We start from the raw sequence: 136,892 nt of genomic DNA, 5'->3' as shown, positions 1-136,892 counted from the left end.
TACCTGTCGAATTTTTGTTCCTTAATAGCATAAAGAGTTTAGTAATAACTAGATATTTTAGTTAGCTGCAAATTAACATTATATATAGTTACGCACTACTATCTAGAACCGCGACGCTCTAATTGTCCTTAAGTATTATCTAAAGTAGCTCTAGTTAATTAAGTAGTAGATTAGTATTATAAACTATAACCTAGTTTATAGACTATTAATAAAGCACTAAAAGAAGACACACGGTATTATCTTATAGTGTAATTCCTAACGAGCGTATAGCCGCTTTTAGCTTTAAGATCTCGCATCTCTAATAAGTTGTCATTTATATTATAAACATCATCAAACCCCCCAGGCGGTGCACCTAACAACAAACCTACATCTACCACAGACACAGACTATATATCAGATGTTTGGTTATAATATATTTAGCGTTTATACTAAGATAAAGTTAGGCTAAAAGTCCTTAATTGTGGCCTTTAATCTTATAGATACAATTTATTAACTAAGGCGTAAAACATACTCCGTTCTCAATTTAATCATTAAGGTAAGTTTAAGAGAGCGTACCTCTTTATTATGTTTACTACTAAACCACTATTCTAGAAAATAGCACTAACTCCAAACTTGCCTATATATAAGGTAATCTTCTAGTAATAAACGGCTGTCGTTTTAATCTTAAGTAGGGAATAAATTACTTATAATAAGCGGCTCGTGTCTTTTAGAGTTTAATAATATATTAAGGAAAGCAACGATTTCTAGCTAGGGGGCGATGTTGCATAGCGATTCGCTAATATATGCAGCGGTGGAAAGGAATGCAAACAAAATATAAATATAAGGAAGAACATTTTTGTCCCTAATACGCCGAAGAATAAGAGCTAGAGTAGAAAATATTAATTAACAAGCACAGGAGAATGCGAAATTGGAGAATAGTTTAAGGAGTTAAGCCAATAGCTCCTTATTAAAGAAGCGTCTTAGTTTTAAGGAAACTAAATCATCATCTAAGGGAGTTAACGGTCGTTTAGTGTGAGAGCTGCAGAGTGATTTTTTAGCGTATAACTAGAAGATATATCTAAGGAGCGAGTCCTATAATCCGTAATTAAAAAGTTTAGTAATGTTGGTAATGATAATATAAATACCTTACTCTTTCTATTTAGCGGTTATACGCCTAACATAATTACCTAACCAATTTAAAAATAATGTAAGAGCTGCTTTAAAGCCTTTTAATAGCTTTCTAAAGAGAATACCATAAGCTTTAATAAAACTTATATCTATAGGTAGAGAATATATATATAACGTTCTAGAATGGCCCAAAATTAGATCTAGTAGTGTTAAAATAGATTCTTAGGCGCTTATAAATGGCTTAATACAGGTTAAGGACCATAAATAGTAATAGAGTTATTAGAGCGCATTAGGCCGCGCTAGTATAGCTAGATAGTAGTATAAACGGCTTATAAAGGGGCTTTTATTAGCAGCTCTACTATACTAAAAACGCGCAACGCTTATCTAGTTTTTATAATTACGTAGGTCTTTATCTTTAATAGCTATATAATATTAACTAAGATTACTAAAATATTTAATCTAAGTATCCTTAAATATAGGCACTATTTTAAAGAGAAGAGCCATTATTTAATAAGTAAGGTATATAAAAGCAAGCATATAATCCAGGCTTTTAGGCAGCCGACGACATAATAACTTAAGGAAAGAGTAGATATTATATCTCTATATCCTAATAGGCATAGAGTACTTAAATATCAAATAACGTAATATAGGGGGAATAGAAGGATACTAAAAGGCTATAAAGAAGTCGTAATGCTTATACAGTAAGGTTTAGTATAGAGTAATTAATGCTTGCTAGTAATTATTTACTAATTTAGAATAAGGATCTCCTTTAGCAGAAGCCTAAGCTCTATCTATATAAATATATTTAGTCTCTACTATTATAAAACTAGCATATATAGACTTTATTTCTAAGATAAGCTGCTCTTAAGAAATAGGGCGTAAGTCGGGTTAAAGTACAAAATTCAGCTATTTAGGACGTTGCTTCTAGTTTCGATTTCGAATTTCTAAAACACCAACGGTTAATAGCTTCCCGCTATTGCCATTAACCCAACTAAAAATGTGTTCGCTTACGGCCGGCCATAACCGCTTTCCTTAATAGTTATCTAAAGAAACTCTAGTTTTGACAGGCTCCACTTATATATTGTTCTATCTATTAGGGTAAATAGTTATTACCCCAAACGTACCAATTATAAAAACGTATTCATTATCTCCTAAGTCCTTAGCTAGCGTGTCCTTATCTAGCATATCCTTATTATCCTATTCGCTTTTACCTAAAGTATAGATTTCTCTAGAAATTGATTTAGAAAGTAAGCTGCTTTTAGCAGTTGTCTAGCATAATATATTGTCTTCTAGTTATTAGCACGCATTAACTATAGCCGCACTAGGTTAGGTTCTTAGACAGTCTATATATAATTGCGGCATATTAGCCATTAACGCAATTGTTTTTATTTAGAGATTGGTGCAGTAGGAAGTTAAAAGAATATTTAGCTATATAAGCAAAAAGTCTTAATAAAGTGGGTAACGCTAAAATTGGTAGCTTTATAGTAATAGGCATAGTTTGCAAAACTATAAACAAGTATTTAACAACACCTTAGCTGCCTTTAGCTACCCTATTGCCTTAAATATATAACTAATATTTAGCGCTACAGATCGACAGAACGTATTGTAATAAGATAAGAAATATAGAACGCCGCAATTAAGATATATTTAAAACCTATACTGCTATTTAAGAATATATAATTCTTAGAGGGCTATTTATAGATAAAAGCATTTTATATAAAGGAGCTCTAATATTACTTAGCGCTATAATTGCAAAAAAGCTAGATAAAATTTCCCCTTAACACCATAAATTGTACTCTTTCTCTTAAATAGGCATTTAGGGGTTAAACAATTGATTTAAAGTATAGGAAATTTTATATAAGCCGGAATCCTATTATAGGGGATCGCGATCATTAAAGGCTTATAGTGGCGTCCTACTATAGAAATTTAGTAATTGCTTAGATTAGCAGTCTATTATACCTATAGTGTGCTTATAGGGGCATCCCTATAAGCACACTATATTAGGTATAGTAGCTAAAGTAGTCCCAAATCCAACTAATTGCTTTCTGCGTAATGGCGGTAGTAGTATTTAGCAAAGTTAATATTACACTAAACCACAGGTATTTTAACTATATTAATTTTAGATAGGTATATAATAGTCTTAGGGTAACCTAGGAATGCCTACGTCTCTAAGGGTATATACTTTAACGCTACTTTGCCAATAGCTTAACTATCTTAAGCCTAGGCTTTATAGAAGTTGACTTAGTTTCTAGAAAGATATGGCAAGATCTTAATAAATCTTTAAGGGCGAGATAGGAAGATTGGATAATATATTAACCTCACTACGCCCTATATATAGCTAAGAATGCAAGGTTGCCTTTAATCTGCTTATTACCTTATAGCCTTCCTTTCTATCACCTCCAGTTATCTTATACTAGTCCCCTTTTAAAAATGTATATACTCTTTTCTTCTATTCCGTTGGCGCTCTTAATACCCTTAATTTTATGCTGCTTTTAGGTTACATATTAGGCTACCTATTACGCTCGATCTACGACCGACCCTATCTATTAGGTATCTCTTATTGCCCTCCTTCTATATATAATTTTTGTCTACCTAGGACTAGCAGCCTCCATATTTACTGTACTTAAACTATCTATTAAGATTGCCGGCCTTTGGAATCCAACGGCTCTCTAGGCCTTAGTGGGCTCTGCTTTCCAATACCTGCTTAACTATAACATTAATTCCCTGCTATAGAGTTATATATATATACTAATTTTCATCGCAGTTTATAAAGGGGGTTACGCTTTTTAGTTACTCTTTAGGGCAGTATAAAGTTCTAATGCTTGTTATCCTAAGCTTAATAGCATCTATTAGTATATATTTAACAATAGATTCTAAATAGTACGTAATAAAGAATATATTACAGTAGAGGCTAATGTTTTATATAGGCTAAACCCTTTAGCACTACGTATTTTGCAATTAATATTATTAACTACAGAAATTATATTTATTTCATTCTTTATGCATAAAATAAGATAGGTTCGCTATTTAACTAAAGAGCGTATAAAAGAGTGCAAGGAGAATAAGCCTATATATCCCTTTTTATCCGCAAATAAAGTTATACTTTTACTTTTAATTGCTGTAGAGCTCCTCCCATTTATAAGTTCAATCTTATATCCTTTTAATAATAGATAGGGCAATTTTATTTTACTCGATCTTATTATACGTGAGGTAAGTTTATATACGCAGATTATAAATTATAAAGTTACTAATTGGCTTAGATCTATCTCTTCTTATCCTCCCTTAGAGCTGCTTATTAGAGTCACCTAGTTGCACTTATATTAAGCTAAAGCGATAGGCATATTAATTTAAGACCGAATCTTATCTTAGATAAGGAGCTTACGCTAAAACTAAGCCTTAGGTATATTAATTGCGTCTACCTAAAAAATTTAAACCTATACAATAGAGTGCTTTTTAGGAAATATAGAAATATAAATTAGATAAGTTATTCCGTTTAAGTGCTAGGCCTATTTAGATAGAGTTAAGGAGGCGCTTCTTAGGAAATATTATACTAGCGATCGAAAAGTTCTATACTAAATACTAGATAAGCGTAGCTGGGAATTGTTTTCCAATTTAATATAGACCTCAGGTTCATAAGCCAAGCTTTTAGTATTAGTAGTCCCCTAGCATCCGCTAAGATTAACTACAAACTATAAAGTCTCTTCTAATTACCTATATAGTAAACTTGTACTATTAAAACCCCTAACTATATACAAATGTCTTAACTAACTTCTTTTAGCTAGCAATAACTCTACATTAAGATCGACCCTATTACTAAATTTAGGATAATAGGAGTAAGTCGAATTAGATATTTTTAACAATACTAATATACTAAAACTCTTATAGGTAAAACAACAGCTAATTAAGAAATTCAGCTTAAGAACTAAACTGAAGAAAAAGCCGATTATACAGGTGGAGGATAAATTTAAGTGCCTTAAGACATTGTGGGAGTTATTAGAGATGTATATAAATATTTCCTTACTTCCAGACCCTAAAGGCGGGGAGTAGCTACGTGTTTTTATTAAGTAGAAATTTAACAAGACAAAAACGTATTTAGGTAAGAAAGACGTGTAAGTTTCCTAGAATTTCCTTTATAAAGCAGTAAAGGGATTAATAGCCTTAATTAGTAATAAGATTTCTATTTTAAACATCCTAAATAAACCATATTTACTTCTCTACCCCTATATAATATTCCTTTTATTAGCCTTCCTATATAATGCATTTTTAGCACTAGATTTAACCCCTAAACAACTTTATAAGCTAAAGGTCCCTCCTAGTTAAGAATAGCTTCCTTTACTATAAAAGGATAAAATAAAGGATATCTATTTGTTTTAGAAATTAATACAGACGGCCTTTAGTCTAGAACTTTCAAGCAACCAATTATATTATAATACTTTTCGCAAACGCCTCTATAAAGTTAGTAACGTTACGGGTATTAAATTCCCTATAGGTATATACTACTTCCAATAAAGCAACAGAGAATCTCTTAATAGCAGTAGTATGTCTTTACCCATTTACAGTTTTTTTACTCTTTAATGTATTTTAATTAACGCGGGTCTAATATAGGCCATATTAGCGACACTTAGCGTAATCTTATCCTCTAGTATGCTCCCAACTCTACAGTATTCTAGTATAACTATCTCTCCTAATATATTATAGCGGATATATAAGCTATATACTAAGGACTTCTACTATAAACTAAGATAATGTAGGTAGCTATTAAGATAAAACGTATAATTAACAAAAATCGTTTAAGATATCTTATACCCACCTAAGTAGTAAAGGCTTATTAACATCCTACTGTATAAAAATTGCTATAGAAGAAGCTGGCTCTTAAGGCTTAGATTAAGGCTAGAGGTAGAACTACTAGCAGCTATATAAGTATAGATATTTATAAGGAATATCTAAAACGAAAGCAGGCCTATAAAACTGCATTTAAATTCCAAAAATAACTCTTCTTAAAGAAATAAAGAGAAAGTTTAAAAAAGAGTAGCCTGTTATTAAGATCTAGAATTAAATCTATAAGCTTTTAATTAAGCAAGAGAACGATATAACTATTAATAATTAGAAGTTCTTAATCCTAGAATAAGTCCGCGCAATAGACTTACTCTTTACCTTTACTACTTTATTGCCTAAAGAGGAACAAAAACGCCGCGCCAAAGCTATAAATGCACTAGTAGCTCTTGGGTATATATAAGATAGCTACTATTACCTAATATAACGGCAAAAACGAATGCCTTTAAGCCCTATGCCTAAGCTAGTAGATCTATTATCTTTTAAATATAAGCCTACCTAATGCTTCCTTTGCCTTAGTAATAGAAAGGCTCTCCTAGACAAATGTATAAGGGAGTTTTATAGTCGCGGAGATTTAAAGAAGTATATTCTCTACTATTATATAGGGAAGCATTAAGGTCCTAGGCTAATTATTTATAGTATTACTAAGGAGGAGCTCTACGGCGATTAGAAAGTGCTATATTATATATATATAGTGCATAAAACTCTAACCTTACTTTGTAGATAGTTATAGGTATCTTTATAGTATAAGTAAATATATACTAGCACTAGAGTTAAATAGGGTCTTTATTATTTAGGGAAATTGCAACTTAAAAGAACCTCTATGCCATTATTCACGTAAGTTAGAGGCAATCTCCTTATGTATTAGCTGACTAATTACTATATAATATAGCGTTACTATCCATAAATAAGTTTTGGCCTCACTGCGAGAAAAGTCCTATTATACTTACGCTAACCTAAAATAGGTATTAGATAGTGCACAAACAAGTTATAAAAGAGTTTTTTAAATTTAGAAGCACTAATCTTAGAGGAACGCTCTTAGTTTAGGAAAGCCAATCTTAGGGAGAGATGCAATTTTAGGGAGAAGCGGCTTAGCTGTATATGCTTAAGGCTGTGCAGAAATAACGCACTTAGTCTATACTCTTATCCGAATAACCCTACTCTCTGCCTTCCTTAACTATCCCAGTTTAGAGTTACGGAGCTACTCCGCTCTACGCTCTATATTATCTATTATCTTATCTATTACCCATAATCTAAGTCATCCACGTTATTAAATAATGCGCTGCGCTGGTATTGTCTAATGCTATAGTAATAAAGAATCGCAATAAAAGCCATAATAAATCACAATTATAAGTAGAGTACTCCAACAAATATATGCGAATTACTCCATCACAGCCTAACTTTCTACTAATTCGTTTCTTATAGTGCGTAAAATCGTTAGGTATTAGTATACCGTAGAGAGAATAAGGCTGCCAAAATCAATAGGGAGTTAAGGAAGAGGAAGGAAGGGATAGAAAGTAGGGCTTTTTAAGCCTTAAGGTAGATATTAAAGTTTAAAGAAAGGGTCCTAGGCAATAGAAAGGGTTTAAAAGGGAGTAGTACTAATGTGGTATTAATAGGGAGAATTATATATAAGGGCATAGTGGGTTAGTAACCAGTAAATACTTATTAAGTATTAAGGTGTGCTTATAGTTGTATAGTTAATAAGGAGAGTAAATTTATACTTAGAGAATAAGTAGTCTTAGGTAGAGGGCGTTAAGCTAAAGTTTAAAGCCTAAGCTTCTCTAAAAAGTCGCACCTAGTGTTATAATAATAGTGGAGGTTATATAAGGCTGTTAATAAGCTAGTTAGTATTTTAGGTTGCTCTTCTATAAGAAATATAGCGTATAATTAAAACTATTAATCACAACTAGATACAGGAGAAGCTATTAGTATTAACCTATATACTCATGTCTATAGAATAAGTATCCCTTAGCCTTAGTGGTCCTAAGAAGAACATATTAAATTTATCTGGTTTCTTTAGAGTTTCTTTAGCCGTTATTATTACGGACGCTTTAAGTACGATATTACAACTGCTAGGAGAAGAGTTAAAAGCAGCCAGTTAGTTAATAGAAGTACGGTTTAGGATAGAACCGATAGAACCATGCGACGAGGAATAGTAAGCGAGGTTATATAATATAATCTGTGTAATCTATATAATCTATATAATCCGCAATAGAGTAGATAGAGTACGCGTATATCACGTATAAGGAGGATTTCTTAGGAGTACGGTTGTGTATTTAAAGGACCACAGTCCCTACCCAGATAGTTCTTCTTTTTATAGTAAATTTTAAAATATAATTAGAGTTAATCTATTAGGCAACCACTCTACTAGTTGTTTATATTATTAACTATTCTATACCTATATACCTAAGCCCATTGTTAAGGTCTACCGTAGTATTTCCTATAAGGCCCCGTTATATATTTACTACTATAGTTACGGTAAAAGAAGTTTAACAATATACTACTAAAAGCACTAACCATAACGCTACCTATAGTAATAACTTCCTTAGAAACGGAAGGAGACACTAGTATAGGCGAGGGCGATTTAAGAGTAGTAACTATGGAATAGCTTTAAGCGGTAGTCAACTAACTTATAGGGAATGTGTCACAGTACGTGCGGACTGTTAAGGTACGATGTACGAGGTGACTGTATATGATTGACAAACGATGTCGTGTGAGGATCTATGTAGGAGGTGAGGTGGTATATATACACGTCGCTCAGGGGTCAGGTCCGTGCTCGTGTCATGACAACACTGAATCATAACAACGTGTCAGGTCAGTGCCGTGACAGAATGGTTAGGCTATAAAGGCAAGAATTAATAAGATAGAGGTGTTAAGGATTAAGATACCATCCATTAAAAGGTTTAATAGTAAGAAAATTAAACTTAAAGGGTTCCTAATATAAATAAGACTTAAAATTAGGAACAAAGGTATAAAGTTACCTATTATGGCAGATTAAGTAGCGTACGTAGGATTGTTCTTAACGGGACGAGCACTTAAGTAGTTTAAACCGTATTTAACGGAGTATGAAACTAATAGACTAACCACCGCTAATAGCGAGGTTAAGTATATGTTCTTAAGCTAAAAAGGATTTATAAGTAGACTTACCTAAATATACGGCGATCTAAAGGCAGAAGTAACAGCTAAAAGGAAGCTACGAGAGCTTACCTAATAAGGATTAGTAATAGACTATATAATATAGTTTTAGACCTATATAACGCAAACCAAATAGAATAAAAAGGCGTTAATGGCGTGGTACTAATAAGGGTTAAAGGTAAAAGTATAAATAGTAATAATAGCTATAGAAGACCTAAACGATATAAGGACACTAATTAAATAAGTAATTAAAGTAGATAATAGGATTTATTAAAGTGAACGAGCCAAAAGAGAGCTAGATAGGTTACTATAATTATATAAACTATAATAATAAATATAGAAACTATAGTATAGCGGAGAGCTAATAGACCTAAGCGGTATTAAAGAAACTATAAAAACCTAAGGAATAAGGTTTAAGTAATTAAAGGTTTAAAAAGTAGAGGCTAAACTAGGGATCTTAGTAGCAGAAGATGTTTAAGCGGACTCTATAATAGGAAAAATGGTTTAAAAAGGGAGCTTATATAAATTGCGGAAAATAGGGTTACTACGCTAAAGACTATAGAGAATAGTAGCATTACTATACAGTAAGGGGGACTAAATTAGTAGAAAACATATATATATAAAGGGATAATAGTATACTATAAGGAACAAAAGAATATTTAATTAATTATTTTGCGTTTTATTATAATAATATATGCTAAATTTATAAGAATACTAAGTATAGCGTAAGCTATTAGTTATAAAAGCTAAAGATACTAGAGTTTAGAGGAACTAATAAACTACTACGTAAATTAGATATTAAGGACGATAAATTTAATATAGGCGATATATTTACTAATAATAAGGTAATAAAGGCAGCTTACTAGGAGTATATAAATCTTAGAATAGTTATATTAGAGGTAAAGATTAAGACCGCTATAAAGTAAGGTTTAGTAATGGAAATTATAACTCTATTAGATACGGCATCTATCCTACTAGAAACCTAATAGGATGATTATGTTACGGTATTGTAACGCGTAACCTGGACAGGAAGCCTAGTTAGGGGTTTAGCTAAGGACTTGGCGTTATAACGCGTATATATTACGTCTCTACCTCCTATATATACCTCTCCTCTTCTTCTTAGCTTAGTATCTTCGTAATATAGCATTCTATAAGCTTTGGTTTAGAGGCATTTATTCGAGCCATAATATTATACTAAGCTTACCCTATACTGCCTGGGAAGGCCCTAATAATATCCCACCCTAAAAGAAACTTCGTCTATAATAACGCGTTAACGCGCTATACTTAGACACTAAAACAACTCTATACTCCCTGGGAAGGCCTTTATAATATCCCACTTTATTAGCTAGATAGGACTAGACCTATACCCCTAGAATTAAAACTAAAGCGTATAATACTAATAAACCTTAGGAAGCTAATGATGGCACCTAAAGCGAGCTTATTTAAAAGAGCTGCCCTAACCTAAGAAGAACATAAGATTTAATTAGGATCCGAAATTAAAGATAATAATAATATTATAGACGTATATAAATAGATTTATGCCCTAACGGCTAATTAGGAAGCCGATTATCTTTAAGCTTAAAGCATATAGAAGACCCTATAAGAGATCCTAGATAGCCTTATAGCCCTATAAAGTAGCTTAGCTCCCTCTTCTAAAAGTCCTAGTTGTTCTATCTATTTAACTAAATATAATATACTAGAGAGTACGGATATAATAATAAAGTAATTAAAGTCCGTTAAGCTCCCTAACCCCTAACTACTATTTAACGGGATAGACCCTACCTTTAAAAATTAGAGGATTTAAGTATAAGGAAAGCTCCGTATTAACTATAACTATTTCCTTTCTAAAGAAGCTAAAATGCTCTACCTCTTTAGTTAAACTATAGGGGACGCCTAACGGCACCTTTAAGCTAAGTTTAAGGACAATTCCCCTATCCAATTTATATTTATTAATAAGATACTATAGCACCTAGCTGCTATTTATGTTAACCTAAATAAAGTACGGGATGCCTAGTATAACTATAATCGCCTAATAATAAAACTGAACTAACTCTTTGCTAAATTCTAGACTTAATTCCTATACTTTATAGGAGAAGGCCAAGTCCCCCTTAAAAATTACTAATTGGACCTATACGATGAACTAATAATTAGGCTGTAAGAGAAGATTATAGTAACCTTAGACGACCTACTAAACTATAAAAGACTTATAGCTTATTGCCTATTGTTAAATTTGGAACTAGAGCAAATTAACGCCTGTCCTAATTAGTAGAAGCGACCCTAAAACCCGTTAACTATACCTATAGGAGCTAGAGTAGGAAGATAAGCTACTATAGTCTTTGCTCTGAAAGCGGTTACCACTGTATATCCGCGAGCCTTGCCTAATCCGCCGTATACTACGCCCTTAACTAGTAATTATCGCAATACCCTAATTAACCCTGTTACGGTTATATGCTATAACTGCAATAAAGATAGTTACTTTACCTTATTTTGCCTAGAGCTAAAGGATATAGGCAATATTAAGGAGATAGAGGAAGGAGAGACGTCTAACGAGTTAGGAAAAGAAGAACCCTAGGGAAAGACTCCCCCCTAGGGTACCCTATTAATCTTAAAGAGATTAATTTAAGTTAGTTAATAGGTGGAAAACACTTTACGGTTCTATATATAGTATCTTAAAATAGATATAATGTTAATATAACCGCCCCCACTAATACTAAAGCAAATAGCTTTGTCTTTATAAATACTGCCTATATAAATAACGTTGCTAAGTTTCTAAATGTAAAAGCTACTAGACTAGAGAAGCCTATCTAAATAAGAGGATATAATAGTTAGGCCGGTAAGCCGGTTACCTATATCCTAAAGTTGTATATTACTCTTAACGGACGATACTAGTATAGTATCCCCTTTTGTATCCTAGACCTAAGGTCCTATAATATAATCCTTAGCCGAAAATAGATATCCTATTTTAATATTTGGCTAAATATACGATAAAGACAATTTGTCTAGCTAGAGGATAGACCAAAATTACCTTCTTTTATTAGGGAAATCTAAACTAACTGCAAGACACTAGCCGTAAGGGCTAACGCTACCTATTAGTAGGATATTAGGGACCGTGACCTAGCCTTTACCTAAGAAGATGCCCGTTATAAGGCCGGAAGGAACTCTTTTATACTAATAAAGATACTTCCCTAGAGCGCTATGGTTAATAAAGACTCTATATACCGTAGCGGGATAGATAGCGACGTAGATAACGTCTAAATTACGCAGATTTAACTAATATGGAAGAGAATATACTAATAGGATATAAGAGATAACCTCTAAAAGATGCGACAGGAGCTAAAAGGAGTAATAATAACACCTTTACCCTAGAAGCCCCTAAGGTCCTATATACCCCTATTATTACGCGACCCCCCTATAGTAGATATTACGGCAATTAGCGCTATAGCTTTCTATTTTAATATATATAGGAGGGATAATAAGGTCTTTACAACTAGCTTATATAAAATTAACTAGATTATTAATAAGAGGGAGGAAGGGCTAGCTAAGGAAACTAATAAGGAACTAGTTAAACGCCTCCTCCCTACTATTTATGCGGGATATAAGAATGTATTCTTAAAGGCGGCTTTAAATAAGTTACCTCCTTACTAGATATATAATTATAAGATTTAATTAAAAGCTAATAACTCGCTAAAATATAGCCCTCTATACTAATAATTAACGGATAAGCTAAAAGTAATAAAGTAGTACTTAATTAAGAACCTTAATAAAGGGTTTATTAAGCCAAGCCAGGCCTCTTTTACTTCCCATATTCTATTTATAAAAAAGCCTAATAGAGGCCTTCGTTTCTATATTAACTATTAAAAGCTAAACGCTATTACTTAAAAGGATTAGTATCCCATTCCTTTAATTAACGAGACCTTTATATATCTAAGTTAGGTAAAGATCTTTACTAAACTTAATATCCGCCAAGCTTTCTACTAAATTAGGATAGACCCTGCATCTAAAGATTTAATAACGTTCTATACCTATTATAGGTCCTATAAATATAAAGTCCTTCCTTTTAGATTAATAAATGGGCTAGCTATATACCAAAGGTATATAAATGATGTCCTTTTTAACTACCTTAATAAGTTCTGTATAGCTTACCTAGACAATATCCTTATATACTTAGACGATAAACTTAAGTATAAAGTTTATATAAAGAAGGTCCTAGAGAGACTATAGAACGTAGGCTTATAAGTTAATATTAAGAAATGCAAATTTAAAGTAAAATATATAATGTACCTTAGGTTTATTATTACTATAGAAGGAATTAAAGTTAATTTTAAGAAGGTTAAAGTAATCTATAACTAGAAACCCCTTTATACTATAAAAGGGATCTAGTCCTTCCTTAGTTTTTATAACTTCTATTACTAGTTTATTTATAACTATAAAGTTATAGCTAAGCCTCTTATATAACTTACCCAGAAAGACACACCCTTTATCTTTAATAGTAACTATATAAAAGCCTTTAAAGAGTTAAAAGAGCGGCTTATCTCTTCTTTAATCCTTTATTACTATAACCTAAACCTTAAATTAATATTAAAAATAAATGCTTCTAACGAAGTTATAGCGGGAATCCTATTACAGCTATATTAGGACGGCGAATAATACCCTATTACCTTTTTCTTAAAAGTAATAGACCTAGCTAAGTATAACTATAAAATATATAATAAAGAAATGCTAGCTATTATTTAATTACTATCCTAATAGTGTGTAAAGCTTAAAGGTATAAACTTCTAGATTAAGATATATATAGATTATAAGGCCTTAAAGTACTTTATAACTATAAAGCAGCTTACTAAATAGTAAGCCTAGTAGGCTAAAGTACTCTTCTAATTTTTCTTTATAATTATATATTATTCTAGTAAGTAAAACTCTAAGGCTAATACCCTAACTTAAAGAGAATAAGATATAGGACCTTAGGATAAGCTAAAGACCTAATACCAGACGCGCGCGCTTCTCTATCCTAAATAGCTTAACCTACGAATCCTTAAGGAGCTAGACTTCTAGTAAAACGAGCTAGTACTAATAAAGGAGTCCTTAGACGAACTAATAGGGCTAATTAACTGCCTCCTAACTATAAACCGCACGGTTAACGCCTTAAAGGCCCTCTATAATTAAGCTATAAAAGAAAACCCTAATTTTAAAACGGAGGAAGGATTGCTCCTATATTAAGAGCGGCTTATAATCCCTAATATTAACAATCTATAAACTAAACTAATTCGCGAAGCCTATTACTAAGTCTCTATGGTATACCCTAGTAAGAATAAAACCTATAAAATTATTAGTGGCCGCTACTACTAGCCTAGGATGGCTATAAATATTAACTAATATATACGGAACTATGACGACTACTAAAGAGCTATAATTCTATAAGATAAGACCCCAGGACTACTAAAACCGCTCTTAATACTAGAGCGCCTGTAAGAGTATATATATTAGGTCCCGCCGCGCTTGCGACAAGTTCGCAAGCACTCTCAGTCTTTTTGGCCGTATGGCGACGTGGAGGCGGGCCACGTTACAGCGCCCCTAGTAATATATCTCTATAGACTTTTATAAACTACTTATAAACCGTAACAGATATAATATAGTTATGATCCTAGTTAACTACTTCGGCAAGCCCCCATTTTTAATCCCCTACTATATATCTACTACGTTTACTAAATTTATAGACTACTAGATACTATTATATCTAATTATAGGCCGTAGTTTATATTAACCTTTTAGAACGAGTTTACCTAGATCCTAAGCATTAAGCTAAAGCTCTCTATAGCGTATTACCCTTAGACAGATAGTTAGATAAAGATTATAAATTAGTATTTAGACTAGAGACTCTAGCCCTTTATTAACTACTTTTAGGACAACTAGTCTAAACTGCTCCCCCTAACAGACTATACCCAAGCAACCCTACCCTATAACTCTATAGGGTTTGCCCCTATTTAGCTAGAAATAGGCTACTTACCCCATATAAGCTTTAACTAGAAAAGACTAAAAGAACCCCAGATTATACACGAGAAACTATTTTATAGTAAGGCCTAGTAGTACGCCAAGCGCTTAAAAGAGGCCTAGATGGTAGCCTATAAGAACTTAAAAAAAGCCTAAAGGTTAATAGAATAGTAGGCAAACAAACACCGCTGGGAATCTAATTTTGCGCCCAGTAATAGGGTCTAGGTTATAATAAATAATTAGAGGATTAAGCGGCCTAGCCGTAAGCTAGACTACTAGATAGTAGGACTATATAAGGTCTTTAAGAAGGTAGGCAACTTATATAAGGTAAAGCTCCCAGATTTAATTAGAGTTTACCCTATTTTTTCGCCGGATAAGTTATAGAAAGCTATAAGTAACCTATTACCTAGGTAGAAGAACAAGCCTCCCCTACCAATTTAAGTTAGTAGCGACAATAAATAGGAAGTTAAGGAAATACTAGTATATAAGCTAGTATAAGAAGCGCTAAAATACTATATTTAATAAAAGGGCTATAACCTAGACCCAACCTAGTACCCCGCTTAGAACTTTATAGGCTGCCCCTAGAAGCTTAAAGAGTTCTATAATTAATACCCTAACTTACTTAAACCCCTAAAGTACCTAGACAAGTAGATAGAATATTAGTATAATAAAGACAATAAGTTACCGGAAGAGTATAGAGATAAGAACGCCTTAAGGCCTAAGGAACGAAGCCTACTATAACATACGGCCACCTAGATTTGCGCGTTACGTGAGGCCTTTAAATATCTAGGAACTTTAACCGCCGGTTAAAGTTCTTTAATTAGCTAGATCCTTGCTAAGAGTTTTAACGGCTACCCTTTCCACTTTAGCGCTTCTATATAACCTACGGTCGCCTTATATACCTAGTCTAAATACACTTACATCTCCTTTTCTTTAGTTTTACTTCGTTTCTAATAAAGCCTAAGGGCAGGCTTTTTTTTAAAGGGGGGGGGGTAATATTATGGTATTATAATATATAACCTAGACAGGGAGCCTAGTTAGGGGTTTGGCTAAGGACTTAGCGTTATAATGTGTATATATTACGTCTCTACCTCCTATATATACCTCTCCTCTTCTCCTTAGCTTAGTATCTTTATAATATAGCTGAGTATCTTTATAATATAGCATTTTATAAGCTTTAGTTTAGAGGTATTTATATAAGCTATAACGGATTAGGAAATAATAATTTCCTATTAGGACCTAATAGGACCCTAATAAGACGATTAGGAAAATTAAAGATCCTAGTAGGAGCCTATTAGAATAACTAGGAAAATTAGGAAAATTAAAATCCTGCTAAAAGCCTATTAGGAGCCTACTAGGACCTTTAGGACCTCTAGGATAATTAAAATCCTATTAGGAGGCCTCTAGGATTTTAGCACCCTAACAAAATGCTAATAGATCCGTAATATCTATACCGCCTATATATAGATTATAGTAGAAAATAAAGGTAGGAATGCGTAGTGTCTTAACTACTTTATTACTAAAGACTTTACAAGTTATTTGGGCACTAGTTTAGGTAAAAAGAGGACGTTTTTAGTTAGCTTTCTTTATTAATTGACCTAGCGATATATAATATTATTAGTATATAAAGTGCAAAATAGGATATAATACTTACCGTCGTCAACTATGCTTATAAAAAGCACTATATTAGCGTCCTTTTAGGCGAACTCTATAACCTAACCGTCTTTAGAAGTTACTATATATAGTATACCCCATTCTATTTAAGCTGCGTAAGTTAATTTAAGGTCGGTGTTACGGGACGGGGGTAGTAGCTATAAAGCGTATGTATTTAAGGAGTCTATAAGACATTACGCGATTAATCGTAAGGGTTAAGGGCGTAAGGAGGTAATATACCTACGCGTAGCTGATATAAGCTATACGTAAGGTGTATATAAGAGCACGGGGCTCTCCTATAAAGGCCCCTACGGTAGGGTTCCGTAATATTACCCCCCCTTTTATAGAGGCGGAGCTCCGGTAACGCTGTGATTACTATATATATATAGAAGGGACACTTAAGGTATAGAAAAGAAGAAAAGGGGGGTATTGCTAAAGGCTTAAAATAATATTATATAATAGGGCTTGGCATCTAAAAATTCAACCAATTAAATAACTTTAACTGCTGGTTAAAGTTTCTGGATATCTTAACGATATTCCGGTTATATAATCGTACTTTACCGCAATCTAACGGCAATCTAATAGTAATTTGCCCTTACGTGGCAATATATAATGGTTTAACTCTATAAGGGCTTCTATAGAGGATTAGGTATAAAGTCTCTGCTTAGGCCTAGTTTCTATAGGTTTACGTAGTAAAAGTCACTAATTAGATCCTTTGCATTTTTAAAGTCTTCCTATAGTTACTATTCTGGCTAATTTATGTTAAATCCTATATATATAGCTCTATAGTAGAGCCGTCGTCCTCTACCTTTGCTAAAGTATTTAGAGTTAATAATTTGTTTAACGGTCTACTCCTTATAGTTCTCGTCTTTATTCTTATCCTAAATTAGTACTAGTAGGGGTTTAGGCTATATCTACCCTAGTAATAGGTTAGGCTAATAGAGGTGTAGTAGCTATAGGTAAAATATAGGCTATATCCCATAAGTAGCTAGGGTAGATAGGAGTTCTAGCTTATATATGGCTCCCCTATTAATAACTCATTTAATTAAATAGGGGCCAAGGTTTTTGTAATTAAGTAACTTTATAGGCCTCTATATAGAGATATTGCGTGTGTTTAGTTATACCTAGTCGCCAACACGCATCTCCGGTAGTAGCGTTTTATAATAGTTAATAAAGTAGGCCTACTTTGCTTAAGCCTAGGCCATTTCTCCCTTATAATAGTTAAGTAGACTCTCTATACAGTCTATATGCTAGTTAGCAAGTAGTATCTTAAGGCGTTTTCTATATAGCAGTTTCTTATTAATAGGTTCTGGTAGCTCTATACCAGATTGGGGGTAATAACCCTTATTCGCGAAGAATGTGGTAAGTCCTATAGTGGTTAAGATATAGTTATTCACTATAAATTTACCTAGTAGGAAATAATTTACCTAGTTATTTTAACTATAGGCGACTACCTATTATAGGTACGCTTTTATACTAGCATTAGCGTTTTCCGATTACCTAGTAGTTTTATAATAGAAGGATATAGATATCTTAATAGAGATGCTAAGGCGTTAGTAGATTTGTCTCTATATATTAGAGTTAAATTATATATCTTAGTCGGACGTAATCAAATTAGGTAACCTATATAGTCAGTAAACTTTATAAAGGAAGGCGTTAGTAATATCGCTAACGGCTACACCTTTAGTTAGGACATAGTGGCGCTCTTTTATAAGTCGGTATATTGTTATAAGGATGTTCTTATAAGTACGGCCATATCATTTATAGGGTAGTAGGTTAATAACGAAATTTATAGCAATATCTGCCTATCGTTATATAGGTACTAGTAGAGGGTATAGTAGTTCTTAGTACTTTATATTAAAGGCCTTAACGCGCTTATAACTATAGTAAACGCCTATAAAGCGTTTAACTAAGTCTATTATTTTTAGCCAGAAGTAGTATTAGCTAAGAAGCTTATAAGTTCCTCCTCTACCTAGGTAGCCGCTTAATTAGAGGTCATAGGCCATTTAGATTAGTTACTGTTATAGATTTTCTAAGTTAGGGATAAATAGGCGGCCTCTATAATAAAGCCTGTTTTTTTTTACTTTTAAGGCTGCTATATTAATCTAGCCTAAGCTTTAGAGGTTATTAGGCAGTATATAGGCGCTAGAGGTCTTTACGGCAATAAGTTAATATAGTAATAAGTTAACAGAGGCGTTATATGCCGTAGTAATAAGCTTATTAATTTTAGCAGGTAACTTTAGTTCTGTAGTATAAAGCTAGGGTATAGTTAGCTTTATTATAGGTAGTATACCTAGGGCCAAATTTTGTGCTTTTAGGATTGTCTATTATTAGAACTAATTATAGGGGTTATCTTTAGACTAAGGAAGGTCTTATAAGCGGCGTATTAGGCTATTAGGTTTAGTACCTTATACTTTTAATCTATATATAATTTTAAAGTTAAAACTAAAGAGGAACTCGTTCTAATGTACTCAGTATTAATTTCGCTACTTTATGGTTATAAAGTACTTAAGATTGCAATAGTCTATAGTTAAGGACTTTAGTTGGCTAGTTAGGCTCTACTAAAGAGAGTTCTAGTTAGAATTCTTTAAACGCTTATATAATTATAAGGAGTTCTTTATTATAGATCTTATAGTTATACTTTTATAGTATAAGCTTAGATAAGTAAAATGTGACTAGGTAAAGAAGACTATTATTACCTATTTAAGAGAGGATACCTACGTTAACGTAGTCTAAGGAGTTAGTTTTAAGGTAGAGTTATTATCCTAATGTAAAGTAAGCTAGGATAGGTGCTTTAGTAAAGGCATTTTTAAGGTCTTAGAACGCCTTCTCATATTTAGGCGTCTAGGTAAAGTATAGGTACGTTTTTCTTCCTTTTATAAAAAGGCCCTTTATTTGTATTATTGCTATAAATAGTGCTACTACGCCTAAGAAGTTGTATATAAATTTCTAATAGAAGTTAGCGAAACCGAGAAAGGCTTATACGTCCTTAATACAGTTAGGGGCTTACTGTTTAGTAATTATATATACCTTTTTGGGGTCCATATAAATACCCTTAGTAGTAATAATTAGTTTAAGGTATTTTACTTCTATAACTAAGAATTCGCATTTCTTTAAATTAATATAAAGTCCTATATCCCTAAGGCGCTATAGGACCTTTTAAACGTATTTAGTATGCTTAGAGGGGTTATTACTATAAATAAGTATGTCGTCTAGGTACGTAGAGTAGAAGTCATTAAGGTAGTCCTATAAGGCGTTATTAATATAGCTTTAGAAGGTGCCTAGGCCGTTATATACGCTAAAGGGTATAATAGTATATTTAAATTGGCTAAAGCGCAATGCGAATACGGTTTTCTATTTATTACCTTCCCGTATTTAGAGATAATTAAAGGCGGCGATAATATTAAGCTTAGTATAGATTTTAGCTTAACTAAGCCGCTTAAGGGTCTTATATATAAGCGGTACTAGGTATTAGTTTTTAATTATAATAGCGTTAAGTCCTCTATAGTTAATATAGAATTAAATACCTCCTTTTAGTTTCTTAGTAAGAAGAATAGGGGCGGCTGCTAGTAATATACTAGGACGAATAAATTCTTTATTAAGGTGCTTATTAATATACTTTTTTATAACTAGAAGTTTGTCTTTTAATATTAGGTAGGGTCTCTTATAAGATAGCATTTTTCCTCATTTAATATTAATAGTATAGTTATTAGGTTAATATAGGGGGAGTATATCTACGCTCTTTTGTAAGCATATATTAGTAAAGTTATAGTGCCTTTTAGGGAGGAGCTTACGAAGTTCTTTATTAGTAAGTCCTTTTTTAAGCTTTATAAACTTCTTAAAGTCTAAAGGTAAAAGTCTGTAAAGTTCCGTAAGGGCGTCGTCTTCTAAAAGATCGACTATGTCTATCCTATTACTGTAAAGGATATAGTCCGATTCTTTATTAAGCTTATATAGTCGTAATTAGGAAGCTATAATAACGGTTTAGCCTTTCTTATATATTATACAGTAGAAGGCTAAGGCACTTACGTAGTAGTAGTTAGTTGTAGGTAGGGTAATAAGGGGTTTCTTAGGTTAATATCCTAGGGAGTAAATAGAGGTGGCTAGGCTATGCCTTAGGCAAGTCTCTCTATAGTATTTAGAGTTAAAGGTTACTTCTTTTTTCTTCTAGTTAATAGCGGGGTTATATTATTTAAGCTAGTTTATTCTAAGGATAATAGGGTAGTTAGTAAGTAGTATAATATAGGCCTAAAGTTCTTCTTGGTGCCTATTTATATTTAGGTAGAGTTATACTATATAGGTAATCTTCTATATAGTATAATTACTATTAGCGAGTTATAGGGCGCGGGCTTTAGTAAGGGGTAAGGTAAGTAGGTTATAAATACGCATAAATTTGGTATCTATAAATTTATTAGTAGCTCCATAATTAATTATAGAATGGCTTTTATATTATTTTTTAGCAATAGTTCCTATTATAGGTAAAACTATCTATTTCCGTCTATTTATCTTTATAAAGTTATTTATTAAGTAAGCCAATATATAGATCCCTCTATTATTAGGGCGTCCTAACCTATAACTTAGGGCTAGGACTTAGCGTTTTCCGTTTCCGTATCTAACTCTACTACTATTACTACGTCTTCGTCTTATATGGTAGTAGCGTATAGTAATATATTTAGTGTTTAGGGTATTAGGTTAAGTATTAGGCGGTAGCTACTAAACCTAGCTATTAGGTAGTTTGGGTTATTATAATAATAGCCTTCTTAATAGTATCTATAGCAGCGTCCTAGTTTCTAAAGTAGCTCGCGCTTTCTATCTAGGAGTTTTTATAAAAAGGTTAGTATAGAGAAATTAATATTAGTTCTGGTAGTACTTAAGGTAGTAGGTATTAGTAGCTTAGTATATATGGGTTTAGTAGGCCTAAAGGGCTTCTACAAAGAGGTCTTTAGGTAAAAGTTAGTAATAATAATCTAATTTAGTTGTTATATAATCTTTTATAGAGCTGCTACTATATTATAAACCTCGTTATAGTTATAGCTGGCGGCTGCGTAACTAAGGCAATAAGTAACTTTTTTAAGGAGGTTTTTCTAGTTTTTTATATTATTTCGGGCGAGGGCTCTAGTATATTCCTAGAATTTAATATAGAATTTATTAAATAATTTAATAGGGCTTATCTTTAGGGTATATAGTTTAGCTTAGTTAGTAGCTAGCAGGTTATAGTCGCGGTATATTAAGTTAAAATTATTAAGGACTTTTTAGTAGGATTGCTACTTCTAGGGGCTACTAGTCTCCTATTAGGCGAAGAGTCTACTAAACGGTATTATTACGGCTCGTATAAATGCCTCTAAACCAAAGCTTATAGAATGCTGTATTACAAAGATACTAAGCTAAAGAGAAGGAAAAGGGGTTACTAGGATTAATATAAACAAATATATAGGGTGAGCCGCTAAGGCGCTAGCTTTAGGCGGGCCAATTATAGGTTAGCAGAATATGGCAGAATTTGGCAGGTAATATGCGATAGCGCTATTATATCACCCCCCTCTTTAAAAGAAAGCCTGCCCTTAGGCTTAGTTAGAAATAGGGTAGTACTAGGCTTATAAATATAGGATTATAAAATATAAGATAAGGAGATAAAGGAGATATAAGTATGTTTAGACTAAGTATAAGGGGCAATTATAGGCTAAGTAGAAGTACTAGGCTAGAAAGAGTAGCCGTTAAAAGTCTTAATATGGATCTAACTAATTAGACAACTTTAACTGGTAGTTAAAGTTCCTAAATATCTGAAATTTTATAGTACTATTAGAAAACGGCAGAATATAGTAAAATTTGGTAGATAGCTGTATTAGGGCTTTAGAGTGTTTTTGTCCCTATATTCTTCCGGTAACTTATTATCTTTATTATACTAGTATTTTATCTATTTATCTAGGTACTTTAAGGGTCTAGGTATATTAGGGTATTAGTTATAAAATTCTTTAAGCTTCTAGGAGTAGCTTATAAAGTTCTATATAGGGTACTAGGTTAGGTTAGGATTATAGCCCTTTTATTAAATATAGTATTTTAGCGTTCCCCATACTATCTTATAGGCTAGTATTCTATTAACCTCCTATTTATTATTATTATTTACTTAAACTAGTAGGGGAGGCTTGTTCTTTTATCTAGGTAATAGGTTGTTTATAGCTTTTTATAACTTATTTAGTAAAAAGATAGGGTAAACCCTAATTAAATCTAGGAGCTTTATCTTATACAAGTTGCCTATCTTCTTAAGAACCTTATACGGTTCTACTATCTAATAGTCTAGCTTATGGCTAGGTTATTTAGTCTTTTAATTCCTTATTATAACCTAGACTATATTACCAGGGGTAAAATCGGGCTTTTAATGGTGTCTATTCGCCTACTATTCTATTAATCTTTAAGCTTTTTCTAGGTTCTTATAGGCTACCATCTAAGCTTCCTTTAATTATTTGGTGTACTATTGGGCCTTAGTATAGAATAGCTTCTCTTATATAGTTTAGGGTTTTTCTAGCTTTTTTTAGTTAAAGCTTATATGGGGTAAGTATTCTATTTCTAGCTAAATTAGGGCAAACCCTATAGAGTTATAGGGTAGGGTTACTTACACATAGTCTATTAAGGGTAGTAGTTTAAACTAGTTATCCTAGAAATAGTTAATAAAGGGCCTAAGCCTCTAATCTAGGTACTAATTTATAATCTCTATCTAGCCGTCTGTTTGGGGGTAGTAAGCCGTAAAAAGCTTTAGCTTAATACCTAAAATCTAGATAAACTTATTTCAGAAGGCTAATATAAACTATAGCCTATAATTGGATATAATAGTATCTAGTAGTCTGTAGATTTAGTAGACGTAATAGATATATAGCTAGGCTACCTCTTTAGCATTAATATTCTTATAATAGGGAATTAAAAACGGGCGTTTATTAAAGCGGTTAACTATAACTATAATTATATTATATCCGTTACGGTCCCTAAGTAGTTTATAAAAGTCTATAAAGATATACTACTAAGGGCGCTCTAGTATTAGGAGTAGCTTAAGTAGTCCTAGGGTTTTATTCTGTGGGATTATAGCTTTCTAGTAGTCTTTATAGTTCTATATATATTAATTAATATCCGCAACTATTCTTAGCTAGTAGTAGCGGCAGTTAATAATTTTACGGGTCTTATTCTTACTAGGGTATATTATAGAGATTTAGCAATAAGCTTCGCGGATTAGTTTAGTCTATAGATTATTAACGTTAGGGACTATAAGCCGCTCCTAGTATAGGAGCAATCCTTCCTCCGTTTTAAAATTAGGGGTTTCTTTTACAGCTTATTTACGGAGGGCCCTTAAGGCGTTAGCCGTACGGTTTACAGTTAGGAGGTAGTTAATTAGCCCTATTAGCTTATCTAAGGACTCCTCTATTAGTATTAGCTCGTTTTACTAGGAGTCTAGCTCCTTAAGGATCTATAGGTTAAGCTATTCTAGATAGAAGAGGGCACGCGTCCAATATTAGGTCTTTAGCTTATCCTAGGGTCCTACATCTTATTCTCTTTAGGTTAGGGCATTAGCCTTAAAGTTTTACTTACTAGAANNATATATAATTATAAAGAAGAATTAGNAGANTATTTTAGCCTACTAGGCTTATTANNTNNTAAGCTACTTTATAGTTATAAAGTACTTTAGGGCTTTATAATCTATATATATCCTAATCTAGGAGTTCGTACCTTTAAGCTCTACGCGCTATTAGGAGAGTAATTAAATAATAGCTAGCATTTCTTTATTATATACTTTATAGTTATACTTAGCCGGGTCTATTATCTTTAAGAAAAAAGCTATAAGGTACTATTTGCTGTCTAGATATAACTGTAATAGGATTCCCGCTATAACCCTATTAGAGGCGTTTATTTCTAGCATTAATTTAAAGTCCGGGTTATAGTAATAAAGGATTAGGAAAGAGATAAGCCGATTCTTTACCTCTTTAAAGGCCTCTATATAGCTATTATTAAAGATAAAAGGCGTGTCCTTCCTAGTTAGTTGTATAAAAGGTTTTACTATAATTCCGTAATTACGGATAAACCAGCAGTAAAAATTATAAAAACTAAGGAAGGACTAGATTTCTTTTACTATATAAAGGGGCTTCCAGTTACGGATTACCTTTACCTTCTTAGGGTTAACCTTAATTCCTTTTATAGTTATAATAAACCCAAGGTATTTTATATATTTTACCCTAAACTTGTATTTCTTAATATTAACTTATAAGCTTGCGTTCCGTAGTCTTTCTAGGACCTTCTTAATATAAACTTAATATTTAAGTTTGTCGTCTAAGTATATAAGAATGTCGTCTAGGTATACCATGCAGAATTCGTTAAGGTAATTAAAAAGAACGTCATTTATATACCTTTAGTACGTAGCCAGTCCGTTTATTAGTCTAAAAGGAAGAACTTTATATTTATAGAAACTATAGCAGGTACGGAACGTTGTTAAATCTTTAGATATAGGGTTTATCCTAATTTAGTAGAAAGCTTGGCGGATATTAAGTTTAGTAAAGATCTTTGCCTAGCTTAAATATATAAGGGTCTCGTTAATTAAAGAAATAGGATACCGGTCCTTTTAAGTAATAGCGTTTAGCTTTTAATAGTCAATATAAAAACAAAGGCCTCTATTAGGCTTTTTTATAAATAGAATAGGGGAAGTAAAAGGGGCTTAACTTAGCTTAATAAACCCTTTATCTAGGTTGTTAATTAAGTACTACTTTATTACTTTTAGCTTATCCGTTAATTAATAGTAAAGGGGGCTATAGCCTAGCGAGTTATTAGCCTCTAATTAAATCTTATAATTGTATATCTAGTAGGGGGGTAACTTATTTAAGGCCGCCTTTAAGAATATATCCTTATAGCCTGTATAAATAGTAGGAAGAAAGCGTTTAACTAGTTTCTTATTAGTTTCCTTATCTAGCCTTTCCTCTCTATTATTAATAATTCGGTTAATTTTATATAGGCTTATTATAAAGACCTTATTATCCTTNTNGTATATATTAAAGTNGAACGCTATAGCGNTAATTACGGCNATNTNTANNGTAGGGGGGTTAACTAATAATAGGGGCGTATATAACTTTAGGGACTTCTAGGGTACTAGCGTTATTATTACTCCTTTTAGCTCCTATTACATTTTTTAGAGGTTATCCCTTATATCCTATTAATACATTCTTTTCCATAACGGTTAAATCTATATAATTTAGATATTATCTATATTATTATCTGTCCCGCTTTTATATATAGAGTTCTTTTTAAATATAGCGCTTTAGGAGAATATCTTTATTAGTATAAAGTTCTTTCTAGCTTTATGGCGGGCGTTCTCTTAGGTAAAGGCTAGGTTATAGGCTCGGACATTCTGCTAGTAGGTAGGGTTAGCCCTTACGGCTAGTATCTTATAGTTAGTTTAGATCTCCCTAATAAAGGAGGGCAACCTTAGTTTATCCTCTGGCTAGATAAACCGTCTTTTTTATACGTTTAACTAAATATTAAAATAGGATATCTATTTTCGTCTAAGGATTATATCGTAGGACCCTAGGTCTAAAATGCAAAAGGGGATGTTATATTAGCGTCGTCTATTAAGAGTAATATACAACTTTAAGATATAGGTAACGGGCCGACCGGCTTGGCCGTTATAGCCCTTTACCTAGATAAGCTTCTCTAGTTAGATGGCTTCTACGTTTAGAAACTTAGTAATATTATTTGCATAGGCAGTATTTATAAAGGCGAAGCCATTTACTTTAGTATTAATAAGGGTAGTTATATTAACTCTATATCCATTTTAAAATACTATACATAGAACCATGAAATACTTTCCACCTATTAACTAACTGAGATTAATCTCTTTAAGATTGATAGGGTACCCTAGAGGGGAGTTTTTCCCTAGGGTTTTTCTTTTCCTAACTTATCGGACATTTCTCCTTCCTCTATCTCCTTAATATCGCCTATATCCTTTAGCTCCGGGCAAAATAAGATAAAGTAACCTTATTTATTGCAGTTAAAGCACATAGCCGAGGTAGGGTTAATTAGAGTATTATAGCAAATACTAGTTAATGGCGTGGTATATAGCTAGTCGGGTAAGGCTTGCTAGTGCGTAGTTATAACCGCCTTTAGTATAAGAGCAGTCGTAACTTATCTTCCTACTTTAGCTCCTATAGGTGTAGCTAGCGAGTTCCGATTATTATAGAGTCGCTTCTACTAATTAGGGTAGGCGTTAATCCGCTTTAGTTCTAAATCTAATAATAGGTAATAAGCTACAAGTCTTTCGTGGGTTAGTAGGTTATTTAAGGTTATAGCGATCTTTTCTTATAGCCGGATTATTAGCTTATTGTATAGGTCTAATTAGTAGTTCTTAAGGGGAACCTAGCCTTCTTCTGTAAGGTGTAGGAATTAAGTCTAGAATTTGGCAAAGGGTTAGTTCGGTTTTATTATTAGGTAATTATAGTTATAACAGGCATCCTGTACTTTATTTGGGTTAATATAGATAGTCGCTAGGTGCTATATTATCTCGTTAATAGATATAAATTAGATAGGGGAGTTGTCCTCAAACTTAGCTTAAAGGTGCCGTTGGGCGTCCCTAGTGGTTCGACTAAAGAGGTAGAGCATTTTAGCTTCTTTAGAAAGGAAATAGTTATAGTTAATACGGAGCTTTCCTTATACTTAAATCCTCTAATTCTTAAAGGTAGGGTCTATCCTATTAGATAGTAATAGGGGGTTAGGGAGCTTAACGGACTTTAATTACTTTATTATTATATCCGTACTCCCTAGTATATCACATTGAGTAGAGTAAATAGGTTAGCTAGGGCTTTAAGAAAGGGAAGCTAGGCTATTTTATAGGGCCGTAAGGCTTTCTAGGATCTCTTATAGGGTCTCTTATATATTTTTCGCTTTAAAACAATTAGCTTCCTAGCTAGCTATAAGGGCGCGAATCTGCTCGCGTATGTCTATAATATTATTATTATCTTTAATTTCTAATCCTAATTAGATCTTAGGTTTCTTTTAGGTAAAGGCAGCTCTCTTAAATAAGCTTACTTTAGGTGCTATTATTAGCTTCCTAAGGTTTGTTAGTATTATACGCTTTAGTTTTAATTCCGGGGGTATAGGTCCAGTCCTATCTAGCTTATAAGGTGGGATATTATCTAGGCCTTCCCAGGTAATATAGAGTTGTTTTAGTGTCTAAGTATAGCGTGTTAATGCGTCATTGCAGACGAAGTTTCTTTAGGGTGGGATATTATTAAGGCCTTCCCAGGCAAGGTAGGGAGAGCTTAGTATAATATTACGGCTTAAACAAATGCCTCTAAACCAAAGCTTAAACGAATGCTATATTGCGAAGATACTAAGCTAAAGAGAAGGAAAAGGGGTCGCTAGGACTGATGTAAACAAATATATAGGGTAAGCCGCTAAGGCGCTAGCTTTGGGCGGGCCAATCGCAGATCGGCAGAATATGGCAGAATTTAGCAGGTAACGTGCGATAGCGCCGTTACAGTTAATGGGTGGAAAGTATTTTATAGTTCTATATATAGTATCTTAAAATAGATATAGAGTTAATATAACCGCCCTTATTAATACTAGAGCAAATAGCTTTGCCTTTATAAATACTGCCTATATAAATAATATTACTAAGTTTCTAAATATAGAAGCTATCCGACTAGAGAAGCCTATTTAGGTAAAAGGCTATAATAGCTAAGCCGGTCGGCCCGTTACCTATATCTTAAAGTTATATATCGCTCTTAACGAATAACGCTAATATAGTATCCCCTTTTACATCCTAGACCTAGGGTCCTATAATATAATCCTTAAATAAAAATAGATATCTTATTTTAATATTTAGTTAAACGTATAATAAAGATAGTTTATCTAGCTAGAGGATAGACTAAGGTTGCCCTTCTTTATTAGGGAGATCCGAACTAACTATAAGACATTAGCTATAAGGGCTAACCCTATTTACTAGTAGGATGTCCGGGCCTATAACCTAGTCTTTACCTAAGAGGACGCCCGCCATGAAGCTAGAAAGAACTCTATACTAATAAAAATACTCTCCTAAAGCGCTATATTTAAAGAGGACTTTATATATAAAAGCGGGATAGATAGTAATATAGACGACGTCTAAATTATATAGATTTAACTAGTATGGAAAAGAACGTATTAGTAGGATATAAGGGATAACCTCTAAAAGATATAATAGGAGCTAAAAAGAGTAATAATAATGCTAGTACCCTAGAAGTTCCTAAAGTTACGTACGCCCCTATTATTAGGTAACCCCCCTACTATAAATATTGCTATAATTAGTGCTATAGCGTTTTACTTTAATATATACCAGAAGAATAATAAGGTCTTTATAATAAGCCTATATAAGATTAACCAAATTATTAATAATAGAGAGGAAAGGCTAGCTAAGGAAACTAATAAGGAACTAGTTAAACGCCTCCTTTTTACCATTTATACAGACAATAAGGATATATTCTTAAAGGCAGCCTTAGATAAATTACCACCCTACCAAATATATAATTATAAGATTTAATTAAAAGCCAATAACTCGCTAGGCTATAGCCCCCTCTACTATTAATTAATGGATAAGCTAAAAGTAATAAAGTAGTACTTAATTAATAACCTAGATAAAGGGTTTATTAAGCTAAGTTAAGCCCCTTTTGCTTCTCCTATCCTATTTATAAAAAAGCCTAATAAAGGCCTTCGTTTTTATATTAACTATTAAAAGCTAAACGCTATTACTTAAAAGGACTAGTATCCTATTCCTTTAATTAATAAAACCCTTATACGTCTAAGCTAGGCAAAGATCTTTACTAAACTTAATATCCGCTAAGCTTTTTACTAAATTAGGATAGCCTTATATCTAAAGATTTAATAATATTCCGTACCCGTTATAGTTCCTATAAATATAAAGTTTTTTTTAGACTAATAAACGGACCGGCTATATACTAAAGGTATATAAATAATGTTCTTTTTAATTACCTTAATAAATTCTATACAGTATACCTAGACAATATTCTTATATACTTAGATAACAAACTTAAATATTAAGTTTATAGTAAAAAGGTTCTAGAGAGACTATAGAACGCGGGCTTATAAGTTAATATTAAGAAATGTAAGTTTAGGGTAAAACGTATAAAATACCTTAGGTTTATTATAACTATAGAAGGAATTAAGGTTAACCCTAAAAAGGTAAAGATAATTTATAACTAGAAGCCCCTTTATATAGTAAAAGGAATCTAATCCTTTTTTAGCTTTTATAACTTCTACCGCTAGTTTATCTATAACTATAGAATTATAGCAAAACCTCTTATATAACTAACTAGGAAGGATACGCCTTTTATCTTTAATAATAGCTATATAGAAGCCTTTAAAGAGATAAAGGATCGGCTTATCTCTTTCCTAATCCTTTATTACTATAACCTAGACCTTAAATTAATGCTAAAAACAGACGCCTTTAATAGGGTTATAGTGGGAATCCCATTATAGTTATATTTAGATAGCAAATGTAACCGACTACTGGACCCTGTATATTGCCCTGTTTTACCTACGTCAGCACTACCCTTATATGTCTTGGATACGTTTAATATAAGTTATAGGCCTCGGAGTTAGGGGTCTACTTTCGTATATATATACTACTTGATTTCCATAGATTTACAATTAAGTCGCTTGTTTAATTCCTATACACTACAAAGCTTACAGTAAATAGTATCCTATAGCTTTCTTCTTAAAGATAATAGACCTAGCTAAGTATAACTATAAAGTATATAATAAAGAAATGCTAGCTATTATTTAATTACTCTCCTAATAGCGCGTAGAGCTTAAAGGTACGAACTCCTAGATTAGGATATATATAGATTATAAAGCCCTAAAGTACTTTATAACTATAAAGTAGCTTANNANNTAATAAGCCTAGTAGGCTAAAATANTCTNCTAATTCTTCTTTATAATTATATATTATTCTAGTAAGTAAAACTTTAAGGCTAATGCCCTAACCTAAAGAGAATAAGATGTAGGACCCTAGGATAAGCTAAAGACCTAATATTGGACGCGTGCCCTCTTCTATCTAGAATAGCTTAACCTATAGATCCTTAAGGAGCTAGACTCCTAGTAAAACGAGCTAATACTAATAGAGGAGTCCTTAGATAAGCTAATAGGGCTAATTAACTACCTCCTAACTGTAAACCGTACGGCTAACGCCTTAAGGGCCCTCCGTAAATAAGCTGTAAAAGAAACCCCTAATTTTAAAACGGAGGAAGGATTGCTCCTATACTAGGAGCGGCTTATAGTCCCTAACGTTAATAATCTATAGACTAAACTAATCCGCGAAGCTTATTGCTAAGTNTNTACGGCATACCCTAGTAAGAATAAGACCCGTAAAATTATTAACTACTACTACTACTAGCTAAGAATAGTTATAGATATTAATTAATATATACGGAACTGCGAAGACTACTAAAAAGCTATAATCCTATAGAATAAGACCCTAGGATTATTTAAGCTACTTCTAATACTAGAGCGCCCTTAGCAGTATATCTTTGTAGACTTTTATAAACTACCTAGGGACCGTAACGGATATAATATAGTTATAGTTATAGTTAACCGCTTTAGTAAACGCCTATTTTTAATTCTATATTATAAGAATATTAATGCTAAAGAGGCAGCCTAGCTATATATCTATTACGTTTACTAAATCTACAGACTACTAAATACTATTATATCCAATTATAGGCTATAGTTTATATTAGTCTTTTAGAATAAGTTTACCCGGATCCTAGGTATTAAGCTAAAGCTTTCTATAGCTTATTACCCCTAGATAGACGGTTAGATAGAGATTATAAATTAGTACCTAGACTAGAGGCTTAGGCCCTTCATTAACTATTTTTAGGATAACTAGTCTAAACTACTACCTTTAATAGACTACGCGTAAGCAACCCTACCCTATAACTCTATAGGGTTTGCCCCAATTTAGCTAGAAATGGGATACTTACCCTATATAAGCTTTAACTGGAAAAGGCTAGAAAAACCCTAGACTATATAAGAGAAGCTATTCTATACTAAGGCCTAATAGTACGCTAAATAATTAGAGGAGGCCTAGATGGTAGCCTATAAGAACCTAGAAAAAGCTTAGAGGTTAATAGAATAGTAGGTAAATAAATACTGTTAAGAGCCCGATTTTGCCCCTAGCGATAGGGTCTAGGTTATAATAAGAAATTAGAGGACTAAACGACCTAGCTATAAGCTGGACTACTAGATGGTAGGACCGTATAAGGTTCTTAAGAAGATAGGCAACTTATATAAGATAAAGCTCCTAGACTTAATTAGGGTTTACCTTATCTTCTTGCTAGATAAGTTACGGAAAGCTATAAACAATCTATTGCCTAGATAAAAGAACGAGCCTCCCTTACTAGTTTAAGTAAACGGTAATAATAAATGGGAGGTTAATAAAATACTGGCCTGTAAGATAGTATGGGGAGCGCTAAAATACTGTGTCTAATGGAAAAGCTACAATTCTAACCTAACCTAGTACCCTACGTGGAACTTTATAGGCTGCCCCTAGAAGCTTAAAGAATTTTATAACTAATACCCTAATATGCCTGGACCCCTAAAGTACCTAGATGAATAAATGGAATACTAGTATAATAAAGATAATAAGTTACTAGAAGAATATAGGGATAAAAACGCCCTAAAGCCCTAATACAGCTATCTGCCAAATTCTACTATATTCTGCCGTTTTCTGCTAGTACTATAAAATTTTAGATATCCAGGAACTTTAACCGCCGGTTAAAGTTGTCTGATTGGTTAGATCCGTGCTAAGACTTTTAGCGGCTACTTTTTTTAGCCTAGTGCTTCTACTTAGCCCATAATCGCCCTTTGTACTTAGTTAGGACGGACTCGTATCCCCTTTATCTCCTTATCTTATACTTTTATAATCCTACGTTTATAAGCCTAGTGCTACCCTATTTCTAACTAAGCCTAAAGGCAGACTTTCTTTTAAAGAGGGGGGTGATGTAACGGCGCTATCGCACGTTACCTGCCAAATTCTGCTATATTCTGCTAACCTATAATTAGCCCGCCTAAAGCTAGCGCCTTAGCGGCTTACCCTATATATTTATTTACATCGGTCCTAGCGACCCCTTTTCCTTCTCTTTAGCTTAGTATCTTCGTAATATAGCATTTTTTTAAGCTTCGGTTTAGAGGCATTTATTTGAGCCGTGATATTAACTAACTAAAATTAATCTCTTTAAGATTAATAGAGTACCCTAGGGGGGAGTCTTTCCCTAGGGTTCTTCTTTTCTTAACTTATTAGACGTTTCTCCTTTCTCTATTTCCTTAATATCGCCTATATCCTTTAGCTCCGGGCAGGATAAGGTAAAGTAACCCTATTTATTACAGTTATAGTATGTAGCCGAGGCAGGGTTAATTAGAGTATTGCGGCGAATATTAGTTAATAGCGTAGTATGTAATTAGTCGGGCGAGGCTTACTAGTATATAGTTATAACCGCCTTTAGTATAAGAGTAGTTGTAACTTATCTTCCTGCTTTAGCTCCTATAGGTATAGCTAGCGAGTTCTAATTATTACGGAGTCGCTTTTACTAATTAGAGTAGGCGTTAATCCGCTTTAATTCTAAGTCTAATAATAGGTAATAAGCTATAAGTCTTTTATAGGTTAGTAGGTTATCTAAGGTTATAGCAATCTTTTTTTATAGCTAGATTATTAGCTTATTATATAAGTCTAATTAGTAGTTCTTAAGGGGAACCTAGCCTTCTCCTATAAGGCGTAAAAATTAAGTCTAGAATTTAGTAAAGGGTTAGTTTAGTTTTATTATTAGGCAATTATAGTTATAATAGGCATCCTATACTTTGTTTGGGTTAATATAAATAGCCGCTAGATACTATATAATTTTATTAATAGATATAAATTAGATAGGGGAGTCGTCCTTAAACTTAGCTTAAAGGTGCTATTAGGCGTCCCTAGTAGTTTAACTAAAGAGGTAGAGCATTTTAGCTTCTTTAGAAAGAAAATAGTTATAGTTAATACGGAGCTTTCCTTATACTTAAATCCTCTAATTTTTAAAGGTAGGGTCTATCCTATTAAATAGTAGTAGGGGGTTAAGGAGCTTAACGGACTTTAATTACTTTATTATTATATCCATACTCCCTAGTATATCGCATTTAGTAGAGTAAATAGGTTAGTTAGGGCTTTAAAAAGGGGAAGCCGGGCTATTTTATAGGGCCGTAAGGCTTTTTAGAATTTCTTATAGGGTCTCTTATATATTTCTTACTTTAAGATAATTGGCTTCCTAGCTGGCTACAAGGGCGCGAATCTACTCGCGTATATCTATAACGTTATTATTATCTTTAATTTCTAATCCTAATTAGATCTTAGGTTCCTTTTAAATAGAGGCAGCTCTTTTAAATAAGCTTACTTTAAGTGCCATTATTAGCTTCCTAAGGTTTATTAGTATTATACGCTTTAGTTTTAATTCCGGGGGTATAGGTCTAGTTCTATCTAGCTTATAAGGTAGGATATTATCTAGGCCTTCCCAGGCAATATAGAGTTGTTTTAGTGTCTAAGTATAGTGTATTAATGCGTCGTTACAGATGAAGTTTCTTTAGGGTAGGATATTATTAAGGCCTTCCTAGGTAAGGTAGGGTAAGCTTAGTATAATATTACGGCTTATATAAATACCTCTAAACTAAAGCTTATAGAATACTATATTACAAAGATACTAAGCTAAAGAGAATGAAAAGGGGTCGCTAGGACCAATGTAAATAAATATATAAGGTAAGCCGCCAAGGCGCTAGCTTTAGGCGGGCTAATTACAGGTTGGCAGAATATAGTAGAATTTGGCAGGTAATATGCGATAGCGCCGTTACAGGTATACCCTTTATTCGCCCAATAATATAGCCGATTTTAGTATCTTTTATAGGAAAAAGGTAGGCGCTCTAAGTTAGTTTCTTGCAGATTTGCATCTTTTAGTAGCTATATTTCTTACGGTCTCCCTAAAAAACTAGGGGATTAGGGTAGCGTATATTAGACCCTATAATAGCAATTTAGGTTTAATTATTATAGCTTTTATTATTACTACTTTAGTAGGGGTTCCTATTAGGTAAAGCTATTTAGCGCTAGCCCTCTATTAAGCGTTAAGTAGGTAAAGTTACTAAAGGTATAGAGACTTAGGTGGCGTTATATATAGTAAAAAGGTGTTTAGTATTATTATAAATATACTTATTAAGCTAAGATTATAGGTATTTAATTATGCCTTCTCTTTTAGTAACTGTAGTAATTAGTATAATCTTAGCCTTCTTTAACTATTAGATGTCGCGTTTAGATATACGGAGGTTATCTTTAGTTTCTTAATATATATTATTAGCGAGCGCCTTATAAGCTTATAGGTCTTAAATAATATTACAATCTTAGGTAGTATATATCTTAGCTTATATAAGCTTTAGGTAGTAGTTCTATAAAAAGCGGTAGTATTTATTAGGGTCTTATACTACTATTTTTATAAACGTCTTAGTGTCTTATATTTTAATTTTAATAGGTAGTAGCTCTTTTATTTGCTTATCTATAGTTATATAGTTAATAATAGATAAGATATTATTAGTGTCTATCTCCTTAGGGGTTAAGGCTAAGACTAATAAATTAAATTCTTCTAGGATTAATTGGCGTTGTAGGTTAAGTATTACGGCACTAGCAGAACTTGGCAGAACTTCGCGCTGGCAAATTGCTACAGATTGCTACAGATTGCCGCATATTGCGATTACGTGACGTAAAGATCTTATAAAATACCAAACGGCGCTACTCTTCTTCTCCTTTCCTTTCCCTAGCTTTAGATTCTCGTTTATAGACAATCCAATTATACAGGCTTACGCGACCCTTTTGCCGTGCTTATGTCTTAATTAACTAAGTCACTAACATTATCTAAAGCTTACTCTACTCTTTCTTCCTAAGAAGGAACTTAAAAATATCTACAAAAATATAGAATAGGACCCTAAGGATATTACTAGAACCACAAGGACAGGACCTAAAAGAAAAAAATAGAACCCTAAGGAAAGAACCTACAAGACACGCACAGACTAGAACCCCTAAAAAAAATTACCTAGAATTACCTAACACCCCTACCACTATACTATAAACTATAGTAGTAGGTAAAGCAGCTGCAGGACCCTTAAATACTTTAGATAAAGAAATAATTAACGTTTTAACCCCCTAGGCGGAGCTTGCGGCTACTAATACCGAAATTAAATAACTATAAGAGCTGCTCGAAGCTAGAGATACCCCTATATCTAATAATAAGTCATTATTAGGNAACTAAAGACTTACTATAGTCCTTTAGGCCCTATTCTAGCGCCTTAGCGGATCCACTGAGGCCTATATAGTACTAAAGCGGTCGGTAAAGGTCGCAAATCCCCCGCTACTTACAGACGGAACCGACCCTATATTTAACAATTAGAAGCTTTAATTACGGGATAAGCTTAAAGTTAATGCAGACTACTTCCCTAACGCCCGAGCTAGAATGGCCTATATTTTTAGCTGTACTAGCGAAGACGCCTAAACGCATTTACGCCTGCGATATACTAAAGACTTAGTAGACCCCTTTATCTCTAAAGAAGAAATAATTAAATACTTGTCTTCTATTTATAAAGACCCTTTTAAAGTATAGAACGCCCGCCTTAGCTATAAAAGCCTAAACATAAAAACAACGGAGACCTTTTTAGCCTTCTAAACCCGCTTTCTATACCTAGCCGGATAGGCCTAGGTCCCCTAGGAAGACCTACTACTAGACCTCTTTAATAAGCTTACCCTAGACCTATAGCGGGCCATATTACTAGCTTATACTACAGTATAGACGTTAAAGGAACTTACGGATTATTACCTAGCTATTAACTAAGGCCTCTATTAAATTAAGGCACGCGCTAACTAGCTAAAAACTAGAAACCTCGTAAACTAGGCTATAAGTACTGCAAGTATAGCCTATAGTGCCCCGGCATAATTGGCAACTCCTATAGTTAACCTAGCAGCTAGCCGCGCAGCTACCCCTACTATGGGCCCGGTATACACCCAGCCTATATATAGCGACCCCTATATATAGGCCCTTAGTAATTAAGGAGCTTGCTTTTTATACGGTTAAATAGGCTACCCTATAAGGAACTACCTAATAAAGGTAAAAATAAATAAGGTTCTTGTCGGTATCACCTAGGGGGGTACTATAATTGCAATATAAGGTAACAGGTTCTTTAATTTATTCGTGTCTTTCGTAGAGAATTATAAGGATCGCGGTGCCTAAATAGGGGGCTAATAAGTCACTGTAAGGATGACTAATCAGAGACATAACTACGTAACCTCTACTTATATAGACACTGGCGACATTTATAAAAAGGAAAGAAGGTAAGAAAGTATAAAGGAGAAGTATATAGGTCAACAGGTGCTTAGGGCAGTAATCGCGAATATCTTAGGTATTGCGAATATTACGGATATTGTAGACGTTGCGGATATTGTTATAGGTATTACGGATATCGCTACGGATATTACGAATATTGCGGATATCGTGAACATTTAGATATTGCGGTGGAGACAGGTAGGCGCGTATAAGGTGTTACTAAGGTGTCCCATAACAGAGCGTAGTTAAAGTTAGAACTAAAGGTGTGGCGGCTTTAAAAGGTATAAAAGTTATTACAAACTATAGGGGAAGCAGGTAGAAGGGCTAAGTCCTATCTGTTATCGTCGAAATAATAGTTAAGGAAGTTAATATTAACGGTAAGGTTGGGAGGGTTATTATTATAGAGGTAGGTAGCGCTCTTGCCCTTATTATTGCTACTCTTATTATTAACATTACNNNGCCTTACTATACTAGGTTCNNTACNACTAGGGTTTATACTACTAGGCTCTATGCTACCCATAAGGCTATAGGTAAAGGCATCGTTGTTTATAAACGTAACTATATTCTTAGCTGTTTTAATCGGTATTAGTCCGTTTAAGGTTATAAAGTACTTAATACTATAGTCGTTATAAAAGAAGTTACCGCTAGTAGGAACTGCAGTTAAGGTTAATATATTAAATGCTATAGCCATTATATCCTTATTAAAGTTGTCATCAATATTATTATCCGTAAGGTACTAGTGGACATATCTTTTAAATCCTTCTCTTACTTTATTACGTTCTTCTTTAGTATACCTAGTTAACTAATAGTCTCCTTTCTTACATATAAAGCATATCCTAGCATTATTGCTATAACAATTATTTAATAAACTTAGTTAAGACGTTAGTTAGTAGTAGCAATAGTTAGTAAAGAATACGTCCGTAGGCTATTCCGTAGGCTATAAGAACATATTAGCAGGTTATCCTATAGTACTATTAATCTTCTTATAAGTAACAATTAACAATTATAAGCTGTTTATAAGGCCAGTAAGTATAGTAGGTAGGTTGGAGCAAGCTACCTGGTAAGTAGTAACGTCTTAATAAGCAATAATGAGCTTATTATATAGGAAGTTATTATTGCGGAGGTTAGCGTTAAAACCATGCTATAAATAACGGAGGTTGTTAAGCAGTAGCTATAGGCAGTCCCCTATAGACTTGCCTTTATTTTTTATTATTACGGTCTTTAAGGTTATAGTGTTCCATTTTGCTAAGATTCCACGCTTATATTCTAGTCCTTTAAAGTAGTTATATATAGCATTATAGATACTATTAAAGGTGGTATAGGTTGCCTTATTCTTATAGTAAAAGTTAAGAGCAATACCCCATAGCATTATCGGAAAGCCTTTAATCTTTACCTCTTATAGTATATCAACCCTGTTATAAAGGTTATTAAAAATTATAAGCTTACGGTTAAAGTTATTATCCTCTCCGCTGTACTTACTTTCCTCCATATATATCTTTACTAAGGTTACTAAGTCTCTGCTATAGGTAGTGGCTTTGGCTTCTGTAGAAGGAGCTATAATATTTATAGGGGGAGCCGTGACGTTCGTAGAGGGGGCCGTGACGTCCGTAGGGGGAGCCGTGACGTTCGTAGGTGAGGGAGGCTCGGCCGTAGGGAGGTCATTCAAGACAGCTGGGGTTGGGGTAGGTGCCGTTAAGGGAGTTAATGAACGTAATTTAAGACAGCGGTTAATAATATACGAATTAAAGCGTCCTTTATTGTCAATATATAGCTTAATTTCTGCATCTAACCATTCTATAGGGTTGTCTTCGTGGGCGACATTATATAGTGCTTATAGTACTAACTTACTCTTCTTATTAAAGACCCATACTCTGTTGCGTCGGAGTAATTATTTAAGTCCCATAAGTGCAGGCCTATTAGCGTCTTTAAATATCTATACCTTAAAATTATTAAAGTCCTCTTAGTATAATTCCTATAGGCTTTTGTCTTTAAAGTTGTATTTAGTGTACTTATTAATTTTAAAGTTAATGTAGTTAGTAATGTCTTCTACGGTAGTCTCGTTGGTTAAGGTAATTCCATTACTCCAGTTCGGACGTTGGGTTCCTATATTAAACATAATTAACTAGTATAGATTGTGGTGTAGGTTATAGTCTTACGTATTAAGCGGTTAATAAATATTAGGGGGTACTGGCGCTTAGTAAAGAGGTTATACTGGGTATTAATTTTATATAGTGGACGCGAACCGAACAAAGCCTTAGTAGGAGTCGGTTCTTAAGTTCCTAGGGCCTTAGTAGGAAGGGTTCTCCTTAGCAAACGCAATAAGATTAATAGGCCTTAGTAAAAGCGATTGCATAGTGTCTCTCTTAGGTATTAGGGGTACTGGTACTTAGTAAAGAGATTATATGGGGTTAATTTGCGTAATAGACGCGAACTGAATAAAGCCTTAGAGGAGTCGGTTCTTTAAGTTCCCAGGGCCTATATAGAAAGGGTTCTCCTTAGTAAACACAACATAGTTAACGGGCCTTAGTAGGAGCGATCGCGTGGTGTCTCTCTTTGTAATAACACCTGGCTAATCTATAATATCAACTAATTAGTGTCGGTATTACCTAGGGGGGTACTGTAATTGCAATATAAGGTAACAGGTTCTTTAATTCATTTGTGTCTTTCGCAGAGGATTATAAGGATCGCGGTGCCTAAATAGGGGGCTGATAAGTCACCGTAAGGATAACTAATCAGAGATATAACTACGTAACCTCTACTTATACAGACAGTTTTATTAATTTAGGAGGATAGTATAAAGCCAGAAAAAGAGGAACCTTAGAGAAAAACTCCTCTCTAGGGTTAAAAGGGATTAATATATTATATATCGATCTAGGTCGGCTAGTTAGTAAAAAAAGCTACACTATCCCTTATACTTTATTTTATAATAGATATTAAGTTTTAACCTCTACTTTAGCTAACTTAGGAGTAAATACCTTTACCTTAATTAATATAAAGTACGCTGCAAAACTAGCAGACTTTTTAAATATACCCCTTAAAGAACTGCCTAAACTAGTTCCTATTTGTGGTTATAACGGATAGATAGGACTACCTATTATAACTATTTTATAGATTTACCTCCGCGTTAACGGACGAAGGTAGTATAACATCCCCTTCCTTATTTTTTTTTTTTTTTTTTTTTTTATATCCGTTGTATTATACTACATACAATATTACACATGCAGCCTCTAGGCTATGGCGCTATAGTTTTATATATATAAATCCTTCCTAGGCAGCTTAATATATACTAGTAGCTAAGTGGACACTCTAGCCCGTTTTAAATACTAGGGGGAGCTCCTAGCCTATTAGTGTTTTGTTTTAATATCTTGCTTACTATAGTCTAGTTTATGCTAAGAAAATCGCACTAAGGAAATCCTAGCTCTTTTATCTATTTCTACCATATTCTGCCGTTCCTAGAGTAGAAAAAGCGCTCTAAAAAAAAGATTTTTATTAAATAGTTTTGCACTTAAGAATAAGAGGCGTTATAATAGCTTACTAGCTTAGAAGCAGCTACTAATTACCCCTAAAGCGACTTTTTATTCTATACCCTATCTTTTCTCCTTGCTAAAGAAATAGGTAGGGAATTAGTAATTAATAGGTACTCTCCCTAAAAATAACCTACTAATGGTATTTTATAAGGGCNAACCTCGTTANNTAAACCCACTCCNATAGGAAAATTTTNANNAAGTTGTCTTATATAGGGTATAAACACCAATTCGCCTATATACCTTAGATTTAACGTGCTAAAGTAACACAGGCCGGCCCCTTTCCCTCCCCTACTATAGCCACCCCTATTTACGCATCTGCGGTACGCCTATAGTGCGGTATTATATAGTATATTATAGCGGTAGTGGCGGTTGTGGTAGAGGTCGTTTATAGCGCGATAGCTATAGATAGGTTATGGAGGTCGTTTGCAGCGTGATGGCTATAGATAGGTTATAGAGGTCGTCTACAGCGCGATAGCTATAGATAGGTTGTAGAGGTCGTCTGCAGCGCGATGGCTGTAGACAGGTTGTGGAGGTTATTTGTAGCGCGATGGCTGTAGACAGGTTGTGGAGGTCGTCTGTAGCGTGATGGCTATAGGTAGATTGTGGATAGGTCGTCTGTAGCGTAATAGCTGTAGACAGGTTGTAGAGGTCGTTTGTAGCGCGATAGCTGTAGATAGGTTGTAGAGAGGTCGTCTGCAGCGTAATGGCCGTAGATAGGTTGTGGAGGTCATCTGTAGCGCGACGGCTGTAGATAGGTTGTGGAGAGGTTATCTATAGCGTAATGGCCGTAGATAGGTTGTGGAGGTCGTCTGCAGCGCGATGGCTGTAGATAGGTTGTAGAGAGGTCGTCTATAGTGTAATGGCCGTAGATAGGTTGTGGATAGGTCGTTTGTAGCGCGATGGCTGTAGATAGGTTGTGAAGAGGTCGTCTGCAGCGTAATGGCCGTAGATAGGTTGTGGATAGGTCGTCTGCAGCGTGATGGCTGTAGATAGGTTGGTAGGTCGTCTGCAGCGCGATAGCTGTAGATAGGTTATGGAGAGGTCGTCTGCAGCGTGATGGCCGTAAATAGGTTATGGAGGTCGTCTGCAGCGCGACGGCTGTAGATAGGTTGTGGAGAGGTTGTCTGCAGCGTAACGGCCGTAGATAGGTTGTGGAGGTCGTCTGCAGCGCGATGGCTGTAGATAGGTTGTGAAGAGGTCGTCTATAGCGTGATGGCTGTAGACTGGTTGTGGTAGAGGTTGCGTCCGGTGACGTGTCCTTAGGGGCTATATAGCCTGCGGCGCCATAGCGACGACGACGGAGGAGCGAAGGGGAGACGACGACGGAGGAGCGAAGGGGGAGACGACGACGGAGGAGCGAAGGGGAGGACGACGAGAGGGAGCGAAGGGGAGACGACGACGAGGAGCGAAGGGGGAGACGACGACGGAGGAGCGAAGGGGGAGATGACGACGGAAGGGGGAGACGACGACGGAGGAGCGAAGGGGGAGACGACGACGGAGGAGCGAAGGGGGAGACGACGACGGACAGGTAGTTATATAGTAGAGTTCGACATGCCTGCTTATCCAGGCCTCTACCTTAGTTTTTGAGTAGCTTTCCCTTACTAAGCCCTAGGGCTTAGGGCTTTCTACAAGCAGTTGGCTGCTACTACTAATAATACGGGGAATTTCACTAGTTCTCTTAGGTATCTTATAATAGGATTAACCTAAGTACTAGTCTGCCCCCTAGTAGTTTATATAAGAGTCTCCTCCTAGAGTTAGTACGCTTTCGTATGGCTTAGGAGCCTTCTATAGCCTCTAGTTTCACGCCTCTTGTTATTGTTTTCGCCGGTATGGGCTTAAGCTGCCATTTACAGGGGTCGCAACTCCCGTCTTACGCGCCTACTGACGTAATCTTATAAGGGCGTTATAGCTGTATTCTGCAATGTGGAAGCCTTAGGTACCTTCTACGGTTAAGGCCTAGCTAAAAAGCCTTCCCTGCCTAAGTAACTCCTGTTTGCTTCTTAAGCGTATTTTACTAGTATATTGCCCTAGCGAGCAGTCCTATCTATTGGTATACTAATACGCGCATTTGTTCTCTTAAGCTATGTAATAGTCTCTCCGGCTAGGACGTAATCCTACCTGCCTACTAGGTGCACTAGGGGTTAGAGCCTAGCTAAGGGGTAAGGTCCCTAAAGCTAGCAGTAGCTACTACGCACTACGCCCTATAGGAGGCTGTAGTAGTATAGGGGCGCTACACCCTATACTACTGCTAGTTCCCGTTTCGCGTTGCCTATAAAAGTCTCCTTATAATAGGCCGACTGTGTCTTGTAGGAGGGGGCTATAGAACGGGTCCCGTGCCGGGCGACCTGCTCCCCCCTCTCCTACTAACTAAGCTTATATCCCCCCTTCTTATAAGCTAGCCTGTGTCTCTAACTATCGCAACCTCGTCTAACTGGCCTGTATTTCCCCTACAGCCTCCCCCATATATGTGTATTAGGTTGTGTGCACCACGCCTATTAAGACCCTCCTATAAGTCGCCTTATATATATGTGCGTTAGGTTGCGTGCACTACGCCTATTAAGACCCTCCTATAAGTTACCTGCGACCGTAGGTTGAACGCTATAGGGCCGTCGAAGCTGGCCTGTGTTTCCGCTACCTAGAGCTTTGCCCGTGTTTCTACCTCGTTGAGCCGTCTGGTCGCCGTCGCGTCGCTATTGCGTCGCTGTCGCGTTGCTGTCGCGTCGCTGTCGCGTCGCTGTCGCGTCTCTGTCCAGGTCGCGCGCACTATGCCTATTAAGACCCTCTTCTAAGTCACCTGGGTGTCGGATACCAGATAGGCCCTAGTAGGGGGGCCTTAATGAGTTCTCTAGGTAGGGCCTTAACAAGTTCTTTGCGGTGGCCTTAGGGCCTTAATAAGTTTTGTATGAGGTATCTGCGACGCGTTAACCTTAATAAGTTCTTATAAAAAGAGGTTCCCTATGCCCTCGCCGTATCCCTTTGTGATCTTAGAGCTAGTGCAAGCCTAAGGGTGTCCTGTTATATAACTAGGACGCGTCTATGTCGACTAGCTATAATAAGGCTAGTTTTGGGCCTAGCTACGAGCCAGGTAGTTGTATATTGGGTGGTTTTCGTATCTTAGTTTCCCTTAATAGGCCTCCCTAGGTGGTATAGCAGGAGCCTTAAGCGGAGGCAGTAAGGCTCCTAGTGTTGTTGAGGGCGATGCGTACGCGTCGCGAGCTCAACACCACAGAACCGTAGCGACAGCGCGCTGCACGCGCTGCGACGGCTCTCTACCATCGCCTCTACACTTGGCCATTAAAAGGAACGATTTCCTGATAATGTTTCCACCCGCGGCGACGTAGACGCGTATAGTAGGGCTTCGCGGGCCCCTTCCTTATTACGGACCTTAGAAGTTATAATATAATCTTAGGGAGAAAATAGCTAGCCTATTTAGGCTTATAGCTTAATATATAGAATAAGCAGCTTATCTAGCCTAAAACTATGCCCCTAACGCCTTCCTTTATAAAAGAGATTAATATTATAATAGAAAACCTTATACGGCCGTAAATAAACACTGTTTACTAGGCCGATGCGACGTATAGGGACTAGGCTTTTAAGAAGGATATACAGCTTAATCCGTAACAGATCTGTATACTACGTCGCCCCTAAACTGCCTATGTTATACTACCCGCACTAAAGACTTAGGAAGTTAGTAGTGGCCTAGCTAAGTCCCTAATAGAGAACTTAGGCCCTATATAGCTACAAAAAAGGCTAGGGATATTAGACAATATACTGAACTAATAAACTAAAAGGACAACTTACGGAAAATAAAATGTAAGCTAAGGAAGACTATAAACTCTATACCGTAAAATACGGCCTAATAAATATCCGTAAAGAAACCTACAGACCTCCCGCTAGTCGATATTTGCTATATTAGCGCTATAGGATTCTACTAAAGCCTAGTTTAGCCTAATACCGTTGCCTTTATAACTAGCTTATACGAAATTAATTAAATAGTTAAAGAGAAAGAAGCCCTAGCCTAAAAGAAAGGTAAGCTTATAGATAAGGAGCTAGTAGAACAGAAACTGCCCCGTTAATACTAGAAATTTAAAGATACCTTCTTTAAAGTAGCGTTTAATATACTCCCGCCTTACTAACCGTATAACTATAAGATTAAAATTAAGCCGGATAAGATAGTTACCCTTAGCTATAGCCCCCTTTAATAGCAATCTACTGCCGAATTATAGGCTATAAAGTAGTATCTTATTAATAACCTAGATAAGGGCTTTATTAAGCCTAGTTAAGCCCCTTTTAATTTACCCATTCTCTTTACCAAAAAGCTAAATAAAGGACTTTGTTTCTATATCGACTACCATAAGCTTAATAATTTAACCCTTAAAGACCGCTACCCACTGCCTTTACTTAATAAGACTTTAGCCCAAATAAGTAAAGCTAAGATCTTTACAAAGCTTAATATCCGCTAGGCTTTTTACCAGATTAGGATAGACCCTAAATTAGAAAACCTTACTATATTTTAAACCCGTTACGGAACGTATAAATATAAAATATTGCCTTTTAGACTAACTAACGGACCGGCCACCTACCAACAATATATAAATAACGTACTATTTAACTACCTTAATAACTTCTATATAGTATACCTAGATAATATTATAATCTACTTTAAAAATAAACTAGAATATAAAGAGTATATCTATAAAGTCCTATAACGGCTTTAGGAAGCTAGCCTCTAAGCTAATATTAAGAAGTTAGAATTTAGTGTTAAGTATATAAAGTACCTAGGGTTTATTATTAGTATAAACGGGATTAAAGCAGACCTAGAAAAGACGGCTGTAATTAACTAATAGGTACCCCCAAGGACCGTAAAGGGGGTATAGTTATTCTTAGGGTTCTATAACTTCTACCAACGCTTTATTAAGAACTATAGTAGAATTGCCTGGCTACTAAGCCTACTTACCTATAAAGACCGGCCCTTTCACTTTAATACCGTATATAGGCAGGCCTTTAACAAGTTTAAGAAACGACTGGTCTCTACTCCCTTACTCGCCCACTTTAACCTAGAATAGCCCTTAATGCTAAAAACCGATGCCTTAGATAGTATTATAGCTGGCGTTTACTCCTAAAAGTAAATAAACGGAGAATAGCACCCTATTGCTTACTATTTAAAGACTATAGTAAATATTAAGCTAAACTACCTAATTTACGACAAAGAAATACCGGCTATTATCTCTAGCTTTTAGCACTAGCGAGCCTAACTAGAAGGCACCCCTAAGTCTATTTAGGTAGTTTCCAATTATAAGGCCTTAGAATATTTTATAATAATAAAGGCCCTTATAGCCTAATAGGCGCGCTAGGCGAACACCCTATCTTAGTTTAACTTCCTAATTATATATAGGCTAGGCGCCACTAACTGTACAGACACTCTTATAAGGCGTAAATAGGATATAAATAACTAGATAGCCGTAAAGATCTTATTATAGACCTAAGCGCTACTATAACTAGAGCACCTTAACTCTTAAATTATAAGGGGATCTTGTAGACAGGGGGCTATAAGGACACAATTAGAACAGGATAAATTGGTAAAAGAGATGAATCCTTAAGGAGGTAAGGCCTCTGGGATTGTGGAGACTATATACTACGGGCACGTGCCTCTAGCACGTAACTGGTGACCATCTAAGGGGCGTTTGGGGGTTATCCTAAGGGCAACCCGAGGTGTCCGTAATAATATCCCTTATATTGCCCCCCCTCCCTTCCTACGGTCAGCCCCCGATCGCCGTTACCTTACGGTAGGGAGATTATAAGGGCTCGTTCTAAAAGAGGTTCGGAGAGATATTAGAGAGGTATTGGTATGCCACTATATATTATCTATCTATCTAACCCCTGCTTTAAACTCCTAAAAAACCTTAATAAGGAAAAAACATAATTAGAGAAAAGACGTGAGGATTGCTAGGAGACCTATTAGAAGCCTACTAGAAGCATGCTGGTGACTACCTAGGCTAACATAGGGATTTTTATATAACTCTACTTCTAAGCCTTTATACCGGTTTGTAATTAATTACAAGTATTATAGGCAATTTAGTATTCCAGTATAGTTCCGTAGAACCTTTTGGTATGGGATTTAATATATAGAGCCTTAGCTTACCGTCGTCTTTAACTGCTAAGATGTAGTCTATAATTCTTTCTTATAATCCTTTTCTTATAATCCTCTGCGTCACTAACGCGTTGCTCCCGTATTTGCCCTTAGGCTATTAAATACGGTTAAGGTATTAATTAGTTAGTTAAAGAGACTTATCTCTTAAGATTTGGTGTATATACTTTTAAATCTAGTAGTCCTATACTGTATATTTGGCGTAGCTCTACTACCTAGCAATTAGGGACATTTCGCGATAGTAATTGTAGCTATTATGCGATTGTCAAGAACGTCTATAACATTGTTCTTTAATACTATAGTATTATTTTAGGTCTAATTTAACCTATATACGTCTTTAATTTAACGTCTTAATTGCCTTCCCCTAGCCGCGTAGTTAGTTTTTATAAGGAAGTGATGGTTAAATAACTTATACGCGTGTTTCCTTCCTTCTAAATAACGCTATTGTAACGGAGTTATATTGGCAAGGTTGCGGCTATTCGCTAAAAGGGTATTAGATGGTAAAGTATAAAGACACTTTGCTTATTAAGCTTAATCCTTTTCCTTAATACCTTACTTCCCATTATTAACCTTTGTCCAATTTAGACGTATCTTTAATATATTATTAAGATTTTCATCTTTTTTATTATTAATTTAATATACCTCTTTATTCTCCTACTAACTGCTCTTCTAAGTAAATTCCATAGCGTATCCTAGCCCTGCCTTTATATATAGAACCCTAACCTCCGCTAACCCGTAACTGGTGCTAGTCCTACCTAAATAATTTTGCCTGCACGTCTTTAAAAAACCAGAAATCTAATAATAGGATTATGGAGGCTTATAATAAGACGTACTGCGTTAGATCTAATACCTTTAGTCCTTGTAATTAATGCATACGTACTAAAAGCGGCAGTTACATTAAGGTGAGTTTTTCTATTCTTAATAGATTTCCATTACTAACTTTAAGCTTTAATAGCCTGGGCCTAAGTGGCGACAATCCTTTAATGTCCTTAACTACTATATTGCCCGGGCTTTGTCTTATTCTAGCGCCAATACTAAACGTCTTAGTCGTATTTAAGACTATACTATAGCTATCTACACCGCCTATAATTCTTAGCAAGCTAGCTAGTAACGCCTAATATAAAAGTAAGGTTAGTATACTAAGGATAGGGTGCGGGATAGGGGTAATAAGAAGAAGGTCGCTGTCTACTATAGGAAGGAGTTCGCGTATACGCGTTAAGTTTCAAAAGAGTATAACATGATGTAGTATTAGGTAGGTTACCCTTTGGGTACCTAGCGGATAGGTAACTAATAGTTGCTATAGTAAGGTCTTGGTGGTTCTGGACTGTACTAGCCAGCTAACATCTCTATTTATTCTGGGCTTAAGTATATCTTTATTAACTATAAGCTTACTCCCTAAGAGCTTTGTTAGTATTGGTTTGGACCTAATATTAGTATTAAGCGTTTAAGAGTCTCTGCTCTAGCTATACCTCATTATCCTACCCCTGTTTTCATGCCTATTTATATACCTACTAAGGCATCTAGATCCCATTCTCGTCAGCCATTACTTAGTGGCCCAATGGACACTAATCCTACTCCTAATAATAATGCGGCGTAGTGGCTTTTCAGATTAGGCATTTGTGGTTTAGACTTTTAGGATTCGTTTTTATACATAGTAGCAATTAAGGACCTTAATTAGGTGCTTAGGAAGGCCTTATAAGGCTTTTAAAAAGGGCTTAGAAGTCCTAGAAATAATATTCCTAGTATAGATTAATAAATAGGAATACAATTCTAGCAAAATACCCTATCAACTCTATACTATATATATGAAAAGGCTAAGGACCTATCCTGCCTTAGGCCGTAGCCCTATCCCTATAGTTTCCGGAGCCTGTCCGTTCTATATCCGATTTAACCTATTTACTCTTTTTACAAGCTTTCTTTATAGGTTGTAATAACACCATAGTATTAGAGCGCTTTCTACGACTTATAGATTATAGACCTTAGTCCTAATATTCTTTTAGAATATCTTTATAATAATTAAGGTAATCCTCTAGTTTCTATATAGAGTCCTTAGCGGGCTAGCCTAGCTATTTAACTTTAAATTAAAGCTTATTCTTAACAGACTTATGGCGTAGTATAGCTTTAACCTCGTACCGCTCGCCTACCACCTTAGGGTGTTTAATTAGGCCTAGGCGGAAGTTCTTTTCCGGTAGTAGTCTATACTATAGCTCCAGTAGGTTTATATAAAACATTAGATACATATAGGCCATAGATAAGGGTAGCTAAAGACAATAGGCTAGCTTGCTAATTCGTTCCTTAACTTAGAAGGGACCTAGGTATCTTATATTAAGCTTCTTTAATAGTCGATAGGTCTTAATATTTGTTAAACATAATAGAACCTTATCGCCTACTCCGAAATGCTTATCCTAGTGCTTACGGTTATACCAAAGTCTCTACTACTCTTGGGCATCTTGTAGGCTCTGCTTCGCATACTTCTATTACTTCTCCCATTCTTAGAGATATCCTTATACTCTCCAATGGATGTCCTTTAACTTCCCAGTAGGATCCCATAACTAATTATACGGCCTTAGCCAGTAATTATTAGGTATACTATTAAACCTAAATAGTTAAACGCTATAGGTAATCTGGATTGGTGCATACTTATATAATATATATTACTTTAAATTATAAGCATACTCTATATACGGAAGTAGCTCGCACTAGTTGTCTTGCTAGTAGTTTAAATATATCCATAGGTAAGACTCCAGTTCCTAGTTCTAGTGTTTCGTTTACCCATCCGTCTATAGGTATAAAGCCGTATTATACTAGTAGTCTATCTTTAAATAGAAGCATAGGTCTAACTAGTATTAGCTTATAAAGACGCTGCCCCTATTAGTAATAATAGAGTATAGCTAATCTACTTTAAGAAAGCATTTCTCCTTAATTAGGTTGGCGAGCTCTTGTGCGTTAATTATCTTATTAACGGGAAGGTATTAGACGTACTTTAAAAACCTATTAATAAGTATAAGAACCAAATTGTATATTTGTTCTTAGCCATCTTTAGATAGCGGGAGATCCGTAATAAAGTCTATGGCGTAATATTACTATAGCTCACTAGCAGGGGGAACTAATTTAAATAGACCCCATGGCTTGTACCTGCGGATCTTATATACTTAACACTTCTCGCAATAGCTAATGTACTCCTTTGCTTCCTAATTAAGCCTTAGCCAATAGTATTTGCGCTAAAGTAATTCCACTATTTTTGCTTAACTATAGTGGCCGCCTAGAGGATTATCGTAATTCTTTATAAGAATCTTCTATTGTAGATTTACTTCTTATAGCACCTAAACCTTGCTACCTTTATATAATAGGCCTATCGGGTCTAGTTCCTAATAGTGGCGCCTAGCAGCTTCCTTTCCGTTACGTTTCCGGTCTACTTCTATATTAAGAATGGTATAGGAAGCGTCCCTCTATTGCACCTCATAAATAAGATCTATTAACCCTTTAGATGGTTTCTAAGTAAAAGCTATTTCGTCCTATACTACTCTAAGTATAAGACTAGATAGTACTATAGATCTTATAACTCTTTAATACGCGTATATTAGGAAGGCCGCTATAAGGTTAAAGTCCTTTAGTTATTATAGGGCTCCAAGTTCCAATTGCTCTATGGCTTCGCTATTTATTTAAGGGGATAGCTTAGTAATTAGAGATAGTGTATCACTAGGTTCCAAGAATGTATTAGGGACGTCCTGTCTAGGTATATTTAGACCCTTATCGGCAACGGACCGGGTACCAGCCAGAACGTTAGTAGAAACTAATAGGGCTTGCACTACTTAAGACTTAGTATATAGAGCTATGGGTACTTAAGTATTCTACACCCAAAGCTTATTCTATAATATAGGGAGTAAGATATTTATTATCTGTTTTCCTTCTCCCGTTTTAAAGCCTTTAGTATAGTCTAGCCGTCGTAACGGTTTATTAGCAGGGTTGTTTTCCCCTAGCTTGTATTCAATCTTAAAATTAAATTATATAAGCTCCTCTACCTATCTAGCTTATTAAGGTATAAGCTCCTTTATAGTTATAAAGTAGCGTAGATTATAGTAATCTAAAAGTATATAAGTGGTATAGCTCGTATGCTTAAGGTAGTGTCGCCACTATTTAAAGCAGTTAACTATAGCTAGTAGTTCCTTATCGTGGGTATCCCATGCGCCGTCACAAAAGGTGCTCCTTTTCCTGAGCCAACCAGAGGCTCTAGATTTAATTAAGTCTTGGCAAAATAAAGTTGTAGATTTAATTAATTAATTATAACCCAATATTATAGTAATAAAGCTTAAATTTAATATATAATTCGACTCTAGGTTAAACAAGGTCTGCATCATTAGAAGAACGTTTGCAGCCCATTGTGGTGGTTTAATCACGATAAGAAGCTATAGAGAGACGCGTGTTGATGTTTTGGTGTTCGCGCACGGGCCACAATAAAAGGAGCACCTTGACGGCGCATGGGATAATACCTAACTTTAGGTCCCTGGAATTTTCTGCTATAAAATGCTACTAGTCTCTAATGGAGCTAGGTAGCGTCTGGATGCCTATTAGGTTATAGTAGGATACTAGTAAGGGCAAAATTTAATACATTAGTAATCATTATTAATGGCTAATCTAGGTTAAAATACCGCAGTAATAGAGCTTCTATAAACTTTATATAAAGTTTTTAGAAGGCCTTTTAAACCTTTCTAAGCTATAACCATGGCTTATACTATTTAGTAAGTCCCTTTTTAGTTTTCTTTCTTACCGCCTTTAAGCTTTTTGCTCCTTAGGTTAGGTCTTAGGAAGCTTCTATAATATAGTTAGATAGGTATCAGGCGATATCCAAGTAGTTATAGATAAAGCGCCTATAGAAATTGGCAAAGCCTAAACATCCTAGTAGCTCTCTAGCTCTGGCTACTCCTAGATTATCTATACCCTTACTAGGTCTATAACTACACCTATAGGCATTATAATATACCCCAGGAAATTAACCTACTTGGTATTAAAGATATACTTTAACGCCTTAGCGTAAAGGCCCTAATTATCTAAACGTTCTAGCACTTCGCAGACGTATTGCTTATATTAATCCTTATCTTCTAAGTAGATTAAGATGTTATCTAAATAAATAATATATATGCGGTTAACTAGTCCCCCTAAGGCTCTGTAAATATATAATTAGAATATTATAGGCGTATTAGCTAGCCTAAAAGGCATTACCAGATACTTAAAGTAGCCGTATTAGGTCTTAAACGCGGTCTTTTACTTATCCCCTTCTTTAATACGGAGCCTATAATAGGCGTCTTATAGATCCAACTTTATAAAGATCTTCGCCCTAGATAGTTAATCCAGCATTTTACTAACTAGTAATAGTAGGTAACAGTTCTTAATTATAATCTTATTAAGACTATAATAGTCTATATATAGCCTTATAGTTCTATCTAGTTTTAGGATAAAGAGGATTAGCGTGCCTAACGGCAACTTATTAGGCCGGATCCATCCCTTTTCCAATAAGCCATTAAGGTACTCCCATAGAATCTTAAGCTCTTTACGCAAGAGGTTATAGATAGGAAGGTTTGGTGGTTACTTACCTTCTTTTAGATTAATTATATAATTATACTCCAAGTTCTACGGTAGGACTTTAGCTCTCCTACCTAAAAATACCCTTAGTAAGTCCCTTAGGCCTACTAGAATATTTAATAAATCGGGGTCGCGTTTATCCTCTATATTATCGTTAAGTAGATCCCAGAGCTCCCTTAGGATACTTACAGGCAGCGTCGTGCGCTATAGTAGTTGCTTATATATAGTTGCCACCGTATATTAAACCGTTTTATACGGTAGCTAATAGAGGGTAAGGAACTCCTTAACGCAGCGTTTAAGGTGCCGTAGTATACTCTCTATATATTGCTTAAGCCAGAGTAACCCGTAGCGGTTAAAGTATCTTATAAGATCCTTAAGATCGCCGCCTCCCTACAATGTCTCCGCGACCTATCTAGCAGTTCCCTATAGGGTTTCCGTTATAAAGGGGTTATTACCTATACTAGGCTTTATACCCATCTTGCTATTAAATAGGGGTTAGATCTAATACTCCTTTAGGTATAGAGTGTATACTATTTTACCTAGGGCTACATTCTCTAGGATATCCTTTAGGCTTATTAGTAATATACGCCCTTTTAAATCTTTATTATTCCACTATTTAAAGGCTCCAGTCTTAAAGCGTATCTTAGGATTTACTTCCGCAAGCTAAGGGTATCTAAGGATAAGGTTATAACCTACGAAGTTAGCTACCTAGAAGGGTTGCGGGCTAACTACCTTAGTGCGGTTATATATATCAGCTACTAATACTATAAGCTTATAGGCACTATATAGCTTAATCTAATACTTATCTAGGAAGCCTATAATAGGTTTCCACCACCTTTATAATAGGATAAGTTTATACTCTTTTACCAAATTATATTATATAAGATTAATTTCAGCGCCGCTATTATATAGTGCTTGGAACTATTATACCTTACCTATAGGAAGTATTATTTCTAGCTTAATAGCAATACGGAGAGTCTCTTTTTCTATATCTTACCCTAGTTATAGCTGGGAAAGGTCCGCGACTAGGGCTTTTTTTTTGGATTATTAGTGCAGTTATTACCCTACTTATTTTTCTAATGGGATCTACCTCTAGAGTTTTCTCTTAACTTCTTAGAGTGTTCCCGTAAAGGTGCCGGATGGGTATTAGGTTAACCCCAGGAGTCTTTCCCGTTATTTAAGGTTCCTAACTTTAACCCTTTTAAAGTTCTCTTTAAGAACGGCTTCTTTAAAGGTTAAGTCTGCCCTATATTACTACTAGAGTGCCTACGCTTCTGGTAACCCCCCAGCTTCCTGCCGGAAGAGGTCTAGTTCCTTACTACATCCTTAGCATTCAGAACCGCTCGTTTAAAATCCGCATATATGGTAATCCGCAGTAGGGCTTCTACGCGCTTTATTTTATTATAAATTGCTAGCTTAATTCTAGCCCAGATAAATCCGATCTTCTCCTTCTTATAAACGCTACCGTCCTTATTTTTAAAGGGCTTTAGATCTATTTGTTAAGTATAAGTTTCTACAAAGTTTATAAACTAGCGGAAGTCTTAACGGTCCAGCTGCGTACTATTCCAGAATTATTCTATATTGTTATATTATACAATATATAGATCTTAGGTCTAACCCTTTAGGAAGGTCTGTAGCTGTAGCTATATTATAATTTGCTCTTTATTAAGTTGATTAAGCGCAATCTAGTTTAGTAATTGGTCTTTAATCTTGCTAATAATCCAGCGTATACGCTCTTTGGTATTATCTTATATTATTAGCATCTTAAAGAAGTTATCTACCTCGCAAACCCAATCGTCCAGCTATTAGGCGTTAGGTCTATAACGAAGTTCTAAACTACTAGAGGCCTTAGCCAGTCGGTCTATATCCTTTTTCTATTTATTGCGTAGGTGCCTCTCTAAGTCTTCTATACCTCCTTAGGTAGGTACTAAGTAGCCCCTAGGAAGCCCTTAGCCTTAACTAGGTTATAAAAGAATTTGCCTAGCTTAGATTAAACCCTACTAGATATAGATTTGCCCTTAAAGGGTTCTAATATATTTATTAGTGGCTTCCTCCCGCATAGCTTCTAAGAGCCTTACGATAGCTTCCTAATATCCGTCTTAAAGGAGATTGGTATAGGGCTCTTGACCTTTTAAACTTGGGCCTAGAGAAGCTCCTACTATAGAGGTAGTATTAATACCAGTAGCTAGTGCGGGTTTCCCAATAAGCCTTAGGTCTTAAGTTAGTATTTAGGTTTAATTTCCTAAAGGGGTAAGCCCGCTTGGCTTGTAAGCAGTTTATACACCACTACTATGCCAATTATAGGCCAGTGGTCTTCTGGGAGGGTTCTGGTTGGGTCCCTAGTTAGATACGTTAGTATATTTCTTTAGCATTTCTAGCTTAGGGGAAGATCTTAGGGTTACCTCTAGCGCTTAATCTTTTAATTAGCCTAGGTAGGGCCAGAGGGGTTCTAGTTGCTTTTTAGCAGCGTTGTAACCGTTATAGAGGGTGTCTATATTTTCCTTAGCGGTAACCGTAGGTGTATAAGAGTCTTTAAGCTCCTAGAGCATCTGGGTATTAGGGCTCGTTTAGCCATCTTGCCCAGAGGGTTATATTATCACAATCTCTTGCTATTAAAGGGACCTTCCTACCTTTGCGCGACGGCTTTCTATAAGATATCCATAGAGTTTCCGTTTAGGTCGTCGCGAGATTTTAAGGGAGAATAGTAGTTATAAACAAAAGATATAAATAAATAATCTGGTCCTTAAAGCCGACTACCCTTCTAAAAAAGAGTAGGAAGGATTTAAATATAAGGGGATCTTATAGACAGGGGGCTATAAGGACACGATTAAAACAGGATAGATTGGTGAGAGAGATAAATCCTTAAGGAGGTAAGGCCTCTGGGATCGTGGAGACTATATACTACAGGCATGTGCCTCCGGCACGTGACTGGCGACTATCTAAGGGGCATCTAGGGGTTGTCCTAAGGGCAACCTAAGGTGTCCGTAATAATATCCCTTATATAAATACGGGCAGAACTAAAGATAGACTCTTTAGATGCCAAGATATGCCCTATTAACTCTATAGAACTAAACCTTATTAATAAACTGCTATAAGTAAACCGTACAGCCCCTTCTCTATAGGAGTACCGCAAAAAGGCAAAAAACGTTTTTAGCCCATAGTCCCTTAAAAGTGGATTGCTTAAGTACCATAAATAGCTAGTAGTAGTAGAGGAACAGAACTTACGGACTTGGCTTATTGCTAAAGTACATACCTAGGTCTCTACGGCCTACCCTAAAAAAAAATAAAACCTATAGGATTATTAGCAACCGCTACTACTGGCCTAAAATAATTATAGATATTAACCGCTATATACAGAACTATAATAACTACTATAGGTCTATAATTCCACGAGATAAAACCCTAGGACTATTAAAACCCCTTCTAATACCTAACCGCCCCTAGTAATATATCTCTATAGACTTTTATAAGCTACCTCTAAACCGTAACGGATATAATATAGTTATAATCCTAGTTAACCGCTTTGGCAAGCGCCTGTTCCTAATTCCCTATTATAAGAATATTAATACTAAAGAGGCAGCCCGGCTGTATATCTACTACGTCTACTAAATTTATAGACTACTAGACACTATTATATCCAACCACAGGCCGCAGTTTATATTGGCCTTTTAGAATAAGTTTACCTAGATCTTAGGCATTAAGCTAAAGCTTTCTACAGCATATTACCCCTAGATAGACGGTTAAACGGAAATTATAAATTAATACTTAGACCAGAGACTCCAGCCTTTTATTAACTACTTTTAGGATAACTAAGCTAAATTATTACCCTTAATAGACTACGCCCAAGCGACCCTACCCTACAACTCTACCGGATTTGCCCCTATTTAACTAGAAATAGGTTACCTACCCTATATAAGCTTTAACTAGGAAAGACTAAAAGGGCCCTAGACTATATACGAAAAACTATCTTATAAGAAAGCCTAGCAGTACGCTAAGCGCTTAAAAGAAGCTTAGAAAGTAGCCCGTATAAACCTAAAAAAGGCCCAGAAATTAATAAAACAGTAGGCGAATAAGCATAGGCGCGAGCCTAACTTTACTATAGGCGATATAGTCTAGGTTATAATAAAGAACTAGAAGATAAAACGGCCTAGCCGTAAGCTAGACTATAAGATAGTAAGACTATATAAGATTCTTAATAAAATAGGCAACTTATATAAGGTTAAGCTCCTAGGCTTAATTAAAGTTCACCCTATTTTTTTACCGGATAAGCTACGGAAAGCTATAAATAACCTACTACCTAGACAAAAGAATAAACCTCCCCTACTAATTTAAGTTAATAGCGATAATAAATAGGAAATTAAAGAAGTACTAGCTTGTAAACTTATAAAGGAAACGTTAAAGTATTATATTAGTTGGAAAGGATATAACCTAGACCCTACTTAGTACCCTATATAGAACTTTATAGGTAGTCCCTATAAGCTTTAGAAGTTTTATAGCTGTTACCCTAATAAACCTAGACCGCTAAAGTACCTAGATAAGTAAATAGAATGCTAGTATAATAAAGACGATAAGCTACTAAAAAAATATAAGAACAAGAACGCCCTAGAAATTTCTTAGTTACGTAAGGTGTTAAAATATCTAGGAACTTTAACCAGCAGTTAAAGTTATCTAATTAGTTAGATTCTCTTACTAAGACTTTTAGCGACAAAGCCTAAGGGCAGGCTTTTTTAGAGGGGGGGGTAATGTTACAGCACTGGCAGAACTTGACAGAACTTTGCACCGGTAAATTGCCACAGATTGCCATAGATTGCCGCATATTGCGATCACGTAACGCGAAGATCTTATAAAACACCAAACGGCGCTGCTCTTCTTCTCCTTTCCTTTCCCTAGCTTTAGATTCTCGTTTATAAACAATCTAATCGTATAGGCTTGCGCGACCCTTTTGCCGTGCTTATATCTCGATTAACTAAGTCGCTAACATTAAGTATAGGTATTAGATTATTCTTTAGGTTTAATATAATAGCTAATAAGGGATATTATCTTACTATTATAGGTTCCTTAGAAGTATAAAGTAAGGTAATTTATAGATACGCTACTTTTAGTAGTGTCTATAGTATTATAAAGATATAGAATTAGTTATAGGCTAAGCATTAGTAGTAAAAAAGGCGTAACGTAATGTTATAGGATAGGGGTAGTGGCTATAAAGTATATGTATTCGAGGAGTCTATAAGACGTTACGCGATTAATCATAAGGGTTAAGGGCGTAAGGAGGTAATATACCTACGCGTAGCTGATATAAGTTATACGTAAGGTGTATATAAGAGCACGGGGCTCTCCTATAGAGGCCCCTACGGTGGAGTTCCGTGATAGTTAGCAAGTCTTTAGTTAATTTGCTCTGTAGGAACTTTAACCTTCTTCTCCCTACCTACTAACTTATTTACTAAAATATTGCCCTCCGCCCCTTTCTTCTTCTTACGCTCTATTTTAGTTGTCTAAATAGTTTCTACGCCTCTAATTCTAAGCTTTTATAGTTATTAAAGAAGCTTAATACTTGTAAAGAGATTATTAAGCTAAACAATATGCTTTTCTAGAGAATAATGTGGCTTATCTAACTCTGTATCGCGCTAAGTAAAAAGATTAAGGACTACTACCTGCGTCTTTAAAAAGCCTTCCTTAGTAAATATTTTATCTAGATTAACTAGGCCTATTTTATTACCTTTCGCGTACTATAGCTAATTAAGTATATAGCCCTTATTCGCTAGAATCTATATTTTAAAGCCTTTAGACGTTAGTTTAAAAGGAATATTAATAATTTTAGATGCGTGGCCTATAAAGCGTTTAATTGTCTTATTAACTATAAGGTGGGCGCTAGGGTTATAGAGCTTCCTACAGGTAAGCTAAATGTATTTAGTAAGCTTATTAACTCTATTAAACGTAGATTATAGTGTAGGATTATTATTTAACTATAGTTCTATACACCAAAAGTAATAATTAAGCTCTTTATATCGTATCCGGCTTATATATTTTTTGACGATATACTCCAAGCCAGTGGTGTCTAAAAAACCCTAGTAATCCTTAATGGATGATTTATGTGTAAGGCCTATATAAATAAGCACACTAAAATACGCCCAGAGTTCTTCTTTGCATATTAGCTGCCATAGGCAGGCCCATAGCTTTTCGCCTACATTATTCGACGGGTATAGCTCTGTGTACTTATTCGTCCACTCTACCAGCTTATTAATGATCTTACTAGTAAAGAATTAGCTGAATATAGCGGACGGATCGTTTCGATTAAGTGTAGGAGGTAGATTTAGGGTGCTATGGTCGTCGAAATTGTTAATATGCAAAGGCTTAAAATTGGGCAGCTCCCATGGCTCGGGGGGTGATTTTTTAGCAACCTGATTTGGCGGAACTTTGTATTAAGTCGGTTGAACAAGATCTATATCTTTAGAGGTACGATTTAAAGGCATAGTTAATGGTAATTAATTGATCAAATCTATAACGTCGCACCCCAGGAAGCGAGCCACCCCCCCAAGCGAGCCACTTGCACCTAGACTTCTATGTATTAATAATAAACTCCACAACGCCTATAAATTAAATCTAAATAGCCCAAATTAAAGCGACTGCGCTTCTTATTACAGAAGAAAACGACTTAGAAGTTTTTGAGCACGCTGTGGGCGTGATATTGCACCTAGCGTCGGCCAATTATATGGCTTACCCCCACATTCCTCCAAAGCCCCCTTCTAGATTAATATACTATTAAAATAAGTATTTATAGGCTAGGGGTTATACCTAAAGACGTGCGCAAAGGACGCCTAATCTTAGTTATATTCGCCGGGGTTTAATACTGCTTTAGTATATAAAGCAACATTAAGCTCTAGTAGAGATATCCCTTCCTTATACTCCTTTTAAACCAACTTTTGGCTAGTAAGCTCTTGCTGTGCTAGATCCTCTGCCTTTAATCTATTAACGTTATCCTAGGTAAGGATTCTACCTTTACTTAAGAGTCTCTTACTACTTTTCTTATTAATTTTAAACTTCTAAAACTTTTTATTCTCCTTTCTCTGTATATACGCATTAGCGGCAAAGCCTATAGTAGCTTTAAACAGCTTTTTAAGACGCTGCTGTATAGGGGACTCAAGCATACCATCTGGTCGGCCAGTGGTTGATTCAGCGATTTGGTCTCATAGAGATTTAAGGTCCTTTACCGTCTTAGGCGTCTTTACGGGTTAAAGGCTTATATTTGTAATTAATAGATCTATTCCTAGGCCTATAGAGTCCTCTATACATAGTAGAGTCTTTAAAACAGCGGTAGGATTATAGTAGAAGACTGGTAGCTTTCCAGGCGTTGCAAATGGTCTCATAGGTAAACGCCTATACGTGCGCCACTAGGTAGAGCTTCATAAAATACTTCTTATTAACCCCTGCATGGCCATATCGACAGAAGTCGTCTACTTATATACCGTAGTAGTGCTAAAGAGGTCCAAAGCAGCCTACATCTAGTGGCTGAAGCTTATACGTTGAATAAGGTAGTAGAGCCACTAGAATAATCTTGCGCGATAGTGCATATTAAATAAACTGCCAGGTAAGGTAGCTCGAATGATTATCCATTAAAAGCATACGGTAGCTTTAAATATTGCCCTTAACATCCTCCACAAGGTGCTTAGTATGTTTGTCATAGTATTTAATATAATATATACCCAGCGAGTCATCCGTCCAGCCACTCTTCGAAAGCGCGTAGGTATATCCATAAACCTACTTATTTTCCTTAGTAATCTAATACTAAGCCTCCTAGTGTTGCTCCCCCTTCTAAATTAAGAATGGAGGCAGATAAGAGCCGTCGGCGTTAATTATCTCTATTAAAGAGACTAACTCCCGTGATCCTGGGTGTTAAGTAGACCGATTCTTTAACCTCTCCTTACTATTTCTGCCTAAGACAATCACCTAAGCTATCGCTGCGATACCTAGTATAACACCTTTTTCGTTAAAGTTGGATATAAATTTAGAGTGCTTAATCTAATATTTATTTTATACGCCTTAAAAGAACTTAAACTAGTTACTAATAATAACTAGATTATCGTTTTAGGCCCTCTAGCAATCCAATTAACAACTTATTATAGTTTCTAGCCCGTGGCGTTATAGAAATCTCTCCCCCTAATGCTTACTTATTACCCTGCCTTCTGCCAAGAACGAGCCCGCTATTATAGGAAGTATATTAACCCTTATTAGAAGGCCCCAAGACTAACATTCGTGTATCCATTGAATAATTTAATCTTCCTAATAATAATGCAGTATAGTCTTATAAGCTAGGTGTCGGGGGAGACGCCTAGTATGGCGATGTGTAACGGTAGATTGTGGTAGGCTATAGACGTCAGAGGCTTTGCGAATTGATGGCTTAACGCCCGAATTAAAGTCTTATATAGCTTTTTGTATGGTAGCTTCGGCTTCGCGAGAACTCAGTTTAAGAAGTGATATATTGATTTGTACAATAAATTTTCAATTTGGGTGTAATTTGGCAGGTGAAGAAGAAGAACGCGTACAGACGCGTATGGCTCGCTTGGGGGGATGGCTCGCTTCCTGGGGTGCGACGTTATAGGCTACACGCATAGTTTTGATTCTGGTGTTCCGCACGGACCACCTACTCAATGGACGCCAGCGGGTTAAGGGATATAGAGGTGTCCTTTTCCACCTTCTGCTCCTCATCTTGATATCCGAGTCCATAGACTACCAATTGTACAGGCTTGCATACGTTCTTTACGGCGCTCGTGCCTCAATTGACTGAGTCGCTGTGACAACGCCCACTAGTATTAATTAACCGTATACAACGCTTGGAATATTCAACGCCTCCTTTAGTATAGTAACTCTCCTAATTTAAATATAATTAAGCCTTGCTGGTCGCATATAAAGAGGGTCACTACGCGTAAGGGAGCGCTATAGCAGAGGGAGGTTACAAGAAAGGAATGGCAGGCGGTATAGAGAGATCTTAAACAGTAGAGGATTCGGGCTTAGATTAAGCGGATTATTAGGCATATTAAGAAGGTCATTAAGCTTAAAGGAGGTAACAAGTATAGGGAGGGTGCTACAGAGGCACTAAGACGCCTAAAAGCACCTAAGGACGAATGGGAGGATATCTAGATTTGGAAGGCGGTGAGCCAAGGCGGTCAATTTCCTGGCGGCAAAGACTTTTGAAAGGCACTTCCGTACAGCCTCCGCAATGGCTGGTACCACTTACGGCTGTTTACTAACGGTTGCTAGGCCTTTAAATAGCTAGCATCGCACCTTATACGGATTTTAGTGGGGTGCGATGCCAGCTTAAGCGATTAAACGATCTTTCGCAAACGACTGTATCCAGCCTTTCGTTGCACATGTAGGAATTAATGTTACGGAAGAGAGTGCTAGGAAAAACGCCAGCCTAGCAGTCAGGAAGAGCTCGAGCCGCTCGTATGCATTAACTAACCCTACCTAGCCCACCCGACCTTACATCTAAAGCAGCGAAAAGAACGGAAACGCATCGGCGAAAATCAAGGGGGTATATCCATCCATCATTCATCTCTTCCCATACGCAAAGGACATGAAGACACCGTCCAACCAAGCACACCATGGTAAAAAAAAAAGGAAGCAGCGCTAGAAACGAGATAGGCCAAAAAAGGCCGAACAAACGCCGACACAAACACGCCCACAAAGAAAAATAGAAAATGCCGTGATTACATGCAACCTAAGCGCTCATACATATTACACGTCTTATAGTCCCCTCTAGCACCAGGTTCATCACTTCCGCTCCCGCACAAGCCCCTCCGCCCCCTCCCAAACCCGCACCCCCGTTGCCCCATCCAGCAGCGGAATGCGCTCCAACGATGCCCCCCGCGCCTCGCCATCCAGCCCGGCCAACCCCGCCGCGGCGCACATGCTCAGCGGCTGCGGACTCAGCCCGCCATCATCGCCCGTCGTGTCGCTGCCCATGCTCTTCCTTTTTTCCGCCACATCGCCCGCCATGAACCCGCCCGGCGTAGTCACACTCCCCGGCGTCACACCGCCCGCGATGTCCGGCGAGCCCTGCCACTTGGCGACATCCGCCCGCAGTGCCTCGAGCTCCTTCTGGAAGCGCTTCCCGAAGACGTCGATGTAGTAGGTCGCGCCGTTGTAGACGCTCCAGATGAAGACGACAACCAGGAAGCCGCCGCTGGCCCACCGGCTCCAGAACCAAAGCGGGCAGGGCGTCATGGTGATGCAGGCGTAGACGTACTGGATGCCCATGAAGGCCGGCTCCTGCAGGTACTCTGGCAGTGAGAGCACGAATTTGCCGAGGATCGTCGGCGCGTACGAGCGTCGGAGCCAGGTGAAGCTGGTCGGGCGTCCCGCAGCGATTTTCTCGCGCCGTCGCACTGTGATCAGTACGTGGTATGAGAGCTGCCAGAAGGCGTAGGGGATCGTGGCCCAGAGCATCATCTGCGGCAGCGTGTAGTGCTCTGGGGACGAGGGCTCCGAGGTCTTGATGTTGTAGATGGCCGGGAAGCGCGTCGCTTGGAGGTCGAGCGGGAGGAGGTGGACGAGGCAGTGCAGGGTGACGCAGGGCATGATGTGGATGAAGAGACTGGAGCCATGTTAGTGCGGTGTTGGGTATGATGGTAGGGAAAGGAGGAGGGGATAGACTTACCTAGTCACTTTGTCGAGGGAGTGGAAGACGAGCGAGTTCCGCCACATAGCGATTGCGACGGCGTTGTTGCCATAGGCCAGGCAGTACGTGCTGATGAACAGGCGTTTCGAGTTCGGGAAGACCCAGATGCTCAGCACGCAGAGCAGGTTGACGAAGTAGCACAGATCAGCGAGAAAGTAGTGGTAGCCTCTCTTGAGGTACGTGTAAAAGCGGATCGGCATGAAGTAGAGCAGTTGCAGCGTGTACCAGTAATGGAACCACTCTGGATGCGCGCCGACAAGATACCCGGAGATGAATATATTAAGCACGCCGCATATGAAAGATACTTTCTCGCGCCGTGTGATAGTCTTCGAGTCGTTCCACCGCTTGCCCAACCTCTCGACGCCCTCGCGCATCCGCTTCTTGTACTTGTCGAGCTGCTCGTCGGGCGTGGGCAGTCGCCGGCGCCATTCGTCCACCACACGATCTTTCGCGTTCAGTCCGGTCGATTTGAGCCGCTGTTGCTGCCGCCGCACTTTCTCAGTTTGGGCTTGGATCGAAGTCTGAATTTTCTCGAGACGCTGCGACAATGCGAGGTTTTCCACGAAATCGAATACGGTGAGACGCTCAAGTGGCGGAAAGAAGGAGCCATCATCGGATGCATCATCCCTGTAGGCGCTGCTATTCGAGAAAGAGGGATGTCGCGAGAGGCGTGGTGTTGGAGGCGAAGAGGGAAAACCGGGCACCCTGCTCTCGTTCGGCGGAGACCCGTCTCCCATTAAAGCGGAGGAGCCATAGCTTGAGTCGCCTGGTAGAGGCTTATTTGAAAATTCTGAGGTTCCCCCGGGTCCGGGCTGCGGGAGGGATTTTTGAGGTATGGGAATCGGATCTGACATGGCGGGGCCTTCCTCGTCGACTTTATGGAGGTCGGAGGAAGTGCGGCGATGTGAGGGCTTCTGGTAGTAGCGCGGCGGCGAACCTACGGCCATGGTGGCTTGTCAGTGATCTTGTAATCTGCGTTCTTCATTCCTTTTTTTTGCAGACGAGCAGGAAACGAGGAAGGTGGAAAAGGAAACATTGGGGCGTACAGTTCGTCTATCTATGTATTAGGGCTTGAGTGCTCATGACAGGATAAGCAGACAGGGTCCTATGATCGCGGCCGTGTGACTGTGGGGAGCAGCAGGCGGTTGTCTTTGTCGTTGAGGTTTGAATCGAGGACGTGGTTGAAGAGGGTGCGTTGATTGGAGTTTAAGCTCTAGGCGTCATAGTGCAGTGCCAGTAACTTTTCCTCAGGCGGATAGGGGGTTTTTGACACCGAGGCTACAGTGAAACGGTGGCTCTGATTACGCTGCAGCTCTAGGAGGGTTTGCATTGACAGGGCTTGATGGTAACAAATAATGTACAGATGTGTAGAGTGAAGATATTGCAGTATAGTCCTTGAAATGAGTCTTTGTTAACTGGCACAACTAGGTAGTGGCAGGTGTTCTTTACAGGGCCCTGATCAAAACATCTCTGTTCGCTACGGCGGACCGCAGCCAACATCGCGACGCGCTTCGAGAGGCGACGCGAAGGAGAGATGGTTTGTGGCATGAATATCATCAACACCATAGTCATCGCACACCATGATCATTCACGATTAACGTCTTTACGACTAAGACGTCCTTATTATTCGTCCATCTCTGCGCCCTTCAAATAATTCTGTTAACCTTATCCGCTATTCGAACCGCGGCGCAATGGGTAAACTCGTGAGACTAGAGCTCAAGGGCATGTCCTTTACTACAACTCCCAATACACTATATTGACAGCTTCTAGACTTCAAGTCCTACCGCGGCCACCACGTCTTGCTGTTCGGTGACTCCTACTTCACTTCCATCATCGGTCCCAATGGCTCTGGCAAGTCCAACTCGTAGGTACCCCACTATCCTAGCATTCATCCAATCTCACAATCGCGTGCAGTATGGATGCCATATCCTTCGTGCTGGGTATCAAATCCTCACATCTGCGCTCCACTCACCTCCGCGATCTCGTCTACCGTGGGCGCGTGCTGCGCACCTCCAAGATAAACGCCGACGGCACGGCGACCGAGCAGGTCGCAAATGGCGACGCCGAGTCCGACGACGAGGGCACCCAGCGCAGCAGCCAGCGCAACGACCCGCAGTCGGCATGGGTCATGGCCGTATACGAGGATGACGCGGGCGAGGAGCAGAAGTGGAAGCGCACCATCACTAGTGCGGGGCAGAGCGAGTACCGCATCAACAACCGTGTTGTCACGGCGAAGCAGTACAACGATGCGCTGGAGGCCGAAGCTATCCTCATCAAGGCACGCAACTTCCTCGTCTTCCAGGGCGATGTCGAGGCTGTTGCCTCACAGTCGCCTAAAGATCTGACGCGGCTGATCGAGCAGATTTCAGGCAGTCTGGAGTACAAGGCCGAGTATGATCAGCTGAAAATTGAATGCGAGAAGGCTATCGATGACCAGACTTTTAAGTTAAACCAGCGCCGTGCCATAAATGCGGAGATTAAACAGTATCAGGAGCAGAAGCAAGAAGCCGAGGAATATGAGCGGAAAGCGGAAGAGCGAGATCAGGCTGTTGTCACGCATGTGCTTTGGAAACTCTTCCATTTCCAGCGCGTCATGCAAGAATCTGGAGAGCAGATTCAGATGCATCAGGAAGAGCTGAAGGAACACAAACGTGGCGTTGAGAAATACTATCAAAGGCTCGAAGATGCTAAGAAGGACCAAGCCAAGGTTGCACGGGATGTGTCGAAAATTGAGAGGAACATTAGGAATAAAGAGAAAGAAATCGAGGAGAAAGAGAACGGCCTTGTCCCTATCGATGAAAAGATCCGCATCTCGAATCGGGATTTACAGAAGTATCAAACGCGAATTGCCGAGATTACGAAAGATCGCGACAACCAAGCTCGTGTCGTGGACCAGCATAAGAAAAATCTCGCTACTGTCAAAAAAGCCCAAAAGAAGTGGGAAGATGAATGGAAGCAGGTTGCCCAGCAGGAAGGTCGGGAGCTCAGTGAGGCAGATCTGCAAGAGTATAACAGACTACGGAGCGAGGTTACCAAGCGAACCTCTGGTGATCAGATCCAAGTCAATGATCTCACCCGTCAAGTCAAGACTGATGAGGAGACTCTCAATAGCCTGAAGAGCAAGGTCGAGTTGTCACAAGCCCAAGTCCAGAAGCTCGAGGATGAGATATCAGAGTTACAGGACCGACGGCAGAACATAACTGGGCAGATCAAGCAGACAGAGCAGGAAATAAATACGAAGAAGAAGGAATACAACCAGCTCACTTCGGAGCGTCTACGCAGTGCGCAACTTCAGACCGAGCTCAATGAACGATTGCAAGACGTCCTAACTAAGTTGCTCGAGGCTGACAACGGCCGGAGGCAAAGCGAGAAGGAAATGCGTGCTCGAGAGATCGTGGCTGCGATGAAGCGCGTCTACTCCAATGCCGTCCGGGGCAGAGTTCACGAGTTGTGCAAACCAAAGCAGAAGAAGTACGAGGCTGCGGTTAGCACCGTACTCGGGCGACATTTCGATGCCATAGTGGTGGACACAGAGAAGACAGCCAAGGACTGCATTCAATTCCTCCGTGAGCAGAGATACGGTCAGGCAACATTCATTCCGCTTGATACTATACAGGTCAAGGGTATCAATTCAAATCTGAAGGGCATGCATAGAGGCATGCGCCTGGCTATCGACACTATCGATTATGACAGCTCGGTCGAGCGAGCTATGTCTTATGCCTGCGGCAACGCAATTGTCTGCGATGATCTTGCAGTCGCGAAATATCTCTGCTATGACAAAGGCATCGAAGCCAAAGCCGTTACACTCGACGGAACCGTCATTCACAAGGGCGGTCTGATGACAGGTGGTCGCGGCCCATCCGACCGAAACACCAAACGCTGGGAAGACACAGAAGTCGAAAACCTTCGCAAAGTCAAAGACAACCTGCTAGAGCGCCTCGCCGAGCTACCCAAAGGCCATCGGCGCGGCACAGAAGAAGAAACCCTGCAAGGAGAGCTCGCGGGGCTGGAGCACCGCCTAAACTTCGCCCAGGACGAAGTGAAAGCTCTAGACCGCAACATCCAAAGCAAGAAGAAAGAGCATGCATTCGCAAGGAATCAATTCCAAGAAACGCAGCCGAAATACCAGGAGTTATCACAGCGACTGGAACGGCTAAAGAGCACTCTCAAAACCTTCCAGGACTCGGTGAGCAGAGTCGAGGACGAAGTGTTCGCGGCATTCTGCCAGCGTCTGGGCTACGAAAACATCCGGGACTACGAAGCCCAGCAAGGATCTCTGCAGCAAAACGCCGCCGAGAAGAGACTCGAGTTCACGAAACAGCGCAGCCGGCTCGAGAACCAGCTGAGCTTCGAGACCAACCGGCTGCAAGCGACAAACGACCGCATCAGGGCGCTCGAGGAGCAGTCACAGCGCGACGAAGACCTAATCGTCTCGCTGCGCGCCGAGAAAGACACCATGCAAGATAGCCTGGACGTGCTTTCGGCCGAGCTCGACTCGTTCAAAGCAGCGCTGACCACGCAGCAAGAGAAAGCGACGCAGAAATCCGACGTCGTGGGCGAGCAGCGCCGCGAGCTCGCCAAGCGCAACAAGTCTGTCGAAGGCGTCCTGCGCGCCGTCGCGGCCCTCGAAGCCGAGGTCCAGCGCAACTCTGCCGGCCGCTACGCGCTATTGCGCAAATGCAAGATCGACGAGATCAAGATCCCGTTTGAGCAGGGCTCGAAACCGCTCAGCTCGCTGCCGCTGGACAACATGCTAGGGGAGGACCAGGGCGACATGGACGTGGACGAGGACCCGGATGCGACGCTGCAGGTGGCCGAGGTGCAGGACTATGGCATCGAGGTCGATTTCGACGAGCTGGACGAGGAACTGGAAAATGTGTGCCTGATCTCCACTCCCTTCCGTCCCTTCCTTTCCCCTGGGCTACACCCTGACCCAACTTTACGAGCTAGAAACTAACGCTACCCACAGGATCCATCCCCCCAGCGCGAAGCCATGCTCCTCGAAACCATCTCCAACCTCAGCAGTGCCCTAGACAAAATGTCGCCCAACATGCGCGCGATCGAGCGCCTCGAAACCGTGCTGACGCGGCTGAAATCCACCGAAAAAGAATTCGACGCCGCACGCCGGGCAGCCAAACGAGCCAAAGACGCCTTCGAAGACGTGAAAACGCAGCGGCTAACCCTCTTCCAAAAGGCCTTCTCGCACATCGCGGAGCAGATCGGCACGACGTACCGCGAGCTGACGCGCAGCGCACAGTTCCCGATGGGCGGGCAGGCGTACCTGGACACCGAGGACTCGGCCGAGCCGTTCCTGAGCGGGCTGAAATACCACGCCATGCCGCCGCTCAAGCGGTTCCGCGACATGGAGCACCTCTCTGGCGGCGAGAAGACGATCGCGGCGCTGGCGCTGCTGTTTGCCATCCACTCGTTCCAGCCGAGTCCGTTTTTCGTGCTGGACGAGGTCGACGCCGCGCTGGACAACGTCAATGTGTCTAGGGTGGCTAAGTACGTAAAGGAGCACGCGGGGCCGGGGATGCAGTTTATCGTGATTAGTTTGAAGAGCGGCTTGTTTCAAGAGAGCGAGGGGTTGGTCGGCGTGATGCGCGACCAGAGCAGGATGAGTAGTCGCGTTGTTAGTTTGGATGTGAGTTGTCTACCCAACCATACCCCACTCGACCCCTTTCCCCTCCTTCATTTCGGCGAGACAGAAGGGGTCTCTTTGCCGTTGTTCGAGACGATGGGTGGTGTTTGGACGAGCCATGTGCTAACGTATGCAGCTGCGAAAATACCAACCGTCGTGAGCGCGTTCGGGTGCTTCTAATCACATTCTCCACCACAGTTTCTCACGAGGGGTCCCCGGCGCGGGTGGGAGAAGATCGCACGGAAACGGGGCGATGGCACTGGGCAGGCTTTTGCATTTTTCTCGTCCGCTGCTAGGGTTGCAAGTCTTGCACGGCACCTACTTGTACTGTAACAGGTAGGATAAAAATAGCTGTTAATGTACGAATAAGAAAAAAAATTTAGAAAAGAAAATTGTGCATGCAGTCCCACCTTGCCGAGAAATCCCATATCTGCTGATTACGTGCTGATCATATGCTGCAAGACCGTTACTGTCGCAGTGCAGCGGAAACTATGCCGTGTTTTTTCAACCGCATGCGGTGATATGGCAGCCGTCAATATAAGATGCGGCGAACGGCCGTCCACGCGCGTGCAGGCATACGACCGCCGCCGGCGCGGCCCAGAGAACCAGATTTGTCATGCGGGCCTCGCTCACGCTCGCTCGGGATCCGCTGCGCAGGCAGAAAAAACTTCGCCATCAGTTCCTGCTCCTCCGTCCTTTACGTCACGCATGCATGGCCCGCACAGCATTCTATTTCGAGCCGCGAAAGAGAGCGCCGCGGTGGTGGCGCGTGTTGGGTTGGTGCAAGCCTGTGTAAGGTTGCTGTAAGGCAGTTTGTCACTGCTGGCGACTTTGAGTTGCCGCTTTGGGATAGCCCGCCAGCCCGCGCGCCAACGCTAGCCAGAAGCAGGCCATCTGCACATCCAAAGTCATAAGCTTTCTTATGTCTATGTCGAATCTCTATAACGTGTTTTAGATGCTTGCGAAGTGCCACTGCCCCATGCGCTGCCCATGCTAAACTAGCCTCTCCATGCTGTGTCGAAACTGCTACTAGGAAAAACATAAAACTAGACCAAAAATAGGCGGGCGAGTTAGAGGCGTCACCGTATCCACGTCGCGCACCCACCCACCCCACGGGACGCTACATGGAATATTGTAGGTCAAGAGGAGCGAGATGGTGTTACAGTGAAGGAGAAGGAAAGGTATCCGCTATGCTCGCCGCTCCGTCCCCTAAAAACAAAAGAACAAAGCATTGGCTGGCAGCTGCCTGACCACACGCTGCCGCTCGCCGCAAGAGTAAATGCTATCGATATCAAATGCATGTCACAAATCAGAACAACATTGGAGGGAGCAAGAGCCTTCCTTCCGCGCTAACCCGCTCCCCGCATCCGCGGAAGATATTGCTTGACCCTCAAGCGGGATCGGACCATGGTGGCGGATAAGCTGTGCCCTTTGCCGCGGCAAAGAGCAAAAACAAGAGGAATGACATGTCGGCGGAATACGGGCCCGAGGTGGGCGATGGTGGCGAAGGCGAGCATATCTCGGGGTTGAGGATGCATAAGGCCCACTTTCCCAGCTGAGAGCCGCGACATGTAAGCTGGACTGGAGAGGTAGATGTATTGGTGGCTTGCGGGGAGGCGCGGCTCGTAATGGATTGGAAATATCTGCATCTTCGCACCGACGTGACACGAACCAGAGGTCTCTGGTATCTGATCGCGAAAGTGGCGGAGAAACCGGGACGCAGTTCCGTCAGATGCTCTCGCGTCTTAAGACATCGTTTGTAGTCAGCAGAGTGAGCTGACTAGATGTTATGCAACATTCGTGATTTCATATAAAAAGACTTGGCATATCAGACTACAACTCAAGCGAATTCATTCCCCAAGCACAGTATCCACCGCGTCTTTGACCTTGCGGCCCGAGCCAACCAGCGTTTGAGCTGCAGCCTGAATGGAGATGCTCTCATCCTTCATTGTCTGCAATGCCGTTTCCAGCGATTGGGTCCGCGAGCGCAGCCTTGCGATTTCGGCGCGGAGGACAGCTATTGTCTCGGCCGAAGACGCTAACGTTGGAGTCATAGGAGCAGTCGTAGTCGAAGCTGCCGGTTGCCTCACCGATGTAGGATGAAACGGTTCAGTTGCAGCTTGCGTGAGCGGTGCGTCCGGCCTCTCCCCCCCGGTCACCATCGCCTCCTCCAGTAGCTTGATTCTACGCTCCAATTCGACTTTTTCTGCCTCCCAGCGTTTCTTGTCTTCAGCCCCCTGCGCTTGCAGTCGGCTTGCCATCTCCATTATGCGCATGTACTGAGCGCCATTAGCGGAGAGTTGGCGGCGTGCTTCATCGCGACTTTTTTGGAGTTCCTCAACATGCGATTCGAGCGCGGCGATTTGCGCTTGCAGCTTCTCCCTTTCGTCCGTTAGTGTGTTGATCTCGACATCACTGACTTCAAACTTCTTCTCTAGCGTTGCGCACTTGGTCCGCTGCCGCTCGAGCTTCTGAAGAAGACTGTCGTATTCACGCTGCAACGTTTGAAATGCTAGCGTCTTGATGCTGACCTGATGTTGAAGATCCTGGAAATGGACTGCTTGAGCAGAAGTTTGCACAGAAGAAGAAGGCGGGGAGATTGGTGGTAGGTTAGGTCCAGTAGGGAAATTCATTGATGATGGTGATGGGAGCATCCCACTGCGTAATGTTTGTGAGGCCTGCAGTGGAGACTGAGGGGGGATAAAGATTGAGCCTGATGATGCTGTACGATGCGGTGAGTGTGACATAGATGGGAGGTCGCTGCTATAAAGACTTCTCCGATTATCCTCGGGAATTCTAGCAGGATGTGGGAACCTCGGGAGTTCGTACAGTGAGCCGGGTGGCGGCCTAGTCGAGGGTGAATGTTCTTCGCGATCAATATTCTCTTGTCTTCGTTTCATGGTTTCGTAAAGGCCTACAGCCGAAGTCGGTTCGCTTTGATAAAGGCCTTGCTCGGGAGCGCGTGCGACTAATCTTTCGGTATGATCTTGTAATTTGAGATTGGTCCATTGCACAAGATCAAGCGCCCACTGAAGTGATTTCTCAGTGCCCACGCTCTCGACCTCAGGAGTCTGATGTGAAATATTAGTGACCATGATTGACGAATCAGAGCATTTTGAGCCACGCAGTTGGCGTTCTGCAGGAAATTTACCTCTTTGAGCGATTGAGTGTTACTGTGCAAGATTGATCTAACCCTTGAATCCAATATGATAAGTTCTGAGGCAAGCTTCTGGACTACTGTACGAATCTTGGAACATGTTTGGCCTGAGCAGGTGGGATTACAGCAGATCACTGCCCCTGCTGCATGCGGCGCCGGATCAGCCCCGAATCGAAAGTGTTGCGCATCAGTGACAAGTGGGCGTAGAGATTGATTCGACTCAAGCTCACTCAGATAGGTTATTGATGGTTCTGTAATCAGGATTTAGCCACTGACGATGGTGGACGCATGCTGAAACAGGTAGCCGAACAGAGGCACGACTAATCCATGCCAATTATGCGTTGCGGCTCTTCACACCGCACATTTGTCGCTGAACGGCTGAGTCAGGACGATGAAAGGGTAGAATCATACCTTCGCCATCTTGAAGTCGTTGTCTTTTTGGTTGAAAGACATCGAAGAATCCCACAGGCCCGAAGAATTGAGACGATGCCTGGGATGAGCTTGATGCGCCTACGCCATGCTCTGCTGATGCGGCGCATGAGGGGGTGTATAATGGGGGCAGTCTCCTGTGACCCTGATCCTGGCTGTCACGAGCGTACCAGTCGGCACGTTGCGGCAGCGGGGGAATTAGACTCTCGCGCGGCGCAGAAGTCGACGCTGGGCGGGCAGGTGGGACGTGGGTTGTATTTTCTTCTTCCCAAGGCCTTTTCCTTCCCGAGCCAGGTTCCATGAGTAGCACCAGCCCTTGAGAGACAAATGGAACCTGTCCAGTCCGCCATTCGTCTACCTGAGGCGATTCCGGGCCAAGACTAACGGTTTCGATTTCGGACGAACTCCGAAGCCCGAAGCAAGTCCCCCCGCGGTGCTAAGAGGGATTAGTAATGTTGAAAAAAGTCGGGGTGAAGCTGCGATGAAAAGACCTTCAAGAGCTGAGCTGACGGCGGGGATGATTATGTTGGAAAAACGCCGGGGATGGAAGAGTATGAAATAAATTGACAGTATAAAATATATGGTATGACCGAGTAGAGTAACTAGCGGTTTATTGATGCATCCAAGCGCCGTCAGACTAGAGTGGACAGACGCCTGTGCAGAAATAGAAGCGGGACTAAAAAGGAGAGTTGCGCCACTGCCGTCCGCGGTTCCTTCGGCTGTTAGAAGAATGTCAAGGGTCCGAAATGCTGTAGGACAGGAAGCCGTCCCGTTCACCGCTGGCAAACAAGCGGCGGTAGTTCGAAAGACGGGTGCCAGGATGTACAGAAAAACGAAGCTGATGGAGGACGCACAACGCGAAGACGGTGCGAATGCGCCAATGTGCCAAAGTCGTATCAAACGAGCGGTACTACAGCCATGTCGGCCAGTAGGGAGCAGCCATAGGGAAAGGAGTTGAGTAAAAGGGACGGTGGGAAACGGCGGCTGAGTAATCATATCAACGGACAAAAGCTGCTTGGTAATAACATCACGACAGGCGCTAGGATTGGGCTGTGTCGCGTGGAAAGAGCAGTGCTGATGCGCGCAGCTTATGCACTTTCTCGAACGAGCATGGTGGCTTTAGTAACGCGAGAGACATGCTCATATAAAGGCGCATCCTGGTGTTGGTGGACGATGTTCGGCGAGCGGAGCAACACAAGCGTGGAAGCCAATTCCGCTAGATGCGTAACGGTCGCCCTGCCATCCGCGGACCTGTTGCTTTGCGGCGGGCCACCGAAGTAACGGCCAGGTAATAGCCGTGCTATGCCCGGTGTGTAAACATAACCGCCATAGGGCCGATACGAATTTAAACTTTTAGCGATTTGCATCCATAATCATGAATAACAGAGCCTATCCCTTCCGCTGGTGAAGTCCTGCGAGAGGTGGACCGTGCGCGAACGTCAAAAGTACGCGGATGACCACCGAAGTGATATCTTCTGCCGTGTTTCACCTGTCCTTCACGAATACCCAACTCACCCAACTCGCGCAATTCAATTCACGCAATCAATGCGGCCCACTCGCTTTCCACCTTGTTAGGGCTGAGACCATCTCTCCGCCGCCATGTGTGCCAACCCAGCCAATCCCAGCCCATCCCAGCCATCCCAGCCCTCTCAGCCCCTCTTAACCCTCTGAACCATCAGCCTTACCACCGCCACGGCAACGGCGCCGAAACAGTCTCGGACACGAGTTCTGACTATAGATACCCAATCTTGACAATTAGTCCTAGATATTCGTGATTACTCCCATTTCCGGATAAGGCCATCTATGCGTGCGCCAGTACGCCTAGTGCTTACTCATGCCCTGTGTGGTGATTAAAGCACCGACCGAACAAATGAAACGGCTGAATTCTTCATTTCCTCAGCTGAGGTCATCATCTTGGCAACACCCAGCGTGCGGCTCAACACGGAGGCCTAACCGCGATCGAGTCCAAGGGTGAAACCGCGAACACGCGGAGTCTTTATATCATCTGCAGGCCTGAATCTCCAGCAACTGCCACCTTGGGAAATCGATGATGGATTTCCAAATCCCTCACCTATCTTGAACCGCAAGCGAGTACCTGCTCGTATCCTCGGAGGCTTCTTGACGAAATAGGCTTGAGCTTGTTTTACGCAGGCAAAGACACTTGGCTGCATTAGTTTTACACGCAACACATCGCGCAGTGCCAAGATAGTGCTACTCCGGAAATAATGCCAAAAACCAGCAGAGGTGATCAACACTAGTCTCTCCAGGATTCGCTACCTTCCTGCGTCTCAACAAGATGGGCACTGATGTCTTCTGCCAAAGCTGCAAGGCCCCCCTCAATCCATTCTCTTTCCCGTGACACCACCTCCATCTCGACAGACTGCATCGTCTGCAACTCTTCCAGCATTCCGCGCAGCAGTTGGCGACAGCAGCTCACCATCGCAGCTACACTCGAGCCTGCTGCCGGCTCAGCCAATGTCTCTAGATCCCGCGAGAACACGGTCAGTTTGCGCGTTAGGGCTGCATTTTCGGCTTTCCAAGCATCTCCAAGGCCTTCAGCAGAGTCCAGGTCCCGGCCGCCTTCCTGCAGCCTTCGCTCTCGCTTCTCCCAAACCCGACTGACCCAATTCATCCACCCCTCAAAGTCGTCAGTCAGGCGCATATATCGTCCTCCCGGGTCTACCAACGCAGGAAGCTCGTGAAGAGGCGCTGAGAGCAGTTGAATGTTTTCAGCAAGCCCGAAAGACGTGTCCCCACTATTCCAGTCTTGCAGAGCGCGCAAGTTGGCCTGTTCTCGAATTTGACGCTCGTTGTCTCGCATGATCTGGTACATGCTGGCAACTTCGTCGAATTTCTGGTGAAGCTTCCTCTTCGCACTGAGTTCCCATTGCCTGCTAGTTTGCGCAGACGATTCATGCAGAAGATGCAACTGCAGTAGTTCAGCTTGTAAGCGAATAACATCTGCAGACATAGTGCCATTGGCCGCCGGATCTTGGGCAGGAGGATTTATAAACGTTGATGTTAAGGCCTTGACAGTCTTTTTAGGCGTGAAATGCTGCTGAAGCGTTGAAAATGCCGGTCGCGGACGTCTACCTCCATCGCCCTTGGTGGGCTCTCTACGTCGAACAGTACTAGACGTAGATAGCGCAGGGTCTGTGTCAGTAGTGCCTGTAGATGCCGAGCTATCCGGTCGTTCGGGTTTAGAAGTGGTGCTAGCTGTACGCCTAAGTCCGGCTTTCATGTTTGATATACGCTGTGAGCTCCTGACCCCGCTATTTTCACTGTCCACTGTGGAGACACTCCCGTCCCGTGCGTGAGCCGTCGAGGACGGGCCGAGTGAAGATTTTTCGTGCTTCTCCGTGTCAGCTACGAGTTCGGAAATGCCCAAGTTAGGAGGTGACGTGGCATTAGTAGATAAATTCTTCACGTGGGATCGTAAGCCGAATGACCGTGTCGCCTGCCCCGAAGATGTAGGCTTGCGTAAGGACTGCGATCGGCTGATGCCAGACGGCTGTGGCATTGAGGTCTTTCTGGGAGCCTCCGCAGGCTCTATCACTTGAGACCTCCGTTTTGTTTCTGTGGTGCTCTCGAACGAACTCTTTTGATACATGGATTGTGGTCGTGATCGAGTAGGCTTCTCCTCTGCAAGCCGTGCACGGTCTACTGTCATGGTAGCTGATCCAGAAGCACTGGGTATCTGAGCCCGACCTCGCGACACCAACCTCGACTCTCCATGTTGTTGTGTTGTCTCTCCAATCCCTCCTCGATATGATATTAAGCGTTCACCAATTGCTTTAGCCTCTCCCCTTTGGGAGAGCTGGCTCTTCCCCTTCACTTCATCGCCCGGGCGCTGCGAGGTGCCTGAAGGTAGAGGTAGTCGGGTCGGCGATTGACGTTTTCGAGAGGGAGAATCAACGTCTTGAGGGGGTTCGCGATGAGGAAGTCGAGTCGATGAGGTCAGCTTCTAGATCACGCATGTTTAGTCACTATTCTAAGTATAGGAGCTGCCAGTGTTTGCAGGTTTATGCACCTCGGGTCTATTTGCAGTCTCTCTGGACTTTTCAGGATTATTTTTGGGTCTAAGGTTAGGCCTCAGGGATGGTAGAGGCATGATGTTCGAAACCCTGGATGTGTTGTTTACTGTTTTTCACTTTGTGGAGTTAATCGACGTTAGAGACACGTGATCTTGGCGATCGTAGCACGTAGTTTTGTCACGTGTGGCTCACCCTACTTGTCTCAGCATGCTCAGACCACATGGGACGCCGGATAAATCCGGCCCGATGGCACTAAACCAGTTTAGGCCATCTGTCCCTGTGTGGTCTGAGACACTTTGGCCGACGTTTATAAAGCACATCGCGATATCCGCATGGCTGATATTACGGATATTTACTTCTTATTCTTACAACAAGTTTAGGCAGCTTAAAAAATCCATTAATTATACACTAGGCTCCGGCGAATTAAATAGTCTACGTAAGAAGTCTCCCCGCCTTCCTATTCCTAACATTAATTTTAAAATAGCTGTAACGCGGTTTGCTAAAGTAAATAATTAGTAATATCCGCACTAACGACGCGTTAATCTTAACTACCTACTTTCTATCTATTATATCCATAATCTAATAATTAAAACCTATTAAGATCTATCTATTATAACGTATTTAAGTCCTCCCTGCCTTTATCTAACCCTCTATTCTCCCTCTACTACTTTTAAGCGCTATCTACTAATGCCTCCATTAAAGCAAATAAGGTAAAGAGGTCGCAAACTATAAGCTAGTTAAGTAGATTAATAAGCTAGCAGTACGTAATAGGCTAGGGATTATATTAAAATAGATCCCTAGTGGTCTCTACGGCTATATAGCCTATGGAGGAAGCTACCCTAGCTTATAAGCAGCTCTTATAAACTTTAAATAAGTAAGCTAGATAAAGCTATTGCGGAGATATATCCATACCGCGGTTATACGGAGCAGCTCGAGGCCCTAAGGGTGCTGATATTTAAGTGGCGAGATCTTATACTTGTGGCAAAAACGTCTTTTAGCAAGAGTATAATAATATAAGCACTACTATGTCTTATACCTAATGCAGTTATTATTATTCTTCTTCCACTTAACGCGATTAGGTTAGAGTAAGTAAAAAAGATTATAAAGCTACCTTATATTCAACCTGTTTATATATAGGAGAAAACAATATCCGCTAAGCTAATTAAGGATATCCGTATAGGCAGCTATATATATATCCTTATCTCCCTAGAGCTTTTAGTTAGTAATAAGCTATATAAGGTTCTAATAGACCTAATATTTCGTTCCCATATTGCCTTTATAGTGGTTAATAAAGTACACCTACTTGCTAATTAAGGAGAGACCTTCTGTATAGCGTACACATAACTCTTTAAAGTACGTTTAGTCTTAGTTAATAAGCCTTAGTTTGTATATACCATAACACTAGACCTATCTATGTTTCGGACTATATATAAGCTAGCTAGGTTTAAACCTAATATATAAGTTATTAAAACCCTAATTAATTAGCCGGAGCTAAAGATTATATAGAGGGTTATAACCGCGCCAGAGAAGAAGAACTTTCAAGCTCTTTACTTTACTATTACTACTACTCTAGTATATTTATATACTGCTAGTAATAGTAACTAAGGAGAAGGCGAGTAATTAAAAAGCCACTTAATATCCATATAGCAGATATACCGCTAACAGTTTAATTAACTTCAGCTAATTCTAAAGACGATTATCTTCTTTAATTCTAAGGAGTAGATAGCTGCCTGTCGTAATACTATTCGCAGCTAGTTAATCCATCACGGCTATAATGCTGCTATTGCTAGAGAAGCGGTGTAGAGCTACTATATAACGCTTGCGGATATTAATAAAGACCGCTTATACGCCAAATACGCGCGCCTAATATCTTAAATTCGAATTTTTGTTATATTAGATGCAGTAGCACATAGTACAGATATCCTAGATATCTACCGTTTAATCTAATATAGAATACCTCGCCATAAATCCTATAATATACTAGTATAGCGGTTTAGCCAGGCAGGCCGAGGAGAAGGCCTCTTAGGCAAAGTAATCTTTATAGTTAAGAGCCGCTGGCGGGGTCCTTATAATAAATTAGGTGGTTCTAAGCATATACAACCTTAGTGTATAGGCGATCTTCGCGCAAGCGCGCTGCGCAATAATATCCGCGGGCAACAAAACGCAGAGACTGTGGATATTACGGGCGATGCTTTATCTATAGCGTCAATTAGTACTAAGTAGTTGGTAAATATAAGAAGCGGGTATAGGTTAAGCCCTAGTAGTTCTATAGTACGCCTACCTAAAGAGCTTATTGTACTAACCCTATACCTAAAGAAGCGGTTAACTAATACGCAGTTGCGTAGTAAACTGCCATTTACCCTATGGCGGCTAGTTAATAAGGATTAGGTATGCTTATAAGTAATATAACTTATATACTATAGAGACCCACAGTCTACTATTAGTAAAGACTTATATTACAGTAACTATAACCTAGTAATATTTATGGATTGCGAGTACGATATTTATACTAGCCATAGTGCGGATATTATAAAAACCCGCTAGAAGCCTATATTAAGCAATATATAGAAGTGGTTTACGCAATAGGCAGAGGCTAGGTATTAGGATATATTATAGACGCCTATAGTTAATTATATTATACCGGATAAGCAGCTTTATCGCCTCTATAATATAGGGTGGGTTCTAGATACGGCATTATTAAGGCAAGCAATGCCTAAGTAGGATCCTAATATCCTTAGTGAGGAGCTTCCGTCCCTTATTAAGCTTTTAGTAAATAAGGAATAAAAGTAGAAACAGAAAGAAATAGGGTAACTCTTAGGTTCTTCTAGGTTAATTATATAGATATTAAAGCGGTTTTCCTAAGCATTAAAGCAGCACGCTGCTGTAAATAAGCGCTTATTATAGGCTCTTATACGGGCTTCGCAGGTTTTAGATAGGAGATTTAAAATATTAGCGCCGTGGCAATCAGCGCCTCACTATAGCGCTAATATATCGTAGGCTAGTTAACAGTTAGCTATAGACCTCTTACTAATAACTCAGAAAGAGGATATACCTATACCTTTACCAACTCTTAGGTCTCTAGCTCCTACTCCTCTATTATTACCCTTATACTAGCCGTTAGATATATCTATACCGCCAATAACCCACTAGTTAGATATATCTTTATTAGTACCGCAAAGGCGGTTAGCGTAATTAAATAGAGGTAAATATATATAAAGAGCACTATAGGAAATTAACGGCAACGCCAATTAGTATATAGCGGGCTAATATTAGGCAAGGTTAGTTAATATTAGGCGGGGTTAGCTAATATTAGGTAAGTTTACCTTATATCCGCTAAGCGGATATTATAACTATAGTAGCTAATATCTATTAGGATAACGCCCCCCCTTCCCCTTATACCCTATACCCCTAGTAAGCGCGGCCTAGGAACTAAATAGATTAATTAATTAATAATATTAATTACTTGGGAATATATACTAGTGCTACTAACTATAGCGGATATTAAACGGTTATAGTAATAGCTTATAGCTAATATCTTATATTACTTATTAAGCAACTTATATATAGGTTAAAGCTAGGTTTAAGTAAAGTTAGTAGGGAGTACAAAGCCATCTAGCTTATTATTATTGTTATAGAGATTAAGCTTATTAAATACGGCAGAAAGATTACTACCTAGCCGTAAATTAAACTCATTAAGGGCAAATTAATTAAGTTGTTTAATACCTAGTTATAGTAGAGGCGGCGCTTTTATCTTTACTCGCTATACCTAATGGCGGATAATAGAACCTTTAGCAATCGCATTAGCAAGCGATTAAATATCCGCTATAGGAGATTTAACAGTATATTAAGTAGACATCCGTTCGCTAAACGTAATCTTAAACTTTACACGTAGTAGCCCTATATAATTAGTTATATAAATGCTCCAGCGGAAGAGTAAGTCTAGGTTAAATATTAAATTGCCACAAGTATACATAAGCTGCTTTAGCTCCCTATTAAGTAGCTCGTTGTTAAGATCTATTAAGTAGTGACTATCCTATTTACCGCGGATATTTACTAAACTATTTACTAGGATAGCTTACTAGAGCTTAGGGAAATAAGCATCTATTAAAGTTAACTGGAAGAAACGTAACATCTCTAGTAGATAGTTCTTATTTTAATTACTTACAAAATAGATATAAATACGGGGGAGTATACAGCTAAGTAGGCCAATATCCGCAAGCTTAATGGCGTACTTAAGGACCTTATACGTCTCTACCAGTTATAAAAAGCAGACGTGCGTTAGAAACTCTGCATTAGCAGGCTTAGAAAGTATTTATAAGAATACAGCACTGCTAGCCTACTTAAGGTAACCCTTTTACCATGGTTCCGTAGGCTAGCTAGTATAGTTGGCCGCCTAAGAGACTTCCTAACTAAAAACCGCTGTGCGGATATCCTTAACTACTACTAATAGACGTTACGGAGATAGGCTTTTAAGGTACCGCTTAATATCTATAGGCGACTTAGTGTTATAAGACTTCTTAATCTAAGTATAGAGTAACGCTATAATACGAGCGTCGAAGCTATGGAGAATTAGCTCCTCCATATAATAAAACGGCGCGCACTTAGCTGGGATATTTCTTTAACCTAGGTAGTTTATATAGGTATACAGCATAGAGTACTCTTAGGCTAATTGCTTGCCACTATAGTAATACTATATAACCATATATAGGTAGTTTAGCTTTAGGTGCCAAAGAGCTAAAATAGGCAGAGCCTAATATAGGCTATTATAGGCGGATATTAACTTAGTACGTTCTCCCTAACATAACCAAATAAGCTTTACGGTCTTTTAATTACTATAGATTAGAAATAGTCGCTCCTTAAATACTTTATTAGTACGTTATAGATTTATTTAATAGAGAAAAATATTATTTAGTACCTTATAGGTTTTAGATATAGAAGCCTCTCTAGTTATAATAGGTTCTAGGTTAAACCTAAACGTCCGCGTAGCGGGTATTACATTAATAGAAGGCATACGTAGATATTTAAACCGCGGGTTTTTGCTAAGTAATATATTAAGGCCTAGGTACGCCTCTATAATAGCTTTATAGATTAAAGCTGTTAAGATCTACTTTTATATCTTATCTTATAAATTACCTAGAGCCTCTATAATATCCAAGAACTTAATTAGAATATCTATACAAAGCATGCTCTATTAAAGCCCACTATTAGGTATACTTACACTAAAGATAAGCTTGCCAGTTATACGCAAATAGAACGTCCTAGTATCCCTAAGTATTTAATACTAAACTTATTAGAGGTAGTTGAAGTTATTATAAATAATAATAGTATTAGAAGCTGCACCCATTAAGCGGATTTTTACCTATATATAGGTTAGTATATACCTACACCGCGGAGATTATAGGCTAAACCTTAATTCCTAGGCTATCCGCTCCTTCTACTAGTTTAAAATAATATAACTATTAATTAATCTAAGCCCATAGAGCACAGAAAGTACGCAGCGCTTAACGCCGTTAGCTTAGAGATATATCCCTAACAGCTATAGGATATAGTTTACGGAGTTTTGTAAAAGGCCAAATATAAGCGTAGAAGCTATTAGAACCGCACGGCCTTTATATAAAGAATATTTGCGTTAACCCTCTTAACATACTATAATTATATACTCTAGTATAGATGCGTAAGTCTTTACGGCTTAATAGCACTGCCTAAGGTTAAGCTGCTTAATATCCGCATATTGGTCAAAGCTACCAAATAGTAACTCTTTCTCCCTTAGCTCTTTAAGCTCTCCCTAGATAATAAGAGTAACACTAGCACCTACTATGCCGCGCTTCTCTATCTCTTTAGTATAGATATCTAGAATATTAGCATCCTCTAGGAGTTTATTAAGGAGCTCCCTTACTTTTTTTTTCTTTAGTGCCTTACGTAAACCTTTAGCTATTATAATCCATTTAAGCGCTAGGTCTCCTATAGATATCCGCTATAGCCTAAGACAGTTAACAATTACCCAGACCTTCTCTGTAGCGGATATCTTCTTAGCAGATATTACGGATATTGCGGGTATTTTATTAACTCCTGCTTTTTTATTCTCTTGGGGATCTATATAGTTTAGCAGTAGTGAGTAGGCTATTAAGGACCGCTATTAAGCTATAAATAGCGATAGGGGAGATAATAGGGGAGACAATAGGGGAGATAATAGGGGTAGAATAAGACGGCTGATGCCCTCGGGCACTATATCCGCTATATCTCTTAATCCTCTAGCGGTATTGGTTAATAGAGAGGGTAGTTTATTATTAAAAGCTTAAGAAGACTGGCTCCTGCTAGACAAAATAGAGGGGTTTCTTCAACGCCTTTTAGATGCGCCTATAGCTGGTAGTTGGTTCTAGAAAATCCATTAATTAGAGAGCTGATTAAGGTAATTCTAATGTAGGTATTAACAGGATAATAGACGTGGCGGTTACTTACATTAATTTCATTAAAGTTAATGGTTTACCTTATATAAACAGACCGGCTCGGCTTCCAAAAGCTTACCAAAGTGGCTCAGACCAAGAAACAGATGGATCGATCGAATAGGTTAGCTTGCGGATATTCGATTATCCGCGCAGCGGATATTCATCTGTTTCTTGGTCTGAGCATGCTGAGTCAATCGCCCTACATATACTCGACCACTCACGTGCGTATATGTCGGCCCAATAGGCGGTTGTCCTAAAATATTTAGCGTTGAACAAAAATTGTTCTTGGCGTTTAACGGCACCACGTATTCAAGAAAGTTAAGGTTTCGATGGACACAAAAACCTGCTCAAGGGTAAGAGAGTAATCAGCACGAAGGACACTTTGAGCCTTCGAAAAATCGCTTGCGAAGCTAAGTGCGCAATTCGACTTGTCACGTTGCTGAAGTAAGTCTGCCCGGGCGCCTGGCACTTCGGCCGGAATATTTAGTTAGCTTGGAGAGCACAACGCTTCCTGGGCACAGCCTATGTACGGCAAACCTTGGAAAGGCATGGTCAGAGCTTCTAGGCAACATGTAATGCATCTCGGCCTCTGCTATCTAACATTCCAATCTCTATCATCGTATAAAACTTCTATGAATCAGAAAAGAAAAAGGTAAGACAATCATATCTTCATCTCCTCCAAAATCAACCATATCATCAACACCATGCAAATTTCCCATACGCTTAGGAGCTCCGTTGCAACCGTCGAAGACAGCTTTAATTCACAGCCAGATCCTCAAGTGCCTCTCCCCGTTCACATCAACTATACACTTGAATCAACAGGCGCAGCCACGGTCATCGGATATACATCCTCCGACACCATCTCCATTACGCTGCCAATCCTTCCCGCGACAGCTTCCCTGTAGACTGCCTCGGGCGCAAAGTCCTTAGGCAATCTTAACCTCCACCTTTATACGGCTCCTTATGGCCTCCTCATCAGAGCTGCCGGAGCCTAGGTCCTCTCTACTACTTCAATCATCAAAAAGATGGAGTATCAATCACCTTAAGGCCCTCAGAGTAGCTCAACAGCTTAAAGTACCGGCAGTAAAGCTTGTTGGTCCCGCATATCTACCTACCGATAAAGACAAAAGTAACTTCATTCTGCTATTTCTCGGGTACTGCGTGCAAGGCGCTAATTTTTATATAGTCTTTCAGCAGCTTGCGGAAGAGATTGCTCAGCCAACAGAGGCCGATTTAGAAGATTTTAAATACAACTTATGCTTTCGACAACATCCTTTCCGCCCGTTCTTCATTGAAATTTCCCATGCATCGTGGTCTGATAATACGGAATACTCTTCAAGGATTCTATGGAATTTTATTGAAGAGCTGACATACTCTGTTGAGATGAAAAGAACTCGTATTACGTGGACATATAGAAGGAGATCAAGCATGACATTCACAATTCAGCCTGGCGGTATTAAATGTGCGATAAGCTGCGAAGGGATTATTCATCCAGTGGATTGTACAAAAATGCTTCCGATTGCCACGCTCATAGTAAGTTTAACTCTTCAGTTATAACCAGAATCTAATAGTAAAATCTAGGCATGGGATTCGGATTATAAGATAGATCCTATCGCTCAGCAAGCATTGCAAATCTTAGGACAAGGGATTACGATATACACTCAAGAACCAGGACGGGATAGTTATAAAGCATTTGTTCTCTGTATGCAAGGAACTTATCTACAACTCGCTACTGCTACTCTATACCGCACCTATATAGAGGAGCTTTGCTAAAATAAGCCATTAAGCCGAGATCTATATCTTCGCCGCTCAGAGCTATTTGACCTTCGCAAACCTGTCTAAAGAGTTGAGGCTCTCCGGTTAGTTATGGGTCTTTTAAAGCTCCTTGAAGAAAGTAGGGCTACCTAATAAGGGGTAGAGCAAAGGAATACGGTAGCTCTTCAGCGCGTATTCCGTAGGTAGACAGGTATTTTATAACTGCTGTTGCTATCCGTCAGAATTGGTCGTTACGGTATCGATAAGAGCCCACCAATCAAACCGGTCAATCCTAACGCCAATCACTGTCCTATTTATAATTTGTTTCTGTCCTTTTGCTCCCTATTATCTATCTACTAGGAGCCTAGTAACAGTTACCTCCTAGAGATCCTGCTGCGAATGCCGTGTCAGGCGTTTTCGAGCCATTCTAGATTTCTAATGCATCAGAACCTTTCCGTGAAAACCACACCAGTATGCAGTCCATCACTTCTATCTTTTACCACAAAAAGCAGCATTCCTATTTCGCACCTTTAAACCCTTTCGATCTCATTAATACTCGTCCACTCTTCTTTCCGACCAGTCCTCCATCTCCTATAAATCGAACAACTCCTTCGGCTGTCTCATCGTATCCTCCGGATTCGCTACCGTATGCCCAATCGTCCTCTCATCCTCGTAGAGCTCATGATCGTCCCCCCCTTCTGAGTCATATCCCCAAAGAAATGAATCTTATCATAAACCAACCCACTCCTCTCCTTCTCGGCCTCCACATGCCTCAAACAATACGTCTCATCCCACCCAACCGGAAAAGCATCGAAAGAAATCTGGCCCCCAATCGAATACGTCAACCCCAAGTCCGGAAACTGCCTCTTCAACGCCTCCACCATCGTCTTCCTGATCCCATGCTCCTTATCATACCGCTGGAACTCGTCCCTCTCCACGTTACCTGCATTTCGTCCAATTGGCGAAATATTCACCATACCACTCCGGAACTCCACAAACGTGCCCCGCTTCACGGGAATATCCAAGTCGGCAATATATTTCAGCACCCAGTTGATAAGCGCCTTATACTTTGTCTCGCCGATCCAGTCGATGAAGGAGGTGCTAGAGAGGGGGACGCCCATTTTGAAGGCCGCGAGGCCGTTTTCGGCAAAGCAGAAGTCGAAGAGGGAGGTCACGGGGGCGGAGGGTGTGCTGAGCTGCTCCTACTGTTTGGCGAGGTTGGAACCACTGACGTAGCCGATAGCGCATTTGTGGTGAAGATGGGAGAGGAGGGATTGCATTTCTAGCGAGGCAGTCTAGACGGAGGTGCTAGTTGGGACTTTTGGGACTTCTTGGGGGAGAGAGGGAGGGGGCAAGGGATGTGGGCGAGTCTTTTTGGGGGGATGGTGAGACTTTCTTTGCAGACTCTGTAAATTGGAGAGGGAGTATGTCGTGAATGGGTTCTGTCGAGTGCCGGGCATGAATGGAAAGGCACATGCCCGTCTCGCTGGAACCAGGGTCTTATCGACGTCGAAGAGGCAGATTGTATTTTTCATCGGACGGGCCTCGAGGGGAGGGTAGACGCTTCCTGCTTGGGTCATGACTGCGGATTGCTGTTTGTGTGCGATAGGAGGTGACAATTGGCTTTCACAGGTCAATTGGATTGCTTTAACTGATACCTTTTCAGTTGTGGGAAATAATATTCGTTGTGTTGTGGGGGAAAAAGAGCGGTGGGAGCTCGTATCCACTAGCAGAAGAACCTCATTCGGGGTGGAGAAAGTACGGTTTTTCCAGATCTTGGCTTAACTCCATTGTGTGGTCGAGGGGCCAACAAAGTTCTCAGGTTATACCCGTCTTGCAATTATTGGGAAGATTTTCTGGTTCAAAATGTGATGAACTGGTCCATATCGGTAAGTTGGTTGCGACACGTACCCACAAGTTTCATGGCACCCTGGTTATGTAGCTTAACGAGATTCATTTTCGTCAAATCTATATAAAGTTCTACTACAGCAGAATGCTCTGACTCAAAGCGAGAGGTCCACCGAAGCTTGCGCTAAGGTTGTAATCGTCCAAAAAGAACATAGTGGATATCCATCGCAATAGCACATAATACCGAAATTACGCCCAGATCACAACCACTTTCTTCGCCTGAAGTGTCTTTGGTTATCGAGCCGTGCTCCCGGACCTAGAGGCTGCCTCGTCGGCTTGGAAATGAGACCCCTTCCACTGCAGGATAGTCGACGAACCAACTAGCTCTGTCCTGCGCAGATTCGTTGATTAGGCCGCAGGGTAGCTGGCGTCCTTCCTCTGTATCGAAGATTTGCTTCATGATTTCCTTCTTTCCCCCTCCGGTAGCCACAAACCCAATCTTGATACCGTGGGATGCTACGGGAAGTGACAGGGTAATTCGTTTTGGTGGTGGTTTGGGTGAATCGCTGATGGGTAAGACCCAGGCTTCGGCTTCTCTGAGGAGGGGAGAGCCGGGGAACAGACTGCAAGTATGACCATCGGGACCGCAACCGAGGAGGAGTAGGTCAAACATGGGTACTCTGACACTGTCTCTTGCTGCAAAGCACTTGACCAGTGTCTGCTCGTACTGATCTGCCATCTCTTGAATGTCATCCAGATATTTATCATCGATCGGGTAGACGGTAGGTTTGCCCAGCTCAGCTGGTATTTTATCCAGAAGCTCCTCCTTCACCAGCCTGTAATTGCTGTCTTCATGGTCGAGCGGGACGGCGCGCTCATCGGCAAAGAAAACCTCCCACTTGTTGAAGTCAAGCACGCCGTCGCCATTGGTCTTCTCGAGGAGCGCTTTCGCGAGGATCTTGGGGAGCGAACCACCAGACACTCCGACCCGGAATATGTTATGGCGTTCGAAAGCATTATTCTGTGCATCGAGAACGAAGGTTCGGAGGTTTTGAGCGAGCTCGTCTGTGTCCGGGTAAGCGTAGAGATTCGGAGGTTTTCCCATGGTGGCGATGAATGGTGGTGAGAGCAGGAGGGGCGTGATGATAGGTTGGTGGGGCTAGGAGATTAGATTGCGAATAATGAGGCTGGAAGCGCCGGAGGTGGAGTAAGATTTGATGAAGCCTAGCTTGTCAGTTGCAAAGAATGAGATAGGATGAGGATCAACGAAGTCTGAGAAAAGGCTGGGTCTGCTGTAGTAATCAATCAATGACGGCGGGCCTTCTCTGGCCAAATTGCGGGCGTTAAGTTTGGAGATAGCCAGATTGCCAAATACCCGATTGATTGGAATTATTCTGCTTGCGACCACCCTTAAGCACGTTTTGATTTTAACTGTGCTAATTGCTGAAACCAGAAAAGCATAGCACCATGAGAAATGATGCCGGCAAACTCGATGATCAGGCCATGGCTTACTTTTATCGCGATTCTTGGTTAGATTTTGACAGGTTTTGGGTCGGAATTGAGATTGGCCGCGCACGTGACTCTTAGACTACAAGGGCGATCTCTACACGAGTATCCCTTAACCCGTCAATTATGGCGCAACGTTATCGATAAGGCCCCAGCCAATGAGGAACCCTAGATTGAACGAACTTTTGGTGTTGCATGCACGGACCCATCACCTTATCGATAAAGTAGGACGCCAACAAATTAAGAAATAAAGCACTGTTCTGCTTTCACATCCATCACTTAGACTCCACAATAAAACCCACTGTCACACAACCTTCCTGTATACGACGGACAGGAAACTTGATTTCGACCACCTCTAGCGCTAGGCTATAGCCCGCACTCAGCTAGTCTTCTGCCGCTCTTAATGCCACAATGGCTTTCGAATCTGTTATTCAGGCGTTGCATCCTGTTAAAGTGGTTATTTGGGGTGAACAGGCAATGGCCTTTCTTGGAGCGGGGACAATGCTTAATGTACGCCTTCTACTACGCATACTAATGGTTGTACTAATAAATATAACCCAGAGCTATATGCTGATCCCTTCTGAATCTGATTTCGACCTGGCCGCACAGAAGTTGGTTAAGGCAGGTTTTCGCCCCGCCCCATGGTCGTACGGTATAATCAATCCAAAACTTCTTCCAGACGACGAGATAGCTCGACGGATTAATCCTATGGAAATTCCTGGATACCAAATGCTGGATAACAACTCCGTGCGGTTCCAATTTCCAGCAGGGCTGACTGGCCCCGAAAGAGTTGTATTGCTTCGAAGCACATATATCGGCCTTACCCCCCCTAGCGATCTGTCATCGATGCAGAGATTCCATTGCCATGAGAACTTGTATTATCCCAAAACGGCTCCCCTCCTAGAGAGCTTTATTAGGACCCTCCTCCAGGACTCTCCAGGATTCTGGCGCGACTCATTAGAGTGCTGGTCTATATCCTATGTGTATGGCATACCAATGGTTGAAGACACGGTGCTTGATTCTTGCGAGGAAGAAAGTGTTAGATTATGGTTTAACGAAAAGATTCGCCGAGGAAAGGGTGGCCTAGACAGAACTACGGTCACCAAGAGAGTGGGTAAGGGCCAAGTCCTTACCAAGTAAGCCCTTCTGAATCTTAAACCCCGCATATCTAGAGATAGCCTGCGACAAATCTTAAAGAGCCAATGCCCTTAATGCACCTCACTGCCGGTCCGTGAGTTCCAAAACGCGCAGCGAGCATGGGAGAATAAGTGAGTGCTAGGCAGGGGCGGACGAACATCTGACCGCGCATTAATGTCTGGCGTGCATTCTGTGGTGGTTATCACGACCACTAGAGTTATATATAGCCTACAGGATGGATGGCAAATGTACCTAGTTCTCACCTCGGCTCTATTTGAGAGCAAAACGAGGGGGTAATAGGGAATTAGCAGCATGCATCTATTATAGAGCGGAGTACAGAGTCGTAGCTACGGCCATCAGTCGTTAATCAATCTGTTTCTCACTTTCGCATTGCACCGTTACAGTTATGAGCCCGGCTTGCAACGAGGCAGCTGCATTCAACAAGGCATATAATTTTTTTACAAGCTTTTTTTATATTTAATAAATTAACCCTTTTTTACTTCCTACTAACTAGATCTATTAAATATATTATTTTTATAAAAAGGTAAAACGAGAACTATATTTATATAGGTTATATCGAGTAGACTTACTATTTTAGCGTAGTACTTCACTAATTTAAGGTCAGAATCACCTTATACAAACTCTACTTCTGGTTTTAGGCCTGAGTAACGTAGGGGTGTAACGTGAGTAATAAGTAAGCAGCTTAAGCCGTAGCTAAGCAAGACTGAGCTTGCCCTAAGCAGACTTAAGCAAGCGTGAGCGTGCCTGAGCGGATCCTAAGCTCGACTGATCCACCCCTGGTTGTGCCTGATTTGACCCTAAGCATACAAAGGAGGTCCCGAAATTAGGCCTAATAACTTATAGGGATGCATCGTCTCTCAGACTAACCGGTCCTATTTCTGGACCCTAGAGCCAGGAAGGCCCCAGTTCTAGGACTATTAGATTCGCTAATACTTACCTTTTAATCAAATATCTTTAAGGCTGCCACGATGTAGGAACATCGCTCTTCTAGCTAATAGCAGTCTCTCTTCAGACTAGCTTCATCTAAGGCTCCTGTTAATCTAACTACTATTAGATCTTGTATTTGCTCTATGTCGGTCCCTGATAGTCCACGAGAGCGGGCGCCTCCTATAGGAAAAACACGCAATTACACGAAAACCTCTTTCTTCCGTTCTAGCTGCTATTCCGTAGAGTCCAGCCTGCGTCTAGCATGCCATTCCCTAATACACCTATCATCCTTCATGTTTTACCGCTCGCCACAGCCTCCGTTGTCGTCGTTATCTCCGCGTCTCCGCGGTACTCTTATTCTCTCTCCCTCCCGTCACCTCTCTTACACTCTTCAGGCTAGGTAGTATCGTTCTAGTTCTATAGCTTCTATATTAGTCGATCGCGATATTCTTTTCCGTAATTTCCTGGGCTGTTTTAAACTAATCTAATATACGGATCTTTAGGGACTATAAGGGCCCGGGGAGGGGAGTGAGTGGGCGTGTTGCGGCAATTGTGGCGTCAGGTGCTTTTCGACGAGGGGGGAGTTTGAGGTTGGCGAGGTGGGGGTGCCGAAAGCGATTGTGGAGGGAATGGGGGGTCAAGATCCTGGGATCCAGGTTCGAAGAGAGATGGTGATGGTGAATGTGTGGAGACCGAAGGAGTCGTGGAAGCCGGCGTACTGCAGTGGGTCATACTTGAGCGTTGATGCGACGAGTTTGGATGCTGGTCAGGATTGGATTTGCGGAAGTGCGACAAGCCGTTTGAGGGTAGTTACTATTGAGGCGAGAGAGGTGCTTTGAGTTGATCCAGGTCGGGAACGACTACAACTGCTATGACTGGACGGTCCACATTCTCAGCATAAAGTGCCTAGGTGTAAACTAGTCTTCGTGAACGGACAACAAGGAACTCCGTCTACCTTCACCTACGTATCGGTAAAGTTCGTCCACAGTTATCGATAAGGCTTGGCCAATAGAATCAATAGGACCTAGGCCACAGGAGTCGTAATCCTCACCCATAGAGGTTCGAATGCGGGCAGTGACTAGGGCTTCGGGAGGCGTTGTTTGGCCTTGCGAGTTGGTGGAATATGGCATTGAGTCGGTGGAACAAAGTCTATATTATTAGAAGTACGATTAAAAGGCATGGTTGACAAAAATATATTGATTGAATCTATAAATGATGCGGTGTTCCCGCACGGGCCACATACTGTGTGGACGTCACCGTTGCGGGGGATAGCCATGTTGGGCAGCACGCTTTTTTTTTATTTTTATTTTATATCCGTTGTATTATACTACGTAGAATACTGCGCATGCAGCCTCTAGGCTATGGCGCTATGGCTCTATTTACATGAATCCTTCCCAGACAGCACGCTCAGGCAACGACATACAGAGGCGTGACGTCTACCTAGATAGGGGTATTCAAAACGTCTTCACCACAGGCCGCCCTAGGGATATTTCCAGATCAACTGCACTAATCCCTTCGACGTATCTAGATTGGACTCAAGTTTATGAGAACTCGAGAGGCGAGAACCGCAGGTCGTGTCTTTGCTGGCGTGGCTCCTGTGCTAAGGTCAATTGGCTCCCGTTTCTCAGGAATGACCTTGTCAAGCCGGCTCTCGAAAGGCCGTCGGTGGGGATACGGAGTAGCAACTCGGTAAACTTCGTCCAAGTGCGTTGCCTCCTTGAGTGTAGCAGGGCCCTTCTAAGTTTCTTCCTTTTTGAGTATAGCTTCAGTCACTTTGTCTTTTCTCTAATGCTAACCTCTTCTCCACATTTAGTGATATTTACTAGTTATAGGTAAACCTAACTACACCCCTCCATGCAACTCTCTGCAGTTCGCTCCTTCTCTCCTTCTTTTCTTTACTCCTCTCTACATACTTAGGAATATAACTAGTAGCGTCCGTTTTCATACTCTTCCAATCAAACATCCGACCGGGCGTGCCGTATTTGGCAACGGTGCTGCGCGGCCCCTATCTTAGCCGTAGAGCTAAATTCACTTTACCAGGATCTCTTAGTTGCTGAGACGTAGTACTAGACGGGTTTCCAATCGGGTCAGACTCACGATCGTTCTCCAATGGCGATAGCAGATCAATCTCGATGGACTGTTCTACGATGTTCACGCCATCTTCTTGGATATTAACAAATTGCGTGACGTAACTTCGCGTTTGCGGCCGAACGCTCTCGGCCAGCCTATCAAGAAAGTTTTCCGTGACTTGGAGACCAGCACGTCAGTAGGCACACGGCTTCAGACTGTAGTTGTTCGGGGAACCCACGTTCAAAGCAAGCTGAGGCGGTGTGGTCACCCCCTAGCAACATCAATCTGTGCTTGCCGGTGGAGAGATCGCGAACAACCTTCAACTGCGCATTGGAGAGGACAAGATGGCCAATCACAATATCGCCGACCTCTCTAGGGGCGTTATTAGCCTCAGCTCAAAACCAGTGTGGCATTATTGTATGGCGACTGTTCTTACCTCTGATAAACGACACGGTCACCATGCCTAATATTTTGAAGGTACTGTATGAGCATGGCCTTCTTTGCCTCAGAAATCTTTGCGCGGAATTCTTGAGCAGCTGCCACCATTGTTAGCTCGTCACACTGATTGAAATGCGATGCAGAGTAAGTCGCAAGCGATCCTACCAGAACGGTCCGAAAACTCAAACTCTACCTCGTCGCATTTGATGAGCTGCGCATCCGTCTCGGCCGCCTTTTCGTGGACACAATTTACCTTACAGATGGTGGCATATCTGACACCTCTGCTGCCAGAGACCGTGGAGTCGTGAGCGACTATAGTGTCGTGGGTTAGCGCCGATATGGCTTTCCTAAGCACGACTAACACGGGGCCTCACTGTGTAGAGTGTATCGTTCATTCTGGGCACTCCCCTGGGTCCCAGCGATCCGTGGTTTGCACTGCACGGCAACTTGGCAAAACTGCTGGCTGGAGAAGCGGATACTCCCGAACTCGTGGGCAAGACTTGAGTCCCATGACGTTGCTCCCGGCAGAGCAGCGGACGCGTACTGCAAGATTTGCAGGGTGTCGACCTGCTCGACCACCAAGCGGACTCCATTGGCCACGAGCCGGACAGACAAGAGCTTCGCCGCCAGGTGGAGGACAAAACTGCACCGAAAACTCTGGTCAACAACATGCGGCGTTTCTGAGGTTTCGGGGACAGGAACTCACGCTCTAGATGATAGGACAGAAATCTCATCCGGAGAACGTCGCACCAAGGCCGTAGTCAAGTCGTTCGAAAAATGGCGGGCGGCTTGCAGAACCCCAAGCCGCTGTGCGGCCTTTTCTATCTCCGAGACGCCTGATCGAAACAGCTGTCAGCTACGTCGTCACATGTCTACGCTTACGACGACTTCTTACAGGCCGGACGAATGGGGGAGAGAATTAGCGAGACCGGAGAGCTGGAGAGAGGGGAGGCGACATAGACTTGCCATGTGTTATGGCAGGACTGATCGACTATCCGTACGGGGAGGCTAATAGGCAGCACTGAGTCTAGTTAGCCCAAGCTCTCGCATGAGAAACCAACAACTTGCGGGTAAAGCTGAGTTTCTCCGTGTGGTCATCTAGCTCGCGAGCCCCCTCCCGCCTGGATCTACCGCAAAGACAGCAGAAGAGTGAAGCAAGTGACGGGAGGCCACCGGATATCTCATCGCTAAATAGAGCCGGGTTGAAGGTCACCCGCGGGCAAACGGGAGTCATGTCTCTTGCTGGATCCCCAGGCTTCTTCTGGCGATACAATAAAAACGCTGCATCATTCCCAGTCAATAGAGTCAAGTCGTCCGGCGGCCCTGCATCCTCCGGCGCCGAGGCTGAAATAACGCTCTCGACCCCCGGTCTTTTGAGATTCGCCAGGAACCATTCGTATATCTCGTCCAACTTGCCATGGATCTTCTCTACTTGTCCTTTGATCGCAGCTTGTTGGCTCCTGTTACCACACAGCCACGTTAGCGTTCCGACCCGAGGCCAGCGGAATAGAGAACACTTGCCCGTTGATGACAGTGATAGCGAGATGAAGCGCATTAGTATGGGCGATCAGCGTCTGCTTCAGTTTGGCGATATCCCCTCCCTCCTTGGTCCACGCGACCTTCTTCCAGCTCTTCTTCAGATCCTCCCTCAATGTTCGAGTCCGTGGCTCTTGTTGGTCCTCGGTGGTCGAATCTAGCACTGAGTACTTCTCAACGAAGCTTTCGAGATGCACAAGCACGTCGCGACAGCTAGTTAGAATATTCGCAAGCCCGGGCTGCCGCTCAGACCGTGATTCCCCCGGATTTTGTGGCCCAGAGCCCTCCTCGCTTCGGTCGCGCTCGGCTAACGTTTGAGAGAGCAAATCGAATGACTCTTTGAGGGAGAATAAGAGGGCTTGGACTTCGGCGAATTCCGCAGGCGCTGATTTAGAGCCAGACGATAGGGCTCTAGCTACTTTGTACGCAATCTTCCCCAGCAGTATAATGTCCCCGACCGAAAGAGGTGATTGCAATGACATTTCCCCCAGGTATGGTTGGGATGGAAAATCCGACACTTCGAAGTTTCTCTCTAGACTGCTTCCTTGCTCTATCGGTGCATTTGTCGAGGACCGCTCTGATCACGAGTCATTGCCCCCCACGTCGGGGCAGAAAACGTGGTATTTATTTCAGGTTTCCGTATATTACACATGAGCCTCAGCCTGATCGATACGGAGTGGAAACATTACACCGCTATCTGCCACCGCATCCCCGTCAGGCTCGTCCCCGCTTTGGAAGTTTTAATAGATGTTCTCCATCTCCAAGTCTCCGCGACCGCTTTACATTTCAATGAACACACGGCGCCACTCACTTAGAGACTTTCCATTCAAGTTCGTCTGTGGCTGTTTTGCGAGCGCTCATATTGGCACTAGCCCTCCAACTAAGAATTGCTAACTCAACACTCTTCAACATGGCATATTCCCCTTACCAGACCCACGGGAGTCCCCTCGAACCGTATCGTATTCCCTCAGGAGTGTTCTTCACAGATTTTTGTCCCGAGGTGCCGCTGGATTGCTCGCCGGCGACCATCTTCCCAATCTTCCCCAATGCTCGCCCGGCCGTCAACCCAAGTATCGCTCCGCCCGCCGACAAGTTTCCCCACTCTCCTTCACAACCGAAACCACAGCAAGTCCTTTGCCTTCCGCTCTTAGACGTTGCAATCGATGTTCGTGTTGACTCTACTATCGCGACAACGAGGTTCATGCAGCGGTTCACCAACATATCCAACATTGCCATCCCCGAAGCACACTACACATTTCCGATATATGACGGAGCCGCCGTGACGACTTTCCGATACTATATTGGGGATTCGGAAGTGCTCATAGGCAAGGTGTTGTCGAACGAGGAGGCCAGGGATGAATACATGCGGGCCATTGAGAGCATGGAGGCCGCCGCGCTCCTCGAGGAGAGGACCCCCGAGGTGTTCCAGACGATGATCGGGAACATTCCGCCCAAGACGTCCGTGAAGATAGAGATTACCTATGTGAGCGAACTGAAATCAGACATTGGCGGACAAGGATACCTGGTCACGATCCCCACGTCATTGGCGCCGCGATATGGGACGCCACCCGCCGGATATTCGAGCTCCTCTGCTATGGTTCATACTGGTCTCGCCGTAGTCGTCGCGGTCAATTCTCACCAGCCGATTTGCCAAATCGAATGCCGATCCCACCTGGTTTCCGTAGATATGGGGTCGGCGGGGGCTCCCCCAGACTTGCTGGATTTCGACGCCTTCTACGCCCGAGCGAGATCGGGGCGGGAAGGGGGCTCTGCAGCACTCAACCCGTGCCAGGCGACGGTCAGGCTATCCGATCCGAATGCGGGAATGCATAAAGACTTTGTCGTCTTCATCAAGACCTCCGGGGATGATGACTCGGTCACCCGGTCTCAAGCTCTCCTCTCCCCAGCAAATGAACATGACCACTCGGCCCTGATGGTAACCATCCAGCCAAGCGAACTCTTCAGCACCTACAAACCCCAAATAGACTTTAGAGGCGAAATAGTATTCATTGCGGATCGCTCAGGGTCGATGGGGGGTGAAAAGATTTCTGGCCTTCGAGATGCCCTCCATGTGTTTGTCAAGAGCCTTCCAGACACCTGCACCTTTAACCTCTACTCCTTCGGAACCTCGTTTCGGTCGTTATGGCAGTCTTCCATGCCATACAGTCAGGAGACCCTGGACGAAGCCGTTTCTCATGTCTCGGGATTCTCGGCCGACATGGGTGGGACTGAACTGCTTCCCGCGTTAGAAAATGCCGTTATACGAAGATCGACGACTGGCCATTCTACTCAAATCATAGTTCTTACAGATGGGCAGGTCTGGAATGCGAATAAGACGATAAGCTTCGTTCAGCATACTCGGTCGAAGCTGGGGGATGGCTTCCGGCTTTTCGTACTCGGTATTGGCGACACCGTCTCGCATCGTCTTATCGAGGGGATCAGCGGAGCCGGCGGAGGGTTCGGCGAGGTGGTTGGCATCGCGACGCCAGACAAGTGGCAGTACAGGGTGATCCGGATGCTCAAGGGCGCCCTGATGCCGCCGACGTGGAACTGCGAGATAGACCTGGGGCCCCAGTTCATTCGCTTGGACTTGAACGAGGACAGCTTCCCTTGGGACAAAAAAAACGACAAACGGAACGTGCCGAACTCGTGGGAATACATCCAGGCTCCACAGTCACCTTCAATACACCATTTTAAACAGTCGTCCATTCTCTGCCTCCTCAACACAGGCTCCGCGGCCCCGCTGTCGTCGGTTACCATTACAGCAACAGCTGGCGCCAATCGAGGAGACGTTATCAAGGCGACCCTGCCAGTCCTGTCCATCGCGACTCCTGATAGGACTCTCCAGCATCTCGCGGTGAAGTCTGCCCTGCTGGACCTGGATATCAGAGCGGATCAGCAGCAGCCACACGACGCCGCCGACCACTCCGTGGCCAGCCGGAACGCCGTGCTCCTTGGGAAGTTGTATTCGGTGACTAGCAGGTGGACGAGTTTTGTCGCGACGAACCGCGATGGGTCGGTGGCCCGCCCTATCGACTTCTACGACGCCCTTGCTGGCGACCTTCACCTCCTGACGGCGCCTAAGCCGTATACAACACTCTGGATCTGGGCCATCTGAATTACGACCAGTTCGGAACACGGTTGCATCTACGCCAGGAAGCGCATTTGTAGAATTACCATCCTCTGCATCTGGCATGATGTCATACAAGAGTCAATCCTGTGGAATGTTAAACGAGCACCCCGCTTTCAGCCTCGCAAGCGAGAACGACTTTTTCAGCATCCCAAGCGAGAACGACCTTTTCAGCATCCCAAACGAGAACGGTTTTCCCAGCATCTCAAGCAAGAACGACTTTTCTAGCATACTACCTAACGGCTACCATTGCGGTTCTAAGTCACCCACATATGAGGTACAATGTGCAACCTCACTAGGTATAGGGGCCGAAGTACCTTCAGCGAAGCGCAGCATTGATGTTGCCGACATCGTTGGCTCGCAGACAGCATCTGGCCGCTTCAGAATAAGTGGTGGCTTTCGGGAGAGACTCACATCGAATCTACCGGTCGGCACACGAGAGGCTATCCAGGCCAACATGAGAGAGCAGAATGACGAACATGATAGTGAGGCAGTAGATACTGTCATGATGACTAAATATATTGAGACAAAGCTGGATGACAAGAAGGATCTCTTGGAGCTGGTGGTCGACAAGGCGGTTAGATCAGTGGAGGTTGCCAGGTCGGAGGGACACCAAGGGGCTGACTCCAGTGCAAGGACGATGGCGCGGGAGAGCAACTGCGACGCAGACGAGCCAGAGTCGGAAGAAGATGATGGATAGTTACGGAACTAACTCAAATATTGGGGAATATGAGAGGCTTGGCAAAGTAGCTAGTATATTACACGTATTTAAGAGATTGTTAGAGATAACTCAAGAAAGCGTAACTCCGGCGAGACAGACGCATCACGACGCATAGGGTGATTCATGAGACACCACAATTTGTCAACAGCAAAAGGAATGAACTATTTTGGTAAACAGGGGTTGGAACTCCTGTCCAGCTATGGAGGTCCCAAAACTGGGACCCCCGAGATAGGTCGCGTAGACTTGACAACGCTGGTACAGATGTGCCACGCCAGCAAGATATGGCTATCCAGATTAACTGGGGGGTCTCAGAAACGGGACCTTGAGTGAGACTGAGCAGACCATGAGCAGCCTGAGGCAAATTGGATTAGAGATTGAGTAGGACTGAGCAAGACTGAGTACCACCTAAGTAGAGCAAATTGAGCCGAAGTTGAGCTGGGGGAAATTTTGCTGACTCAACGTACCAAGACTTAATATGTCACACCAGTAAGCTGCGCGCACCAGTAAGCTGCGCACCCCCATCCCCCACCAAAAATCACGAAAACTATAGTATAATATCTTAACAACCACTTAATAAAAACTTCTAAAAATTTATATTTAAGCTTATATATATAATTTATTTATTTTATTTTATTTTAAATAAATTTATAAAGTGGTTATAAGATATATAGATTTGGCCCTAAATTGTATTTTAATCTCTATATTTTTATAATTACTTTATAAATTACTTTAAGATTAAAAAAGAAGAAATGGAGTATATATATAAGCTTAAATATAAAATTTTAGAAGTTTTTATTAAGTGGTTGTTAAGATATTATACTATAGTTTTCGTGATTTTTGGTGGGGGATGGGGGTGCGCAGCTTACTGGTGCGCGCAGCTTACTGGTGTGATATGTTAATATAATCCTTGGATTAGGTAATCGTCTAGACCGTCTTATACTAGCTTATAAACGTGCTAAACAGCCTATTTAGGCAAGCACTAAGCCTAGTTTAGGGGCATGTGTATGCACCGAAAAGGCATAGGAGAATACTGCTGCCATTTTTAATGCATTATTTAATTTTGATATCTGTCGTTTTTCTAAGCGCGCTAGTCTGTCGGAGACCAAACCCATTTTACCTAGTAAAACAGGCGGATTTCTCCGAACAATCAGCGGCGCTTTCAAACGGATGCGCCTAGGCGGTGTACATGAATCCGGTACTCACGATACGATGACGACGGCGCTGCCAAGTGACAGCAAAACAAGCACGGGCTCCGCATACTGCATTTACGACGTTCTGGGCATCTTCACCGAGGCTCAGCTTCAATGTTATTTGAAAAGGGGGCTGTCTTCATTAAGAATCCAGTCACTATCAGCACGTTATTTGCTCACGATCAAGCCATACGCCCATTTCTTACAAGACTTGACGCCCCTTTCAACACAAGGACTACCATCTTGTACCTTTGTGCAATGCAACGTTGAAAGCACGTCCCCAGTGCGAGTCGCATACAATTGCCCCAACAGGCAAACAATGGGAGTCTTGTTCTTTGGCCAACAGCGGTGGAACAAGAATTCCGTGGTACAGTTGCAAAGATCTAGACCGGGTCATGCTTGCTCAGCAAAACGGAAACCTCCATACCTGCTTAGGTACGGAGAACACGGCTTCCAAGAGATTCAGTCCTGCGCAAAAGAATCATGAATCAATCCAAAGGTACATTATCTTATCAGACGATTCCAGAAAAAAGACTTTCTTATTGGTGTCTTTTTCGCATGCTTCACTAGTAATACGGCGTTTCTGTGCACACATTCTCACGAGTTTCCTGGCAGAGCTAAATCCGTCTTGTGCTGACCGGTATCAAATGCAGAAACCAAAGCACGCAAAAGCCGTAGAGTGTGACCAGGGATTATTTGTGTTAAAAAACCAACCAATCATTTTAGGCGAACTAGACCAGCCCCGCGGACCAGCATTAAATTGTGAGCAGTCCAGAACACGCCACACTGAGACAATGACATAAAAGTCTTTGCCTTAATGGGCATCCTTCCTCTCCTCACTCATTAGTTGGATAAGTCCTCGGTCCGCACTAGACCCAGCTTGCACCGGAGAGTGCTCCTGAGTTCATCCAGGCGGCGCTACAGCTAAGGGGTTCCATTACTAAGGCGGGACTCAGGCTGAAGACCGTTGCTGAAGTGGAACCGGCCAGGCTATCTGTCAGTCGCAAACTTTTGGAAGGGATCTGCTGAGGATGGGGAGATATACTTGCAGTGCTGGAATCTACAGTCTTTTTGTACGGTTTACACTGAGGTCGTCGGCCCAGCCCAACTCTAAGGCTGGATCGAACAATAGCCAACAGTAACCTAACTCGGGATCCCCTTTTTGACTCGTACGGGATTCCTCATTCTGAAAGTACTTTGAAATTTGGGTGGTGTGACGAGGTCGGGGCCAGTATCCGGCTTCAACGGTCCCGAATTAGATCGTTCTACAATCCTCTCACCTTGTACAGATTGCTAGCGGCTTGGCATAGAATATATGAGATTTTCACTCTTTCCATACAAAATGTGTCTAGACGCTAGCAACCCGTATAGTGGAGGGGGTTGTAGGCGGACAGTCCCACTGTAGTTCTTCGTGTTCTTCATGCTACTCTCCATCTGATAAGAACATTCTACGTTATTCGCAACGGTTTCAAGGGTGCTGAAGACGTTGCTAGTGATGTTGATGGAGAGACGATCTAATTTCCTGGGCAGGAAGGACATTGCCCAGCCGAGGAGCCTAGCAGCCTCATCCAACTCAAAACGAAGCTACGAAGAATTTTGTATCCGTCTAGACACAAAGGGTACCATCGACAGGGTGACCGAGGCGTAAAATTTCTCAGTCGTGCAGAAGTGAGGAAGTCTGACAGCACTGGTGGCTTATGATATGCATACGCATTAATCGCGAGGAGACGGCTCCATCTCGAACTATTGGAGGAAATGGAACTCGGAACAGCTCGATTGCTGAGAAGAGGGCGAAGCCACGAGAGAAAGCAGAGTCTCGTGGAAGAGACGAGAAGGGGTGTGGCTGTGGCATGTCAGCTAGCACCAGGTTATTAATCGCAGCCAGTGCCACCCCTGCAAGGCACTCCAGGCCTGGGCCTAGATGTCGCCGTCAATCTCACAAACGTTTGGGCGATCGAAGCAAGCCCCTACTGCCTGCTCCCACCTGCCGACTCCCCCTGCACCAAGCTCTCGCCCGTAGTCACAGCGCAATCACAGCGCATCACACCTCTGCCTTTCCCAGGTTGCTGGAACCCGCCATGATTGATCCACCCCTCCACTTTGACTCACTCCAATGCCGATTGTTTCCCACGGCACCCTGCCCAAGTTTGCGCGGCCCACTCCCTTGCAAACGCAGAGGCCCAGCCGTTGCATCGGGCGATGAAACATTGCCGTAATCCGCACTCCCAGATATATATTAGGGACTTGCACTCTACACAAGCCACCGCCAGATCAAGCATTCCTCTGTTTCAGGACTCTTTGACGAAATCGTTTCGTCGTCCTTTGTGCACCCGGACATAACAAATAATGCTCTTCTCCAACATAAATTCACCAAACGCCTCCACCTCGCGGACCTGCTACTTTTCCATCATCCCTTCCACCTATTATTCACACTTCTCAGTGGAAACACCAAGCACATCTCCCTGCTCCTCTTCCTTCAACGGAGAAACACCTTCAGACCCCAGCAATCCTCTCCTGGCGTTGCGCGTCCTCCCTCCTCCCACTACACCACTAGCAAGCATGGATGCCTCCAAGCTCCTTCAACTCCAAACCGCTGCTGCCTATTCCCGGCCTAGCGCCCAGCCGGCTCAAAACAACATGTCCGCAAACACTAGCACCAGCTCGACCTCTTCAACCACCACTACCAGCTCTACCACTCCCACGCCTCCACTCGAGCTTCCTATCCGTTGCTCCCGGTGCCACCGCAGCTCCAGCCTAGGCTCCGCCAGCTCCTCAACCAGCGGCATGATCAGCTTCGGCACGAATCTGTACTACTGCAACCGGTGTGCCAGCCTGGTGGGCTACGACGCACGCTGAAACATCCACTGCCTACCCCAGAATACGAAAGCAGGAGTATCTGCGTACACCTACTACGCGGTCTCAGCACCATCTATCTGACACCTTTCACCATGGAGACGTATCTATCGACTCGAACCGAACTAAGTTGGTCCCGGCTAACTCCAGCCTGCGGACGATGTCACTGCATCATTCTTACGCAACGGCGTATGGCTTGACTCCTGGGTTTATTTAGAGCGAGGCGTTAGCGGAGAGACTTCAGGGCAGATGGAGGGATAGGTGATTGGAGAACTGGAAGGGACGCTTCACGGTGAGCACTTCACAGTCGTACAGCATCTTGGGAGGTGGAGAGGCGGATGGATGGGATGAACTGGGATCGCCAGCCGGAGTCCAGGCGCGGGAATTTCTTACAGCAGCGATCTGTTGATCAGATAGCCCTTTGCATAGCCACTAGCCTATCTTTTTGCATCTCATAAATACCAAACATGATAACCCTCACTCAACCTCCCCCTCTCGCGTGATCTTCTCCATGAGTGAAATCCCACCCCTGTTCCCTCAACCCCCCTTGATTCCCCCGTTCCACTGAATCACCGCCATGCCTCCCTCCCGCTTGATAAGGACGATATTGCATAACGCCCACCCCCCAAAACTGTTCGCGTATCTGCATCGCCAAGCTCCTGGCCTTATCGCCAATCGGGTTTTGCACAGAGAAACTAATTAATGTTTAATCAATCGTCCAACCCCGCTATCCGTGCGCCACCAACCCTCTCACATTCCTTTTTCTCCCCCCCCTCTCCTACCCCTTTCGGCGCTTTTCCGCGAGACTCAGAGTTCAGCCCCGTGAGACGCTTCTGCAGTAGTGGAGTGGAGAGGAGAAAGACGGGACGGGACGGTACGGGACGGGATGGGACGGGATGGGATGGGATAGGGCAGGACAGGCCAGGCCAGCTCGATCCAGGAACAACGATGCCTGCGCAGCTGAGCCCCGGGGAACAATCGGCGACGGCGGGCCCGACAGGCCTCGGCATCTTTTGCGCAGGCGTCGTCTTTTTTTTCTGGTTGGCTGGTGCAGCGCTGGAGGCGTCCGCTGGTGCGGTCAGTGCCCACAAGGCGCGCATCGGGCATTGTTTTTCGGTGCTACGTGCAGGAGGGCGTGTTGCATGGCAGACGGGGTGAGGGCTGCAGATGCAAATAACGCAATGGGTCGGTGGACAGGACAGGACGGTGCAACACCGCTAGGCGGGTTGCGTGCGTGCGTGCGTGCGTGCGTGAAGGGGTGGCGGAGATCTCCATGCGGATGCGCGCAAACTGCTGCTGCAGCTGCCGGGATTGGGGAGGCGAAGTATTTGCCCTTCACATGTCTGGATTGGGAAGGGGAGGGAAGGTTATGTGGGCGGGAAAGAAGGATTGGAGGAGAAGAGGGACGACTGCACCGATTGCGGTATATTGCAGCCGGGCTGCCGCATGCACTCTTTCCAATCGAGCGCGCTGGGGCTTTTTTGGTTTCCAGCTCGTGTGCTGCTGCTGTTGCTGGAAGGAAGACACGAAGGAAGCAAGCAAGCAAGCAAGCTTTCACCACCAACGCCGCCAAACCCCATCACAATACCACTCAAGCCCGCCTTCTCTATCAATCCCTCCCGCTCACCTTTTGCCCATTGGCCCGCGGCGCACTGCGAACTGATCGGCAAGCGTCGCCGCCCAACACTGGCAAGCATGCTGCAGCGCGGTGCACGATCTTGACCGGGTGCTGATCTGCGATCGTGCAGCGAGAACGGGCTGAACTAGGGGTACTGGGCTTGGTTGGGCGGGTCTCGTGCGACTTCCGCAGCGTTTGGAGTGGGTTGACGGCGCGGGATTGGGATGGGCGTTGCTGATAAAGGAGGACACCTGTGAGCCGATTGTGACGACAATGAGTTCCGTGGTGGGTGCAGCCAATCAACCAGTAGGCACAGCCGGCGCGCGAGTGGGTGTTTGGGAGTGGGTGCTACCCTTCCGACGACAAGTTGTCCCGTGGCAGAAGAGAGGGTTTTTGTTGGCGTATAAAGAATGTTTTCTGGTGTTTTGGCCGGTGGTGGGAAGGAATGGACGGCAGGGTCATCATCACGATTCTGTTTGCGCATCGACTGTTCCTGGCTAGCGGGGTTTTGCGCTGCTGGGCGGCGCTGGCTGGGCGGTCGGCCGTGGGCGATGACATACGAGAGTACGATCCTGACGTTGGTATGATATGCTGCTGAATGGGAGCTATGTACCACACCATACCGTGCTTCTCCTGCACTCGCTCGCGTTAGAGATGTCCCCACGAGTGGCTCAGAGGTACCTCCTTATCCAACTAATCCAACTATATCTAATCAACTCTTCCCAGACTCACCCAATAAGGCAGCTCAACAACCTCCAGCCCCATCTCATCCCAGCCTACTCCTCTAAAACCCCCAAACTCCCTAAAACCTCTGCTGCCTTATCTTTCCTAGCAACCCTCGGTCTCGCCATCCTCCTTCCTCCTCGCTATCTCTGTCCCTGCATATTTCAGCCGCCCGATCCTTGTGCGCATCAATTCGCTACGTTGGATCGCCGATGCAATCGTTAATATCCCGGCTGCTGATCTGGATGGCGGGCATGAGTCTAACGGTTGGCTTGAGGGACTGCGGGGCACGCTTTGTCAGGCTTGAATTACACTACCTGACTAAGACTGTTGGCAGGCGGACAAGCACGTAATTAGGCAGTTTCACTGCTGTTTTGGTAGAGGAAATGGAAGGAACTGTGGATCTGCCGTAATTCTGGGGAAATGATAGGCTAGAATGGTAGATGCTCTAGAAGTACCGGATGCATTGGGATTAGAGTAGCTGCATGAATGTCATTGAGGTTTGTATAGGACCGAGGAGTGGTATGATTTTTGAGAGACGAATCATGTGAGTTGGGATTCCGTACCTAGTGCAGTTTTGACAGTGCCTTTATCCATTTTCAATTTTGAGTAGATTTAATGAATTTCAAAGATGAACCTCTGGTCCTTAAATACGGAATACTCGATATTTTGCCGGGAAGAGCACTCATAATTTTAATCGAAAATGCTATCCAAAATTATTTATCGATCACATGTGCATGATATTGACATTAGATCCTAGTAGCCGAGGGATTTGTAAAAAAAAAGGGTATTTCTATTACAGTAAGAAAAGCCATGTCATTTCAAAACTCCGATTAACATAATCTTCATTCAAATACCATCTTGGAAAATCTCCTGGGTTGGAGCACTTTTCGTTTTTAGAACAAAGGATATTGGCGCGTAGCTGTTATTCTTCAGCTTTGATTCTACGTTATCGAGCTGCCGGGAGGGAAAGGGCCTATCGATTGCAAACGGTGCCCACTTTGAGCTATATTTGTATTATGCTTACTTTTGCTCGACGTCCGCCGCGGATGAATTTTGCTGGCGGAGTATCGCGTAACATGATGTGGCGGCACACGAATTGGAGTGAAGTGACAAAGGGATTTCCGTGGGAAGAGCAGCTTGGGTTATCGTGACTTTCTTTGTCCTTTCGGCGAATTTGATTCGTACGAGGTTTCCAGCCACAAGAGGTTATGTGATAGCTGCTGAGCTGTGCGGCGGGGATGCAGCAGATCGATGCAATCGTAAACGAGTAGGCACAAAAAATAAACTTTGAATCACCACTGTTTGTTAAGCTGATAGAAGGCTCGACCTTAGAACGAGAGCAAGCCTATAACTTTTATAAGGTGTTCCGTTATGCCCAGCCAGTCTCCCTTAACCTGTGATTCGAGAGAAAGCTTGGCTTCTCCATGACTAAGCAGAACATTTCTTGGCGCGTAGTCAACGCGATAGTCTGGGGTAGGCATGAATTTGGCCGTACCAGGCAAACTATTCCTCCTTCCTTCTCTTGCAAGATCCACATCGGATCGCAAGTCCTGCTTTAGCTGTTGAGTCTAGGGCTTCTCGTGCACATCACACTCATCACCAACATGTGAGTTTCACTACTTCGTGCAACTTTTCATCTTACTCTTAATGTTGGAGGTGCCGACTCTTCTCTGGGAGTCTGACTGTTTTCTCATCACTTTACTTTCCCTGTGCTAATCTCAATTATAGGGAAGCCTTTGAGGGCATCTACCTAAACCTTTCGAAGCAGCCTGGAACAACTCGATTCGCGGAGTCCGGCTGGGGCTGGAAACCTTCAGGTGGTGGTGACACTTTTACTTTGGACCACACACAGATTGTTCAAGCACAATGGAGCCGGGCGGCGCGCGGGTATGAAGTGAAGGTGCTCTCAAGGGCAGACGGCGTGATTCAACTGGATGGATTCCAACAAGAGGTACGATTATATATCCCAACAAGGGGATCGTATTGACATAAGCAGGACTTTGATCGCATAAGCAAGCTATTTAAGGTCTGGTACAGCATCAACTTGGACAGTAAGGAACATGCGTTGCGCGGATGGAATTGGGGAAAGGCAGAATTTGGCAAGGCAGAGCTTGCGTTCAACGTTCAAAACAGGCCCGCCTTTGAAATACCGTACTCCGAGATTTCCAATACCAACCTCGCGGGAAAAAACGAGGTTGCAGTTGACTTTTCTCTTCCGGCGGACGGCAATGATACAGGTACAAATGGTCACCTTGGAGGCGCAAGAGCTCGTGGCAAGAAAGCTGGAGGTGCACGGGATCAACTTGTCGAAATGCGATTCTATATTCCAGGAACAGCAACCAAGAAGGAGAAGAAAGAGGACGGTGAAGATGTAACCGACGGTGAGGATGCTGAGGAGCAAAATGCAGCGAATCTCTTCTACGAAACATTAATGGAGAAGGCGGAGATAGGAGAGGTTGCTGGCGACACTTATGCTACCTTCTTGGACATATTGCACCTTACTCCCAGGTTTGTTACCGCGCTATTCCTAAAATTTAAAGTGAAATTAATGAATCTTCAGAGGACGATTCGATATTGATATGTACGAGAAATCCTTCCGGTTACGTGGAAAAACTTACGATTACAAGATACAATACGAATCAATCAAAAAGTTCATGGTTTTACCGAAGCCAGATGATATCCATACCCTCATCACAATCGGGCTGGACCCTCCCCTACGGCAGGGTCAAACAAGATATCCTTTCCTGGTTATGCAGTTCAAGAGAGATGAAGAAGTCAATCTAGACCTTAACATGACGGATGATGCGCTTGAGGATAAGTACAAAGGGAAGCTACAGTCACACTACGAGGCGCCAATCTCGTCTGTTGTTACTGATATATTCCGAGGGTTGACCAACAAGAAGGTCACAAAGCCATCAACACAATTCATCAGCCATCACGAACAGTCAGGCGTCAAATGCTCTATTAAAGCAAATGAGGGCCATCTCTTCTGTTTAGACAAGGCGTTCATGTTCGTTCCGAAACCTGCAACCTATATTGGAATTGATAATATTCAATCAATTACAATGTCGCGAGTGGGAGGCGCAATGGCAGCTAGCCGAACGTTCGATATCACTGTCACCATGAAAGGAGGTGTAGGTGAGCATCAGTTTAGCAACATCAATCGGTAAGTTTGCTCATGCCTGATAGCATTCAAATTGCTAATGGATGCGTAAATTAGTGAGGAACAGCAACCTCTTGAGAGTTTCTTCCGGGCGAAAGGTATCAAGACTAAGAACGAGATGGCAGATGACGTAAGCACCGCATTTTCGCTGAATCCTACGAATGCTAACTAAGTATCACTAGTCTGGCGCTCTTCTTGCAGCTGCTCTTCAAGATGAGGATCTTGCTTCAAGTGACGATGACCGTGTTGCTGCTACCCGAGGCAGTGCTGATGAGGATGACGAAAGCGTGGACGAAGATTTCCAGGCCGACTCAGAGTCAGACGTCGCGGAGGAGTACGATGAGGACCACAAGAGCAGTGGCTCGGATAGCGACTCGGAAATGGCAGATGCCGATAGCGATGCCCCAGCGGAAGAGATCGAGGAGGAGATGGTAGAGAGGCCTAAAAAGAAAGCCAAAACTGCGAAGTGAGCAGCAGGAGCGTTGATAACGGTGTTAAAATGGAGGGTTAATTCTCCTTGAGGCAATGGCCTTGAGGCTATCGCTTTCACGAATTGTATTATTTGGCACTGTCGAGATATGCGGCGTTAGAAAAATAGCACAACTGGAAGCCATGGAAGACACCTCACATATAGCTTTACTTGAATTAGGCGGTGCTTAGCATGAAAATAATGCCAGGGTTAAAGGATATTCGGATAGCTCCTTGCGAATGATCCGGAGTTGTCCCGATGGGGTAATCCGAGAGATGGATCTGCGTTATCCGCTTGCCCGTGGTATTGGTCACTTTAGCCACCTCCACAACTAAGCTTGAATTCCTACTTGCCAATTCGCCCGTCTAGCTAAAGACTATGAAGTATAGTTTACCCCGAGCCTCAACGATTTTCCAAGGCTGTATATATACCCTGCTTCATCTGGCGTTTTTAGCGGCGGCAAAACTATCCGCGGCCCCGCACTTTTCAACGGCACAAAGCTTGGGGTCACCAATGAAATGCAATTGATATCCCCTACGTCCCTACGAGTCTGACCCCGTCGGTAAGCTTCAATTGAACACGGCTATACAAATACGGAATGACTGCACTGTGTGACAGTCGATTCCGTCAGTGTCTTCATAAGAATCTGAGGAGATGAGATCGAGAACTGGATGGTGGGTGGTGTGACAGAACTTCTCATGAATCTCCGCTGACATGAGCTATCTCCGCAGTCTAACATGCCGTCAGAGGAAGCTAAAGTGCGACGAAAGAAAGCCTTCATGTGGGCAATGCGTCAAAGCCTCCAGAGAGTGCGCCCCAAGCTCTGGCATCATATTTCGACATCAACACAATGCCTCGATGAACGGTGGTGGGGCTAGCGATGAGAGCAACTTGAAGGGATTCTATGCGTACAAGAACACATTTAATGGCGAGAGCGTATGGTTAGATATTCCTAAGCAAGGTATTCTTGAAAATGGCATGTCCCTGTCATGCATGGACTGACCTAGTTGCAGTAACTTTCATCAATACCTCTGATCCTTATAACGATCCTCTCTCTCCAGAACTTGACGGGATGTCCGGCACTCCAACTCAATCCTCTCCCTCGTTCGACCACCATTCGAACGGCGCATGGCCTAGCACGGACAATATACAACAGAGTAATGGTATGCCATCTACACATGGATTGCAGGCTTTGTCGGCAGCCGCTACAAGGGAACATCTGGAATATATGTCCCACAGTGGGCCCCATCGGAACAGTATCCTCACTCATACAGACCATTTACACTCTCCAACCTCAAGCATATCAACTATGGAGCCACCAATATCACCTCCGGTATCTATCTCGAACCATAATATCAACTTCATTCTGAACCATCCAGCTGCGTCATCTCCTCCTATCGACCCCAATCTGCAATCTCCATTTACTCCAAGCGAAGGATTCACCCACAGAATATCTTCAACTCACCACTCTCAGGTATGCCCTCATATCGAAGCAGACGCGGAAGAAGCTCATGAAATTGCCTTTCTTCTGCGGCATTTTTCTGAGGGACCAGGTTACTGGATGGATCTATTTGATTTAGGCACTTATTTCGCTTCATATGTTCCTGTAAAAGCGCTTGGAAACCCGTTGTTAAAGTATGCCGCAGTAGCTTATGCAGCGAAAGCCCTCGGACGTGTCCAGGGAAAGAAACCTATTATGGGAGGCAATGTTTCTCGCCAAGCCCGTATGGAGCTATATCCTGATGCGCTTTCAATTGACTGGTATCACAGAGCAGCCGAATATTATGACACTGCCGTGTCTCTCCTCCGACAAACGCTTCAAGAAGATTCCAATCACACTCCAGAAGAGCCCATAGAAACGGAGCATATATGGTCTGGTATCCAGGTTAGTGGCGATCATACTAGCCGCAAAAGACGTCGAGTGTCTAGCACTACGGGGCACAAACCTAATTCCGATGAACTGCTCGCCGCAACAGCCATTCTCTGTGTCTACGAATTCCTAGACGCATCAGTTCCTGAATGGTCACGTCATCTAAATGGCGCGAAATCGCTTCTTGACATTGCGAAGGAACGTATGATGCCATTACAGCTCCCGTCACCCGGTACGCCACTTCTATCGCCGTCTTCTACGAGAATATCGAAAGCAAGAAAGGCAACGTTCTGGAATATTGCCCGGCAGGATATGCTTGCTGCCTGTAGGTAATTTGTGTTAGTAAAGATGAGTAGTAAATGCACTAACCGAAAATCTACAGTCATCAACGCAACCCATACTCGACTCGACACCGAGGATCTCCCGCTCTGGAAGGAAGCCGGACTACTTATTGATGATCACGGATTTATCCTACCTAGCAATACGGCCGCCAGTGGCTATCCAGAGGGCGATACGATGATGAAAGAGGACATGGTCTCAAATGCCCTGATCTGGCTAATGTCAAAACTTGTGAACTTCATGGCTGTTGGAGATGATATACCGCCTGATCTTGGTGGACCTTGGGCGGGCGTTCCGCAGCGAACTCTTCTTGATTACTGGTATTATTTGAAGGAACATTTCCAAGCCTGGTACGATGGGCTCCCAGTTACGTTTAAGCCCTGCGCCAGAATCCATCCATCACGGTTTCCGAGAGGACTCGTGCAAGAAGAAGGCGATTCCATCTTCCCTGAGGTCTGGCACAGCATTCCCATGTGCGCTTCGACAATGCAATCATACCATATGAGCCAAATCCAACTGCTCATGAACAAGCCGCACGAGTCCACACAAGGTCGGACGACGGTATTTGCTCGATTAAGCTCCTACGAAGCCGCTGTGTCAGAATCACAGGTCCATAGCCGTGAAATCGTTAGCATTGCTCTCGCTAGGTCAGATGAATCTGTACGCATTCATTCGGTGCAGCCGCTCTATACGGCAGGGCAGTGTCTAAGAGACCCAAAGGAGCGACGCCTAATCTTGAAGCTTCTGCGCGATATTGAGACGGACACCGGATGGGCGACGGAGTATAGAGTGAAACAGCTGCTTCATCAATGGCAGTGGGATGAGAATGACGATGCACATGTTCCATGAACCAGATTCCTGTTTAGAAGAAAGAGATACCCTCTGAGAAAAGTAATCACTTTTACTGCCACTTCTTAACACCTCAGGTAGCCTTATAGGAAAATCCGGGGTCGTCATTTGCTCCTCTACATTTCACTTGCCGAGCAATTTTCCAGGCTTTACTATCCCGCTCTGACTTATTGGGAGGAGTCGTTTTTCAATGACGCCGTCGAAACTGTTGTTGAAGTAGTCGCTGTTCACTGGATCATTCAATTGCTTGGGCTTAAATGCACAAGTGATACGATCGTCGGCGTTTCCACGAACTCAAGAGTAGTAGCACCAGAAGTAACCAGGCTGGGCAACATCTCGGGATCGGGCGCCCGGTTATTCATGAGCTTAAAATCGGTCATCCACGCAAGAAGTCTGGAGGTGATTAAGTGAATAGCACGGCAAAACATGTAAGAAATGCAAAAGCCGAGCGGGAAAGTTGCTGAAATGCCTTTGGAGAGTGACCAATGTTTTCAGGTACGTCCCATGCCGTGACACTAAGTTCCAAAACTAGATTAGATGATAGATTTCGGGGAGAGCAGGAATTTATATTTTTTCTACCGTTTTCTCATTACCTAATAGTTGCTAGTGACTTAGTATTTTACCAAGGAGCTGTAAACCCCTAGCCTAGGGGTTTATAAACTACTAGGACATAGCTAGTTCATGTTAAGCTGCCTGGGGAGGATTCATGTATACAGAGCTATAACGCCATAGCCTAGAGGCTGCATGCGCAGTATTGTACGTAGTATAATACAACGGATATAAAAATAAATGGGAAGTCACGTGTAAAAGAACTGCAAACTCCACCACACGAAGTCACGTGCCAAGACTTAGGGAGAGAAGACTAGAGTACACCGCAGGCTACACGCCCTAAATAGCCTTTAATGATATGATAATCCTTGAGCTCAGTCTAAGCCATGGTTCGGAACATGAAAATGTGAGGGATAACTCTATGGGGGGTCTGTGCAGAGCTTAGTGCAATGATAGTTCATCAGAGCGTAGATCACGCAGATAGAATAAGTGAAATAGCAAAAAGGATAAACGAGTCATACTTTCCCCAATCCGTAATACGAGCTTTGTATAAAGGTACAACTTTTTCCTGTGCATAGTTCATCAGCATCCACACCACAGCAGGAAGAGGCGCAAAGGCCGCAAGTCGAGCACTCGATTTACATGACTCTTGTCAGAAAAGCTGCCTGAAAATCCCATATTCCTTTTTAAGCGCTTTTAGAATAACCTTTGAGGCTTTCGAAATGTCCACATACGTAGAGAAGATTGCCGACAAGGTAGAGCAAACCTCAGACACTCAAACCGCATCACCTGGCGAGCCGTCGAGCACCCTTAGCTCTGAAGAGACAGCTATTCCCTTGCAAACCGAACAAGAAACCACTTCGGTCTTAGGGGCTGAACAGGAAGATGAGACCAAGAAGTGTCGGGAGAATCATACTCAAGCTATAGTTCGCATGCCAATAGCTGTTGAGCAAAAGCACACAACCCCATCGCCACCGCCAGGCCCCTACAAACCTAGCCGGTTTTGCTCTATCTTCGAGAGCAAATATGACATAACGCACGACCACAGAGGCCGTAAAATTTCCGACCCGATGAGTTTTCAATTCACCTTTCCAGAGAGGGATAGTATGCAAACGGAGGCGGAGAGTGCTCAAAAGTGGTATGAGGTTGGTGGATCGGTTAAGAGCAGAACAGATGAGAGCCGAAAACCATTGGGGTCGGAATGGATCGACTGCAAAAAATTGTGGGAAAAGGATCCCCCGACGGATGCGAAAGGTTTTAATTTTAGGCTCCTCACAAGCGTCTCTAGCATTGGGTTGGCCAAAACGCTGTCGGCAAGACCAGCGACAGCCTCAGCACCAGTTGCAGCACCAGTTCGATCATCTCCGCCCGGTCAGAGCCAGCGCGTGTCGTCTGCGGATGAGACATTTCCTCATCGACAAGATCTTGTAGCGCGGGAGTCAGACCCAATTTGTGATGGCGTCCGAGACCCCAATAGCGCATTCTCATCATCTCAAGAAACGCCACCATCTCTATCCGCAAATAACCCGGTCCAGGCCGCACCTATAAGTCACACTCCATCAACCACATGGGCCGATGCACCAGCACCACAGGGACCGTCCGGCGACACAGAAGCTCGCATCGCAGGCATCATGAACGTTGGACCAGGTGCTGCTGCCAATCAACCACGGCCATCCCGGAAAAGACGGAGACTGCCACTGTTCCTTAGAAATCCTGTGTTCCGGCCGGTGCCAATGCTAGCTCCCATCCCCGCCCAACAGCGGAGACAAGACGATCAAATTGTTAGGCTTTATACGCTGGATAGTGATGGCAACGAGGGGTGTGTGGTTGGACATTGGTGCAGATATGGCCATAGAGGATGCCGGAAATTGTTACACCAAACGTGAAAGATGAAACTAGTTGAAGAGTTGAAATAAGGGAATAATGCTTGGTATTCCAGACCACTATGCTGATCTTTCGACGGTTGGATAGTTTTGGATTGAGAGATGTTGGATCAGAGTAGGACTGAGAATAAGACTGTAAGAAGGCATTGACACCCGAATTCGGGCCTGAGCCATAGAAAAGCTCTTTTACGATTAAAAAGCGCGGGGTGAAGACTTGTACGGCTTGAAACTATTGTATACCGTATTGATGGCTTGGGTGTTGATCTGTACAGACTTGTTTTCGTTGCTAGCAAGTTGAATAGCAGTAACGGTGAAAGAGGGGTGGGGGACACCATCTTTAAAACGAGTACGAAGTATTGAACCTATTCTGCACATTGACCTCAACATTCAGATGCACAGTGTGTAGAATTTGTAAAGTGCATATATCAAGTGTGAAGTTTCAAAATCACAGCCGACGTTATGTTGAAGCCAAAGTTGTCAAGCCACACAGGTGACCAAGTAACCCCGGATTATTAGCAACATAACGTCTACATTATATTTAAAAGTGGGTAAGTAGCAACATAATCAGAATTTAGTGATGTGAACAATTTATTTCTTCCTACAAGTTATCTACAATGGATATTCCGCGTTCTAAAATCTGCTATCCGCACCAAAATGAGGACTTGAAAAAATCTCTACATAGCCCCCTAAGAATTTCCCTATAATTTCGCTCAACTCTCTTTCCATAGTGCAAGGAGTATGCTGCAAGCCACTTAGAAACTATTGAGCCATGAATTGCCAACTCTCCCGACTACGAGTCACTCCTCCTTCGCCTTCTTGGAGGCGGGGAACGGGAGACTGACGATGAATTACGCCGACGACGCGGCGGTGGCGGGGAACGAGACCGTGACTCCGAATCGCGATACCGACTACGTCGAGGAGGTGGAGATGGTGAACGGGTATAAGAGCGGGGTCGACGACGCGGAGGTGGAGAGCGTGAAGGAGAAACCGAAGTATCGCGACGTCGAGTTCGCGGTGGGGGAGAGGGTGAGCGGGATGAAGAGTAGCGCCTGCGACGCGGAGGAGAGGGAGAGCGTGATGGGGACTCCGAGTCATAGCGCTTGCGACGAGGAGTTGGTGAGCGGGATGGAAGGCGGCGGCGCGGAGGAGAACGAGAGCGGGAGCGAGAACGAAAAGGTGAGCGCGAGTGAGAAGCGTGGCTTGAATAGGATGAGTACGACGACACACTTTCCGAGTCTGACTCGCTTTCCGGCTCGGGTAACGGTGGCGGTTTTGGAGCGTTGTTCTTGAGCCACTCGCGCATGCCCTCCGTTAGTACACCCATGCCAATAGCTGTGAAAAAATTGATTGAGAATGTGGTATTGCGCCTCTCGTCTGTGGGAAAAATGCCATCAAGGCTAGGCTGTAAGGCGTCCTCCTTTAATCGTTCCACCAGCTTCTTCACTCCAATTGCTTGTGAAAGGTCCAGGAAGAGCTCTTTGATGAAGATTCGAGAACTAGAAGTTGTATCATCTTCGTTGATTCGGATAACCGATAGGACATGCCAGCCCAACGCATCCGTGGCAAGGAGATGCGAGAAAAATTGCGCGATAATGCGGATTTGGTTCGACTCGCGGCGGTGAATAGTGTCGTATTGGTTAGCAAAGGCGGATTCGAAAAGATCGGTCCACATGCGGTTGAGCTTGCACAACCGTTCGCCTACCAAGCCATAGAATTTCTCATATGTGCGTTCTTGATAGGCTGTTTCGATGACCATGGACGGAAGCACTGATTCATGTCCAGCGGGGAGATTAATGCGCATAAGCTTGTGGCAGCATTCTTCGAATCCAACACTGTTCTTGAAAGTGAGATAGATGTTCCTCCGTAGGTGAACAAGCTCTGCATTGCTCTGGTCTCTGACTTCCAACTCCCGTTCCTCTTTCTGCTCTTCGTCTTCAGATGACTCATCGGTATACTCGTCCTCCTCATCGCTCCCATCTACTTCGCCTAGGATTTCCGATCGTAGCTTCTTGTAAGCTTCCTCGTGCTCCTCATACTCTGAATCGAATTTGAAGACGTTTAGTCCATCTTCCACCTCAATTTGATCATCAAGACCCGGCCTGTGAGTAATCTGATCCTCCTCTTCGACCAAATCAAGTTCCTCTTTGATAGCTGGATTGTCCTTATATCTGTCTTTCCTGACTTGGAAAAGGACTTCAATCATGTACTGTGTTCTCTTGTCAATATCCGCCTCATGGAGAATGTTGCGGAATTGATCATAGATAGCATTACTTATTGCACCATTCATCTCTTCCATAAACTGACCAACTTCTCGGGTAAGTCCAACTGCTATCTCTACGCTGTCATCCGTCGGTTTGTGCAGTAGTAGCAACAAAATCTGCGCCGCGAGAATTTCATGCACAACCTGCTGGTTGGCAAGATGCGCTAGGAATGTGACAGCAGACTGAGTAACCTTTTTGTCATTCCGCTTGAAAGCCTTACGGAACTGTACGATAAGCCTTTTAACCAGAAGTTCGCCAAGGACAGGAATCTTGGTATTGACGATTGCAACCATAGCCGCATAAATTGGTGTAAAGGGCAAACTAGCAGCTTGAGCCTTCATAATAGATCTGCAGAACAACCCTCGACCTCGGATTAAGTTTTCTCCAAAAAGCTCTGGGACGATCATTTTGATGTTCGCAACATTGGCCTTGTTTATCAAGCCTTGGATGGACTTTTTCAACGCTTCCCAAGCCATACGTTGGAACTCTGGACTAGTCTTGTCGGTGATAGCAGCTTGCATGGCCCTAAGCCTGGCAGGGGGTATGTAGGCTCCACCAGCGCGCGTCTTAGAGTCATCGACGGGAGGTTTCCTAGTCGCGTTCATGGCTTCTTGAAGCATGGCAAATCTAGCATCATAGCCTTTCTCACGTTGTGGGGCCGGAGGAGGCTCGAATTCATCGGGTTGATTATTATATCCGCCACGCAGCCTTTTCGAAGGTCCAGTATTAGACGGAGAGCGGTCGCGCTTACGCGGCGGCTCGGGAGATGGAACGCGCACCGCAGAAGCAACTTCCATCATAAGTTATTGGAGTAGAGAGCTAATTTGAAGGCGTCGTGGTAAGGTGGTTAGTGCGCTAAGCGCTCGGGGGTAGGTGGCGGCGAGAAGAGTCCGGAGGTTTTAGAGCTCAGTCGCAGCGGTGGAAGCTCTGAGATAGTCGAGGGTACAAGCTGTCTTGATGGCCGCTGGGGGACGTCGTGACCTTGGAGTGAGAGCGGGCGTCACGATGTTTGCTAGTTAGCAGTCTGGCAAAAGTTCTAAGTAGGTATGCAGAACGCGTGGCTGGATAGCAGGAGTGTCAAGAGATTTCTGAATAGGAACAAACTAAAGAAGAAAATAGTGGCGACCGGGTTCATAAACACCAGCGCGAAGTAAGGGAGCTTCGAAGCTCGCGACCTAGAATACTCGTGAAGTCAGGGTACAACACGAAGTTTAAAGTTTGAAGAAGCAGCCCGGGCACGCCAAGCACGGCGAAACTCAAACCTCCGAGACCCCTACCCGTCCTCAACACCATCACCAAAATGGCCAGAGTAACATAGCCACCAAAACAATAGCACGTTCTCTAGCCTCGATTTTATATATTCCGTTCGCTTCGCCCTTAGCAAAATACCTCACAATGGTGAGTTCCATACACCCAAAATTCCGCTCTGCAAATTCGAAAATAAATGACTAACAAAATTCACCAGCTGGACCGCCTCGTTGGCCTCGCAATGCTCATCGCAGCATCCGCCGTCTTCCTCTACTACACCATTTGGACCCTACTTATGGTACATTCCAATCTATTCTAAATACCTCTCTCTCCTCGCTCCCGTCTCCCCCCGCCGTATTTCATCACATTACCTTTCCTTTTCTTGCCTTTGCCCCAAAACTCCCAGATCTACCGCTAATAATACCCAACTAGCCCTTCGTCGATGAAGACCAGTCTCTCCACAGCCTCTTCCCGCCGCGCGTCTGGGCCATCCGTATTCCCGTAATCCTGATCCTCCTCTTCAGCACCGTCGTCGGCAGTTTCCTCTCCGTCGTCATGATCCGGAGCAACAGGCGGAAAGCACTGAAAGCGAAGGCAAAGAAGGCGAACTAGTTATCTCTGTTCAGAAAATATCCTGTTTGAAGGGACGCGTGTACTAGGGGTTTAGGGAGAATTAGTGGGTGTCGGCGCGTGGCGGGGGTGTACTGGGGAATAAGTAGATGTAATACCACGTACGAGGTTAGGGCTCGGAAAAGCATGTATGGTGTATGTTTGGTCAACGCAATTGAGTCGGATTACGAACTATTGTAGCTCGCGTGCGATTAAAATGTTGACCCTGCATATCTTGGTCTCAGCGTTCAAGAAACTTCTGCCCAAGTGGCCCAAAACAGTATGATTATAGACTGTGCTCTTGATCGGTCTCCTTATAATTTATACATCCATGCATTAGTTCATTCATTCAATTCCCAAATCATGTAAGCCAAGTTGCGCCTTCCAGCCGCGGCAATTTCTCATGCGGTGCTGCCCAATTCCAAATGTATTCCCTAATCAGGAAAATTTTGAAGGCTAGAATCGTAAGATTTCGTCACATGACCTATCATCTCAGTCAGTCTTGTAGTACGGCGATATGAAGGAAGAGGGAGATCTACGCACCGTGCAGTCATCACTAATAAGAACTGGGCCAGTCCCCTCCCCATCACCGTCTTCCTCGCCGACACGGTCGTGAATTCGCTGGGCCAACTGTGCTAGCATTGACCTCTACAATAAGATAGTCCTCGCATTAGTCGGAGCCCTAGAGTAGTGAATTTTCTCTTACCGCGACGTCGCGAGAGAGGAGTTAGGATATGCAACTTACAGTTATAAACGCCTCGCGATTCCCCCCTCTGCGATCAACATCGTTCTGGCTCGTAATCTGATACTCGAGATGCATACACTTTTTACTAGTTAACCCGTTCACCGCAATCTTCGACTCAGCATCCTCATCGTCACTTTCTTCTCCCGTATTTCTCGGCACAGCGGGCTCAGATGTTGGAACAGAAGGCACATGCCTCCGTCTCGAACGGCCGAAACCGAGTGAGGAGAAGGTAGTGGGATCAGCCGGGCGAATGCCTATCCCATTGCGTGCGTTATACCTCGCGCGGGCATCAGGGGAGAATATCTTGATAGTATGATCGATACCAGAGACGGCCAGCATCGGCTCGTAGGGATGACCTAGACATTGGTTAACCGACTTCAGTTGATTTTATGCGAAGGAATTGTGTTATACCCTGTACAACGTTGACAACTTCCCCATCGCCTTCTAGAATGTTAAGTAGCAGCGAGGACTTTCTATCCCAGATGAAGATGTGGCCCGAATCGCTGCCGCTAACCACATATTCGTCCTGCAAGCCAAAGAAATTGACATCTTTCACTGTCTTGACGTTACAGTGTCCGCGATAAACATTCATATGCGGGGAACAAGGCACATCCATCTCGACTCGCTCACGAAGTTTGCGTCTCTCGAAGGCCGAGCGCCAGATGAACCGTCCGCTCTGCTCTTCGTCTTCATCCGTCTCATCGTCATCGTCACCATCGTCGTCCTCGTCAATATCGAGGTCACCATCTGAATCACTGTCGTCAGAGGCAGCTGTTGTCTGTTCGGCCGCATTGCTGGGATTGGCACTCTCGTTCCCTTCCGCTGGCTGCTGTTGCTGCGAAGATCCCCCTTCCCCACTCTCTTCAGCCCAAAGCCTACCGACTATCTCAGCATTCACCACCACGTCCTCCTCTTCATCTGGGTCAACATCCTCTTGCCGAGCCCTTAATGCCGATTCTTCAGCCCTAATATTCGCATCCGGCCTCCCTTGCCCGCCAAACGCACGAGCCGCGAATCTGTAATTAATACCCTTGCCCGCATTCATCAGCACACCTCTGCCTACTTTGAACGCCCAGAACTTGAGCGCTGTACGACGATCTTGTGCATGAATATGGCTAGCCGACGCCGCGCCACCCTCAGCAGGCGAGGCCAAAACCACAGCACTCGAGAGATCAGCAAAAGGTATCTTGAGCGCTTGTGCAAAAGACAGAACGGCAGCTTTCTCCGATGCGAATGTCCAACGATTTTCGTTAACTTCAAGCCTCGAAGCATCAACATTGACAACTGGATCATCGCTGGCCAATTGAAGAAGGTATGGAATGAGTACATCATCTACCACATCGACACTCGCGTTCTCTTCGATTGGGAAGCGAGGGTTAGTCCTTGATGAAATAGAGAAACCCTCTAAGAGCGCTCCAACACCACTATCAAGCCAAAGCAAGATAGCCTTTAGAAAATCGTATCCAAACTGCTCATGCTTGGAGATCGTCGGCCTCTCATTAGGTGCTGGGTGTATGGAAGTAAAATACTTTGAGATGAGAGCACCACCCGAACCAGCTGTACGTAATCTGCCCCCCAACACTCGTGCTAGCGTTCCCGAGGCCTGCACAAAGCGTCGAACTACTGCACGATTATCTCGCAGTCCATTCTGGAATTCTACATCCATTGCGTGAGGGTTAACGGGATAGCGCCATGTCCGCATAATCTCGTCCATCTCTGGCAAAATCGATGCAGCCAAGCCAATAACTGACGTGAAAGACGAAGCATGGCCAGTTGGATCAGTTTCCGAGGTTTTCTTAGCCTCTTTAAGCGTAAAGATATTCGTCCGTATCTTTACTGTGTCTCTCCCAATGCGGTGGCTTTGTCGCTCTGACTCTGGAAGTGCAGGTTCCCTTACCTCTAGATGTGGACTACGTGGTCTAGTTGGCTCAATTGGAATTTCCTCGCTTTGTCCATTCCCGAAATGGACCATCAGGGCCATTTCGTCGTGCTCCGAGTCTTGAGTACTTTCGGTTCGTTGCCGTGAGCTCCCTCGTTGAAGACCTTCATGAGAGACCATCGAACCGGACTTTTGTCTTTTGCGTTTCCGAGCTTTGGACTCCCTGGCTCTTAATGATTTCTCCTTGGCTAGCCTATACCTAGGTTCCTCGCCTTGATCTTTGGCATCCGGGCTACGTAACAGGTCAAAGCTATAAATCCATTCTCCTGACCAACTGACAATCATCTCATTAGGATTCGCATCACTGATCTTGCAGGCCGTAATGTGTCCATTGTCGGTTCGTTTCATCCTTCTTTGTCCGTTTGGAGCGAATTTCCGGACACATTGCGTAGCTTGCCCCATCAGCTCATCATCACGGTCATCCCATTGACTAGGTGATCCAAGCATAGCTCCTCTCTCGGCCAGCTTATCCCTGCCAAGCATGCGTCTGTCATGGAGGAAACAGTGTAGATGCGCACCGCCTAGGGCAATGTAGTGAGGCTGGCTGGGAGAACATGAGATTGTGTTGAGGTCTAAGTGGTATCGTTTATATGAAATGAGTGGCGGCGGGACATTATCCGAAGCCGAGGATGCAGACGCCCATCGCGGGACCTCTCTAGGAGGGGGGTAGAATGACGATGGCTGGCGAGTGTCCCATTGCCTTACCTCCCCATCCTCCGAGCACGTCAAGAAAAAGAATGGGGATGATTCCGTAACAATTCTCTTGACTCTGTCACTGTGTGATCGAAAGACCTTCGAATTGGTGTCTCCATCGCTCAGTACTCGAACCCCATCACTAAAATTATGCAGCCCTAATTCGGATGGTCTCGCGTTTGTGGTAGATGACGAGCCTGATATTGAGCGGCCTGAGTACTCAATATCAAAGACTCTTACTTCTGCATCTCCAGCTACCGTTACTATGGTGTGGTCATTTGAATAAGGCATAAACTTCACAGAGAAGATATTTTGAACGTGTCCAGTAAGGATCGTGGTTGCGAGACTGAATTGCGATGAGGACGACTCTGGAAGGTATGAGTGAATGTTAACATGCTGGTCATCGGAACCAGAAGCAAGCAGTCGACCTGAACGAGACCAACTGAAGATTATGTGTTAGTAGGGTAGCCTCGCATAGGAAAGAATTGCCAGCTTCGAAATCAAAAACCAACCTCAAAGCGTTAACGCATCCCGAGTGGCCAGCGAGTTCGTTCACAATGTCCAAATTATCAATCCATTTCCTATCACCGTATATGCCTCGCACTTTGGAGTATCGCCTCTCGTTCCCAAGCTCCCGCTGGAGCACGCGGTCGTAGACAGTGTTGATTAATTTCGAGTCCTTCTTCATCTTGGCTTTGAGAAGAAGTCTATGAAGGCTTTAAAAATGGATCGTGTAATGAGAGGAACGAAGTAAGGAGTCGTTGAGTTGGAGGTTGTCAAGCTTCAAGCCTCGTTGATTCGTTGCCTTGCACGGCTGTATTCAATCGGGTAGTCTCGTGAGGTGGCGGTCAAGGGCGGGTTCCGTCTGCCTCTTTTGCATTGCTACTCAAGAGCAATCAGACGAACTCTTTGCGGCACGATTGATGCTTGTCGTGTAGTGATGAGGCTGAAGAGAATGTTGCTCGTCTTTGTCGATATTTGTTCGCATGCTCCGACCTCAACGCCCACAAACTTTCCGCCCCCGCCATTTCGGTAGACCTCCGAATTTCACGTGTCTGCAGCTCACGACAATTGATAGAGTTTACTTTTTTGGGCGAATAATCTGCTAACAGCAAACCTGCAGACAATAGTCATCAATATTGACTTTAAACTTCTGCAAAGGGGCTTTCAGATGTAGTATAAGGCTACGGGAGTGGCTGACGATATGCATGTCGCGCAAGGATTCCCTGGCCATACGCCTATCAGAAACGCTGTGTCCCTCGATATCGAACGGGCGGCCTTAATACGAGAAATCATCCTTTAAGAGGTCCAGATTGAAATAAAAGAAGTTTTGAGGATGCTTTATAGCATATAGATAATGATTGAAGTAGGTATCGGCATAATTCAGCCCTACGCCTATCTGAAACATTGCCTCCAATAATATCGAGGAGTTTAATTTACTATATTTCCGGACCGCAGCTACGCTTAACAAGCTATCGGCTTCCGGAGGCACTCTAATCTTTAATTCTAGTAGGTTCTCAGTCCAGCAAATATCTGTAAAGCCTATGGCTTCAGCACGTATTACGCAGAGTAGGTACGCGAGCAGCAGTGAATCGAGGAGGAGAATTCCCGAACGTGCCAAAGGGGCCTGTGTTTGACTTTAGGTCTTGGCATCACTTTGTAGATATAAGATTAAATGCTGGGTAGCGTTTCCCGGCTCTCTTGAAATTAGTAAAATAGTAAACCTCGGAAAACGACACCATGATACTACTCTATGCTACAAAGAAATGCTAAATAACATAAGTACACACTACCCAATCTCCTTCCACTGGGGATCTCCTTCCTGTGACTCCGTGTTTCCCTGTTGATCTGCCTCTCCGTGTGGCTCTGCGTTTCCTTGTGGCTCTACGTTTCCTTGTGGCTCTGCTTCTCTCTGTGGGCCCACTTCCGCTTGATGCTCAGCTTTCCTGTAGTTTCTTATCTTCCTCTAATTCCAGATTTGGATCTGTACTATCGTCGCCTTCAGAGAGAGGCTCTATCATTTATTATCAGTGCCATGTGAATGCGAATTCGGCCCATTAACGGAACCTGATTTCCATCAAATTCAGCCCATCTCGCATAGGTTAGGGCCGAGTACTCACTAGCAGGGCGAAGACGATAGAACTGGATGTGCTCATCCAACTTTTTGACGAGACTTTTTAAATCCTGTAGAAAGTCTCTATTTCGTAGACATTTAGGGAGAGATCGTTCACACGACGCTTTATCCCCTTTATCCTAATGTATCGATTGAGGAGAGACTCGCTTTGATGATCAATCGACAGCCATAGATTACCGGGGCTCCTCTTGCAGTTTTGGTCGTCAGGATTTTCCTCTGGCTTATCCTGGCTCGTCCCTGGTTTTCCAAGACTGTCCTAAAGTCTATCAAAACTGTTTTCGGGCTTCCTCTGGATTACCACGAGGCGTTTCTTGATTATTAGATGCCCTCTCATCGCCACCAGATGTTTCATTTTGAATATTAGTCACAGTACCCTCTTGATTATCGATTGTTAGTCCATCCTACAGGCGGGCTGAAGCCACAAACGTACCCCTTACCAGCTCTGTATTGCCTTGGAAGGCATTAGCATGGTTCAGGTCGAGCATTATGATTTCACCTCCATCTTGAGTCCTCTGTCCGACTTGGATACCTTGAGGTTGCCCTTCAAGTTTTTTGTTCAGTTTCAGCTTTTGCCTGTGGCGAGCTAGCCACTCTCTGACCTTCTGGCGCATTTCACTGTGTGCGCCACCGCGCATGTTTGGGGTGGGCTGAGCGCTCAGCTCAATCAACTGGGAAGCCCTTTGGCTTTCGGTAGCATCCTCTGGAGAGGTAGAAAGCGCCTCGTGAAGGTCCATACAATATTGATCAAAATCGTGTCTGGGCCTCACGGTTTCAGTATCTACCTCCGGATCGTTATATACAAGCTCGCTCTTCAAGTGTATACGATCTCGAATCGTTATAGACGACTGGGTTGAGCGATTACGTTCGGCCCTACGGGCGATAATTCCAGTTTGGGCTTCCAGATTTGCACATACTAGTCTTCGCTTCCTCGAAACTGTGCGACCTTAAGCTGTTGCAGGAGACTCATTTGAGTGATTATTTTCATTCGTGCTAGTGTAAGCTGAGACTCAGAAGCATCGCACATTGATTCGTCACTGGGTTCGTAGTCTTCGTCTGCAAGTTCGGGTTGTATATCTTTGTCGGAGAAACTCGGTCTCTAGAGTGATTTATAGAGGGGTGCGCCTCGTCCATGTTACTGGTGCGACTTCGTCCTCCGGAAGCCATTGCAGAATATCTTGAACGATTGTGAACGCAGTATGGAAAATATCAGGCCTTGGAAGGGCGAACGGATACAAAAGTAAGAATTTTCGAGAAACGAGCGGCGAAACTAGAATACTGACATAGAGCCGTTTATTGCATGAAGAAGATGAAGGGTGTGAGGAGACCATCTTCCAAAGGCCTTCCAGGCGCTGTTGCGCCAGAGACAATGCATTGGATGATGGCTCTTGCCTTTAACATGGTAGAACCTGTTAATTCAAAGGTGACAAGACGCTGGGAAGTCACTCTGGAAAGAAATCGATGTGGTTGAATTGGCAGGAGCAAAAGACATGTTTGTCGACGCTCACCCAAAAACGTGAACCGTCACAGTTCCATCTGAAATGGACCGGGCTCCCCTGCGGAGGGCATTGCTGGCCGAGAAGTATCCTATATGCTGCTGAAGCGCGCACGAATTTCGGTGGTTTAGTTGTGTCCTCGTGAATGACTTTAGAGACTTTAGGGAAATACACAAGTGTCCTGTAAATTAGATTGTGGAGCACTTAGGATGCTCATTCACAAACCATATGGTATGGTAAGGACTTCACGAATGGGCTCCTCGTGTAGACGCCTTTCTCAGCAGCGCATTGGCCACGAAGGGACAGAGTGTCCAGTCAAGCTGAAGCCAGAAAATAAAGGCCCATAACGGGCGCAGTTGTGCTATTGCATCTTGGAAATGATGGGAAATGAGATTTGATGGTTGCATTGTCCAAAGGAGTTACGGAGAAGCCAAAAATAATACAGAGATGAACGGAGGCTCACGATAGGCGCATGGAGTTCAGGTCCGTCCAGGCGCCAACGAGCCGCCGCGAATTAGCCCCACTCCAAACGAAACAGTGAGTCGAAAGCGGACAAGAACACAAAGGTAGTACCACACCAGGAATAAATACCCGCCTTCCCTTCCGCCTACTGTCCCAGCAGTAGCAGAGGGAAGACCGTCCCTTATAAATAAACTTTCGCCGCCAAAACGGCCCCCCCAACCAGCCGCCCGTCGCCCAACACAACCCCTCCATCACCGCTTGCCATCGCCAACCAACTCACCACTGCGAGCGCAATCCTTTGGGACCCCAAGTACACCTGCCGGCCACCTCCTGGAAAGCTCAGGCCTACGCACGTTAGGACTCTCTCTCTTGACGACCGAACGGACTCTTCTATAAGCGTTAGGAACTTGGGTGGTGGCCGACACATACCTGCAATAATGGACAGAAAACACCCCAGTTCATTCCAGCAACTGGAAAAGTTGGGCGAGGGGACATATGCTACAGTAAGATAACTCTAATCTACCTCTGAGCTCCTGCTCACCAACTAGGTTTTCAAAGGCCGGAATCGCCAGACGGGCGAATTTGTTGCGTTAAAAGAAATCCACCTGGACTCGGAAGAAGGCACACCCTCAACGGCCATCCGCGAGATATCTTTGATGAAAGAACTTAAGCACGAAAACATTGTCTCCCTCCACGATGTCATCCATACCGAAAATAAACTTATGCTAGTATTCGAGTACATGGACAAGGATTTGAAAAAGTACATGGATTCTCGGGGTGACCGAGGCCAACTTGACCCCGTCACAATCAAGTCTTTTATGTACCAACTTCTACGTGGTATTGCGTTCTGCCATGAGAACCGCGTCCTCCACCGAGATCTCAAGCCTCAAAACCTACTCATTAATAACAAGGGTCAGCTGAAATTGGCGGACTTCGGCCTTGCACGGGCCTTTGGCATCCCAGTCAATACATTCTCAAATGAAGTTGTCACGCTCTGGTATCGTGCTCCGGACGTCCTCCTGGGGAGCAGAACATACAACACTAGCATTGATATCTGGTCAGCTGGTTGTATCATGGCTGAAATGTATACTGGAAGGCCGCTATTCCCAGGCACTACCAACGAAGATCAGCTTCAAAAGATATTCAGACTGATGGGCACACCCTCCGAACGTTCCTGGCCTGGCATTTCACAGTTCCCTGAATACAAGCCAAATTTCCACGTCTTCGCCACGCAGGACCTGCGCCTCATATTGCCACAAGTCGACCAGCTTGGCTTGAACCTCCTCAACAGCATGCTGCAGCTCCGACCGGAAATGCGCATCTCAGCCTCGGCAGCTCTTAACCATCCTTGGTTCAACGATCTGCCCCAGCGACAGCAACAGCACGCTCAGGCAATGGCAGCGGCGCAGGCGCAGGCTCAGCAGGCGCAGATGGGTGGCGGGTTCCAGATTCCTCAAGGTGCTTATTAAAATAAGAGGAATCCCCCGCGCATCACATTGTCGTCTTGGCGGATGTCGCTGACCAGAAATTTTAGCTTCGACAGCAACGCTGGCGATGAACCCGAAACGGGGAGATGGGGCCGAGCGGTGCATCGTCGACGGCAGCGGAGGGAATAAAAGTGAGCTAGAGAACACGAACCGGCAGGACAGTCAGATGGATGCGTTCTTTGATTTTGAAAATGCTTCGGGAGAGCACGGCTGAGCGTTGAAGGCGTTGTGGGCCTTTCGGGAGGTTAGGGTTTCAAATACCTGAACTGTGCGGGTTTATTCTCTGAGATCCAGGAAGACATCGCGTTCACATCTTATTACTGATCATCGGAATTATGATTTTTATGCTCTCTGCAATCTGCTCCCCATGGTTATACTCTAAAGCTATGCGAATTTTCCATCAACATCTGAAGTAATTCAGAACTAAACCTAAACGGGACTTTCAGAGTTCTCTTAAGTATCTGAAGCCATCCGCAAGTGCACAGGTGGGACACTAAGAGCTGAGTAGATGCTCAAAGGCGCATAGAATACTTCAGGGTTGATTACCCAGAGGTTGCGCTGGTTTAACGACGACTGTAATGGAAGTAAAGCTCAACATAACCGTAAAACTTGTCCTCGAGTAAGCAATGCTTTCTTTGTGCTTTCTTCACATAAGAGATGATATATCAGCTTTAGTTATGTTTGCGTCTTAGGTTGTCGCAAGCTTACCAAATTAATCTTCCAGCGGTATACTAGAGACCTAGGGGGGCTAGAAGAACGCGATGTACTCAAGTGTGCTCTAGCTATTCTTCTGCAACAGCCCAGAGCAGAAACCGCCATTACTGTTAGCCTTTCTGCTTAGCTTCGTTGCTGCAGACAGGAAAGCTCAGCCGCATAAGGATCGTTATATAACCTCATACCGCACGAATCCCTCCCATCGTCCCGCAATATCATCGCAGTCCTAACCCCTGCCAAATCAGCATAAATGCAGCCGTCCCCATCCGCCTCCCAGCTCCAAACAGCACTAAAGCGTGGCGCAGGTCCAGACGTAACCAGTCTATCATTCACATCAGCACCACAGCTCTAATCTCACAGCGTGCATTCACGTCACGCAAAAGAGTCACCACAGCAGTCTCCACAAAAAGTCCGGGAAGTGACATAGTTGATATAAATCCCGTTGTCTCCTCCCGAGCTACTTCTGGCAGCCTGGCCGACATCGCGAGCACCCCTCGCATGGGAACCGACCACCCAAACTAGTCCTACACGCCCGCGCGCCAAGCCATTATCTCCGCGTATCCGAAACCATAACCCAACCGCACACCCAAACCGCTCTGCAGAAAGAAACTGCAGACCAATTACGGAAGCGCTCGGCCCGACCCGCCGGTAACGAAAGGCGGGGTCCAGCGCGGTGCCGGATGCCGGACGTTAGAGGCAGTAGGACAGGAAGCACAGCGATCCGCGGCGGGCGTGGTCGCACCGCGTATGTATGTGTAGGGCAGAGGCTGCACGATTTGTGCAGGCGGCCTGCCAGATCAACGCAGGTGCGAGGGGGGCCGCCGCAGGGAGGGGATGTGACCGATATGGTTGTGTTTGTGCGATGATGTAAGAGAATTGAGCGTCTGCGGAGCGGGCTTCAGCTCTTGCGCGGCGACAATGGCAGCGCGATCGTAGAGTCGTGCTTGTTGAAGGGGTCGCTGGCTTGGCGCTCGCGCGGTACCGTCTTGATGACCATATGCTCGGTGTCAACATCGAAGTCTTGGAGGTCGAAGTGAGAGTCCATGTCCATGGCATCCTGCGTGTTCATCTCGCCAGTGCTGTCCTGACGCTTCTGGCGGTGAAGATTATGCTGCTGCCGTACTTGTGTCATCTTTTTGCTGAATGTTGGGGAACCCAACCGCCGTCGCCGCGCGCCGAATACTACTCGAACTGCTATCCCGCACTGGCTCCAGGATGTTGCGATGTAGATCATCGCATTCCAAAAGCCTTGTAACGGAAGCACGAGCGCTGACATAAGGTTGAGTACATAGAGAGGATTGTCCGGATGTACAAGGGAGTAGACACGATTGACAGTCGATGGCACCTGCAATCCGCATTAGTACACGCACCGACACCCCAATAAATGTGTCTGTTCGGTCAGGCTGTACCGAACAGAACCGCAATAACGTTCGTAAAGCCAATTCCTTTCTATAATAATAACGCAGGGAACCGTTGAGGCTAAAACTTGCGTGAAGCCAAGACGGATAAAATAATAGCGGAATAAAAAAATCGGTAAACTCACCCAAACGATGAACAGCGCCACAAACATGAGCATTGCGACCTTCGCGTAGCCCCAAGCTGCCGTATTCGCATCCATGGCCGCATTGTTCCGCCGTCGAACACCGGCTTGACCGGCTGATGACATCTTTCGTAGCTTGTAATCGTCTTCCGTCACTTGAACGGGACTGCCTACCGTGACAGTTGTGGTGCATTTCGTGGATGGATTTTGATCATGAATGTGAGATTTGTCAGCGGTGATATGAGCATTATAAGGCCAATTGGCTGGCTTCTCGTAGCGAGAATATTTGGACGAGTTTTGGTTTATTAATGATCCCCGAGAGCCCAACTTTCGAGTGCTGGAGAAGGAGCTTCGTGAGCCGTTCTCCGAAGATGGCAATTTAGTGATCATGTCTAGTGACGCCGGTCTAATCGTCTCAGAGGTGACTCTAATTTCAGTGACTTTAGTGACTGCAGCTAAATTTGGAGCGGTAAATGGGTTTTCGATGACAGGAAGTGGTATTGAGGGATTTTTGGAGAATGCACGGAGCGCAGCACGTTGCTTGAATATGTCCTTGCCCGTTATAACGTAGATAGTTGTTGTAACTCCAATAACAATCCTAGAAAATTATTAGCAGCTCTTCATGCAAGACTTAGACGTAGGATGCTCACCAGACAGGACCATAAAAAAAAGCGATTCGCATCCAATCCCACTTCACTGAAACCCAGCACCAGATCTAGATCATCGTTAATAAATAACGGTGGGGAACTATATGGCTATTGGTACATACTGTTGCTGGGCCATAAATTCCGTATCTACCACCTGCGTCAAGGAGAAGATATACTAACGCTGGTACAAGCGGTACTCCGTAGCAGAATATTAGGTACCATTTCTCGAGACTACGGAGGTTTGATGCAGCATAGTTCTTGAAAAATGTCAAGTAGACATTCAACGCCATGCAGAAGGTCCACAGGGAATCTGCAGGAATGAACCTGGAGCGATATTTAGTTAGATTTTTCTGAATTTAATTAAAATTCGAGTCCGACAAAATCAAGATTTAACAAATACAAAGAAGTTGTTATAATTTTCAACTCACCATTGAATTAGCACTCCTTGAAATTGGCATAAAGAACTTGATTCGCCAGCATCCAAACCAGAGGTCGAGATGAGGGTTGCAATATTACAGAGGATGTTTCCAATGGAAGCGTAGAAAACAAGTCTATTAATTGGTTTTCGAAAGAATGGAAAGGCGATGAATGTGGAGATGATAAAGAGTGAGCCGATTAGAGAGAAAACGGACATGGTCCTTTCCGAGAGCTCGATGACCCGCATTTGATTTGCGTCGAAAGGCATTTTGGCGATGGTGACGGGCGAAGGCGCTAAAGAAGACTCGAAAATGAGGGTATTTGCCCCTGGTTTTGCACAACCTGCGAGGGTATCCGAATAGGTGGAAAACAGGTGGAAGCAGGATTCTTAAGCAACAGAGAGCGTCAAGAATCAGGTAACGTAATTTGCTGTTGCAAGCGGCTGAACATCGCAGGGTAATAAACTCATGGGACTAAAAAGCCTAGTAATGATGCGGAAGAAAGGAGAGGACGAAGGTACTTGTCGTGGACGAAAACGAGCGAACTAGGGTACAAGTCTGGTTCTGTCTGCCGATGCGGAATAGGCGTTTGACGGCAGTTAATTGTCGAGGAAACGTGCAGTCAGCTATGCCCAGTCCAAAATGGGTGCAGATGCTCAGTTTGGATAGTGGAATTGATCGGAAGCACGTCGAAGAGATAGCCGAAGAATATAAGGATACACAGCAGCAAGACAGCAGCTGAGATTGTATTCCTGGGATTGGGAGGAGGGAGGCTAGGATCAAGTGGTACAAGCAAGAAGGACCAGAAAACGACGAAGCCAGGGTCGGAGTGTACTACCTCGGTCATGTATCGATGAGGTGTCTGAACGCTTACCCGACTAACAATTATTCGTATGCTTTAGAGACACGAAGGCGATTATGTAGCCAGCAGGGTGCAACAAGACGATATGTTCGGAGACGGCGCATGGCACATATATCTGCCAGCGAGCCCCATGCGAGCCCCGTAAATATGGCACTCTTTGCATGCATGAAAGACCTCCATTACGGTTAGGGCAAAGCCATGGCGGCGGCGGCGCCGCCGGCGCTGCGCACATGAACAGTGGGCTGAGGGTGTGGTCGGCGGATGGCGTTTAGTCTAACGGATACCTGGGGTAAGCAATCCCAGTTCGGTTAACGACCTATGGCGTCTTTCGTTCCCACAAAGCTCGTATCCCTTCGCCTGGTAAAATTAGTCCTACGGTTATCGATAAGGGCAAAGCCAATAGAACCAATCGGATGATACCCAATTATCTTTTTGCTCACATATCATAGTAGTAGTGATGACGATTTGACCCGTCATTTACGTGCGTCATATATTCGTGCTCTACCATCATAGAGCCATGGAATGTGTTCTACGGGTGGATTGCCTTGATCAGCTGGATAAATCGATTATTCCTTCAGCGCTGATTAGCGATATTCTGCTCTCCCGTTCCAGGGAGAGTTTCGCAAGGTCTCCCTACCGCAGCGCACGAACACGAGGCTAACCACCTCACCGGCTACATACTGCTCTACTCGCCGCATGCAGTCTGGGCGTGAGGAGGCGTCACGCCCCGTCTTTCCGTGCCAAAAGGCCCCGAAAGGTTGTTGCAGGGCCTTCCGTCCCGCCCCTCTTTTGCTTCAGACGGCATCGCACGAATAATTTGCTAAGAAGATTCAGGAAATGCTCTGAAGAAGAAAAAGGAGCCCTAGTGGCCTACAGATGAAGCTTTGGTGGTGCGCCCTAACAACGTCCTAATAAATTGATTTCACACCAATTGGAGCTAATTTTAGGAGGCCTGCAAGGAGTTCGAATACGGTTTAGAGGATGCTGATTTGGGCGAGAGGCTCTGAGCTTTCTGCACGAGCTGACGCCGAACCTTGTATTTTCCGAGGTTTCAAAATCGTATAATGAGCCTATCTTATGTCGAGCTCCTTGTGGTGATTTGCAGCCTGCTCAGCTTCTTATCCTTTTATCTATCACTGAGCCTCCTTATTGTGATCACCTCCTTCTGAGCCTCTGCGAGAGCCGCTGCCCCAGGATCACGCCTTGATCACCACTATATACTGCCTCCAAAAGTTGTGATATAGGTGATCCGATCGTGAGGAAAATGAGGGCAGTAAGGAGCTGCGTCTCCACAACTACGTCACGGCTCGATCGATCGCAACGATTACTAAGCAACTTTACCTGATATAAGTGTATAAACGAGGTAACGCAGTGTTAAAATACTGTCTTATTTTACAAAGTATTTTAACCCTGCGTTATGCATGTGTAGGGATCCCCTGTAGAGAGACTTTTTATGAACGATTTTATACGCATCTACAAGCCAGGGTGTATGCAAGTCACTTACTATGGTATCCGTCGAAAGTATTGTACATTGTCGGTGCATTGCAGGGGGTTGGGTGGCTTGTGGCTTGTTTTTAATACACTTTTGCGGCAAATAAAAAAGGAGGAAAATTAAGAAGGTTCATGTTTCTATGCAACCCGGCTTTCTTATTGGTGTAAAAATGCTCTGCAAGGAACCTACAACGCGCCGACAATGTACAATACTTTTGCCTGAAACCGTCGTAGTGTTGATTAAATTGCCTCCACATCATAATCTGTTCAATCTGTGCGCCTTTTAGTGTCGCCTGTTTCGAGTGAGCCCCTCTCTGCCACCAGGCCTCTATCGCGACTCCCTTCTTTGGTGTAGTAATAGAGCCTCCTCCTTGGCCAACGCCCTCTCTGCGACCGATATTTTCTACGCCTTCGCCCACCTCCCGTACGAGCCATGATAGAGTTACAGTGACGCCCGCGATGCCCTGAAAATAAGCTTGTCGCGATCACGAAGGCTAAGATAATGATATTATATAAGGCTTACAAATACGACAGCGACATCGCGGTTAGGGCGTGTGGAGTCGTCATATTATGAGAAGTCGTCACTTTGGTGCGTATATGAGAGCTCTAGATTGATATAGAATATAGAATCGGAGCTCGAAGCTATATATAGCTTGCAAACTTGCGCGCTTACCGATATGGAGGAGCTTCAGATTCAAAAGTCGTTAGATCTACCGAACAACCACCTCATATTCAGATTTGAGCCCTATATCGGTTACAATATGGGCCTCCATACCAAATATGGAGGTTGCAACCGAACGGCTCCCAAGGCTCAATCGACGGCTTTAACTTCAAGATTGAGCGACTATACGAAGTTTACAAAGATTGCAAAATCTCTATAATGGCGTACTCGGAATTAAACGCCAGCGACGAGGAGCCGCGCTTCATGGGAGGCTCTCCCCAGTGCTCAGCGTGTTGCCTGCCGCATGAACTGGCCTATCCCGGCAAAAAGCTCTAGACAAGGCTGAGAAAAATTAATGGCCGGGCGCTCCTCGTAAATTGGTTAGATCTGTGAGACATGTCCATTGACGACACTCACTCTTAATTTCCCCAACGCGATCGAATCTCGGGTGCAACTCATTGATCGAGAGCGCGCTTCACGGTGCCCAACTACCCAGCCACTCAGCTGCCTTGAATTGTCTCTTCGTCCTTCAGCGCTCCCTGAGTTGATACAGTTTCGTTTGATCAGCTCGAGTGAATGTGACTAGTGAGCATTCAACCACATGCGCACGACATCATCCGTAGCTGTGGAAGTTCCTTCCTCACAACCTACACCACTCTCTAGATGCATAACGTCGAACTGATAGCCGTGGGGGCTCTGCAAGATACACGCATTTATCCCCGCTGATCCACCCTCGCCAGTCTCATGTGCCCGGATGTCCGTTTTTTTCTGGAACTGATCCCATCCGCGACCAAGGGCTGAGAAGACCAGAACAGTCTACCGGCTTCCACACACCTTCCCCGCGGACCAAACAGAATACTGATCACCATAGGCAAATACATGGATGCAACCCCAAAGCCTCCAATCGGCAGACAACCGTCTTGAGCTTCCCTGTCTATCATCTAACTGCACACCGGATAAACCCAAGACAAAACCAACCAGCGACCAATGGGTTGGTACTAGCGGAAGCCACTGAAAGGAATCCTCACTTCCTAGCTTGTGACAACCATGTTTCAAGACGATAAGCACTGGTCCTAAATCGGCAGGTGAACAGCGATATTGTTCCTTATAGTCATCGATGGCCGACATTTTGATCTACTTGACCTTGTCTTTTCAAAGAAAATATCAATGCGACTTCAGTGATGGGCCGCCCCGGTACCTGAAAAGCCCTGCCGTCAGCAAAGCTCTGCTGCGGAATGTAATTGGTCTTTTATGCCGGCCCGTCGAGAGGTTACTAAATCCGATAAAAGGGACGTATTCTCATCCATGTTTGTAAATACATCGCTAGCAAAAAGGGCCATAAAAGTACTCACGGCACACCCTAGGCTCTCTACCCTCGGTTCTGGTGAGTATCTCTGCTTCTGCCTTCAAAATGGCGGTCAACTGCAGCGATTAGTGCAACGGGATCAATACGCAACAGACTCAGCCAGCTTTACTCCCTCAAGCTTTTTGCAATCAATAGCATGAAAAGAAACACTGACATTATGAGGCCTTAGCCCAACTCCATGTGGTGTTCTGCAGCCCCATTGGAGCGCCTCCACACGTATGGTAGGATCAATAGGCTTGACTGGCCCGAGACGTTAAAGCATGAGACTGAGTCAAGTAAATAATTGCATTATCCATGCCCATATCAAACAGGCATCGGAATAGCCGAATGCTGAGCGGGTTAGCTGAGCGAGCCGTGGTTACAGAAGGACGATCTACTTTCCGTTCCCTCGTCTCCAACGCTCCGAACCTATTCCGCCAGCATCCGCAGAGATCAGAAAGCCCATGATAGGAGAAAAGTGACGCACGGGCCACATCCCCTGCATGAACCGATCGAAAGTGGCAAACATGCTGCGATGCATTGCATACCAGCGAATTCCTGGTTTTAACAGAGCAATTTCGTCGTTGTTGAAGCAGCAACAAAAGCAATTATCACAGTACCCCAGGTCCAGGCAAACGCCTCAGGCCCAGCCGTGCGCCTCAGGCCCGTCAACTGCTTCGGTAGCCTGTGCACTCCCGACGCTTTTGCTCTCCACATACCGAGTCTTGTTCTGTACCCCTCCACCCACCCTTGCTAGTTCAACGGCGCCGCCCTACTTGCATAGCCGAACTATTGGCTTGCACAGGCCACAAGCGATACGAAAAAATTTCTTGCTAAGGTCGATTCCAATACCTTCGCCGATCATGCTGGGGGATCGCTCAACTGAATAATTATTTGAGCCCATTAATCGCCATACTCACCGATCGAGGTGATCAATCAGTTCCAATATGATCCTTCTTCCCGTCGATTGATCCAATATTGGCTTTTCGACCGTCTTACCAACCATATGCTATGAAAGCCAGGAAGCGAAGTATCCTGGCTACCTAGTCGAGCTGCGTGTCCTTCCACACTTCGAAACAACCGTAGGCAGAACATAAACTAGTTTTGCTAGCGCGGGAGGCTTGATGATAAGCGCATGTTAAACACCTACTTGCACAAGGCTAAGTGAACCCGGCGTGCTTGGAGGCCGCAAGAGGTCATTTGACATGTACCAAAGTACCGAAGTCTCCGAGACTTGCCCGTCGTTCGCCACGCTAAATCCACTGCGGCTGGGATACTGCACGCATGGTCCTTGCCGGAGTGATAAATTAAACAGGACTATGATTAAACAGGACTATGATTAAACAGGACTGTGCAGCCTGGAGAATAAACCGGTGAACTAGTTAGCACCGACAACTCACCGACGTTAGCCATTGGAGAGTCCATCAAGGACATGGAGAGAGTCTGCCAGTTCCATTACCTTCTGTCTTGGCGAAATTTGGGCCGCGGACTTGAAAACCGCTTAAGGTCACGTCAGAAATAGAGGTAGGTGTGAATTACATCTTGGTAAGGCATGGCGGCAGAGTTCGATCTTCGGTTGGACTTGCAAATTAGATTGTCTCATTTGGTGACACATGATTCACGTGATAATGCCTGAGGCCTTTCAGGCTTTCAGGTTATCTCAGATGCCCCAGACCCTCGTTAAGGAATTCACCTCTCACTTTATGAATATTATGCAAGTCTGTCATAAAATTCTGCCAAGGAAGATACCATGCGCAAGCGATCTAGCCAATTAGAGCATGTGCGAGGCAATTTCTCTCTCAGGGTTTAAGGGAAAACTTATTTTTCCCTAAGATTAGGTAAGCTACTTTTTAGCTATAATAAGAAGTAGCTTATCCAATCTTAGGGAAAAATAAGTTATCCCATAGTGAGGTAACCGTTTCTTGCACTTTTCGTATATGCAAGCCTCTCAAGCCAATCTAAAGGTTCTATACCGTATATAGCTTGGTGTTGAAGCCTTGGTCAGTGCGATTGCTCGGCAGTAGGGGTATAGGCGCCCCATCCGCGCCTGCTCGAATATTGCGGTGAGTAGCAGCGACGTGGCTAGGAAGCCTGTATAGAATATTTAGTAGTATAGTTGATCAAAAAGCTTTAATATTATTGCTGCCTATTTAATTAAACCCTCAGTAAGATATCGTCCTTATGCCGCCCAGAAAATGTCGTGCGTCTTCAGCTCCGAAGCCTCCTAAGGCCCTAAAAGCTTCAAAAGCTCTAAGGCCTACAAAGCCTCCAAAGCCTCTAAAAGCACCTTAAGCATGGGAATCTTATTTACAATCCTTTTAAGCAACGCAGTATACATATGATAGCCTAGCGGAAGTAGTTATACAGCCTTTAGAGGCTTTAGCGGCTCTAGTACTTGTGTAGTAGGTGGCGGCGCTAAGTAAGGATATTCTAGAGGAGGCTCGGCCGAGTACTAAGATGGAGGATATTAAGGACGAAGTAGGAGCTATTTTTAAGGCCTGTGGTAAGACTGCTAAGGATAAGGCAGATAAGGTAGATAAGGCTGAATTACTAGAGCTATTAGCTAAAGAAGTTATAAGAATGGGCCTTTCTACTGTTCCTACTATATGGGAGCCTATGGCTGCCGTTCCTGAACTAGATCTTGAAGTTATTAACCTTCCAGATAATTTAATATTCGCCGCTTAGCGTGCTAGTGAGCCTATTAGTGGCTTTAACGTGGGCGATAAATCTAATGATCTTTCTAATTAAGTTAAGGATAAGCGCTCTGCTTACTGTACACTGGTAGATTAGATTAGTATAAC

At 42.8% G+C, this 136,892-nt stretch overlaps 26 protein-coding genes across 26 annotated transcripts; 14 read left to right on the top strand and 12 right to left on the bottom strand.

Annotated features, from left to right (window-relative positions):
* Positions 1-59,840: 59,840 nt before the first annotated feature.
* K441DRAFT_726743 (uncharacterized protein) lies at positions 59,841-60,332 on the top strand. The gene has a single exon (XM_067654149.1). It carries the CDS (start codon positions 60,033-60,035, stop codon positions 60,180-60,182), a length of 150 nt encoding a protein of 49 aa, XP_067501885.1. The 5' UTR covers positions 59,841-60,032; the 3' UTR covers positions 60,183-60,332.
* Positions 60,333-62,132: 1,800 nt separating this feature from the next.
* Positions 62,133-63,986, bottom strand: K441DRAFT_570166 (uncharacterized protein; the record flags this gene model as incomplete). The annotated part of the gene is made up of 3 exons (XM_067643901.1): positions 62,133-62,279; positions 62,379-62,955; positions 63,019-63,986. 3 exons carry the CDS (start codon positions 63,984-63,986, stop codon positions 62,133-62,135), a joined length of 1,692 nt encoding a protein of 563 aa, XP_067501884.1.
* A 6,544-nt stretch (positions 63,987-70,530) lies between these two features.
* Positions 70,531-72,567, bottom strand: K441DRAFT_688340 (uncharacterized protein; the record flags this gene model as incomplete). Its single annotated transcript, XM_067652176.1, has 3 exons — positions 70,531-71,751; positions 71,832-72,088; positions 72,249-72,567. The coding sequence occupies 3 exons, from the start codon at positions 72,565-72,567 to the stop codon at positions 70,531-70,533; spliced, it is 1,797 nt and encodes a 598-aa protein (XP_067501883.1).
* Positions 72,568-74,520: 1,953 nt separating this feature from the next.
* On the bottom strand, positions 74,521-76,377 carry K441DRAFT_678927 (uncharacterized protein; the record flags this gene model as incomplete). The annotated part of the gene is made up of 2 exons (XM_067651206.1): positions 74,521-76,230; positions 76,297-76,377. The coding sequence occupies 2 exons, from the start codon at positions 76,375-76,377 to the stop codon at positions 74,521-74,523; spliced, it is 1,791 nt and encodes a 596-aa protein (XP_067501882.1).
* Positions 76,378-83,709: 7,332 nt separating this feature from the next.
* Positions 83,710-84,519, top strand: K441DRAFT_678926 (uncharacterized protein; the record flags this gene model as incomplete). The annotated part of the gene is made up of 3 exons (XM_067651205.1): positions 83,710-83,875; positions 83,933-84,279; positions 84,328-84,519. The coding sequence occupies 3 exons, from the start codon at positions 83,710-83,712 to the stop codon at positions 84,517-84,519; spliced, it is 705 nt and encodes a 234-aa protein (XP_067501881.1).
* Positions 84,520-85,092: 573 nt separating this feature from the next.
* Positions 85,093-86,081, bottom strand: K441DRAFT_688338 (putative phosphomannomutase; the record flags this gene model as incomplete). The annotated part of the gene is made up of 4 exons (XM_067652175.1): positions 85,093-85,196; positions 85,247-85,703; positions 85,734-85,796; positions 85,980-86,081. The coding sequence occupies 4 exons, from the start codon at positions 86,079-86,081 to the stop codon at positions 85,093-85,095; spliced, it is 726 nt and encodes a 241-aa protein (XP_067501880.1).
* Positions 86,082-86,413: 332 nt separating this feature from the next.
* Positions 86,414-87,863, bottom strand: K441DRAFT_663000 (6-phosphogluconolactonase). Its single transcript, XM_067649130.1, has one exon. It carries the CDS (start codon positions 87,452-87,454, stop codon positions 86,666-86,668), a length of 789 nt encoding a protein of 262 aa, XP_067501879.1. The 5' UTR covers positions 87,455-87,863; the 3' UTR covers positions 86,414-86,665.
* Positions 87,864-88,332: 469 nt separating this feature from the next.
* K441DRAFT_570676 (uncharacterized protein) lies at positions 88,333-88,995 on the top strand (the record flags this gene model as incomplete). The annotated part of the gene is made up of 2 exons (XM_067643935.1): positions 88,333-88,365; positions 88,417-88,995. 2 exons carry the CDS (start codon positions 88,333-88,335, stop codon positions 88,993-88,995), a joined length of 612 nt encoding a protein of 203 aa, XP_067501878.1.
* A 1,462-nt stretch (positions 88,996-90,457) lies between these two features.
* On the top strand, positions 90,458-90,818 carry K441DRAFT_180676 (uncharacterized protein). Its single transcript, XM_067640372.1, has one exon. The coding sequence runs from the start codon at positions 90,570-90,572 to the stop codon at positions 90,777-90,779; it is 210 nt and encodes a 69-aa protein (XP_067501877.1). The 5' UTR covers positions 90,458-90,569; the 3' UTR covers positions 90,780-90,818.
* Positions 90,819-91,860: 1,042 nt separating this feature from the next.
* Positions 91,861-92,675, bottom strand: K441DRAFT_180622 (uncharacterized protein). Its single transcript, XM_067640368.1, has 4 exons — positions 92,447-92,675; positions 92,249-92,382; positions 92,038-92,187; positions 91,861-91,971 (listed from the first exon to the last, which is right to left on the bottom strand). The coding sequence occupies exons 1-4, from the start codon at positions 92,554-92,556 to the stop codon at positions 91,946-91,948; spliced, it is 420 nt and encodes a 139-aa protein (XP_067501876.1). The 5' UTR covers positions 92,557-92,675; the 3' UTR covers positions 91,861-91,945.
* Positions 92,517-93,243, bottom strand: K441DRAFT_180640 (uncharacterized protein). Its single transcript, XM_067640370.1, has 3 exons — positions 92,823-93,243; positions 92,614-92,760; positions 92,517-92,546 (listed from the first exon to the last, which is right to left on the bottom strand). The coding sequence occupies exons 1-2, from the start codon at positions 93,180-93,182 to the stop codon at positions 92,698-92,700; spliced, it is 423 nt and encodes a 140-aa protein (XP_067501875.1). The 5' UTR covers positions 93,183-93,243; the 3' UTR covers positions 92,517-92,546; positions 92,614-92,697.
* K441DRAFT_180639 (uncharacterized protein) lies at positions 93,244-94,680 on the bottom strand. The gene is made up of 3 exons (XM_067640369.1): positions 93,970-94,680; positions 93,517-93,908; positions 93,244-93,469 (listed from the first exon to the last, which is right to left on the bottom strand). The coding sequence occupies exons 1-3, from the start codon at positions 94,464-94,466 to the stop codon at positions 93,327-93,329; spliced, it is 1,032 nt and encodes a 343-aa protein (XP_067501874.1). The 5' UTR covers positions 94,467-94,680; the 3' UTR covers positions 93,244-93,326.
* K441DRAFT_180667 (uncharacterized protein) lies at positions 94,449-97,354 on the top strand. Its single transcript, XM_067640371.1, has one exon. The coding sequence runs from the start codon at positions 94,895-94,897 to the stop codon at positions 97,100-97,102; it is 2,208 nt and encodes a 735-aa protein (XP_067501873.1). The 5' UTR covers positions 94,449-94,894; the 3' UTR covers positions 97,103-97,354.
* A 4,017-nt stretch (positions 97,355-101,371) lies between these two features.
* On the top strand, positions 101,372-101,881 carry K441DRAFT_570268 (uncharacterized protein; the record flags this gene model as incomplete). The annotated part of the gene is made up of 1 exon (XM_067643909.1): positions 101,372-101,881. One exon carries the CDS (start codon positions 101,372-101,374, stop codon positions 101,879-101,881), a length of 510 nt encoding a protein of 169 aa, XP_067501872.1.
* An 893-nt stretch (positions 101,882-102,774) lies between these two features.
* K441DRAFT_678920 (uncharacterized protein) lies at positions 102,775-103,611 on the top strand (the record flags this gene model as incomplete). The annotated part of the gene is made up of 1 exon (XM_067651204.1): positions 102,775-103,611. The coding sequence occupies one exon, from the start codon at positions 102,775-102,777 to the stop codon at positions 103,609-103,611; it is 837 nt and encodes a 278-aa protein (XP_067501871.1).
* Positions 103,612-104,131: 520 nt separating this feature from the next.
* K441DRAFT_662989 (uncharacterized protein) lies at positions 104,132-104,864 on the top strand. Its single transcript, XM_067649129.1, has one exon. It carries the CDS (start codon positions 104,151-104,153, stop codon positions 104,442-104,444), a length of 294 nt encoding a protein of 97 aa, XP_067501870.1. The 5' UTR covers positions 104,132-104,150; the 3' UTR covers positions 104,445-104,864.
* An 841-nt stretch (positions 104,865-105,705) lies between these two features.
* Positions 105,706-108,155, top strand: K441DRAFT_662986 (FACT complex subunit pob3). Its single transcript, XM_067649128.1, has 6 exons — positions 105,706-105,828; positions 105,951-106,173; positions 106,219-106,730; positions 106,783-107,388; positions 107,443-107,515; positions 107,568-108,155. Coding segments are annotated over exons 1-6 (1,704 nt in total). The 5' UTR covers positions 105,706-105,826; the 3' UTR covers positions 107,856-108,155.
* A 353-nt stretch (positions 108,156-108,508) lies between these two features.
* On the top strand, positions 108,509-110,912 carry K441DRAFT_688333 (uncharacterized protein; the record flags this gene model as incomplete). Its single annotated transcript, XM_067652174.1, has 4 exons — positions 108,509-108,528; positions 108,586-108,815; positions 108,868-110,049; positions 110,107-110,912. The coding sequence occupies 4 exons, from the start codon at positions 108,509-108,511 to the stop codon at positions 110,910-110,912; spliced, it is 2,238 nt and encodes a 745-aa protein (XP_067501868.1).
* A 1,161-nt stretch (positions 110,913-112,073) lies between these two features.
* Positions 112,074-113,724, top strand: K441DRAFT_662983 (uncharacterized protein). Its single transcript, XM_067649127.1, has one exon. The coding sequence runs from the start codon at positions 112,184-112,186 to the stop codon at positions 113,345-113,347; it is 1,164 nt and encodes a 387-aa protein (XP_067501867.1). The 5' UTR covers positions 112,074-112,183; the 3' UTR covers positions 113,348-113,724.
* Positions 113,401-113,763, bottom strand: K441DRAFT_180430 (uncharacterized protein). Its single transcript, XM_067640367.1, has one exon. It carries the CDS (start codon positions 113,677-113,679, stop codon positions 113,455-113,457), a length of 225 nt encoding a protein of 74 aa, XP_067501866.1. The 5' UTR covers positions 113,680-113,763; the 3' UTR covers positions 113,401-113,454.
* A 157-nt stretch (positions 113,764-113,920) lies between these two features.
* On the bottom strand, positions 113,921-116,780 carry K441DRAFT_662982 (MIF4G-domain-containing protein). Its single transcript, XM_067649126.1, has one exon. It carries the CDS (start codon positions 116,400-116,402, stop codon positions 114,135-114,137), a length of 2,268 nt encoding a protein of 755 aa, XP_067501865.1. The 5' UTR covers positions 116,403-116,780; the 3' UTR covers positions 113,921-114,134.
* Positions 116,781-117,049: 269 nt separating this feature from the next.
* Positions 117,050-117,465, top strand: K441DRAFT_570473 (dolichyl-phosphate mannosyltransferase polypeptide 2; the record flags this gene model as incomplete). The annotated part of the gene is made up of 2 exons (XM_067643919.1): positions 117,050-117,151; positions 117,286-117,465. 2 exons carry the CDS (start codon positions 117,050-117,052, stop codon positions 117,463-117,465), a joined length of 282 nt encoding a protein of 93 aa, XP_067501864.1.
* Positions 117,466-118,189: 724 nt separating this feature from the next.
* Positions 118,190-121,527, bottom strand: K441DRAFT_570687 (WD40 repeat-like protein; the record flags this gene model as incomplete). Its single annotated transcript, XM_067643936.1, has 3 exons — positions 118,190-118,563; positions 118,619-121,281; positions 121,352-121,527. 3 exons carry the CDS (start codon positions 121,525-121,527, stop codon positions 118,190-118,192), a joined length of 3,213 nt encoding a protein of 1,070 aa, XP_067501863.1.
* Positions 121,528-124,938: 3,411 nt separating this feature from the next.
* Positions 124,939-126,397, top strand: K441DRAFT_688329 (Pkinase-domain-containing protein; the record flags this gene model as incomplete). The annotated part of the gene is made up of 3 exons (XM_067652173.1): positions 124,939-125,003; positions 125,152-125,431; positions 125,477-126,397. The coding sequence occupies 3 exons, from the start codon at positions 124,939-124,941 to the stop codon at positions 126,395-126,397; spliced, it is 1,266 nt and encodes a 421-aa protein (XP_067501862.1).
* A 1,630-nt stretch (positions 126,398-128,027) lies between these two features.
* Positions 128,028-130,001, bottom strand: K441DRAFT_570244 (uncharacterized protein; the record flags this gene model as incomplete). The annotated part of the gene is made up of 6 exons (XM_067643906.1): positions 128,028-128,474; positions 128,673-128,835; positions 128,962-129,267; positions 129,320-129,384; positions 129,439-129,640; positions 129,745-130,001. The coding sequence occupies 6 exons, from the start codon at positions 129,999-130,001 to the stop codon at positions 128,028-128,030; spliced, it is 1,440 nt and encodes a 479-aa protein (XP_067501861.1).
* A 2,674-nt stretch (positions 130,002-132,675) lies between these two features.
* On the top strand, positions 132,676-133,077 carry K441DRAFT_662974 (uncharacterized protein). Its single transcript, XM_067649125.1, has one exon. The coding sequence runs from the start codon at positions 132,763-132,765 to the stop codon at positions 132,964-132,966; it is 204 nt and encodes a 67-aa protein (XP_067501860.1). The 5' UTR covers positions 132,676-132,762; the 3' UTR covers positions 132,967-133,077.
* The last annotated feature ends 3,815 nt before the right edge of the window (positions 133,078-136,892 follow it).

Source organism: Cenococcum geophilum, assembly GCF_001692895.1.
Source record: "Cenococcum geophilum 1.58 unplaced genomic scaffold K441scaffold_32, whole genome shotgun sequence".
NCBI lineage: Eukaryota > Fungi > Ascomycota > Dothideomycetes > Gloniales > Gloniaceae > Cenococcum > Cenococcum geophilum.
This window is presented reverse-complemented; position numbering and strand designations above follow the sequence as displayed.

Coding starts and splice junctions, on each gene's coding strand:
- K441DRAFT_180622 (XM_067640368.1), bottom strand. CDS start 92,556: ATGGTGGCAGCTGCTCAAGAATTCCGCGCAAAGATTTCTGAGGCAAAG. Junction 92,383..92,446: donor GACCGTGTCGTTTATCAGAG/GTAAGAACAGTC, acceptor TAACGCCCCTAG/AGAGGTCGGCGATATTGTGA. Junction 92,188..92,248: donor CGCCTCAGCTTGCTTTGAAC/GTGGGTTCCCCG, acceptor CTGGTCTCCAAG/TCACGGAAAACTTTCTTGAT.
- K441DRAFT_662986 (XM_067649128.1), top strand. Junction 106,731..106,782: donor ATATTGCACCTTACTCCCAG/GTTTGTTACCGC, acceptor ATGAATCTTCAG/AGGACGATTCGATATTGATA. Junction 107,389..107,442: donor CAGTTTAGCAACATCAATCG/GTAAGTTTGCTC, acceptor TGCGTAAATTAG/TGAGGAACAGCAACCTCTTG.
- K441DRAFT_180639 (XM_067640369.1), bottom strand. CDS start 94,466: ATGTCATTGCAATCACCTCTTTCGGTCGGGGACATTATACTGCTGGGG. Junction 93,909..93,969: donor GCTATCACTGTCATCAACGG/GCAAGTGTTCTC, acceptor GTGTGGTAACAG/GAGCCAACAAGCTGCGATCA. Junction 93,470..93,516: donor GGAGAAACTCAGCTTTACCC/GCAAGTTGTTGG, acceptor AACTAGACTCAG/TGCTGCCTATTAGCCTCCCC.
- K441DRAFT_663000 (XM_067649130.1), bottom strand. CDS start 87,454: ATGGGAAAACCTCCGAATCTCTACGCTTACCCGGACACAGACGAGCTC.
- K441DRAFT_180640 (XM_067640370.1), bottom strand. CDS start 93,182: ATGAGATTTCTGTCCTATCATCTAGAGCGTGAGTTCCTGTCCCCGAAA. Junction 92,761..92,822: donor TGAACGATACACTCTACACA/GTGAGGCCCCGT, acceptor ACGACACTATAG/TCGCTCACGACTCCACGGTC.
- K441DRAFT_180430 (XM_067640367.1), bottom strand. CDS start 113,679: ATGGTGTCCCCCACCCCTCTTTCACCGTTACTGCTATTCAACTTGCTA.
- K441DRAFT_662982 (XM_067649126.1), bottom strand. CDS start 116,402: ATGGAAGTTGCTTCTGCGGTGCGCGTTCCATCTCCCGAGCCGCCGCGT.
- K441DRAFT_180676 (XM_067640372.1), top strand. CDS start 90,570: ATGGGGGGTCAAGATCCTGGGATCCAGGTTCGAAGAGAGATGGTGATG.
- K441DRAFT_662989 (XM_067649129.1), top strand. CDS start 104,151: ATGTCCCCACGAGTGGCTCAGAGGTACCTCCTTATCCAACTAATCCAA.
- K441DRAFT_726743 (XM_067654149.1), top strand. CDS start 60,033: ATGTTTGTCATAGTATTTAATATAATATATACCCAGCGAGTCATCCGT.
- K441DRAFT_662974 (XM_067649125.1), top strand. CDS start 132,763: ATGGAGGAGCTTCAGATTCAAAAGTCGTTAGATCTACCGAACAACCAC.
- K441DRAFT_180667 (XM_067640371.1), top strand. CDS start 94,895: ATGGCATATTCCCCTTACCAGACCCACGGGAGTCCCCTCGAACCGTAT.
- K441DRAFT_662983 (XM_067649127.1), top strand. CDS start 112,184: ATGTCCACATACGTAGAGAAGATTGCCGACAAGGTAGAGCAAACCTCA.